The sequence below is a fragment of the Pongo abelii genome, chromosome 19, assembly GCF_028885655.2.
Source record: "Pongo abelii isolate AG06213 chromosome 19, NHGRI_mPonAbe1-v2.0_pri, whole genome shotgun sequence".
Taxonomy (NCBI): Eukaryota; Metazoa; Chordata; class Mammalia; order Primates; family Hominidae; genus Pongo; species Pongo abelii.
This window is the reverse complement of record NC_072004.2, coordinates 33,374,676-33,518,854: the sequence shown is the minus strand read 5'-3', so window position 1 is coordinate 33,518,854 and position 144,179 is coordinate 33,374,676. Positions and strand designations below refer to the sequence as shown.

Sequence of the window (144,179 nt, the reverse complement as noted above, 5' to 3'; positions counted from 1 at the left end):
AGTTGGGAAAACTACCACCACTACATCTACAAGGGCTGAAAGTATATACAAGTCAGAAGCACACAGAAATCACTGAACCACAAAGTAAATGGCCATAAGTGCTGTTATATACACAAACCATGTCCTACTTATATAGTCCTTTAAATGGATAAATAATACATTAATTCTGACTGGGAAGGGAGAAAGTTTCTAGGAATAGTTCTTTAAAAAGTTGCATCAATTTTGATTAATACATAGAAAGAGACTGTTACAGAAGAAGAGCTAGCTAACGGAAGACCTAGCATAATTTTATTCTTGCACAATATCAGGGAACCCAACAGTTTTGTCAGCAGTAGCTACTTTTAATTTCTTTGGATACTTGGGATCATCTGGGAAGATTGTGGTAAGTAAGGCTGATGATGAAGACTTTGATTGAGAAAGGATTTATCAGGAGCTGGGCACAGTCGCTCATACCTGTAATCCCAGCCATGTAGGAGGATGAGGCAGGAAGACTGCTTAAGTCCAGGAATTAGAGATTAACCTGGGCAATATAGCCAGACCACCTTCTCTACAAAAAATAAAAAACAATTAGATGGGCATTGTGGCACATGCCTGTGGCCCCAGCTACTGGGGAGACTAAGGTAAAAAGATCACTTGGGCCCAGGAGTTTGAGGCAACAGTAAGCTATGATTGTGATGGCAGTGGCTGCTGCCATCATGCCAGCTGCAGGGGAGAGGTGTGGCCAGGGTTGTATGCTCCCTGGAGTTGGCAGGATGGGGAAAAGTGGGAGCCCTGCCCCTTCCGAGTTGGAATTGGAGCTCCCTGGGTGCTGCTGCAGCTGACCAAACTGCAGCTGTAACTGTAGACCTGGACCTCTCATTCCATGGAGCAGACAGGAGTTTATCCAACTCCCCTACTCTGTCCCCACCCCAGCCCACCACCCAGCCACCCAAACCAATGCTGCAGACTCAGGCATCCCTGCACTCTTGGGGAGCCTGGGAACGCCTCCCTTGCCCCCTGCAGGCTTGGAGGCACTTCCTCCTGCTGCCTGGTCTCTCCCACCTCCTGGCTCTGTGCTCTGATCTCAGAGTGGGGATGGGACCCAGCAGGGTGCTGTCACAGCCCAGCCAGGTGTGCACACATTGGAAGCAGTGCTGACATGCCAATCCCCTGCCACCTCAGCCCCCTCTGGACTTTGGACACCGAGGAGCAGGAGCATGGGAGGGGAAGCTGAGGGGGTCTGAGGGTGGCTGTACACTGGCCTGCAAGTGCCCCTTGGTGCCAGCAGCCTGGGTGCCATGTATGGCTGTGGGAGGCAGACAGGCTCCTGGGTGGAAGGGGATGGGTCCCCACTGAAGCCCCACTTGCAGGCTAGGCTGCCAGTCCTGCAGACTGGAGGCAAAACTCATGGTGCTTTTTCCTGGGCCCTCCCATGGCTGCCCATGGACCAATGGGCATACACTTCCTCCCCTCTGACATCCATAAAAGCCCAGGACTCAGCCAGAACAGGGCAGAAGACAGAAGAGGGAAGACTAGAGGCAGGAAGGAGCTATCCTTTCTGCTGATAGCTGGAGACAATGGGAGGGCCAGCTACCTTCTCTGCTGAATGCTTCAGAGACCTGCAAAGATATCTGGGAACTACCAGCTGCAGACAGGAGCAACCTTCTCCAGGGCTTCCCTTTCTGCTGAGAGCTGAACACTTGACAGAACAACCTAGAGAGGAGCTACCCACTATGGGTCTCCTCTGAGCTGTTCTAACACTTAATAAAGCTCCTCTGCTTTAACCCTTCACTTGTCTACCTACACCATTCTTCCTGGATGCAGGACAAGAACTCGGGCAAAGATGCCACCAATCACAGTTTTCCAACCAGAAAATCGACACCCCAAAGATTCCATAACAATTACACCACTGCACTCCAGCCTAGGTGGCAAAGTGAGACCCTGACTTTTAAGAAAAGAAAAAAAAGGAATTATCCACAAGTTATTAGATAAGACTGCTAATAGCTTCTAATTGTGATACCTTCCCGTTTGAAATGGAAGGGAAGGAAGTTGACACCAGGTCAGTTTTCCCAAAGTTATAACCCTGCTTTTGGCCTCTTTCAGCTCCAGTCAGACATTAGCAATGCTCAGTTACCTTCAATATTAAGCCAGTCCTGACATGAAACTGGCAGCATTGGAGAACACTGACCCAGACTTGAAGGTAGATCTGGAATTAGGATTGCTGCTTTAAGCCCAGTATCAAGGTACACAATGAATCATGAATTTGTCATAAACCAAATTTAGTGGATTGTTTTCCTATAATTCTGATAACTTTTCCTTGATTATATATTAAAACAATTCATTTGCTGTATCTTCGTTACTGTCCCAAATGTTTTGGGTTGACATACCGATGTTAGCTAGTGGTTTTGGTCTCAACTTTCAGTAGCTGCTCCAATGTAAAATGATCACACATAAATCTTAGGTTTTTACTAATATGATACCTTGTCTGATACTATCTTCATCTATCAAATAAAGGGTTTAGTATTTTCTTAGTCAATGTGGGCTGCTATAACAGAAAATACAGATTGAGTGGCTAAAACAAGAAACATTTGTTTTTCACAGATCTGTAGGCTGTAAATCTGAAATCAGGGAGTCAGCATGGTTGGGTTCTTGGTGAAGCCTGTCTTGCTGGTTTACAGATGGCTGTCTTATTTTATCCTCACATGGAGGAGAGAAAAATTTCTCTTGTACCTCTTCTTAGAAGGGCACTACTTTCCTTTGATGAGGGTTTCATCTTCATGACCTAATTACTTCCCAAAGTTTTACCTCCTAATACCAATACATTGAGAGTAAGGATTTCAACATATGAATTTGAGGGATTTGCAGTTCATAATAACTATCAATGTCAACTCAGTTCAAGCTTGAATTTGTTTTGCTTTGGGTGACAAATCTCTAACTAATTTGAATTCATCTTTCCCCAGTCTGGTTCAATGTTGTCTTCTTTCTCCTTCACCACCAACAGTTAGCAAGATGTCAGTTTTACTTGAGGCTAAGTCTGTTTTAGTTATCGCAATAGAGAATCCTGTAAGCTATATCTTAGTTGCCCCTTTCATAATATTTTTCATTATGGAAAAAATACATTCTAAACATTGTTCCTATTCTAAGAAACTTGGCTGCATCTTTGCAACAAAAATAATGCGGACATTTGCCAAATACAGCTGTAGAGAAAGGTAAAATCATTGCTCCGAATTATTCATAAAATCACAGAAATTAGGGACAAACACTAAATAAGGATGAATTATTCAGTGACCTGAAACAGATATTTTCTTTAGTTTCTCATGTAATTTGAAATGTACTGCAATTTACATCCTCAGTGTTATAAACATATGATGTTTCTCTTCTAGTGAAAAGCACCCAACAGAACTTGTTAAACAAATGAGTTTTTTTCTCTTCCCATCTCTAAAAGCATTTTTTATAGCTACACATCTACAAATATGTTTTAATAGACCTAACCTCTCTATGATGTCATTCTCCCCTTGGGTACCAGAATATATATTTAGCCCTGTAGAATTATTTAGCTCTCAGGTGCTGAGTTACTAGTTCCCAGGAGTTGCATTGCCCAAAGTAATGTGGAACTTTTTCTATTTTAAATTTCACCTCACATGGTCCTTTGGTTTTGTTACATTTTGTACCTGTTTTGATTGTTTTTTTCCTCTCTACGGAAATTATTTGCCAAGTAAGGAGAAAAAGTGTTGATTTTTTCCTCATTCAAAAATTATGGTAGATGAAAAAAATCTGATTAAATAACTCTATTACAGTCTTTCTCAACTTTTTACTAAGATAAACATGAAGGCACTGAAAAGGTGAAATTTTCAGCTATTGAAAATTTGGAATGTAGGACATCATGCCGAGATTTGAGGAAATGTATCAATAATTTAGCAAGGGATGGTAGTAGATACACAAAAAGCAATTAGAAGCATAAAGGCCTTGGATTCTTTTCATGTTAAAGAAAATACATTCTGAAAGTAAGTACAAAGACCCTTTGTATTTCCTTTATAACCTGTTCCCTAACAGAATACCAGGGCCTATGCCAAGGGAAAAACTGTGTGGATGTGTTTTTCTCTTCTGGTGCTGATATGGTCATAGGATGGGGATGCTCTCTCTTTGCTATTTCTCTAACCAATCTTATTACTATATCAACCAGTATCAAAACATTTCAAGTCTAGTTACTGACAAGAGAGTAAACTAGAGTGGACTCCTGACTCATAACAAGGATTCAGATCTAGAGTTCTCATAGAGTGAAGAGATTATGTTTGCAACTGAGAAACGGATGTAAAAACTGTAAGGAATCCCTGGAGAGTCTGAAAGTCCCTGAGCCCTGATACAGAGAGCAAATGGCAGTTTAAGGCTGACCACCTCTCATTCCCTCCACTATTCCTCACATAAGAATATTACAGTACACTCTTCACGCTCTCTCTGCTTCAAGCTTTGCCCTTCCACCTCTCTGTTCCACAGAGAAGAAGGTAGGATGCTCCTCTTAAAATACAAGGTGGATTATTTTACTCATCTGCTTAGAAACTTTTCAATGGCTTCTCATCCCATTCTGAATAAAATTCAAAGTGCTTTCCAGACTTACAAGTCCCTGTAGGATCCTGAGCCTTGACAGTATCTCTGACAAAATCTCCAGCCTCCCATTGGTCACTCCTGCTCTGTCACACTAGTGTCCTCGCTGTTGTTTTGAAATATAGCAAGCATGATTTTTCTTCAGTGTCTTTATCCTTGTTATTTTTTCTGCCTGCCTTGTTCTGTGTCTTGGGCATTCCATATGACTCATCTCCTCATTCCCCTTAGTCCTTTTTCCATGTGGCATTTGAATACAGAAATCTTCACTATCTAAAATTATACTCCGATATCCATAACTTCTTTTATTGCTGTAGATATCCTTACAGCATTTATCATTGCCATTTATTAGCTTATTTGTCTTTCCTTACTAAAATGTAAACTAAATACAGACAGAAATTTTTGTAATTAAAAAACACATAACAAAAAAAATCTACCATCTTAACAAAATTTTAAGTTTGCAGAACATTTTGTTAATGATATACACATTGTTGTACAGCAGAAATCTAGAATGCTTTTATCTTGCTTGACTGAAACTCCACACCTGGGGAACAGCAACTCCAGATTTCCTGTTTCCTCCAGGCCCTGACAACTACCATTTTATCTTCTGCTTCCACGTGTTTGGCTACTTTCAATACCTCATATAGATGGAATCACGATATATTTGTCTTTGTGTCTGGCTTATTTCACTTAGCACAATATCCTTAAGATTGATACATGTTGAAATATGACAGAATTTTCCTTTTGAAGGCTGAATAATATTCCATTGTGTGTGTATATATATATATACACATATATATACCATATATATACACCATACGTATATATACCATACTATATATACCATACATATATATACCATATATATATATACCATATATATACCATATATATATACCATATATATATACCATATATATACCATATATATATATACACCATATATATATATATATATATATATATACACACCATATTTTCTTTATCTGTTCATTTGATGATGGAGTTTTAGATTGTTTCTACTTTTTGGTTATGGTGAATAATTCTGTAATGAATATAGGGATGCAAATATCACTGCAAGATCTTGCTTTCAATTATTTTGGAATTATTCAATTATTTTGGAAAAATGCCCACAAGTGGGATTGCTGCATCATATGGGTAGGTCTATTTTTTAATGTTTTGAGGACCCTCTATACTGTTTGCCATAGTGGCTCTACCATTTTACATTCCTACTGACAGTACATAGGGTTCTAATTCAATTTCTCCACATCTTCATCAACACTTGCTATTTTCTTTTTTTAAAAATGGTCATAGAGTTATGAGGTGATAAATCCTGTTGTGATTTTAATTAGCATTTCCCTGATGATTAATGATATTGAGTATCTTTTTATATCCCTGTTGGTCATTTGCATGTCTTCCTGAAAAATATCTATTTAAGAATTTGGACATTTTTAAATCGGGTTATGTGTTTATTTGCTTTTGAGTTATAGGTGTTTCTTATATATTTTGGATATTAAGCCCTTAGCACATATATGGTTTTCAAATATTTTTTTCCAATTCTGTAGGCTCCCTGTTCACTCTGTTGTTTCCTTTTTTGCAAAGAAGCATTTTATCTTGATGTAATCATCCTAACCTATTTTTGCTTTGGTTGCCTGTGCTTTTGGTGTCAAATCCAAGGAATTATTGCCACGACCAATGTGATAAAGGCTTTCTTTATGTTTTCTTGTAGGAGTTTTACAGCTTTAGTTCTTACATTTAAGTTTTCAATCCATTTAGAGTTAACATTTGTGAACAGTGTAAGATAAGGGTTCACTTTCATTCTTTTGCATATGGATATCCAGTTTTCCCAACAATATTTGTTGAAGAAATTATCCTTTCTCCATTGTATAGTTTTGGCACCCTCATCAAAGATCATTTGACTATATGCATGTGGGTTTATTTCTGGGCTTGCTTTATGTATGTATGTATGTATGTATGTATGTATGTATGTATGTATGTATTTATTTATTTATTTGAGATGGAGTCTTGCTCTGTAACCCAGGCGGGAGTGCAGTGGTGTGATCTTGGCTCACTGCAACCTCTTCCTCCTGGGTTCAAGCGATTCTTCTACCTCAGCCTCCCGAGTAGCTGGAATTACAGGTGCCCACAACCATGCCCAGCTAATTTTTGTATTTTTTCATAGAGATGGGATTTCACCATGTTAGCCAGGCTGGTCTCAAACTCCCGACCTTAGGTGATCTGCCCGCCTTGGCCTCCCAATGGGCTTTCTATTCTGTTCCACTAATCCATTCTGTTCCATTCATCTATATGATTAGTTTTATGTTAATATCACACTATTGGGATTGCTGTAGCTTTGTAGTATATTTCAAAGTCAGAAAATGTGAGGCCTCTAACTTGTTTTTCTTTCTTAGGATCGTTTTGGATATTCAGGGTCCGTTGTGGTTCCATATGGATTTTAGAATTGTCCTTTCTATTTCTCTAAAATTATCATTGGAATTTTTATAGAGATTACATTAAATCTGTAAATTGCTTTGGCTAGTATTAGAATTTAAAAATATTCTTTCAATTCATGAAAATCAGATGGCTTTCCATTTACTTGTGTCTTCCTTAACTTCTTTCAGCAATATTTTGCAGTATTCAGTGTACAAGTCTTTCCCCCACCGTCTAAGTTTATTTCTAAGTATTTTATTCATTTTGATGCCATTGCAAATGGATTGTTTTCTTAATTTCCTTTTCAGAATGTTTGCTGTTTGTGTTTTTTTGAATCTTTACTTTGAATCCTGCAACTTTGTTGAATTCAGTTTATTAGTTCTAAGAGCTGTTTGTTGAATCTTTAGGGTTTTTTAAATATATAAGATGATGTTTTCGGTGAATAGAGAAAATTTTACTTCTTCCTTTCCAATTTGGATGGCTTTTATATCTTTTTCTTGCTTAATTATTTTAGCTAGGACTTTATGTACTTCATAAAGGCGTCCTTGCCTTGTTCCGGATCCTGATCTTAGAAGAAGAGATTTCAGTTTTTCTTCATTAATATGATGTGAGCTGTGGGTTTTTACATATGGCCTTTATTCTGTTGGAATAATTTCCTTATATTCCTATTTTTTCAAGTGTTTTTCTAATGAGAGAATGTTGAATTTCATCAAATGCTCTTTCTCCATCTATGAAGATGAACATGTTATTTTAATTGTTTTCTTAATGTGGCATATTATATTGATTCTCACATGTTGAACACTTCTTGCATTTCAGGAACAAATCCATCATAATTATGGTGGATGATAATTTATAGTGCTGTTGAATTCAATTTGCTGGTATTTATTGAGGATTTTGCATCTACATTCATTAGGAATCTTTAATTCTTTTTTTTTTTTTTTTTTACTAAATAAACAGTTTATTCTTGAGAATCTCATATATAGGTAATTGATTAAGCACCACTTACAGACATTGTAAAGCTAGAATCACTATTACTAGAATAATTATTTCCTACATGAAAAGTCTGAGGTGACACAAAACAGTTCAAACGGCATTTCCTGAGGTTAAAGTCACTTGGATAATCTAACAATAAAGATTTAAGACCTGCAGCATGACCATTCACATTTATGTTGTTCAAAGCAGCTTACATTCAAGTTACAAGACAGATCACAAGCATCTCTCTCTACTGCTATGCTCTTCATGCCAAATGGCTGACTTGATTTCAAAAAAGAAAAAGACTAGGGGGAAAGAATTCTGATTTTTAATTACCTCCAGCTTCTTTGAAGAAAGTAGGGCCATTGTCTGGCTTTGATATTAGTGTTGTGATAGCTTCACAAAAAGAGTTTAGAATTTTTCTTTCTTCTTTAATTTTTTAGGAATGTTTGAGAAATATTGGCATTAATTCTTCCTTAAATATTGGCAGAATTCTCTACTAAAGTCACCTGTGCCTGAGATTTTCTTTGCTGGAAGATTTTTGATTACTAATTTAAATACCTTACTAGCTATAGATTTGTTCATATTTTGTATTTCTTCTTGATTCAGTGTTATAAGTTGTATATTTCCAGTAATTTGATTTTGTTCTAGGTTATCCAATTACTACCATAATCATTCACAGCAGTCTCTTATCATCTTTTTTTATTCCTGTGGCATCAATTGCAATGTCTACTTTTTCATTTTTAATTTTATTTGGTTGAGTCTTTTCTCTTTTTAATTGCCATATTCCATTGTATAGTATTACCACAGTTTTTTTTAATCTATTCACTTGAATTGGTTCTACTTTCTGGTTATAATGAAAATATGCGTATGAAAATATCCTTTATCTGCATTAATCTTTATTATTTCCTTCCTTTTGCTGGGTTTGGGCTTAGTTCTTTTTTAGTTCCTTGAGTTGTAAAGTTAGGTTGTGTATTTGAGATCTTTCTTCTTTTTTAAGGTAGGCATTTATTGCTATAAATTTCCCTCTTTAGTACGGCCTTTGCTGCATTTCTAAATTTTGCTATGTTGTGTTTTTTAATTTTTTTTGTCAGCTTGTTTTCTAATATTCTTTTTGATTTCTTCTTTGACTCATTGGCTGTTCAATAGTATGTTGTTTAATTTCCATATATTTGTAAATGTTTCAGTTTTCCTTCTACTATTGAATTTTTGCTTCATCCTACTTTTGGTCAAAACAGGTTCTTGATTTCCTTTGTCTTAAATTTGTTAAGACTTGTTTTGTGACATAACTTGTGATCTATCCTGGAGAATGTGTCAGGATATGTCACTTTGCCAGATAATTTATATACCTCTATTTTTGAAGGGTTGATATTTGGAAACTTATTTTGTTCCTTTTATTGGGCCATGCTTCCCTGTTTCCTTGTGTGCCTTTTAATTTTGTGTTGCGATTCTAGGATTTGAAAAAAATAACCACTTCTCCCTGTCTTTACAGACTGGTTTTGCACTGGGAAATCCTTTCACCAGTCAGCCCAGTTAGAGATTCTGAAGTGTGTCAAATCTTTCTGTGAATGTATTGTCTCTGGAATTGTGTGTAAATTCTTAGAAAAATTTGCAAGTCTTTCTTCAGGAGCATGTAATCTCTTGCTCTCTTTGTTATCTATCTGTAGTACTGTAGGTTATCTGGAGTTGCTATAACCCCCTAGCTCTCTTTTGTTCTCAGAAGTCCTCAGACATCAAGTGTATCTGGTCAGACAGAAAACAGTCCATCAGGCTGACTGGGAAAAGTTGGAATTCTGGATGCACACTCCAGCTTTTTCCTTCTCCAAGGGGAAGCCAGGAGTTGAGGGTTTTCTCCTACTCATTGCATATTGATCCAGGGAAGGATAGTATGATAAGTGAATGTATGCTAACCCAAACTGCCTCAACTCATTTGTTCTTAATATCCCCAACCTGGAAAGCTTTCCTGTTAGCACTTAAATTCAGGCAAGACAGAAAACAATCACTTGGCAACTCCCCTGAAGTCTGAACACTGAATGTGTGTTTCAGTATTCTCTTTCACTTCTGTGTGGGAATCAGGAACTGTAGAGTATTCTCCCAATCTTGTTATACTGTGTCACAGGAGGAATGATGGTGATTGAGTGACAGTCCAAACTGTGGCTTTATCAGCAGGCATGCAATCTGGCATCCTTTCCTGTTAGCACTTAGATTCAGGGTAGACAGGTGCCCTCCCAAAAAGTCAAAATGTTGAACATATGGTCTAGACTTTTCTTTCTCTCCCTAGGGATGAGCTGGGAGTTTGGAGCTTTCTCTCCATTGCGTTGTACTGCTGAGGGAGGATGAATGAGTGCAACAAATTTACCTGCTGGTTTAGATGTGCCTGGCTTGAAGCCTACCAGGGAATCCAGCGTCTTTAAATTGGCCTCTGTACTTTTCACAAAGGAGATTTATTTGTGTATTATTGTCGAGATGGTGTCTCCTTGGAGAGGAGGGTGGAGGGGCTTTGAGGCTTTCTATTTCATCATCTTGCTGGTGTCCTGACAGAAATTTTATACTGGGCTCCTTTCCCCACATTGTTGGAGAATGGATCCTGGCTGATTATACGTACTCATGAAATACTGGATAAATTATTATTTATCATTTACTTACAAATATTTAAAATTTTTATTATGGGAAATAAGTTTTTAGTCACTATGAAAGTTTGTTGAAGCACTAATTCATTACTGTGAAAAGTGGGGAGGGGAATAAAAATCAAGCATTTGTCTACTTATCTTGGTTTTCCTGTCAAAACTGTGTTTTGGTGTAATCAATACATATTTGGGAGGAAATGTTCTTTTAGAAATTATTCCAGCTAATAAATGAAGAAAAAATGAAAGAATGTAGTACCCTGTTATAACACCTAGTAAAATAATGGTTGAAACAAGTTTTATGATGAATGCTAAAACTATGAGTTGAAAAGTTGATGCAAACCTTTACTGTGGAGGAATGTAGCTGACATTAATTTCTTATCTGAATTACATTTTTGAAACTTTATGACTGTTTGAATTTAAAATGGATTTTGGTGTCTTTATTTTTTCTTTTATACTCTCTTTTTTCACATAAAAATCAACTATTAACTGATTGGTTTTATGGTCTTTTGGAAAGAGACTATATAAATTCTGCATTTTGTATGAAGATCTCTTTTACACTGTCAGAGGAAATTTTATCTCCGGTAAGCTCTGATTTCATCTTTCAATTTTATTTTGAATTTCTTTGTCTTTTGTTTTATCAGCACCTTGTTTAATTTAAAATAGATTCAATGTCAACAGTCAAGGAGTTAACTCAGGAAACTAATTTATCCAGAAATACAAATATTTTTGCATATATTTTATCCTTTGTTTTAGATCTTTAATATGTAGTTTCTAAAAATGAAATATGGACAGTTTGCTTGATTTCTGAGCATAGTCAATGAATAATTTTACCAAAATAAGCAAACATTTTTCGAGCTTTTTTTTTTCCTTGAGATTGAGTCTTGCTCTATCACCCAGGCTGGAGTGGGGTGGTGTGATCTTGGCACACTGTAGCCTCTGCCTTCCAAGTTCAAGCAATTCTCCTGCCTCAGCCTCCTGATTAGCTGAGATTACAATTGCCCACCACCACACCCAGGTAATTTTTTGTTTTTTTTTATTAGAGATGGTGTTTCACCATGTTGGCCAGGCTGGTCTCCAACTCCTGAACTCAACTGATTCGCCCACCTCGACCTCCCAAAGTGCTGGGATTACAGGCGTAAGCCACCACGCCCAGCCTGGAGCATTTTGATATAATGAATTACTGGGGAAATCTTTTAATATAATGTTAGCCCATTTAAAAAGAATCCAGTATAATTATTATATTCTTTATATGACTACATTTGACAGTGAAGTAACTTAGCACTCTGTGTTTATAATGCTTTGAAAATACATATTTGTTGCTGATTTTATATTCCAAACAGAAATTATAGGACACCATATTATATAAACACAAGAATTCAATATTAATTTTCACACTTTAAAACAATAATCTTGGCCTTGTGCAGTGGCTCGCGCCTGTATTCCCAGCACTTTGGGAGGTCGAGGCAGGCGGATCACGAGGTCAGAAGATTGAGACCATCCTGAATAACACGATGAAACCCCGTCTCTAATAAAAATACAAAAAAAAAATTAGCCGGGCATGGTGGCAGGTGCCTGTAGTCCTGCTACTCGAGAGGCTGAGGCAAGAGAATGGCATGAACCCGGGAGGCTGAGCTCACAGTGAGCCGAGATGGCGCCACTGCACTCCAGCCTGGATGACACAGAAAGACTCCGTCTCAAAAAAAAAAAAAAAACTTTTCAATTTTTAAAATTTTTCTCAAACTACCCATCAGAGAAGTTTAACATCTCCATTTACATTTCTATGATGTAATACAGAAATATTTTATTTCTTTCCCCAGAATAATATAGGCAAAATCTCTCCCTCTGACTATACACACCTGGTATTGTTATTTTAATTGTTTAAGGGTTTCTATCTCTTCCTATTCTGAATGATTATTCTCTTTTTGAGCTTTCTTGCAGTAACCGTTTTAAATAGTCTCTAGACAACTTTCTAGATTCTAGTATCCACATTAATCTTCCTGCCGTTGCAGTTTCTGTCTTCTCCAAGAGTCTAGCTTTTATGAGAACAAAATACTCATATCTTCTTTAAAGAAGAGTTTCCAGTGTAAGGACTAAAAGTTTAAGTTAATTGTAAATGAAAGACTCCAGTTAGAGGAGAAAATATTTCATTTTAAGATGAATGTTTCAGAATACAATTACTATATTGAAGATGAATCTCACTATGGCCACATTAATTACATCTATTTCAATTTAAGGGGACACAGTAACAAATCTTACCTCTCCAAAAAGAAATCAATTCTGAAACATGGTGGAGAAGTATGAGCCCTGACCAAGAGATTTTCTTGGAAGACATAGATTGACTTATAGCAAATGTTATCTGAAGTAGTAAAATTTTACACTTTATTTTTATAGAGAACAGACAATAAAAATCTTTCTAAATTAATGCATATGTACTTTTGTAAAAATAACATAAAAATATCTGATTAACTTAGATACATCAGTTCTTTAAGTTCCAAAATAAAGAATGAGAGAAGTTTATAGTTTGTCTGACTTTTATTCTTTTCAATCCATAATTAATTCCATAGATAGAATAATTTATAATGTAACTTTAATCATTACATCCTTTGATCAAAAATATACAGATATTCTTAATTTTTCTTCTCATATATACTTACATTATTTTTCATCTTTTTAATATTTCTTTATTCACTGGTCCCACAATAGTTCACTAAGTTTGGTATTTCTTGGCTTTGTAATTTCCCAGTTCAGCTCCTGAGTACAATGAGTACTCTTCTCTCCTCTTCCTTTGTATTCTTTTTAGGTCCAACCCCATGGCTTTCCTTTTGTACTCTCTAGGCCAAGAATGTTCTTTCTTCTTCCTACCATTTAAACATTATTCATTTTTCATGGCTGCATTAGTCCGTTTTCACACTGTCATAAAAGACTTTCCTGAGACTGGGTAATTGATAAAGGAAAAAAGTTTTAATTGACTCACAGTTCTGCATGCTGGAGAGGCCTCAGGAATCTTACCATGATGGTGGGAGGAGAAGCTGACATGTCTTCTATGGTGGCAGGCAAGGGAGAAAGTAAGCATGTGAAGGAGGAACCGTCAAACACTTATGAACCCATCAGATCTCTTGAGAACTTAACTCATTATCATGAGAACAGCATAGGGGAAGCTGCTCCCATGATCCAATCACCTCCCACCAGGTTCCTTCCTTTACATGTGGGGATTACAATTCCAGATGAGATTTGGGTGGGGACACAGAGCCAAACCATATCAATGGCCAAAATAATGTATATTTTTCTTTTCTCATCTATTCCTGACTATGTCCTTTCTGAATTTCTTCCATACTTTCAACCTGTCACACAAAAGGCAGAGCTTACTCATATTTCTTATCCTGTTATTTAAAAATTAATTTTGCTTGAGTTTGAGAATAATAGTCAATAAGCAGGGGATGAGCAGGCCATCAACAGCATCCTTTATTTTGGCAGAAATTATTCTGAATCAAACTTACCTTGTCATGGGTATAATTACGTGATCTCAAAAAGAATTAAAAATCTCTATCACTTGAACCACAGTTTCCCTTAGCATATTTAATATACTTCATTTTTGTCAGCTAACACATGTTAGCTAATATTTTTACCATCAAGAAGAATATCCTTTGGCAAAAGTATCTCTGTTTCATTAGTACATATTGAGAGAGTTGGACCCTATGGCTTCCCAACTTGCTCAGGAATGGGGAAGCTAGGGTACCCAGATAGGTAATCTTCTGTTTTGATACTTATATCCTGACTGTACATAGTGTCAAATCTGGGTCTTGACCTAGCAGGCACACATTAACACAACATGAATTAAGGAAAAAGTCATTTATGAAACTACAATTGCTGCAGTAGTTATTTGGTAGTCCTCTTTTTAAAAATTTCCTTTTAATTGAAATGAAAGTTTATAAGTGATCATACTGTAAATGATATAACATTTTATAATGTTTTATTACAAAAACTCAAACACTCCAGGAGTGAATTAAATGTAAATTGAAATCTCCCTCTCTCTACAATCCCACTTGCCTCATCATTTCCTCAATTCTTTAGAAATCCACCAAAAACAATTTAATTAGAACTCAAATACTCTCACTCATAAAACGCATATGTGTACTTTTTAAAAAATGGGATTATGCTAATTATGATTTGTAGTGACCTGATATTTCATTCGAAAATACACTGGATATCTTGCCATCATTTAAAATGACTGTAAAATGTTAATTTTACCAGTATTTTTATAAAACATATCTTTTGAAAATTTAAGTCATTACCATCTTTGCATTTTTTTATAAACTTGTATAATGAACAGCTTTGCAAATATTAGTTAGCACATTTGTTCAATTATTTAATAGAGATCTAATCCGAGGAGTTGAGAATTTTCAACTCTTTCTCAGGGCCATTCCTTTGGAGTGATTTTGGAAATGTAGGTTATTTTTGGTTGTATCAATGATGGAGACATGACAAGCACTTACAAATAGAGAGTACAGATCACATGCAGCATGCATTGGGCCAAACAGTGCATTGAGACAAACAGTCCTATATAAGGAAGAATTGCTTTGTATGAAGGCCCAATAGTACCTCTTGGAGAAACATGGCATCATGAAGTATTTCACTGTCTACTTTAAGAAATGTTGCACTATTTGTGCATTTTACAATAAATATCTATTGATCTTATAATCTACAATGCAATATACTATTATTTAAAGTTCTGTTTTGTTTTGTTTTGTTTTTGTTTGTTTGTTTGTTTGTTTGTTTTTTTGAGACAGAGTCTTGCTCTGTCACCCAGGCTGGAGTGCAGTGGCAGAATCTTGGCTCAATCCAACCTCCACCTCCTGGGTTTGAGTGATTTCTTGTGCCTCAGTTTCACAAGTAGCTGAGACTACAGGCACGTGCCACCATTCCCGCCTAATTTTTGTATTTTTGTGTTTTTAGTAGAGAAGGGGTTTCAACATATCAGCCAGGCTGGCCTTGAACCACTGTCCTCAAGTGATCCACCCACCTTGGCCTCCCAAAGTGCAGGGATTACAGATGTGAGCCACCATGCCTGGCCTATTATTTTAAGGATTTAATCTTCTCCCATCCCAACAGCAATGGAATTTTTCAATAAATCCAAAAAATTGTTTCTTTGAAAAGACAAATAAATTAGATGACAAAAAAGAGAGAGCCTGTTAAAATATAAGAAGAAAAATGGAAAACTGGATAATTGAAAATTTCAAAAGAATGCAATATGTATCTTTTGGTCATGTATTTGAAAATATATGTGAAGAGGTTAATTTTTTAGGGAAAATTTAACTATAAAAATAAATCTAGATAAATGAGAACATTTGAAGATACCAACAATAGAAAAAAATGAAACTGGCATAAAGTTATAGCACCTTTAAAAGCTCAAGGCCCAGCTGTGTCTCAAGCAGGTCCTCTTCAACTTAATGGAAATGTTAATTCCTGTGTTGTTCAAACTATTCTTTTGGTTAATGGGAGCAAAGGAAGCATATCTCTCCCTCCATTTATTTCTTAAAACAACTGAAAACCAAAAGAAAAATCAATGTGCAAAGAAAAAAACTCCACTAATTTTGTTAAAAACAACACCATTAAGAATTATAAGCCAAACTTTGAAGACTAGTTGTTAGTGCCATAACAATTTAACCTTTCTTCAAAACATGGTGAGAGTAGATGCAGACAACTGAGCAAATATGGCATATTATACACATAGAGAGACTTATTTTCCCACCTGAAACTATAACCTGATGGCAAATGGCTTATTCAAGTGATAGAAAAAGAAAACAGCATTTTTGAAAATAGGAATTCTGTAAATGGCTGGTAACTGACCTAGCTTACCAAAAAGTGCAAAATTGTAAGCAGCGGGGAAATCTGATTCTACAAAATGTTCATAAATTGGTTGCACGGGATACCTCTGAAAGTAGAAGTAAAGGTAGGACTAAAACCCAGGAAGATTGGTTGAAAGACTGTTTCCAACGCCCACTTCATCAATCTTCGTGAATGCCTCTAGGTTCTGCTGGTGGAAAAGTAGACATCTGCTGTCTAGAGAGGTAACAGGGAATCTTAGTACTGGCAATATCATCTTCATTGGTCATACATAAATTAGGGGGGCAAAATGAACAGTAACTACTGAAAGCTAGATCTCCCCAATTTTCACCTCTATCTAGATTCAAAAAATAACAGTCTACTAGTCTTATATCCTCAGAGAAGACTGGAAGACTCTAGTTGGAAGATCATGATCAGCCCAAAGGAATAGACAGTGGATATGTCATGAGGTGCTTTTCTGGGAAAACTTCTCAACCTGATGGCCCTGTCTGGAAGCCACAGTTGAAAATTATTTCCTAAGAACCTGAAGCTTACCATAAACATTTATTGTATTGCTCTTGAACACAAACAGATAACCAACAATCACGAGATTCTAGGTACAGCCAATAACAAACACAGAAACAAAAAATAAACAAAACAACTGAAAGTAAACAGAGTCTATACAGTGTGGGAAAAAGGTAATTATTAATTTCCTCAGAGAGGGAAGATAAGATAATACAACAAGAACAAGGTGTGATATAAAATGGATATTCAAAAAAATAGAATTCTTAAAATTTAAGAAATTTATTGCAGAAATATATAACTTAATGGGATATTTGGAAGTTAAAGCTGACTGCAACTCCAGAAAAGTTAGTGTAAACAGAGTTGGGAATGAGAAAGGGAAAGTTTAATGAATTAAATAATTGGTCCTATAGGGCCAAACAAAATACAGGCATTTGGGAAAAGAAAAAAATACAATGAAGTATGATATATATAAATTTTTTTTGAAATGGGTAAGAGTTAAAGTGTATGAATTTCAGATTGAATGTGTCCACCAGAATTCAAGCCAGTGGTGAAAATAGACCTAGATCAACACACACACACACACACATACACACACACACACACACACACACACACACATACACACACACACACACACACACACACACACACAAATCAGCACACTCCGGAAAAAAAAAAAAAGAAGAAGACACTTCAAATTTCCAGAGAAGAGAAATAAAAATGGTCACTGGAAGACAAGCAAAGCCTTATAAATTGCAAAACAAATTATTTCTAATGCAGAATAGTATCTCCAACCAAACTGTAAATCAGATAGGAGGAAACAATAATAAGCATTTACAGCATGGCAAGATTCTAAAACTCTACATCCAATACATCCTATCTCAGGAATTTACTGGAGAAGAATTTCACTAAAATGAGGAAGTAAACTAAGAAAGAGTAGGGTATAAAATACAGGGAATCTCCTGGTTGTTAGATGTACAGTATGTGTACACAGCAACCTGTGTAAATTAGAGCTATCTAGAAAAAAAATTCTAAAAGATAAATCTGATAAAATGTCTAATGCATCTGAACGCAATATGAGACTCATTAGAAAACTGGGGTAGAGTTTGGAGTTGGTACTTTGATACATGCATAGAAAAATGAACAAAACAAAAATTTTTAAAAAACTGTCAGTTTAAGAGAAAAATGTTGTGTAGAAATGAAATTCAATCATTTATGCTCCATGTTTCAGGTGTGAGTAACATTTACCTAATTATAACAGTACTAGTGTTACTGGAAAAAGGGGTCCCAATCCACACTTCAAGAGAGAGTTCTTGGGCCTCACACAGGAAAGAATTCAAGGTGAGTCACAGATTACAATGAGAAGAAGACATAGTTTATTGAAAGCTACTGCCTTTTAGAGTAGGGCGTCCTCAGAAAGCAAGCGAAGGAATGCACCATCTATGTTTTCAGTTTTTCTGTTATAGGGGTTTTGTCTATGTAAAGACTAAATTGAATTGTCTATGTAAAGACTAAATTGGAAACCAAATAACAAGAAGAAGGAATTTATGCATAATCTTCAAATCATGAGGAGTAAAATTCATACAGGACCTATCGCTTAAAGAGTTTCATAGTGGTTACCAGTGGGCATTTTGTGATGTTTATCAATGTGATTCTTGAATGTAAAAAGGACTACTTATAAGATTTCATATTCTGAATTAATGTGCAGCATATTATGTTAAATTGTTAACCAATTTAAAAATTTTTTGAGTTTAAATTAGAAATCTTATTGTTCTATTTATAAATCTAGTACATTAAAAATTATTTTTAAGGAGACTTTGATTAATGTTTGGTCCATTTACAACTTAGTTAATTAAACTCCCTTAAAGATTTCAAACTACATTTATAAATATGTTCAATGATCTTTGTGAACATTTTCATTATCAGACTAACAATTAAAGCCTTCGGAGTACTTAAACAACCCTTATAGAGCTAATAAATTAAACTCACAAAATCATGAATCTTAAATTATCTTCAATGTTAAACCACTATTGGCAACTCGGTAAAACTGCTTATAATTTCAACTAAAAAAAAATCCAATATCTAAAATATTCTGTTACACATTTAAAATTGGAATGTAAAATGCTAATCTATATTTAAATACTAATACAATTATAAATAAATATCACATCTCTAAAGTATAAATATTATAGCTTTTATATACTTCATCATCTCTAAACTTTTTTTCAATGTTTTCCTGGGATTAAAAAAATCATAAAAACAATTACATCCTCTTAAGCAAATGGGGTTATCACCTCAGTGAGTTGTGGCTACTTTTTCAGGTTGTTTAGCTGTCAGAGATTTTGATTGGAAAATGAGATCTGGAGCTTCAGATACTCAGGGTAATTGTTGGTTTTTCCCTCATTAATATGGGAACAAATTCTAACGTTGTAAAAGTTATGTTAATAGAGATTCCAAGCCCATGAACTCTAAGTGAAATGGCAATGCAATCCATGTTTTCTAGATCCATGTTGCCTATATCTTTAGCCTGATTTTAATATCTAACCTCCCTACTCTGATTGTTTAGGTAATAGATTAAATTCAAAAATCTATTTACTCTATGATTCTTGATAGAGTTCTTTTTATATTCTTCATATCTGGTAAAGTCATAACTTTTCTAGATATTTAAATGACATACACATTTATTATTTGATCTCATGTGTATATCTGATTCTGTGGTCACATTTCCCAAGGCCAGATAAATGACTGTAGCCAGCCAGATGTAAGGCTAGGTGTAAAAAGAGATATTCCCACAGATTATATACTTGCTGTGTAGAGAAAACTCTCTCTGTTTTTCCTCTAGTCTCACACCACAAAGATCAATCAGCAACACAGAAGACTTCTGTGACCAAATGTGTGGGTTTCTTCCTCCATATATACACCAAGGAGCAGACACCAGCTGAGTGTCCACTAATTCAGTTCTGACACTACCCTGTCTACCTGGAGATAGTGTCAGATCTTACAGGTCAGTCCCCAAGACTGCCCACCCTCAACCTACCAGCCACAAGTCCAGGCCTCTGAACTTCTGACATACTGGCTTCAAGTTGGGTTCTCATGACCCCCTCTTTGGGTTTGATTAATTTGTTGGAGTGGCTCACAGAACTCAGGGAAACACTTACATTTCCTGGTGTATTATAAAGGATATTGCAAAGGATATAGATGAAGAGACACTTAGAGCAATGCATGGGGAAAGGGAGCAGAGCTTCCATGCCATCCCTGGGTGGGCCACCCTCCAGGAACATCCATGTGTTCAACTACCCAGAAGCTCACTGAACCCTGTCCTCCTAGATTTTCATGGAAGTTTCATGATATCAGCATTCCTCCCTCCAGGGTATAGAGTGGGACTCTCTCCTGAGATGGTCTTAAGATCCACAACCAGAAAGGCAGGAACATAAAAATGAAAACAGGCCATGAGAAGGTGAGAGGCCTGCTCCTGAGGCCTAACACACCCAATATTATAACAAAAGACTGTAACAAGTGCTAGAGGAGTTATAAGCCAGGAACTGTGGATGAAAACCAATATATATCATAACACTACAGTTGCTGAGAAAATATTCATGGAAAATAGACCTAAATTGATACTGCCTATTGACATAATTTACTTTACTGATCTTTTCCTTCACCATTTTAATAAATAGCTCAGACAAAAATGAGTCCCATTCAAAGATAATAATAGACAAGATAGCAGCACTGTGCCTGTATAACATATATTTCATGTTAGAGAAAAGCAACAAAGACAATATAATATTAAAAGACAGAAAAAAATTACATGCCACATTGACTATCATTGAATCACAAATTGAATACAAATTTTTAATGCATTGTTTCATTAAATCAAACTCCCATTCCTGCACCAATACAACTCCTCTGATGTAAGTGACCTAAAAAGACATAAATAGCTTTTAAAGCAGATATAAGATAAATGCAATATATGTAGTGTGAGCTTAGAAAGATAAAAGGGAAAATATCTTTTATCTGAGAAATATATACCACACTAGAAACAGCAAAAATGAAGACTAGATAGTTTCAAAACTTACTCAAATAAATGGTGTGTAAGAAAAAAATTAAGAAAACAAAATGGAAAAGAATAAATAACAAGGGTAGAACAGTATTTATAGTTGTTTGAAGACAGACAAAGCTGACCTAACATGTTACCATGCATATTTTATCCAGTTTTCCAATTTTGTTTTTATTGCTGGAAGGTTAGTTTGGTCAGAGTTATTTCACCATATCAGCAAGTATAATTTTCCAAACTCACACCCCTTACTTTTTGTATCTTATTTTTTATCCTATTATTACATATTTTATAATATTATATATTCCATACTGAATTATACAATAAATAAAAAATAAAATATGAACACAACAATTTTATAGAAATGGTGAGGTTTTTTTTTAATTGAAGCAGAAGTTCATGACGCGAAAATAGAATGATGCAGTAAAGATATAAACTCAAGAACTCATTTTATGGAAAAAGTGAAAACAATTTGCAACATTAAAATAATTAATCAGAACCTCAATCCAGATTAAGAAGAAATAGAGAACAAATATTAAAACTGGAAGGCAATGAAAATATAATCACAGATATTTATCAAGTAATTAGATAAGATCATTTTCTTAATTTTACACAAATATATTGGAAACCCTGGATTATATGATTTTTTCCATATGAAAATATAAGTGACCCAAATGACAAGAGTTATAAAATCTTAGTATCTTAATAATGCAGAAAAAGATGTTGAAGATATAAAATTCTGAACATTCTCCTCTCAACAGACAAATCAGCAGGCATGAACATTTTCAAGAAGAAATGTATCAAGACATGAAAGTACTGATAACTCAAAGCTATTTCAAGTTTTCCTCTTCTAATTCTAGCTATGAGGAGTTAATTTGTATCAGGCCATCCCACCTGGCAAGAACAATTATGAAAGCTGGATAAAATTAATTAAAAATAAGTAGCTATTTAAGGGCTTCTGAGAGCAATCAAAGCATCCAGAACTTGAGTGTGTAAGCTCCCAGAAAGAAGAGAAACACATTGAAGTGATTTCAACATTCTCCACAACCTTTCATTTGGATACATTTGCTGAGCAGATAGCTAAGAGGAAAATGGTAGCTCAGAGATTTTGGAAATCTGATAGGCCTGCATAGACAAAAATTGGAATTCAGGACTATCATGGTGGCCAGGGCTTGATAAAGGGCCAGTAGAAACAAAACAATTTCGTTTTGTTTTTCCTTCACAGCATTTTCTGATTCTTTAGTTGCAGAAAGTGAGCAACTAAGAAGCTTAGCATAAAATGGAGCTACCCGACTAAAAGGAAGTTAAGCAGACCTCTCAGCAAAAGGATAGACAAAATTGGAATTCAACAAGGAACAGAGGACCTAGAAATCTCCCTAGGCATTGAGACCCCTAAAAAGCTAATCCGTAGCTGAAAACACAAACTAGAAATGCACCAGCTGCCACAAAAACTGAAATCTAGCCTCAAGGCATTTCAGTCTGATTGGACCAAGAGGATCTACCTCTAAGCCAGAAGAAAACTACAATTTCTTTGGAGGGAGATCCCATCTAAAGACTTTTTCTCTTAGGTCAACGTCTGGCTTTTGATCATAAATAACCAGGCATATCAGTCAGCGGGGCTAAATGAGGCATGCACACACATGTGCGTGCACACACAAACAAAGTGAGAGTGACAATGAGAGGGAGAGGAGAAATCTATAGCTTTAAATGTTTCCATGTACAGAAAATAAAAATACTTCCAAATATACTTATGAATAAATATTGTATTTATACTAAACTGGACCAAAGCTGAACATGTGTTCTCTTCCCATCCCTTTCCCTTTGTCTCTCTCGTATACACTACACACAATAAAATACAGGCCTATTCCACTAATAAATATTACTGCAAATATTCTAAAGCTGTACTTTACAATTAAAAGTTGTAATCCCATTAAAATCATACTTCATAATCAAGGGGTGTTCATGTTAGTAAGCAAGAATGGATGACTATTAGGAAATAGTTTACTATAATTTATCATGTTAATAGAAAAACAATAATCTCCAGAAACTTCACAATATATTACCAATTAAATATATTAATAGAAGAGTATTATAATGAGATAGATGTAATTTAACCCAAAATTCAGAATTTATGTGATGGTGTTTGGGTACAGGGCCTTTGGGAAGTAACAAGGTTTAGATGATGTCATCAGGGCAGGGTTCTCATGATGGAATTAGTTCCCTTGTAACATAGACACCAGAGAGCTTGCTCTCTTTCCCTGCAATGTGAGGACAGAGTGAGAGAACTTGACTGTCTGCAAGAGAACACTCACCAGATAGCAAACATTCACAGATCCTGATCTTGGACTTTCCAGCCTCCAGATGTGTAAGAAAATACATTTCTGTTTAAACCACTCAGTCTGTGGTATTTTGTGATGGCAGTTCAATCAGACTAGGACAAATAATGACACCATTCATGATTGTTCCCATCTACCAGTCACCAAAACAAGTTCTAAAAAGATTAAAGAATAAATTCCCCCAAGAGATAAACTTAAAGCCTAAAAATTAGAATAAATTGTAAATAAAGATTAAAAATATAACTGGAGGCAATCAAAAAAATATATATCCTAAGGAGATTGTTAAAGCTATATGAAAAATGTATGCTAAAAATCTCATTGGAGCACTATTCATAAATCTAAACAATTGTAAATAATAACTGGGCTATGGTTATGTTGATTATGGTAAATCCATATATGTTAACATAACGTGGTAATTTGTAAATGTTTATAAAGCATTCTTGTATATTAGCAAAACAATTTGAAGTGTCAAATTAAAAATCCTGAATACAAAATTACATGTAAGTTATAATTCCAAGTATGTTTGAAAAATTACATATTAAAATAATGGAAGTAAATGCAACAAACTATTTATAGTAGAATTTTATTTTACAGCAACTCAAAATAATGAAACAAATCCTCTGGCTTACAACTTTCAACTAGGTATTGTGATTTTCTTACTATTCCATTCAGTAAGATATAGGTAGCATGGTTGTACTCTCAGTTTGTCAGTGTTCTCCTGGCATCATTATTCATAGTGTCCCTATCACTTTCACAAGTTTCCTAGTTTGCAGAATAAATTATATGGTTATCTGAGATATGGGAAACCTAATTTTCTTCCTTCTTCCCCAGTGATAATCTATATAATTCTGGACAACTCACCTATCCATAAAACAATTTGATCTCTACCTTAAAATAGATATATCTCTGCTAGTTAACTTCATAGAAATATTGTAAGGATTAATGAGGAGATGCTTGGAAAATACTTTGAGCTCATCAGAGAAAAGTGCTATGATATTGCCACTAATACATTTATTTACTAGCTTGCTGAGTAGAAAGTCAAGGGAAATCAAGATTTTGTGGGTATCAGCTACAAAACTAAATCAATCACACATGTTCTGGCAGCCCATTTAGATAAGTTCCCCAGAGTACAGTAGCTAGTGAACATAGAACTTCTCCAAAAAAAAAATATATATATATATATATATGAACATAGAACTTCTCCACATATATATATATATAATCTATATCTATATATATGTACATAAAATTACAAAAATTAGAGACACATAGGCTAAATTTTGACTCTGTATAGGCTATTCAGTTAGCAGTTATGAGTAGATGTATTGAACTTCTCTTTCTTGGTGAAAATATTGTGTTCCATCAAGTACTAACCATATGGAATGTTTGGAAGTTGAACAAAGGCTGTTCATTAAGCTTGAAAGGGACAGATGTGAGTCAGCAAACACTTTGTAACCTGGCAGTCAGGCCTCAAAATCAAGCCTATTGTTTTAGTAGACCAATTAAGTTTTTTAGAAACTCAGTGGACAGGTGCCATCTTCACACATTTTCAGCACCTTATAAATTAGGTGCTTTTGCCTGGCACTAAAATATCCTTCTTGAACTTAAAAATCAAAATCAATAAGTCAATCTACTTCTTAGGCAACAAAGAAGCAGAAGAAAGGCAACAACGGGGCAGATTAAACTTCTAGCAATGAGTCCCAAATATACAGGAGCCTTAGTTTGATTAAGATGACAAAAAAACACCTGGAGGAAGGGCACTCAAGTCTGGTTCATGGTCTCTTTGTTCTTCCTAAAATCTACATCCCTTGCATCAACCACAGTACTGTAGTCGATGATTTGAAGTTGAAGCATAATATCTTATTTTTTCTGACATTGCAAGTATATAACAGTTCACAAAGTTTTTCCTTTTCTTTTTTTTTTTTTTTTTTTTGAGACAGAGTCTCGCTCTGTCACCCAGGCTGGAGTGCAGTGGCACGATCGTCACTGCAAGCTCTGCCTCCCGGCTTCACACCATTCTCCTGCCTCAGCCTCCCGAGTAGCTGGGACTACAGGCGCCCGCCACCACGCCCGGTTAATTTTTTCTATTTCTCAGTAGAGACGGGGTTTCACCACGTTAGCCAGGATGGTCGCGATCTCCTGACCTCGATCACAAAGTTGATTATCTTTTCACTTGTCAAGTTTTTACACTGTCTATCTAAAATTCATATCTTGACCTTTCATGTCTGTCTTCAAGAATAAGTCATCTCTCTTCCCACTCTCTGTCAATTTGATCTCTTTCTCTTTGCTTTGTTCTGGAGGAGAGAAAGGTGTATGTGTATCATTTTCTTCTTTGTCCGAATTAAATAGCTGTTCTTGGAGAGTGGTGAGCAGTTCTTTATGCAAAGGAGAACTAGTTACTTAGTTTTGTACCATTTACAAAAAAAGTAAGAAAATGCTGAAAACCAGTATCTTAAAATATTCATTTTATTCAATTTTATTTTAATTGGGTCACAGATATGAGGGAATATTTTTAGTTGAATAAGGAATAAAAATATTTGGTTATAAATCCTCAAGAATATTTATATCTTAAAACTGTTTTTATATTTCTGTTTCTATGACATTCAAATGGGCAAAATTTTTTCTAGAATTTAGACAGATTTACCAATAATTGCATAAATATGTCTAGAAATTGAAAAATTAAAAGAAAAATACAACAATGAGAAAGTGAATTGAACTTGAAAAATACCATAATTGTGAAAACCAAACTTTCATAATATTATTTTAATGTTTTCTGATTTGCATTTTGGGAATTCTTGCCTTCACTGTGTTTTTTTCCTTAGACTTTCTCTACATACTGTTCACAAAATTCAGTTAAAAACTATTTTAGAGATTGTCTAGGGAAAGGGCTTCATGCTCAGTCATTGACTGTTACTTACATTGGTACAATTAGGGGTATTAAATTTGAGTTCATTGGATTTATGCTTCTCCCCACACAGGCTGACTATTGGTAGCTGTTGCTGCTTGGAATACATATTGGCTTAATTAATCAGTACTATTTGGAATTCTGTGAAAATGCAAACTAATTATGAACTTTCCCTGATAAGAGACAATTTTGACTCCTGATTATTTGCTTTTCCCTACATTTTTATATAACAGCAATCCCATGAAATTGAGCATTAGACCAGTATGTTATTGATTTGCACATTAGGCAATTTGCACCTCTGAATTGCTTTCCTTTCTGATATCCTCAGATGAAAGATCTTGAAAAAGAGTATGCAGTCAGACCTTTATTTGATTGTTTGATTATTGTTTTTCCTCTCTGTTTCCATTAGCGTTATTTGTGGAAGACCACAGCAGTGGGAGTTCTTGTCACAGAAATCTTGTGACCTCTGTGTTTGGTAGCTATAGACTGCAATGAGTTTATCTCTTCATAGGGGAAATTGAGAACAGATTACTGCTACCCACTACCCAAGCTCTGGTTTTCTTTACAAAGCTTCTGCATAAATCACAACTACATAGCTTCAATGACGGATGTAACTCTTGCTTGTAAGTGTGGCAGCAGAGTTGATGGTCATGGATTTAAGCTACAGTCTCATCACTAGTTTATTTATAGTAAACACTCTGGGGGTGACTTATAGTGCTAGATTCTGTGCTAGACTCTGGTGTTGAAATATGTGTCAGCTATGGCCTCAGCTCTCAAGGCATTAGTTGTGTTTGTGTGTATTGTGTGTTTTGAGGGAGGTGTTAGGTGTTGGTTGAAAGACTGAGGAAGGGGAGCAAGATTTGAGGAGAAAACAAACATGCACACGTACATGGTTTCCTTGACTAATCTGCACTTCTGAATTCTCAATACATCCATCTGATTCAGTCATAATTGAATTAGAAACATCCTGAGCGGCGGTGGAAAACATTGAATTTTTTTTTTGCACTGAAGCTAGAACTCTTGGGTACCATAACCTAGCAATATTGTTTGCTGGCTGTCACTTAAACTCACAAAACACCTCTGTTTTATCATCTATAATAAATACAGATACAATATTCTGTTTTATATATATGTATATATCTTGCAAAATTATTGTGATGATGAAAAACGTAATGTAATAGACACTGAATAATGCATAGTAGATGGTAAGCACTAAATAAATGGCTATGTAAGCAGTGATTCCTCTCTTTGTTATCTTCATTATTACAATTTCTACATAGGTTTTATTTCAGTGATTTTTATAGTAATGACTTTGCTTATTTTATAAAAATACTTCATGCCAAAGAGTACAAAGAAAACAAAATAAATCACCCCAAATTTTCAGAAACAACCAATGTTAACAGTTGGTGGAATTCATTTGGGTGATTTTTTTGTTTGTTTCTTCTTTGCACTTTTTGGTGTTATTCAAATTTAAAGGGAATAAGCACATACAATTATTATAATAGCTGTAAAATAGTTATATGTGTTTCAAATTTCATACTCCAAAAAGTTTGGATATAGATGGAAGATACATAACTATATGTATAGTGAGAGAGAGACAGCTAGTAGAATAGATAAAAAATAATTTTATAATAAGAATACTATGTCTGCTTTTTTAATTGGAAGTATTAAATTTATCTATGTGACTGCATTATTTCCTAAAAGGTCACATTTTTAAAAAAATTTAAAAAACATTAGAAGATTGAGTCATTATAATTTATTTCTTAAATTTTAATTATATGTATTTCTATGAATAATTTATGCATAAACATATATATGTAATGTCAAATCCTAAGAAAATGTATACACCTTAAGGAATTATCACAAAACAAATACCTCCACAACTACCACTCAGAATAACATTTTTTTTTTGCAAAACAGATTACTACTCCTTAATTTGTCTTCAAAGATACCCACTATTTGGAGTTTACTTTTCTTAATGTTTTGATATTTATATACCCACTCTGTGGTAGGCCAATAATGCCTCTGAAAGGCATGTCCGTGTCTTCATCCATGGAGCCTAACCTTATTTGAAGTAGGGCATTTGCAGATGTATTTAAGACATTTGAGGCCAGGCACAGTGGCTCATGTCTGTAATCTCAGCACTTTGAAAGGCCGAGGCAGGTGGATTCACCTGAGGTCAGGATTTCAAGACCAGCCTGGCCAACATGGCAAAAAGCCCGTATCTACCAAAGATACAAAAATTAGCTGGGTGTGGTGGTGGCAGCACCTGTAATCCCAGCTACTCGAGAGCCTGAGGCAGGGAGGATCACTTGAACACAGGAGGCGGAGGTTGCAGTAAGCCAAGATCGCGCCATTGCACTCCAGTCTGGGTGGCAGAGCAAGACTCTGTCTCAAGAAAAAAAAAAAAAAGAAATTTGAGAGGAGATCATCCTGGGTTATCTGAGTGAGCCCTAAATGCCATCACAAGTGTCCTTATAAAAAGGAGACAGAGGGAGCAGAAGGCAATGGGACAATAGAAATGGAGAAGCTTGAAGATGCTGTGATGCTGGCTTTGGAAATAGAGGAAGGCCCACAGGATGGAAGAGGCCATGAATGGATTATCTTTTGGAGTCTCCATTGAGAATATAGCCCTTCTGCCATCTTGACTTTAGGTCAGTGAAACGAATGTTGTACTTCTGGTCTCTCTAACTGAGAGAGAATAAATTTATCTTGTTTAAAATCACTAACTTTGTGATAAGTTGTTACAACAGCCCCAGGAAACAAATACACACTCATTTATTTTCTTTTATTGCTTAACATTATGCATTGTAAGATTGACCTATGTTGTTACATGTAGTTCTAATTTGTTCATTTTCATCACTGAATAATATTCAATATGCAATTTTAAAAATTCATCTTTTTTTAAACAAATAATGCTGCTATGAACATCCTTGCTTGTATCTTGTAGTATAAATATGTAAGTGGGTAGCTGCATCCATTTACTTTTTCTCCAACAGTCTATGAGAATTTCCTTTGTTCTGTATCTTCATTTGTAATCATTATTGTTAGTCTTTTAATGTTAGACAAACTAGTATGTGTAGAATTGTATGTCATTACAGTTTTAATTTAAATTTCTCTAACAAATAATGAGCCATTTTCATCAGGACTGAGCCTAGGGTGAAGCAAGACAGGCATCAAGGGTACACAATTTAAGGATGTATTTATTCCCTTTCCTTTCTGTCCTTGTTTGTGATGAATTATTTCTACTTTATCAAATAAAAAGTGTAATAGGTATACAATTGATTTTTGCTTTTTGTGCATTTGTTATAAATCCAGTCACCTTACCAAACTGGCATTTATTTCTAATTGTTTGTAGATAATTTTTGACATTGGTACATAGCCATGCCATCTCCAAAATAGCATTTACCTTTCCTTTTCAATATTTACAAATTTAACTTCTTTTAATTACCTTATCACACTAGCTGGGGACACTATAAATCTTTTATACTTGATTTGATGTCTATAGAAACTGTAGTGATGTCCTCTCTTTTATTAATTTCTCACACTGGTAATTTCTGGTCTCTCTTTCTGTCTCACTGTTTATCTTTCTGTCACTCTCTTCCCCTCTTTCTCCGTGTGTGTGTGTGTGTGTGTGTGTGTGTGTGTGTGTGTGTGTCTGTATAAAAGAATTTAAATATACAGATAGTCCTTGACTTAATGATGGTTTCACTTACAATTTTTCGACTTTACAACACTGCAAAACAATCACAATTCCAACATAATGTACCATATTCAATACATTGCATGAGAGATTCAACACTTTCTGATAAAGCAGGCTTTCTGTTAGATAATTTTGACCAACTTTAGGCTAATGTTAGTGCACTGAGCTTGTTTAAGGTAGGCTAGGCTAAGCGATGATGTTTGGCAGGTTGGGTATATTAAATGCATTTTCTACTTATGATATTTTCAATTATATTGGGCTTATCAGGATGTAACCCTATCATAAGTTGAGGAACATCTGTACTATAATTATGCAATTATAAAGAGATTCATTATTTTTTTCCAGGCAAAAGTTTTTTTATTATTGATTTTTCTCTTATACATCTGATGTATTAGTTTTCAAATTGCTATAAAGATACTACCTGAGACTGGGTAATTTATAAATAAAAATGATTTACTTGATTCACAGTTCTGCATGGCTGGGGAGGCCTCAGGAAACATACAATCATGACAGAAGGTAAAGGAGAAGCAAGGCACATCTTACATGGTAGCAGGAGAGAGAGCAAGAAAAACTGCCACTTTTTTTTTTTTTTTGAGGCAGAGTCTTGCTGTGTAGCCCAGACTGGAGTGCAGTGGTGTGATCTTGGCTCACTGCAACCTTCGTCTCCCAGGTTCAAGTGATTCCTCTGTCTCAGTCTCCTGAATAGCTGAGATTACAGGCATGTGCCACTATACCCAGCTAATTTTTTTGTATTTTTAGTAGAGATGGGGTTTTGCCATGTTAACCAGCTGGTTTTGAACTCCTGATCTGAAGTGATCCACCCACCTTAGCCTCCCTAAGTGCTGGGATTACAGGTGTGAGCCACTGCACTGGACAAAACTGTCACATTTAAAACCATCAGATCTCATGACAACTCCCTCATTATCATGGGAATAGCATGGAGGAAACCACTCCCATGATCCAATTACCTCCCACCAAGTCCCTCCTTCAACACGTGGAGATTACAATTAGAGATGAGATTTGGGCAGGGACACAGTGCCAAACCATATCATCCTCATTTTTTTTTCAATAATTTCTTCATCATATCTCATCATGTATTTATTTACATGTATTTTAAATTGAGTACTAGGCATTATATATGAAAAACTGAAAGTAATTTGAGGCCCTGGAAATGTTAACATTCTCTAGAAAGGAATTACATTTGGTCTTTGCAGTAAGCTAAGGACACTAGCAGGTTACTTTAACGCTTCCATAAGTGTACACACAATCAGACACTAGTTTTATGTCCCTGAGCGGGCTGGTCTTTATCGAGTGTACTCCTTGCCCCCAACTGAAAGCCTGGAGGGTACTGTGCTCCAATTCTCCCCACCACATTCCCTTGCACACTCACACAGTTACATGCATTTGGCTGCCGAAAGTATTCCTTAGTTTTGCAATCTATTTTTTAACTTCCTAGAATCAGTAAAAATCTTGAGCTGAAAAGTGATGCTCAATGCCAAGCTCATCTCTTGGATCTGGGCTTTGCAATTTTCCATTGCTTTGTTAACACTTAGTGTCTTGAAGAAATTTTGTTGCTGTGTTCCATGGGAGAGTTGATATCAATTACAAATCTGCAGTTACTGGTAGAAGTTCGTGTGGTTTCTATTTTATCTTCAGATTTTACTTTTAGACTGCTCCAGTCTACATCTTTTTATGAGATCATGTGAGTACAGTTATTTTTAATTCTCTTCTGAAACCTCTGGAGTTTTGTAACTTGCATTATTCTTGTTTTACCAAAATTTATGCCTTTTATTCTATAGTCTGCAAGAAGTTTTCTTTAGTTGCTTAATCTATGTGCTGTATTTATAGGACTTATTGTTCATCTGTCATTTCATAAAATGTCTCTTTTTACCTTCTCCTTATTTTGGCTCATTCTTTGTCTAGATTTTTGGGGTGATGTTATCTGAGATCTTTTATGTCTATTTGTCGCTTGAATGACCCTTTGGGTTTTATATAATTTTTTCAGCTATCCTTTTATTTTCTTAAGAATGTCCTGGTAACATGTTTCCCCTATAAATCTACATCCAAATCCTTCCTTAATTTAAGGAATCACTACATGATAATGAACATTTAATTCTCTTTTATTCCAATTTGAGTTATCAATGTCAGTGCCAATTATTCTTATTCAAGATATCATTGCCTGCGCTTTTCACATATTATCTTGTTTATAATGACTTGAATCATTTTTGTTTATTAACATACATAGCTACACTCCCCCCAGAGGAATAGGGAACTCACATTTGCAAAAGAAAACCCATGGGAACACCCACAACACAATTTATCCATCATCCAGAATTACTGAGTAAAGGCTCTTGGAATAAGAATTTTCAACACAAATAGAAAATGAAAAACTATAATATGCATACAAAATGTGAGAGGACTTGGACATTTAAAAAAGGACTTCTAGTTGAAAACTTATGTGTAGACTAACTAGCAGAAAAGATATAGGTGGAATTGATGAGTGTAAAATTATTAAATAAAAACAAAAAATAGGAGTACATGATAAATATTTTCAAAATATGATATCTGAAAAGGCTAATATAATACACTTTTGACAATTTCCAAGAAAAGTAGAAAGAAGGAAGAAAATTTTTAAAATAGATAAAGATACTACACCTACAGATATGAAGAAATTTTAAAACCTCAAGCTGTAGTCATTAAATATGATTATTATCTGAATTTTAAATGCATGCACTCTTTGACTCAATCTTTGACTCTTTTGTTATCATCTCTAGCAGATGCTCAGTGGTCTGATAGGATCAGTAACAACACAGCACCATTGCCAAGCCACATGGAAGCATGAAGCAAAAGAAAACCTCAGTAATATTGATTTTGTCTTTATTTAAAATGTTAATATGTTGTTCATCATAGATTTCCTGCATTAATTTTGATTTAATAAAATATTACATTATCAGTTACCTTGATTACTGAGTTTATTTGACATCCATTTAGGTTCCTCACCTGAGGCAGCAAGGGCTTCATGTTCTTCACTCTGAATCTGGACCCGCACAAGACCTAAAAATTTTACATTTATGTCCACTTAGGCAGTTGAGGTCTTGCCTTCTTAGTTTCTCTATAGCTCACTACAAATAAATGGTGTTGATGTAGGGAGAGGGCTACACTGTCTTAGTGGTAGTTCCAGGAAGATGCCTATGTGCCCCTGATAGCACTACAGAGTTTAGCAATTTCTGCCTTCACTGCTTATTTTACTTTTTCTCTTCCTCAGTTTGTTTCCCTTCCAGAGAGCCAGGTCATGGGCACTGGAACTAGATGAATAAGGATTGAAAACCTACTTATATAACCTTGAATGAGTTATTTTACTTGTCTGAGTCTCAATTTTCTTATATATTAAGTGAGGATAATTTTTAATTTATAAGATTCTTGTATAAATAAATATGTACAGAAAGTCCAGCATACACCTAGTCCACTGCATGGACTTAATAAATGTCATTTATCTTTTCTACTCTATTTCTGCTTCCCATTCTTCAACTTACTACTACAAAGCTAATCCTTTAGCTAGAATATAGTAGAACCTGAAAAAAATTGAAATGCATTTCTTTCATTGCTATAATCACAAATATGTTACATAGACCTACCTTAATGCTAGGGTTCATCCACTGAGTTGGTTCAGTTATGTTTAATATTAGTTTAATATTTCAAACATAGAAAAATAGTTTATTAGTTACTTATAATAGGTGGAGGAAAGTAATCAATAGTCTTCTTAGAAATACTCTGATTCCTGATCTAAACCCCATTCTTCAGTGAAATTGTTTTGATAATGTATACAATTTCAGAAATTTATATTTTTGCTTCTAAAATCATTTATTATTTATTAGAAATAAATCTAAAATCATTTATTATTTAAGAGAAATAAAAATAACTTTAACTGACTTTATAATATATAAAGTTTATTTTAAACCTTTGCCTTTAAATGAAAAAAATGTTATTAGAGGTTTTATAGTTTTCTGTATATAACATCAGGCTAATTTTCACTAGACTGTAAATTTTCTTATATGGACAGGCAAATCAGTACTGAATATACAATAGATTTTCTTTTCTATGGATGGTGCCTAAATTACATCAGTTTAGAATAAACACACTTAATTAAAGCCAATAAATTCAGGTGTTCTACGATTGTTATACTTTTTGTTTTCAATGAAAAATAGCCAGACCTATTCACTGGGGCTTGTTGTAATTATGGATTTTAATGTGAATAAGTTATCATTTGATGTTCCACCAAGAAAATGTTTTTACTTTTTAAAGAGCTTTAAGATTTGTTATTTGGGTTAGTGTCCTTTGAATAATGGCTGAGAGAACAGTTTTTTTTTTCAATTACACATGTATTTCTTCATTTATTTAGAGGCTCTGGGGTCAGACTAGATTCAAAATGCACACACGCATTTGTCTCAAGTAATGGTGGAAAGTTACCTCCTTGGTGACTGCACTATGCAAGATTGTGTGTGGTTTGGTTTCTAATCTTTCATTTCTTTCCAACATGAAAAAATAACCTTCCTCCTGCAAGAAAAAGACATTGTATTTGGGGAGCTGCTTTTGATCAAAGAAAGGGGCAATAGTTCTTTCCTGAAAATGGTGACAAGAATGAAAAATGGAAAGAAAGATTTATTTAACTAGAAGTAATGATTTTGGGGGAGGAATAGGGAGAGTATATGTGAGGAAACAAGGAAGGAAACTGAGAGTAACAGTCACTGATGCCAGTTTGTGAAAGGGATGAGGCTGACCAACATGCCTTGAGGCCATATTAGAAGATTTTAGTTTTCATATAAAATATTTATATTTCCATCTTTTTTTTCTATATTACAAGGGCAATCAAAAGAAGAATTTTGGCTTTGTACAGAATTTTCCTATGTGTTGATGAAGTAAAAATGCCAAGTACATTCACATTTTCAAGGTTTTACTGAGAATAAAGTTTATACCTAGAAATAGTTTTAATACAAGCAATGGGCTGTTATTCTAGGAAAACAAAACTGAGAGAGATGGTCTAACAGGAATGATGTAGCAGAATTAACATAAATGCTGCTATGCTTTGGTTCTGTGTCCCCACCCATTCCCACGTGTCGAGGGAGGGAAGTGATAGGATCATGGGAGGGGGTGGTTTCTCCCATGCTGTTGTCGTGATAGCGAGTCTCACAAAATCTTTTGGTTTTAAAAGAGGCAGTTTTTTCCTGTGCTCCTACATCTCTCTCTTCTGCCACCTTGTGAAGAAGGTGCCTGCTTCCCCTTCACCTTCCGCCATGATTGTCAGCTTCCTGAGGCCTCCCCAGCCATGCAGAACTGTGAGTCAATTAAACCTCTTTCCGTTATAAACTACCCAGTCTCAGGCAGTTCTTGACAGCGGTGCAAAAATGGACTAATGCAAATAGAAAAGATATTATCAATTTCATCCTCCCCAGAACTTACATGTTTTCACTAGATGTATGAGATATATTTTTCAATCTCCTTGAAAATCAACACAAGCCCTTCGTTATCCAGTCTCATTCTAAAATAAAGTTATTTTTTTAATATTGGCACCAGGACAATTTCAACTAAATTAACGGCTTCAGCAACATAAATTAGTATCTCACACTTCTGTAGGTCTGAAGTCTGAGTGGGCTCAACCAGCTCCCCTGTTCAACAACCGGCAAGGTCCAAACGAAGTTAACAATCAACAGGGATCTTATTGGGAAGTTCTGGTAAGAGTACATTTCCAGGTTTATTAAGGTTGTTGGCAGAATTTAGTCGTCTGCAGTTGTATCACCATTCCCAGTATCTTGTACAGTTGTACGTCATTGTTTTCTTGCCAGTGTCAACTGGTGGACACAGCTGGTGTCAGCTCCTAGTAACCTGTCTCCAGACTTCCTATGTGTGCCTCTACATCGCAAAACCAGCAATGACGCCTCCGAACCTTCTCAGGCAGAATCTTTCTAATTTCTCCCTCTGCCAAGCCTCTCTTTCTCCAGCTAAAGAACGTTCTCTGCTTTTAAAAGTTCATATGATTAGATTGGGTTCACCTGGATACTTAAAACTGCTTGCCCTATCTTAAGGTTTGTAACCTTAGTTACAGCTACAAAGTCCATTTTGCCATATTCACAGATTCCAGGAATGAGGATGTGGACATCTTTGGGAGGCAACTGTGCATACCACAAATACTAATCTCACAATAATCTGTTTATGGCTTATTTTTTGGCCATTACTTCACTGAAATTCATAGTCTGCATTTTGTTAAGTATTCACTCTCTGAGCTGAAGCATAGTAATACAGAAAAACCTAGATGATTCAAAATGAAAAACATTGACAGAGTAAACAGAATATCAGAAATCATTGTTTTTTGAGACTAATGCGCGAAAAAGTTTATTTTCCATATTTTTTGATAGTATTTTTCCTTGTTTTTAATTGTGGTATACTTTAGATAAGATGAAATGCACAATTTTTATGTCATTATTCAATGACTTTTGATAAAAATATATGATTGAGCCACGCACAGCCCATAAAACATTGACATTACCCCAGAAATTTCTCATGCCACTTAACAATCAATTCCCATCACCCTCCAGCTATTATTCTTGTTTCTATCACTACAGATTGATCTTGCCCATTCTGAAATTTTATATGGATGTGATCATACAATACATACTTTTGGTGTCCTTTTTTGTAGTACTTTTGAGTAGTTTTCAATTATTTGACTATATCACAGCTTTTACAATCTATTCTCCAGTTTTAGAGGCCTTTGAGTTCTCTTCAGTTTCGGGTTATCAAGAATAATTATACTGTTATCTTTATTTCTATTAGGCCTGACAATATTTCATAATCACGTATTCTTAGAATAATGTGCAATTTATTTATTTAAGCAGTCATATTGATTTTTAGGTAAATATATTTTTTTATTTAAATTTTAGGGTAAATGTGCACAACGTGCAGGGTTGTTACATATGTATGCATGTGCCACGTTGGTGTGCTGCACCCATTAACTCGTCATTTGCATTAGGTATATCTCCTAATGCTATCCCTCCCCCCTGCCCCCTACCCCACGACAAGCCCCGGTGTGTGATGTTCCCGTTCCTGTGTCCAAGTGTTCTCATTGTTCAAATCCCACCTATGAGTGAGAACATATGGTGTTTGGTATTTTGTCCTTGTGATAGTTTACTGAGAATGATGGTTTCCAGCTTCATCCATGTCCCTACAAAGTACATAAACTTATCATTTTTTATGGCTGCATAGTATTCCATGGTGTATATGTGCCACATTTTCTTAATCCAGTCTATCATTGTTGGACATTTGGCTTGGTTTCAAGTCTTTGCTATTGTGAATAGTGCTGCAATAAACATATGTGTGCATGTGTCTTCATAGCAGCATGATTTATAATCCTTTGGGTATATACCTAGTAATGGGATGGCTGGGTCAAAAGTTATTTCTAGTTCTAGATCCCTGAGGAATCGCCACACTGTCTTCCACAATGGTTGAACTAGTTTACAGTCCCATGAACAGTGTAAAAGTGTTCCTATTTCTCCATATCCTCTCCAGCACCTGTTGTTGCATGACTTTTTAATGATCACCATTCTAACTGGTGTGAGATGGTATCTCACTGTAGTTTTGATTTGCATTTCTCTGATGGCCAGTGATGATGAGCATTTTTTCATGTTTCTTTTGGCTGCATAAATGTCTTCTTTTGAGAAGTGTCTGTTCATGTCCTTTGCTCACTTTTTGATGGGGTTGTTAGTTTTTTTTCTTGTAAATTTGTTTGAGTTCTTTGTAGATTCTTGATATTAGCCCTTTGTCAGATGAGTAGATTACAAATTTTTTTTCCCATTCTGTAGGTTGCCTGTTAACTCTGATGGTAGTTTCTTTTGCTGTGCAGAAGCTCTTTTGTTCAATTAGATCCCATTTGTCAATTTTGGCTTTTGTTGCCATTGCTTTTGGTGTTTTAGACATGAAGTCCTTGCCCATGCCTATGTCCTGAATGGTATTGCCTAGGTTTTCTTCTAGGGTTTTTATGGTTTTAGGTCTAACATTTAAGTCTTTAATCCATCTTGAATTAACTTTTGTGTAAGGTGTAAAGAAGGGACCCAGTTTCAGCTTTCTACATATGGCTAACCAGTTTTCCCAGCACCATTTATTAAATAGGGAATCCTTTCCCCATTTCTGGTTTTTGTCAGATTTGTCAAAGATCAGATAGTTGTAGATGTGTGGTATTATTTCCGAGGGCTCTGTTCTGTTCCATTGGTCTATATCTCTGTTTTGGTACCAGTACCATGCTGTTTTGGTTACTGTAGCCTTGTAGTACAGTTTGAAGTCAGGTAGCGTGATGCCTCCAGCTTTATTCTTTTGGCTTAGGATTGACTTGGCAATGCAGGCTCTTTTTTGGTTCCCTATGAATTTTAAAGTAGTTTTTTCCAATTCTGTAAAGAAAGACATTGGTAGCTTCATGGGGATGGCATTGAATCTACGAATTACCTTGGGCAGTATGGCCATTTTCACGATATTGATTATTCCTACACATGAGCATGGAATGTTCTTCCATTTGTTTGTATCCTCTTTTGTTTCATTGAGCAGTGGTTTATAATTCTCCTTGAAGGGTCGTTCATGTCCCTTGTAAGTTGGATTCCTAGGTATTTTATTTTCTTTGAAGCAATTGTGAATGGGAGTTCACTCACAATTTGGCTCTCTGTTTGTCTGTTATTGGTGTATAAGAATGCTTGTGATTTTTGCACACTGATTTTGTATCCTGAGACTTTGCTGAAGTTGCTTATCAGCTTAAGGAGATTTTGGGCTGAGATGATGGGGTTTTCTAGATATACAATCATGTCATCTGCAAACAGGGACAATTTGACTTCCTCTTTTCCTAATTGAATACCCTTTATTTCCTTCTCCTGCTTGATTGCCCTGGCCAGAACTTCCACCACTATGTTGAAAAGGAGTGGTGAGAGAGGGCATCCCTGTCTTGTGCCAGTTTTCAAAGGGAATGCTTCCGGTTTTTGCCCATTCAGTATGATATTGGCTGTGGGTTTGTCATAAATAGCTCTTATTATTTTGAGATATGTCCCATTAATACCTAATTTATTGAGAGTTTTTAGCATGAAGGGCTGTTGATTTTTAGGTAAATATTTTTTAAGATTACCTGCCCACAAACCTAAACTACCTATTGAGCCCTGCTTGTACTTTGATGGGCATATGCACATATACACTCAGAGTTGAATGTGGCTACTTTAAATGACTTCTGCCATTCTCATAAAATAATTAGCAGATTATCCAGTTTATAAACTTGGTGACATTGCTATATAAGATACTGGAAAACAAATTCCATTATATAATATTTGCAGAGAGAAGTTTTTGCAATTGATAAGCCACTTTTCCAGGATTTTTTATGCTAAATACAGTTGTTTGGATAAGGACATTCTTACAGATAACTGGCTTCATAACTAATACAAGCAATGTATCATAACATACCCATAGTTAATTGTTTTCTTCACTTTTGCCCTACAATAGGTGCTCTTAAATTCCTTTGTAATATCTTTAAAGGCACAGAAGTAAGAAATGGAGAGAAAAATAAGCCTGAGACGTCTTTGGGCTCCAAAAATCTTTTCTCTTGGTAACCATAGCAGCTCGTGACTCAATAAAATGATAAAAAGACTTCGTATTTTGGGGTTAAAAAAACTTGAATATGTTAGTTTTTCTGACAAAGATAATCAAATACGACAATTGCTAAATCAGGATATTAAAACTATCATCTCAGGATAATAACAATTACGTATTTTCCTGTTGAAACTTTAGATTCTTTGTTGTTGTCATTGTCCCTTAAGGAAAACCTATCTGTCCTTGTGCCCCAGTGGCACTCCACATCTTTAGTAGATGTGAGTTTACATTTTTTATCACTACTCTTGTGCTTGAGAGCATGCTTTAACATTTCTTGTAGTGCTTTTCTGGTGGTAATAAATTCTTTCACCTATTATTTTAACCTTATTAAAGTTTTAATTTTGCCTTTTGAAGATTATTTTCACTGGATATATAATTCTGAAATGACTTATTATTTCTCCTCTATAGTTTAAATAATTTTTAGATTTTCATTTAGCTTACATTTGTTCTGATGACAAGTCAGAAGTATTTTTTATCATTATTCCCTTTTCTATTACACGTCTTTTCTCCTGCCTACAATTACAAATTTTGAATTGTATTACTGTGTTGATATTGTACATCTCTCCACTGTCTTCCTTCTTTTCCTCTAAATCCTTGGACATATTTTAATACCAGCTTAATAATGCTTGTTTTTATTCTGAACAACATCAAGGTCTGTTTCTATTGCTTATTTTTCTCCTAATTTTCTCATAGGTTTCTGCTATTTTTGCACATTTAATAATCGTTTTTATTTTATATTTGACATTTTTCATACTATATTATTTAGATTCTAGACTTCCATATTTGGTGGAAGTGTGTTGAATTTTATTTTGTGCAGACAGTTAATTTACTGGCACATTATTTTGATCCAGTTGGTGCTTGTTTTTAAGTTTTTAAGGCTGATTTAAGAGTGTTTCTTCTGATAGGAGTAGATGAGCCCTACTTTGGAAGCTGACTTTCCTGAGTTCTTATTTAAATACTGGGAGATGCTCAGTGAGTCTTTTCACTTTGGCTAGTTGAAACTCTAATGGCTTTCAACATTGTTGAACCAGTGAAATCCTCATTCCGCTCATTGCCCCTTAGAAACTGTTCTCCGCGTGGCCTTGTGAAATCTTACTCTGTACATGTATAATACGTTGTTCACTCAAAAAATTCAAGAAGACTCATTTGTAGATTTTTAGATCTCTTTCTCAGTTCGATGTTTTCTTCTCTGGAATGTTATTCATAAATTCCAGCCACCTCAGCTGCATCCTACAATCAGTTTCTCCATTCAGAAAAATTGCATCTATGTGGGCTCCTCTTTCCTTTTCTGCAGTTTTGGAAGTATCCCTATACAAAAGGCCAGCTTTAAATGTGGAGTTCACTTCAAGGATCACGACTCTATGCTGTGTGTTGTACAATGCTTTAAAATGGGCACATGGTACATTTTGTCTAGTTTTATAGTTGTTTACAGCAGAAGATTCAGTCTGAAATCCATTATTTTTTTACAGCCAGAACCAGATTTTGAGCACTCTGTTTTTTAAAAAAGCACATATTTTGTACCTACTATCTTCCATGTACCATACCAGGTGTGTTCAAACAAGTCAGCTTTTACTATTTGTTGTTCCCCATGAAGGGCTTACATTTTATTTTTTTTTCAGAGAGAGGGCTTAGGCAGATTTTTATTCAATATCTATGCATTTGCTCATGCTGAATATTTCTGGTATATTTTTACATACTTCCTAAATACCGTTTGTCTTGCAAGATTTATGGCACTTCTTTTTTGCATGCTTTTCTAATTCATCTCCAAAATCAACCTTTCCCAACTTCATTTGTTCATAAGATACTTGTAAATTCACCTCTGTTATAGCATTTACCCTGTTGAATTATAGCTATCTCTGTATGAGTCATAAAAACCTAGCAAAATTTTAGGCTGCAACTGCCACTTTTCTCTCTTTGTGACTTAGCTTGTCACAGTTACAAGTGCACATATTAGGCCATTTCTAAGGGTTCATTGTACTGAATACATGCTACCTAATTTAACTCACATAATAATCTTGTGAGGTATATAGTATAATTATCATTATGTTTAATAAATGAATTGAGTCTTATATAAGTTAATTATTTATTCTAGTTTACTGTCAGTGATAGAACTGAATTCTGAATTCAAGCTCCGTGTTTGGAACTCCAAATCCACTAATCATCACTATACCACATTTATCATGCATTGCCTTCACTCTTGTTAGCCTGACAAATAGGAAAATAATACAATAATCCTTAAATATCAGTACTATCTCATACAATTTCATATAACTCATACAATTTTAATCACAATTGAAAAGGTCTATACAGCTTAATTAGTCTAACTCCCCATTCAATGGCCGTATTTTCTCTACAGTATTCCTAACCATAAGACTTTGTTTTGACCCTACTGTTTGTGTCCCCCATCCCTTAAAGCAATCCATGTATGATAGTAATTATTAATTCCTTAGAGTTGTTTACATACACCATCCTAAAACTTGTATCCACCATTTCTTTCTCCACCCTTAAAGGCTTTATAAAATTTCTCCCCTTGGTCATTCATTGGCAAGCCCTCAAATATTTGAAAACAACTAATGTTGCCTTAAGTCCTCTTTCTTTCAAGGTAAGCATCTTTAGTTGCTTTTCTTTGCTCTTCTTCTTAGATTGGTTTCTACTCTTTACATCAAATATTTTCTGTTTGTGGACAAGATTTTAAGAAATCTAAAACTATGAAACATACTGTCCTGTATGATCATAGTAATCTGTGAGGCTACTATTATCTTAGGTGTTATTACAAAGCTCTTACTTTCCCTTTCCAAGATGAACAACATAACAACATGAATAAAGAAAATTTTCCCTCTAGTAACTAGATGTGTTAGAGTAACTATGATTTACAGATGAAAACCTAGGGCCAGAGTCTTCCTGTAGGATATTAGACTTCCTTTTCAAGAGGTGGCCCCCTATATAATATTTTTAAATTATCTGCCCTCTTCCTTCAATTCTGTCACTCTGTTATACCCTTTGAAAAGAGACAGTGAAGGAGTTATATTTGGAAATATGCCCCATATTTTTTCTGATCACTGGAATGCCGAGATGAATATGAATTTTATGAGTCTGTAGAGTTAGGGAGTACATATTTTCAGCAATTAATTCTACAATCTTAAAATAGCTCTCACCATAAATCAACAGCTGAATGGTGGGAGTTGGACATAATGGAGAAAATATGGACTAAAGAGATTATGAATAGGTATTGTAGATAATCCATATTTTAATTGGGTGAATTAAGTAAACTCTTGGATGGATTAAAAGGTTAGGTTCTGGTTGGATGTGGTTTTCCCTTATGTTCCAGAAATATGTCAGCTTCCGATTTACAACAAAGGCCCAAATTCACAAAAAGAGAAAGACACCTCCTTCCCTACCTAGTAGAAGAAACTAATATTGTCATCAGACCATCCATATGCCATTATTTTTTTATATTACTCAGACTATAATAGGCAGTGAACTTTCAATAATATATCACCTGATCTTTTGGTGTTTATATGAGAAACCTGTAATCTTTCTCTGATAAAGAGAATAAGCCCATGAGCCAATATACCTGACAAATGTGTAAAGGCAGGGGCAGCACCCAGGTGTCCCTGAGAAATCTATCTCTGTCACTGCTTTCTCAGGGCCGCGGAGGATACATATCTCATGCAAGCACACACTTGCACTCACGTGTGTGCATGTTTACCCTCTGGATTAGCCCAATTCTCCATTCACCTTTAGTTTTGCCTCGTATTTTGGGAGTTCAGATTAGAAAACTGATCTAATCCATCCACATTTCTGGCATCTCTAAGCTTATATGGTATCAATGACCTCATGATCCTTTAGATTTATTTTTAATTTCTGAGTATTTACTTTCAAGGGCTATTTAACCTTGGTGAAATCTTAAAATCTTCAGCTAAAGATATACTACATGACAGGCATACAATTTTGGAACTGCTTTGTTATGAACCTATACAAGGTAAATTGGCAGTGGTCACATATTAAAGTGGCTGCTTGAACAAACCTTAATGGCACAGCTTTCATCTCAGGACTTATTAAGATCCAGTGGTTGCTTAAAGAGAAATTAGTTTGTTTGCTATAATTTGTTGAGGAAATCACCATACAATATGCCATTAGAGTGCACATATTTCTTATAAGATACCTGTGGTAAAGCTCTTCCTGTCATCCTAAACTGGAGAATGTACTGAAATTAGCTTGCATCATGAAAGTTTAGATGCAGCTGAAAATTCAGACAATTGTTTTATCTTAAAAGCTATTTTCACTTTTTCATTGCCACATTTAAAAGTTAAGGTTTAAAGAGAAATATTCTCAAGTGATTATGGAACAAGTGCAGGAAAATAGAAGAATAAAAATATGTATTTCAAGGCATCAATTCTAATTCTGTTTCTAAAAATAGTCAGTGTGCAAAGCTGCAGTTGCTGGGGCATTGCTTCAATGAAGCTGCATCATCACCATCAACTACATTTTCAGGATCCACAATCTTCATATATATACTTTACTTTTTAACATTATAGAGGAAGAAAGTGTAATAATTTGGTGGGAACTTCCTCCTATGTATGATATAGGAAGGTAGACAAATTAGCATCTGCCCATGCTATGATGATCACAGGAACAATCTTGCAGCTGACAATGCCAAGAAATTACTGTCCTTGAATAACGTCAAGCTTTAAATTTTTGATTACTGAAATTTCAGTAACAAATATTGCAATCAAAATTGAATTTCATAAAACTTTGGATTCATTCTACGATAGTAATATTCAGCTTCAGGTGAATAATGACGTGATACTCGGCCTTTCGGTGTTCGGCCAAATATTTATTTGGTGCATCTCTCTATATATTTGCAGATTTTAAAATATTTTTTTCTGCTGCATATCATCATAACTGATACACATACACAAACATACACACAAAATCTTATGGAAGGCAAATGCAAACAAATACACAAAGAACATATTATAGGAAAATGTGAAAAAAGAAAACATTCAAAGCAGAGATCATTACATAAGATGACAAAACTGAAACTAAACATATCTTCACTGTTATATGTAATGAAATAAAATTAAGAATTAAAGCAAAAGACTTATATTGGACAAGAAAAAATGTGTTGATAATTCTGTTAGCTCCACCTAAATCCTTTATCTGACTTTCAGTACTCTGTTCTGTGCTCCAGGAGGTGAACTCCTAAGACTTTATCATTCAGATTCCTCTGCCAGCTAGCTCCTAGTTGAATTGGATTAATGTAAGGCACTGGCAGTGGGTCAGATGGCAGAAGGAGAGAGAGAGAAATCCTGATACCTATTCCCTGCTTTCTTCCTAATTCTGCATGAGTGTAGTTTCTACCAGATACCTCTTCTCCACAGCACCAGCTCTTTCTAGGCTTCAATAATGCAAATTATACACCTTGTCCCTTCAGGTCTAGGGATGGTAACAGTGTTTCACTATTCCTGGCATCTGAGTATTACAGCAACCTTTGCTGGGGTTTTAAATCCTGCTCTAACTGAGGTAAGTAGTCCTTTCACCAAAGTCTCTATTGTGGACCATTGAAGCAGATTTCTTTTTCTTTTCTTTCTTTCTTTTTTAATAATAGTGATGGGGTCTCCCTATGTTGCCCAGGATGGTCTCGAACTCCTAGGCTCAAGTGATCTCCCGCCTTGGCCTCCCAAAATGCTGGGATTACAGGTGTGAGCCACCATACCAAGCCTGAAGCAGATTTCTGTTTTATACAAGGGTCCTAATTAATGTAGAAGCTATTACAAAATGGGGTATGTAAGAATATCTCTTTCTTAGGGAATAACAGGTAGCTATACCTTGTACCGCCTACCACACAGAAAGAGCAGAGTGACTGAGAGGCTTCTCTGGATTTTGGAAGTAACATGACTACAGTTGTGTGTATTCAAACCTATTACAGGCTAACTCACAAGTCTACCCATTTAGAACAAAGAGCTCTTTGCAGCAGGTTCAGTCTGTGCTGTAGGCTCCTCTGCTGCGTGGGTATTTTGACTCAGTAGATCTAAGTATCTAGCTTAGAGTAATGCTGTTTGAAGCTTCTAAGTAACCCCAAGAAGACAATCACAGTTCACCTAACTAATGATTTTGGAACAAACCTATGTCCCCTTCTGCCAAATATTTTTATCTGTTTAAGAAGTCTGGCTTGTCATCATGTAACTATGTGATTTGAAGTGTTCACCATCAAGTGGGTGCTATCCAAGTTATCAAATCTTAAAATTGTGCTTGAGAATTAGCAGGTTATTATAAAATGGAATTGATATGGGTGACATTAAGGCTGAACAGGAAGGGGAGTCACAAGTATATTGAATGAGCAGGTGGTTCAGACCTTTATTAGCTATTCCTGCTTAGTTATCAAATTTTCCTCAACTCTCATTCATATTCAACAGGGGAATCCCTTAAAGAGAAGGTGCTCAACAATCAGGTAGATTAGGTGTCTGATCTTTCCTGTGGATGTCTATCAAGCTTTCTCCCAGTGATACCGGTGCTTACTTAGTGGAAACATGCAAAAAGTAATCATAGTTGCATGGATGGTAAATATGCATGAACTCAACACAATGGACTACCCTTTAGCAACCCTGATCTGTCTGCTATCACTGAGTGTCCAATTTGTCAATACCAAGGGCCAATGTGTTCCTGATATGGCACCGTTTCATAGGGACGCCGACCAGGCACCTGGTGCCAGGGTGATTACATTGAATCCTTTATATTGTGGAGTAAGCAATCATTTGTCCACATAAAACCAAATACACATTCTAGAAATGGGTTTCTCTTCTCTGCCCTCAGTGCTTCTACCAGTGTCACCATATGTCACCTTATAGAATGCCTTGTTCATTGCCATAACATCCTATACTACATTGCCTTTGACAAGGAAACTCGTTTTATAGCAAAACAATTGTTACAAAAGATCCATGCCCGTTAAATTTGTGTTTCCCCACATGTCCCATCGCCAGTAAGCAGCTGGCCTGATAGAATGATGGAATGGCTTCCTAAAGGCTCAGTTTCGATGCCAGATGTGACACAGTATTGTTTGAAATTGTGGTGCTGGCCTAACAGATTAAACTATTAGCCAATACATAAGCCATATTTCCAAAAGCCAGAATATGTAGGATCAGGAACTAAGAAGTAGAATTATTTTACCTAACATTCTATTTACAGAATTTTATTTGCCTTCCTGGAAACTTGTATTTAGTAGCTTTGGAGGTTCTCTTTTCCAAGGAAGGAACATTTCTTTCAAGAAATATAGCTATGTTTCCATTAAATTTGGACCTGAAATTGCACCCTTGCTATTTTTAGCTCCTAATGCCATTGACCTAACTGGCAATAAAGAGTTTAACTATACTGAATGGATTGATTAATTCTGATTAACAAAGGAAAATTAGGCAAGTAGGCCTAGTTGGAATCCAGGAGATCTGCTGTGGAGCCTTTCAGCACTTATATGTCCCATAAAGAGCCACCAAATGAAGACAGTATCACTAGGGACTTTGATCCTATGAAATGAAGATTTGGGTCATCCCATGAGACAATAATTCCTGTACTCTGGAAGTAGTAAAGTTTGCTTGAAAATGGAATGGATAATAGAAAAAGGAAATTATGATGATAAAATTTAGCCTCATGACCAAAAATCAAAACAGTAGTAGCTAATTTACATATTTATGTTAACTGAATATTTCTTTCCCCTCACTCTCCTTGCTATCTCATATAAAGAGTACTGATAGTGGGTGACATTAACATTTATAATCCAGTTGGGAATAAGACAGAATTGCTGACACCCTGCCACAATTTAAATTATGCTAGGACTGTGGTCTCCCTGTACTGAGATCCAATTTTCTTAATCTAAGCAAGAGGCAAGAATGAGTGAGAAGTCAGAGTAATGTTCTGGTAAGTTTCTATTGACTTCATGGATTTATTTTCTTCCCTTGTCTAACTTTCTCTGTGCTCATGGATGCAGAGCCATGCAGTCAACATCATCCAGATTCCTCTGTGGCCTGAATTTCAGCAGAAGGCACTCAGTGGGAGGCTCCTGTAGGGTTCAAGTTAGATGGAGAGGAGAATGGGTTATTTCTTCCCTGATTCCCTCTGCTTTGGTTCTGTGCTTCTGCTAGGGGCTGAATCTCTCCATAACTAGGACTCCTGCTATGTGACCTTTCCTTGCAGCTCCAGAACTCACTTCGCTCTGGTAATGCTATCTTTTCTCTTGTCCCTTTATGGCTTCCTGTGATTGGTGTCTTTGTTCCTCTGCATCTCTCTTACTCTCTTATTTTTTTAACCCTAGCTACATCTCCGTAAATGGACTCTTTAAGTTCTTGACAGTGGAAACTCTGAGAGGAATCATGATTCCTTCCCAGATTACTTTCAGTAACAAAGCCAATGATTTATTGCATATAAGCAGCAACTCTGATAATAATTAACTCAGAAGCTTGAAAGTGAAGCTTTGGCCAAAAGAATTACAGGCAAATGGAAATTTAAAAAAAAGCAAAGATCACAATATTTAGAACAAATAGGTTTTATTCATGGTTGGTAAAAAATATGAAGTAGGACAAAGGCACTTTGTATCAATAAAACGGTCACTATAAATAAGTAACTGTCATAAATATTTATTAAATATTTATGTAAAGTTCAGAAAGCAAAAACTTCAGAAGTATTTTTGAAAATACAATTTATGATACTATTTATTCAGCTGATGGAGGATCAAGTGAGAAAACATAAGTGAGATTTAAGAGGACATAAGCAATTAATGGAGGATAACTAATATGAGCATATGTATTCAAATACTCATGGAATAATAGTCAAAGTGGACAGAGTGTTGGGCCTCAATGAAAACCTTAGCGTATTCCAAAAAGTAAAAATAGGGTATAATTTAGTCCATGATGACAATGTAATAAAACTTGAAATTATGTCTGGGAAGTGATATTGCCTGCAATTGTTAATTTCTACATTTTTAAAAATAATTATTCTATTATTTTGTTCAGTAAACATTGTACTTTTTTATAGGTAAAATATCAAAATACTCAAATATATACAAAAACTTCGTAATATATAATTTTAAAAATACCATAAAAATATCAAACTTAGAAGAAGCATGAACAATTGTAGCTGTGCTAATAGCCCTCAATGAGTTCAGAATTTTATAATTAGATATTAAAAGGAGGGTAAGAAGTACATGTGTGGTAACTGGACAGTGCACAGCCACAAGTTGGGTATAGCCCTATAAATTGTCTATTTTAAAGTATATATATATAGTATTTTGCTATTCAGAAATGTTGAATCATTTAAACGTAATATTATTATTACAGAAACAGTATATGTGCATCAGAGAAAAGTTTTTAAATGCGGAGGAGCAAAATGTGTCAAAATATTCCTATAAACAAGAAACCACCATTGTCAGTGCCATTTCCTCTAGCCTTACATCTTATTTTTCATCAAATATACACTTTGTAACTTCTTTTTCAGTCAATAATTTTCACATTGTTATTTTCATGCATTTTCATTATGTATAATATCCATGCTGTATTTGGATGTCTTTTATTAATTAAACATTTTTCTTTAGGGCTGATTTCTTTAAACCAGTCTCAGTGCAGTCCTGCACATTATATCTAATTGTCCGCCCCTTAATTTTTTTTTTAAATCTAGAATTACCCTCCTTTTTAAATGGTACTGACTTGTTGAAGGAATGAGGCCAATTGACCTACAAAATGGCATACCTTAGGGCTTTGCTTGATTGCTTTCTGTCTCTAAATTTACACCTAATGCCTTAATGGCTGCCAGTTAAACACGCTTGACTAGACTAAATCACAGGTGAAATTTTGTACCTCATGTTGTACTACATCAGAAAATTTTTAATGTCAGGTTGACCCACAGTTGAGACAGTAAGAGTGACCATTGGTTTGTGTGATATCTGATATCCGATACTGATATCATCCTTCAGTTAGATTGCCCCTTTTGCAAGTATGGGATGCTATGAAGGTCTACTTCCCCATAAGCCTTCACTTAATGAATTTTAGCAGCAATGTTTCTCTTTCATAAGCTTCCACTGAAATATAATATAATTGAATTGTGCAAACCATAATTGTATAGCTCAAGGAATTAGTTCAGAGTGAACACACCCATGAAACTACCAACCTGGGTCAAGAAACATTCAAAGGACACATAGGAGGCTCCTCATGCCCCAACCACATTATTTCCCTCTCCCTTCTCCCAAAATTTAGCCACTGTCCTGATGTCAAATGGCAAAGAAAAATTTACCCCCTATAAATAGACTAATACAGAATGTGTTTGTATTTGTTCCTCTTGTTCAAAATTATGATCAAGATTCACAGATGTTATTGTGTGTATCTTTATCACATTCATTTTGATTGATGTAAAGTAGTACAATCTATTCATACACCACTATTTATTCTTTCCTGTCTGGCTAGACATTGCTTTCCTTCTGTGGCTAAATAATCCATTTGTGAACTTTGTTATAAGTTTCTATTACTGCATTTGTGCATACAATTCTGTTGAATGCATACCCAGAAATGAAATTCTTGGATCTTACAGGACACATGTGTTCAAATGTTGTAGATAATATGATACCTGTTTCCAAAGTGGTTGTTCGAAATTCATCCTGATAGCATAACAGATTTCCAGTTGCTTCAAAACCACATCAACACTTTAAATTATTTTCTATCTTTTAACTTTTCTGGTGAATGTATAGTATTTCTCCCAAAGGACTTAATTATTATTTAAGGACAAGTGAGGTTGGAGGTCTTTTAAAACGTTTATTAGATATTTGTATAATCTCTTTTGTAAACTGCTTTTTCAAAATATCGCCCATTTTCCTATTGGGTGTCCTCTCTTCTTATTGTTCAAATTTTTATGTATTCTGCATATAAGCCATTTGTCAATTATATAAACCACAAATAATCTAGTTTCACTTGCTTTTGCTCTCTTATTGGTGCCTTTTTAGAGAAGAAAACACTTTTTAATTTTAATAAAGTTCAAATCATTAATGTTTTTCATATCTTGCTTAAGAAATCTTCGCCTTCCCAGGCCCTGAAGATATTCTTTATTATCTTATAAAATTATTGCTTTTCCATTCCCGTTTAGATCTACATGAATGAAATGGTTTTGTGAATGAAGTGAGGTAAAAATCTAGATTTCTTTTTCCTTACTGATACAGAATTCTATACTGTTATATTGGTCTATCTATGCTTGTGATATTTACCTTTCTTCATTACTATGGTTTATATTACAGCCTTGATATCTGGGACTGTAAGTACTTTGTTCTTTTTTGAGATGTTAGCTCTTCTTAGCTTTTGCATTGTCATCTAAATTCTAGAATCCGCATGTCAATTTTTGAAGATAAAGAAGCCTCTTGGAACTATGATTGATATTGTAATCAGCAGATGAATTTAGGAAAATGGACATCTTTATAAATTTAAGTTTTCAATTTATGAACACATTCTATCTCTTGATTCATTTAGATTTCATTCAATATTACCCAATAAAGTTATATAGTTCTGTAGAGATTTTGCATATATTTGACTAAATTTATCTCAAGTATTCGATGTCTTGATGCTGTTCAAAGGGGTATCTTTTTTATATTTTAATCTTCTATTTATTGTATAAAGAAATACACTTTTAAAAATATTGATCTTATATCAGAAACCACACAAAACTGTGATATTAATTCTAATAATTAAGTAGAAAATTATCTTGGACATTTCATAAACACAAATGTACAGTGTGAAAATGGGAGTGGCATTTTACCTTTCTGGTCTTTAGTCTTACTCCTTGACATCTTGCACTGGCTATGAATGGATTAGAATAAAGTGGGATGGAGTAATGAGAATAAGTAATCTAGCCTCATATTTTATCTTGCAGACAAAATGTTTAACATTTCACATTATGAAGGATTTTGCTGCAGATGTTTTTTTCTTTTTTTGAAGATTATGTTTATCAATTAAAATGCTACAGTTTGCTGAGTTTTTCAGTTCTAAAAAATACTATTATCAGAGATTGTAGACAATCATCTGATTTTTCTTTTTATTCAGTAGTACATTGCACTAATAGACTTTTAAATATTTTTGGCAAATTTGAGCTGAAAGAGGATAACCTTTCAAACACAAAAGTTGCAAGAAAAGTATAAGAAACCACAAAATATTTTACTGAGATTTTCAGATTCACCAGTTGTTTATGTTTTGCTCCATTTATTTATGATTTTTCCTCCTCTCTCATTCTTCTGTTTTTTTAATTATTTAAGACTAATATGTCAAATTTGCCCTTCTACCCTGTTAGGGTTTGGCTGTGTCCCCACCCAGATCTCCTCTTGAATTCCCACATGTGTGGGAGGGACCCAGTAGGAGGTAATTGAATCATGGGGGCACATCTTTCCCATGCTGTTCTCATGATAGCAAAGAAGTCTCGAAAGATCTGATGATTTTATACAGGGGGATTTCCCTGCACAAGCTCTCTTCTCTTGTGTGCCACCATGCGAGACATGGCTTTCACCTTCTGCCGTGATTGTGAAGCTTCCCTAGCCACATGGAACTGTGAGTCTATTAAACCTCTTTTCTTTTGTAAATTGCACAGTCTCGGGTTTATCTTTATCAGCCTCATGAAAATGGACTAATACATACCCCCAAATGAATCAATTTGACTTTCTGAAAAAAGACATCTCCCTATAACCAAAGTATAATTATCAAAATCAAAAAAGTTTACTCATTGATTTTTTAATGTTAAAACATCCTTACATTTCTGGAATTAAAGGAAGTTTGTTAGTCTACATTAAACTTTTGAAATATGCTACTGAATTTGTTTAAACAATATTTGCATAAGATTTTTACTTCAATTTGTATATGAAGCCTGGATTGTGTTTTTCTTTCATGTACTGCCCTATAAGATTTCTTATCAAGATAATGTGGCCATCATAAAATGTGTTGGAAAGGGTTTCTGCAATTACAGAAACTAAGTGTTATAGAACTCTAAGTGTTATAAAAGAATTACTATTCCATTATTAAATCTTTAGAAGAATTTGCAGGCAAATCCTGGCATGGACTATTCCAAAATTGAGTATGTTAAATATTTAATTTCATTAATGTAAATCAGATTACTCATATTTTGTTTTTTTTCCAGTGTCTGCTTTAGTAAGTAGTATTTTTCTTAGAATTTGTCCATTTTTTTCTAAATTTTCAAATTGTTGCCAAAATTTGTTCATAATATCCTTAAATAAGTTTTTAAAAATCACATGTATTGATGTATAATTTACATTCATCAGAATTTACTCTTCTTAGACATCCAGTTTGATGATCATGATAAATTACATTCACTAGAATTTACCCTTCTTAGATATACAGTTTGATGATTATTGATTAATGTATATAATCATATAACTACCACTGCAATCAATATACAGAATACTCCCATCATCCCCATAAATTCCCTCAATTTCCTTTGTATTAAGTCTCCAACCTCTACTTATACCCTGGCAACCACTGATCTGATTTGTCTCTATACTTTTGCTTTTACCAGAATATCATATGAATGGAATGAAACAGTGTATTGCCTTTCATGTCTTTTGCAAAATTATGTTCTTTCATGGATTTTAAGTTTCTTCTTTTTAAATTGCTAATATTAACTTACTATCTCTATATAGAAAACTTTGTTTATCACTAGCTGATTGATGTACATTTGAGTTGTTTCTAGGTTTATGGTACTGTGAATAATTTGCATATAGGGATTTACATGAACTTCCCTTGCTCCCTTTTTTGGGGGTAAATTCTTAAGAGAAGACTTTCTGGGTTGTATGTAAGAGAATATTTGAAATGATAAGAAACTGCCAAACTGTTTTCCAAAGTTGCTGTATCATTTTGCATCCCCGCTAGCAAACTGAGAGTTTTATGGTCCACATCCTCACTATCACTTAATACATTCAGTTGTCTATAATTTTTAAATTTTACCCAATTTAGTTATATGTGTAGGGGCATCTCACTGTGGATTTAATTTACATTTTTCTAGTGAAAAGTAATGTTGATCATTTCATATGCTTACTGGCCATTTGCATATTTTCTTTGGTGAAGTGTTTGCTCAAATGGTTCCCTACTTTAAAATTTTAAAAATTTAAAATTATTTTATATTCTGCTAATATTTTACAACTGAAGTTCACAAAACACTGAAAGGGCTAATTCAGACACACTGGCAGAAACTGCAGTCTCTGATAATCTATATATATTACTTACCTATAATTGGTACAGAGTTGTGATTATTGATTAAGAAGCCTGAGAAAGAACTAGGACAAAGCACTTCTGAGCCTTTAGATAACTCATTTTCTTGGACTGGATTTTCCAAAACAAAATTGATCTTTGGCTATATGTTTTTGGTCGTATTTCAAAGAATAATATCTTTAGGAGATAATTCCAAATATCCAGAAAAATGCTTATCTCAAAGTCCACTTCTGAACCTTTAAACTTGACCCAACCTCCCACATATCTTTTCCAGGCAATTACTTTGGCTTTCTCTAATTCATTCTCTAGTCTCATCGCGTCACTGCACTCCAATCTGGGTGACAGACAGAGGAAGACTCCATCTCAAAAAAAAAGTATAATAGTCTCTTCTTCCCCTATAAAAACAATATTGGAACAGTTGGCAAAATCCGAAGAAGATGTGAAGGTCTGAGAATTGTATTTTGTCAATGAAGGTTTCCTGTTTTTGATCACTGTACTGTGATAATGTAAGAGTTGCCCTTGGTTTCAGAAACACATGCTTAATAGTTATAGGTAAAGGAGCATCATGTCTGCAACTGACTCTCACAGGGTCTAGGAAAATAGCTATAATATTCTACATCTGCACCAAGAGAAGAGCATTTAGCAAATGTAATTGAATGTTAATATGAGAGGAATCTGAAGGAAACACAAATGGATTTTTTTGCACTACTATTGCAACTCTTTTTTTTAATTTTTATTATTATTATACTTTAAGTTTTAGGATACATGTGCACAATGTGCAGGTTTGTTACATATGTATACATGTGCCATGTTTGTGTGCTGCACCCATTAACTCGTCATTTAGCATTAGGTATATCTCCTAATGCTATCCCTCCCATCTCCTCCAACCCGACAACAGTCCCCAGAGTGTGATGTTCCAATTCCTGTGTCCATGTGTTCTCATTGTTCAATTCCCATCTATGAGTGAGAACATGCGGTGTTTGGTTTTTTGTCCTTGCAATAGTTTGCTGAGAATTATGGTTTCCAGTTTCATCCATGTCCCTACAAAGGACATGAACTCTTCATTTTTTATTCTCTGTCACCCAGGCTGGAATGCAGTGGTGTGATCTCAGCTCACTGCAACCTGCATCTCCTGAGTTCAAGCAATTCTCCTACCTCAGCCTCCTGAGTAGCTGGGATTATAGGCGCCCCCCACCATGCCTAGCTAAGTTTTGCATTTTTAGTAGAGGCGGGGTTTCACCACGTTGGCCAGGCTGATCTCAAACTACTGATCTCAGGCAATCCACCTGCCTCGGCCTCCCTAAGTGCTGGGATTACAGGCCTGAGCCACCACACCAGGCCGCAAATTTTAAAATGTCTAAAATTACATCAAAATAAAAGATAGGAAAAATGAGAGAAATAAATGTAGGCAAAGCAGATATCTCAACATCTACACAACCATGGAAAGATTTATTTATTTATTTTGAGGCAGAGTTTCACTCTGTCACTCAGGCTGGAGTGCAGTGGCGTGATCTCAGCTTACTGCAACCGCCACCTCCTGGGTTCAAGGGATCCTCCCATCTCGGCCTCCCGAGTAGCTGGGACTACAGACATGCACCACCACACCCGGCTAATTTTTGTAATTTTGGAGAGACAGGGCTTTGCCATGTTGCCCAGGCTGGTCTCAAACTCCTGAGCTCAAGCTATCCACCCACCACTTTGGCCTCCAAAAGTGCTGGGATTTCAGGTATGAGTCACTGCACCGAGCCAGGTTTCTTTAATATACTGAGGAAATATAGCTGTCAACCAATATTTATCTGCTTACATGGTGATCACTCAAGATTATTAATTGAATCAAAACCTTTTCAGGCAAAAAAAGACTTAAGAGTTCATGGCTAAAAGAAATTGCATTGAGCTAAGTAGTAAGGATGTAGTTGAAGGAAACCAAAATATTTCACCCTACAATATACCTGGACATATTGTGAGATGGCTGTTTAGAGGGGCCCGCAAACAGAGGCAGCCCTGCAAAGCTGTCTTTTGAGGGGAACGTTTGCATCTGTAGGGGATCCACACCGACACAGGCAAGTTTCCTCTGAAGCCTTCCCTTGTCTGGATCTAGGAAGGAGTCCCTCAGAGTCTGACATGTTTAGCCATCAGAAAGAAACGTTTACCATCTATTCTCTCTGAGGACTGCTGTCTGTGTGGTTCTGTCTGCATTCTGAGACCACCTTTGCTAGCCAGGCCTCCTCCTCCCTCTCCCCTAACCTGTCTTGCCATCATCCCAGCCCCTGTTCCTTCTGTAATCTCAAGGCAGTAAATAAGCTTCTGCACACCACTGCGGGGTTGGGATCATCGCTCTGGTCCTTCTCCATGTGCACATTAATAAATGTGCATGCCATTTCTCTAATTAATCTGAGTTGATTAATCTGAGTTGTGAGTTGATTTTTCAGTGAAACTTTCAAGGGCAAAGGGGAGGTTTTCCCTTCGCCCCTACAGTTTTGGTGTCCTGAACAGAATACCAAAGCTGCTTTGCTCTTCTGGAAGTTTCAGTCAGGGGACCCAGGACCTGAGAAGCTGGCAGAAGGGTAAGAAATTCTTACCAGCCAGGCTCCTGACCAGTCTCTCTGTGGAATCCGGGTGAGCAGATGGTAAAAATCAGTCATTTTTCCTCCGCAAGATGTTGATTAGTGTGAGAAAGGATCTGTGTGAACAGTGTTGGGTACAGCGACTCTGGTGTACTTTTTGGTGTGAATACTCATATTGTTTAGGGCCCTTCCTTCCGGGAGGATTCTTCTCTTCTGTCTTGGTCTTCCTGTGTTGTTCTGTCCTGAAAAGGGGCCTTGTAGGGTAGAATGGGGGCTGAAGATCCTGCCAGCCCATTGTTCAGGCCGGACCTGAAAAGCAGCCAGTCTGCGGCTGTGATCAGATGGGCATGCAAACTTTGCTGTGGGTCCTCAAAATAGAAGCCAAGCCAGGTGCAGTGGCTCTCAGTCCTTTGGGAGGCTGAGGTGGGCAGGTCACTTGAGGTCAAGGATTCAAGACCAGCCTGGCTGACATGGTGAAACCCCCTCTCTACTAAAAATACAAAAATTAGCCAGGTATGGTAGTGAGCACCTGTAATCCCTGCTACTCAGGAGGCTGAGGCAGGAGAACCACCTGAACCCAGGAGGCATAGGTTGCAGTGAGCCAAGATGACACCACTGCACTCCAGCGTGGGTGACAGAGTGAGAGACTAAGTCTCAAAACAACAACAAAAACAAAATAGAAGCCAGATGAGGACCCCTCTTGTCTTGTTTTATGCCCTGGAGAGTTTGACTTGTGACAAGTGGGAGCACTATCTCTTGTTTCCGCAATCTAGGGTGTGATTTTTGGGTCACATCAGGTGTTTAGTCTGAAGATGCCTGGGAACCTGAGATACAAGGATTTAGGCAGCAAACATTTTGTTCTGAATGTGTTCAGCTGTTGGGAATGTTTGTCTTAATAAGAAGTCCCATCCATAAGGAATTTTTGTGGTCTAGCCCTTGTTGCCTGGTTAGTCCTGGGAAAGTCCCATCCTAGGAGAGCTGTCCAGTGTCGTGAATTAAGGGGTCTGTGATGGGTGTCCCCAGAAATGTGTGGGTCACCAGAGGCACTGTGCACACAAACACCATCCTAACCATGTGCGGCAACAAGAGTCTGTTGCTTTGCAGGGATGTGGATGGAGCTGGAAGCCATTATCCTCAGCAAACTAACACAGGAACAGAAAACAAAACACCACGTGTTCTCATTTATAAGTGATAGCTGAACAACGAGAGCACATGGACACAGGAAGGGGAACAACACACACTGGGGCCTGTCTGTGGTGGGGAGGGAGAGTATCAGGATAAATAGCTAATGCATGCGGGGCTTGATACCTAGGTGATGGGTTGATAGGTGCAGCAAACCGCCATGGCACATGTTCACCTATGTAACAAACCTGCATGTCCTGCACATGTATCCTGGAACTTACAACTAAATTAAATTAAATCAAATTTTAAAAAGAAAGAAAAACAATAGACAAGAAATAGGAAATAAGGCGCTAATTTTTATTTTATTACTTCAACCAATAAAAACTGTGAGTTAAAATAAAAAAAAGTCTCTTGCTATCTGAGCCTGTTTCTAGGAGTGAATTTTACTGGAGGAATCTTTGGAACTGCTTACTCTATGCCCTCTTCAGGAAACAAGTCTTTCTTAAATGGTAATAACCTACTCTAAGCCTGGAAAACCACATCCGGGGCTTTCCATGAAGAGGCTGTGGGATGGAATTGCTGTTAGAATAAGAACATCATTGGAAATTCTAGTTATTAGCAGCCAAAAGATGGATTCTTTAAGTCGAAAAGACCTCTAAATTACAAAAAATAGTTCAGAGATTTCTTATTCTAAACAGCTGCTTTATTTATATTCATTGGAAGATTAAATTAAAAGACACATCATAGTGTCATGGCTTGCCTTAGAAATCCTCTTCATGAGATTAAAGAGCAAAAGACTGACCTGAAACAAAGCTAAAATCCTTCATACGCTCCAAATGCCTGTCCTGGGTCCCTTGTGGAATCTGCAGTGCCAGCCACTCCACCTTGCAGTCTATTTTTTTTTTTTTTTTTTTTTTGAGACAAAGTTTCGCTCTTGTCACCCAGGCTGGAGTGCAATGGCACAATCTCGGCTCACTGCACCTCCAACTCCCAAGTTCAAATTATTCTCCTGCCTCTGCCTCCAGAGTAGCTGAGATTACAGGCATGTGCCACCACGCCCAGCTAATTTTTGTATTTTTAGTAGAGACGGGGTTTCACCATATTGGCCAGGATGGTCTCAATCACTTGACCTCATGATCTGCCTTCCTCGGCCTTCCAAACTGCTGTGATTACAGATGTGAGCCACCGCACCTGGCCCCACCTTGCAGTCTTGTTGTTAAAATTCCACACATTCACTGCCATGGCCTGGGTGCAGGTCCCGGTCAGAAAGCCAGTCGCTTTTGGTTTGATATTTGTGTAACTTTTGACTTTGTGGCTTACCCACTTGTCATTGATCCTTTCCTCTTCCATAGATGGCTTTTAGTTTTCTGTCATCTCCAGTTTGAGGGATTACATGGGGCTCTTAGGTTTTTGTGTGTAAATGGTCAGCTGAAAGGCTGAGACCCTGGAAGATATGGCTGGCAGATGTGAGTCATACCCCATTTGTGGCTAGCAAAACTTTCCCTCCTTTGAGCTGTCATTGAGGTGGTTCTGGATCTGGTGAGGAATGCTGTGCACCTCTCTGGAGATGCCTCATGTGTCCTTGGTTAAGTCATAATCTTGATTAAGCCTTATTGGTTTTGGTGAGCCACTTGAGGGGGTACCTCTGTTTAAAAAAAAAAAAAAGATCCAATGGTACAATCTCCTGTAATCCCAGCACTTTGGGTGGCTGAGGCAGGAAGATCACTTGAGCCCAGGAGTTCGAGACCAGCCCTGGGAAACAAAGTGAGATCCTTTCTCTACAAAACTACAAAAATTAGCCAGGTGTTGTGGCATGGGCTTGTAGTCCCAGCCACTCAGGAGGCTGAGCTGGGAGGATTTCTTGAGCCTGGGTAGTCAAGGCTGCAGTGAGCTGTGATCGTGCCACTGCACTCCAGCCTGGGTGACAGAGTGAGATTCTGTCTCCAAAAAAAAAAAAAAAAAGTTTCTCTTCTTTTTATCTTTTTTGAGACTGTCTCACTCTGTCACCTATGCTGGAATGCAGTGGTACAATCTCAGCTCACTGCAATCTTCACCTTTGAGGATCAAGCAATTCTCATACCTCATCCTCCCAAGTAAATGGAATTACAGGTTTGTGCCACCACTCCTGGCATTTCATTTTATTTTATTTTAGTTTTAGTAGATGCAGAGTTTCTCCGTGTTGGCCAGGCTGGTCTTGAACTCTGGCCTCAAGTGATCCACCTGCCTCAGCCTCCCAAAGTGCTGAGATTAAAGGCATGCGCCACATGCCGAGCCATAAAGATTGTTTTTCAGTTATTGCTACAGTAAAATAGAAGGGTCAGACATGGTGGTTTACATCTGTAATCCCAGCACTTTAGGTGGTTGAGGCAGGAGGATCACATGAGGCCAGGAGTTTGAGACCAGCCTGGGCAACATAGCAAGACCCCAATCTCTACAAAGAAAAATTTAAAAAGTTAGCTCGTTGCAGGCCTGGCATGGTGGCTCATGTCTGTAATCCCAGCACTTTGGGAGGCCGAGGTGGGCAGATCACCTGAGGTCAGGAGTTCGAGACCAGCCTGACCAACATGGAGAAACCCCGTCTCTACTAAAAATACAAAATTAGCCGGGCATGGTGGCACATGCCTGTAATCCCAGCTACTAGGGAGGCTGAGGCAGGAGAATCACTGGAACCTGGGAGGCGGAGGTTGCGGTGAGCTGAGATCACGCCATTGCACTCCAGCCTGGGTGACAGAGTGAAACTCCAGCTCAAAAAAAAAAAAAAAAATTAACTGTTTGTGGTGGTGCACGCCTGTCATCTCAGCTACAACCCAGGAGTTGGAGGCTGCAGCGAGCTATGATTGCACCACTGTACTCAAGCCTGGGTAACAAAACAAGACCCTGCCTCTAAAAATAAATAAATGAATAAATAAAAAGAAAATTAAATAAAACAGAAACATCTTCAGAATTTAATTTAGACATTTTTGCCTGGGTCTAATTAGGCAGGTTTTTACTGTCTCTGTTAGGTGTTTTACAGTCATAAAACTGAATGGATAGCTGGGGAAGAAAAGAAAATAGAAAAAATGCAAGAAGTTATAAAAGGTTTATGAAAATTGTATTTTATGTGATCAAAACTGAGATTGAAGGGATCTGTTTATTAGATTTTATTAAAATTAGCTTTAGCAATAATACACTGTTGCAAAGGTAGAATTTGGTTTTCTCTTTTAAACATGATTTTCATGTAGTATTAATAAGAGATAGTAAATGATTTTTGTCTTCCTTGTAAGTAAACTGCACAAAAAAGAGGGGAGAGATGCATTTTGTTTGCTTCATGCTGTCTTCATTAGGTCTTTTGATTATTTGGGAAACAGAGTCTCCTTTCTATCAAAGAGTAAAAGTTTTTGGTTTTTAAAATCTTTACATTATCACTTGGGGTAATCATCACTAATGAATGACTATTACTTTATAGTTGCTTGTGATTCATCCTGTTTTTTTATCAAGTGTTTTAAACTGTTGATATTTGGAAAACTTCCCAAAATCTAATTTCAAATTATAAAAGTAGGTATTTTCATGAATAACTCCTGGAAGTCCAAGAGGGACATATTAGTCTTATTTGGTATGCAAAAATCATATGGAAAGACTGGCCACATAAGAAATTGTATTTAAATGTCTTTGAGTTGTAGTTATAAAAATGTGTTATTAATATGTGTTCCTAAATGGTATGGGGTTACTAAAATTCTGATATGTCTTCATATGTGTTATCAGTAATAATTATTATTATTATATTAGATTGCTGAATGTCACAGAGGTGACCAAATTTCCTTGTCAATTGTGTCTCTAACCCTGGTTATTTTAAGTCTTTTGTCATCCACAGATAATTTTTATTTTACTTTGACTGTTCTCAGAAAGCAGTTTATGATTTACTATAGTCAAAAGCTTCCTTCTTCTTCAAGGAAATTTATCAAAAAGTCCTTGACGAGTACTCTTGGATACAGATTTATGGTAAGTTTGGATATCATACCGTTGGAATAGGCAAAAACTTCCAGAACTCTGATAAGAAAACGTGATGGGTTCCTGAAGATTGCTAACCCAATATCAAGAAGAACAAGAGTTAATTACATGGGACTGAACTGATAGAGGACTGAAAATTTTTTTTTTGACTCTTTGGTTTGAAACTTTGTGGATTCTTTCTATGCTTTGCTTTCTAGAATCAAGAAAACTTTTTTCTCTTAAGCCATCTATAGCATTTAACAATTGAACAAAATTGAAACATTTATCTCTCTCTCTATCAGATTTCTCTAGAATTTGGAAATTATTTGTATTTTTAATTTATGTCAATATAGTTCTTTGCATAAGCTCAGTAAGAATTGGGTTTTTTTTAAAAAACAGGACATAATTGGAGACCCTGGTTATTTTACCAAGGTTTTGACAAGAATGGCATATTTTCAGATATGATGAGCCTCTTTAGCAGAACTAAAGTTGATTTTATAGATCTAATAAAAATCCTTGTGGAAAGACTGGCCAGGTACCTCGTCTACACAGTTCCCTTACAAGGTTCTGGACCTTGCAGTAAGTATAGAACGTCACTTTCTGAAGGGCCCAAGAACCTCAAGATATATTGGGGCCTCAAGAAGAGAGGAATTCACCGAATTTGTACAGGCATTACATTCACAGTCTGATGGCAAACCCTTGGGTTGGTTTCCTAGCTTTTAGAGGATTTTAAAAGTCTAATATGAAATTCCTTATAAAAAATTTCCATCAAGGCCAACTTAAAAGAATGGCCAATCACCATTTTTTCTGTGCTTTATTCAAACAATCAGACCAATTATAACAAAATGCAAACTTATTTTGTGAATAAATTGGTCCTATTGTGATTTGTCTTTGTTAGAAATGGGGAACTGGGGAGAGAAAAATTATGTTTCAGAAGAAAACTATAGTATACCCACTATTCTGTTCTAGCCCTGTCCATTGTTTTTCAGTTTTTATTATTTGTCTACAACTGGGACTGAATTCTGAATTCTTTTCTGGCTACACGTCTCCAAGCTAATGTTTTCACATTTTCTCACATTTTTCTGACTTGGAATCACCAGAAATTTAAAAAAAACTGGGCTTTTCTTAAAGCCCTGCAAATTGATGCTAGAAAACTTGATATAAACTTTAGGAGAAATCACTATAGCAACTTTACATGTAAACAGCCTTTGTACCTGTTGATGTACAGACTACTCAGAAAGTTTGCTGGAACACTTGATTCCAACTAATACCCAGAAAAATCTGTCAGATTACCACCACAATTTGAAGATGCTTCAGTGACTCTAGAAAAACTAGTCTATACACTATTCCAGACATTAACCTTTGTTTTTCTTCTGTTTCCATAGAAGTGTCTCAAGAAGATCTGAGACAAAATATTTAAATTTTTTCTTTTCTGCTCATTCAAATTTGACATTTCTCTTCTTTGCCTGTCTATTATTTAACAAACTCTAACCTAAATCTTTCCAAAGGGATTAACTTGCCTTTTTATATGTGAAACATTTGAAGTTTCAAAGTGGGGAATGGAGAAAACCAAAGATATTTTATCTCAAAATATACTTTGGTGCATTGGAAAAAAGGACTCTGGAAAAAAAGTAAAAGGATACTTTGGCATATTTTGTGGTGGCTTTTCAGAGGGCATGCAAACAGAAGTGGGCCTGCAAAGTTGTCTTTTGTTGGAGAGATTAAAAAGACAAAAGCACCCCACAAATGCAATTTATTTATAAAACATTATGTGTTGTCTTAGTCCATTTTGTATTACTACATTAGAGTACCACACAGATGGGGTAATTTATAAAGAAATTTATGTCTCACAGTTCTTGAGACCTATAGGTCCAGTATTGAGAGGCTGACATCTGGTAAAGGAAGGCTTTCTTGTTGCATCATCCTGTAGTGGAAGGTCAAAGAGACGGGGAGGGAGAGAAGAGAGAGAGAGAGAGCGAGCGAGAGGGAGAGAGATACCCACTACTATGATAACTAACCCACTCCCGAGATAAGGGAATCAATCCATTCACGAGGGTACAGCTTTCATGGCCTAATCATGTCTTCTTAAAGATTCCACCTACTTCAGCTGTTCCTCATGGATCCTTTTTATTTTAAAAAATAAAAGGTCCCACCTCTTAATGCTGTTGCACTGGGGACCAAGTTTCTAACACATGCTTTTGGGGGCCACACTCAGACCACAGCAGGTGTCTAGCCCCACTGTGTCTTGCAGTCAAGCAAACAAAGCCAGGACAGAGTCGGGAGTCCTGAGCCACGTGGCCTGTCAAGGAATCACATGGAAGTTACGTCTGTTTCTCATTGCTGCTATGGCTGAATACCACAAACTGACTTAAAATCACACACATTTGTGCTACATTTCTGGAGGCGAAAAATCACAAATGGGTCTATCTGGCTAAAGTCACATTGTCTGCAGGGCTGCACTCCTTTCTGGGGGCTCCTGGGGAGACTGTTCCTCACCATCTCAGCTTCTAGAAGCTGCCCACATTCTCTAGCTCACAGCCACATCACTCCAACCTCTGCTTCCACACCCACCTCTCTTTCTATGACTTGGCCCTCCGGCCTCCCTCTTTAGGAACCTTGCGATAATCTTGGGCCCACCTGTGAAATCCAGGACATCTCCAGAGCCACACCTCAATGCAGGGGCACATCCTCATTGCCATATATGTAACATGGTCACTGGTTTCATGGCCTGGGATGGGAATAGCTTTTGGGGGCATTGCTCTGTGTACCACAGTAACAAAGAGCTTGGGACAGCTGCACTTGTTAACATGTTGGTCCACGAGAACTAAGGCCCGCTCCCTTCTCCTGACTCCAGGTAGGGTGTGTCCGTTGTCAACTCTAATTGGACCAGTAAGGGAACAGAAGCCTTGAGAAAGTACCTCAACAGTCTCGAAGTCCTCAGCCAGCCAGTGTCTGTGACCATGCTGCCATTCGGATTTCTGCCACTTGTTTTCCAGGCTGCAGATTCTTCAACACATGAAACCAATCACGTGATGGGACACTCAGTGGTGCTGCTTGCCCTGCTTAGTTTGGCCTGGGATTCCTTGCTGCAAGGCAAGCTCCACCTGCAACTCTGATACCGCCCTTCTCTCCAGGCTCACTGATCTCCCAGGTGGACAATCTGGAAGGTGTCTCACTGGAGTTGCGATGCAGGCAGAGGCCAGAACCAACAGCCACGCCTGGTTAGAGAATGCAGAATCCTAAGCAGAGGCAAGGAGGAATCTGGCTGTCCTCCAAGTCTCAGCCTCTTCAGCCGGCACCACAGGCTTCCGTGCCCATGCACCTGCACCTGCAGCTGCCTGAGGTCCGTATCTATTATGTATATCAGCTAGGCCAGGACCATGTCCCACTTCTCCTGGCTGAGTCAGTGTCTGAAAAGCAGACCTGATATTAATCCTTATGTCTAACAGGGTCCTTGATATCAACACATGAAAAGGAGGAAAAACTCATCAAACTGGAGTTTATCCTCAATTTTTTATTGGGGTATGTCTTCACTTGTCACAATATGATGACAATAAAATAAAAGTTTTATAAGATCTCTCAAACCCAAGTGTTCGGAAACAAATTAAGCCTCAAATGAGGGGTTATATGTGCCAGACAAATTATAGGCCTGGAATTTGGAGGGCCAGCCCCACCTGGAGCTACCACTTGGCAGCTGCTTCACTCCCATAGCAACCAGCACAAACTAAGCCGAGGTGGGCACCTGCCAGGGCTGTGTTCCTCCCAAAGCCCACCCCACCCCAGGGGTGACACCCTGAGGGTCCAGTGCTCAGTCCAGTCCTGCAGTTAGCCCAGCCCATACCCAACATCCTGATTTGCCTTCCAAAAGCCTTTGGCTGGTGAAATCTCACCCCAGATTCCCAGCTGGAAAGCTACTCTGGAACCAACAAACTCAGATTCCAAGGAGAAGAGAGAAACTCACAGGAATTGCAGTGTGGAGAGGGTAAGCTCACTCCATATCTTGATACATAGACCAGTAAGATCCAAACTGGTCTGCAGCCTGCAGAGGCATGTGGCACACACCACAGCTTCCTATCAGAGTTCTTACACCTTTGGGCATCTCATCTGAGATGTCCCTGTCTCTGCCATGGTGACCTTCCCCTCCACCCGTGCCCTCCATCCTTCCTCCCTGCAGTGCGCTCAGCCTTGATCCATCAATTACCTCTTCCTCTCCTTTACATAAAACTCAGTTCTTCATCATCCACTTCCTGTCAGCCTTTGCAAAAGGTGAACTCTCACACGAGAAATAACCGAAGATCTTCTATGCACAGCTGACGTGAGTGTAGCGGCTGGAATGTGAAATGAGAGCTGCAAAGGCAGGTGGACCAGTGCATATCTCCGGTGGGTGATGGTACATGCATGTGCATTTCATTATAATTTTTAGAGTATAAATCTAGACTCTATATCCCCTACTGAGTATAAGATGTCTTTTCACAGTAATGAGAAGTAAAGAAAAGCAACCCCTCTCCCACATAACCAGTGTACATTTGGGCTCTTATTTAAGTCAGCTTGGGTTTGAATTCTAGCCAACTGGTAAGAAGCAGCATGATTTTGGCCAATCACTTAACTTCACTAAGCCTGTTTTCTACCTAAAGGATCAAGCACTTCCTCCAAACAAACAAACAAAATATCAGAAGGCAGAGCTGTGATCCAAGCCCTCTTTTTAATGTTCAGAGCATACATTCTCCACCTTCATCCTACAATGATATCCCAATTAATGGAAATAATTATTTCTATTTTTGATTGCTCATGACCTTTATAGCAGCCATGCATGAGGACACCCTCCACCCCTACCCTTGTTACTAACACATACAATTGAAATAAAAAATATCAAGACATAATACTGAACAAACAGCCCGGTCCCTGTTTCTCATGTTAGTTAAAGGCACACCAACGGGTAACTGGGAGATTCATAATGTGTAAGTAGCAAATATTCCAGGCCAAATATTCCTTGTGAGAGGGGCAGTGATGGTCTCTGCTGCTCTCCATGCAGTGGGAGGTCTCCCTTGGACTGGTCATTAGTGAACCTGCTTCACATCATCCGCAGCTCTTCCTTTAGTCTTCTAAGGCTCCCAGACTTTCCTCATCCCCTCTCACAGGAGTGTCTGTCTGCCTGTTGATGCTGAAGGTGCAGGTGGGAGCTTCTCGGGCCATCTGCTGGGGTCTCTGTCTCCTTGGATCTGCTGCAGGAGAGCATCTTCTTGTAACCTCATTCTGTGTGTCTGCCCATTGGCTCTGCCAACTCACGGGGTGGCTGATGTGCTCTGGACAAGACACCCACCAGCACAAGTTTGTGTCTTCTTCATCACGGCAGTCAGGCTTTGTTCTAATTGTGTCACAGGAGCATTGAGGAGGACAGAAGCAGCAACTGTGACCTCCTCCTTGGCCATCAGAGGCCCAGATCTGCCCTGCTGCAGGCCACCTGTGGGCAGACCATGGCTCTCTGACACTCTGCATTTGAAAGCAAGTCTACAGTTGTCTTCCAAAATGCTGACTCTTTTGAAACATCATCAAAAAGAAAAAAGAGGAGAGATTGGAAGAAAAGCTGTGAGATGATGGAGGCCTGAGAGGGAGAACTGAAGAAGGGTGGAGGACCTCAGGCCAGGGCCGAGAGGGGGTGTTGCCATCACCAGCACTAAAGCCAAGGGTGGGCTTGAGCAGGGGCTTGTGGATGTCCCAACTCAGACAGTGCTGCCCTCTTGCACCTTCCCTCAACATACAGGTGGGGAGTGTGACTGCCTGTGCCAAGGTGGGCAGGAAGGGGAACTGCCTCTTATCAAGGTGTGGGAATTTCCTCCTGTGTAGAAAAGTGGAAAACCTATTATTTTTGCTACAACAATGTTCCTTCTCATCTTGTCTCCCTCAAATAGATGCTGGGATCCTGGCCAGGAGGTGCTGTCTTCCGGTTTTCTGTCTGTCCCTGGGCTGGAGTCTTGAGTGACAGGACAGGATACCTGGCAGACTCCTGAAAAACCCTGGCATGCCTTGAGTGTGCCCTGAAATGGACGCTGCCTTCCCCCAACGGGAACACATGTTCCTCTCTCTAGAATTACAGTGTCTTCAGGCTTTTCATCTTCATGGCGGTCAGTTTTTACCTTTAAATTATTAATTTTCTTACAACATTTAGCATCTTGGCAGCAGGCTGTGATGCTTGAGTGGTGCTCACACACTGAGTTCTTAGACCTGATAATGCTTATTTTCAAGTTGCAAGTTCTACTAAATTGACCCGAGGAATAAAAATTAAATCATAAGTTCCCCCAGTTGACTGATAGAACCCTCTCTTGGCCAAAGGGACCCCAGAGAAACCTTAAAAACTGAGCTCCTGGCCAGGACGGTATGGGAGGTCAGACAGACTTCAGCATGTCCCTTCCATATTAACCTTTAGCCAGAACTCTTTCCTAAGGAGTAAGCAGAAACCAGCTCTGGCAGACAAGAAACACAGGACTCATTCCTTTATCACCTTTAGCCAATCATCAATCATCTGAGGCCGTGGCTGGACTCATCCTACCTCTTTGCAGTTTTGGAGTGACAGTCACCAGCTTCACAGTGCATCCTTCCTAAAACGGACCACCGCCTCTGCTCCAGTTCTGGCTGGCTCACAGAGGATGCACAGTGAGTGGTTTGTGGCCCCTGCTTCACCTTTTGATGTCAGAGGCTACAAACTACACCCTCGGATAATGCTAATGCATGAACACATGACCCATGAAGAGGCATGAAACTCAATGGCACATTCACGTTTCTCCTTTCATAAATATTCATTGCTCCTCCTATAGCTTATTGAATACGTATGTTCTGCCACCCCATTCAGCATAAATTCCACACAGAATACAGTCACTCCTTCATATCCACGTGTTCTGCATCCATGGATTCAGCCAACCTCGATTCAAAAACATTTGAAAAAAAAGAATGATTGTGTCTGTACTAAACATACAGAATTTTTCTTGCCATTATTCTCTAAACAATACAATATAACAACTATTTACACAGTATTTACATTGTATTAGATATAAGTAATCTAGAGGTGATTTAAAGCAACCTTGTCCAACCTGTGGTGGACCCTCCAACACAAATTTGTAAACTTTCTTAAAACATATGATTTTTTTTTGTTTGCGATTTTTTAAAGCTCATCAGCTATCGTTAGTGTTAGTGTATTTTATGTATGGCTCAAGACTATTCTTCTTCCAGTGTGGCCCAGGAAAACCAAAAGATTGGACACATCTGATTTAAAGCATGTGGGGGATGTGTGTAGGTTATATGCAAATACTATACTTTCATATATAAGGGACTTGAGCAGCCAGTAATTTTGGTGTCCAAATCACCAAAACCCTTCCAGAGGAGGAGTTTTGGGACCAATCCCTTTGAAGATACCAAAGGATAATTGTATTTCTCTGATCACTGGTCACTAAAATGTGTAGAGATTTCTCCACACCAACCATTCCTTCAGCAGATAACAGCTGAGTGTCTCCTAATTCAATTCCATTCTGAAACTCTCTACTCGGACAGTGTCAGACCTCACAGGTTAAGGGCTCAGTCCCACCAGACTGTCCCCACTTCAGATGCCAGTCACAAGTAGTAGGTTGTGACCTGTTCTTCTGCCCAACTGGCTGCAAATCAGGATTCCCAGTATTCCCTCCTCAGGTTTGATTAATTTGCTACAGTGGCTCACAGAGCTCAGGGAAACACTTTACTTACACTTATTTATTTATTACAAGGGATATTTCAAAGGATGAAAATGAAGAGGCAGATGGAAGAGGTGCACAGAGTGAGGCATCTGGGAAGGGGCTTAGCGCTCCCACACCTGCTCCAGACACACCGCCCTCCAGGCTCCATGTATTCAGCTATCTGGGAATTCTCCAAACCCTGTCCTTGCGGGTTTTCACTGAGGTGGCATTAGAGAGGCATGATTGATCGACCATATCATTGGCAACTGGTGATCAGCTCAACCTTCAGTCTCTCTCCTCTCCCCAGAGGTTGGCAAGTGGGGTGAAAGTCCCAACCCCCTAATCCCACCTCTGTCTTTCTGGTGGCCAGCCCCCATCCTGAAGCTCTCTAGGGTCCCCAGCCACCAGTCATTTCATTAGCACACAAATGACACTCTTAGTACTCTGGAGATTCCAAGGGTTTTAGGAGCTTTTTGCTCCTAAATGGGGATGGGGATGAAGACCAAATATCTATTTCAAAATAACACAGGAGTCTAAATTCATAACAGGCTTTCTAACACGCAATTTGTTAAGTCATTGCAGGACTTAAAAATAAGCTATTCAAAAGCTTTAGAAAGCTATTTGGAGAGAAAAGTTGGTGGGTGTTCATGAAAATATGTGGATGAGGCTGTTCATTTCAGCCTTATTTATTTGTTTATTTATTATTTTTTGAGACACAGTCTCACTCTGTTGCCGAGGCTGGAGTGCAGTGGCACGATGGCTCACTGCAGCCTTGAAATCCTTGGCTCCAGTGATTCTTCTGCCTCAGCCTTCTGAGCAGCTGAGACCAAATGAGTGGGCTCCTATGCCTAGCTAATTTTTATTTATTTTTATTTTTTGTAGCGACGAGGTCCCCCTATATTGCCCAGGCTGGTCTTGAATTCCTGGGCTCACACGATCCTCCCACCTCGACCCTCAAAGTGTTGAGATTACAGGCATGAGCCACAATGCTTGGCCTCAGCCTTATTTGTAATGACAAAAGAAAAACAATCTGATCCATCCTATAAACTAAAAATAAAATCCTAAGCCTCCCCTATTGACTGAACAGACTCCCTCTTGACCAAGGGGATCCCAAGCCTTGTTACACCCCCTCCCTTTTGGAGTTTAGCTGCAACTCTCCAACATTAACATTAGAGGTCCTAAGACTGACAAGGCAGATTCTGTGTCAATAAAGACCAAATTATAAACAAGACCTAAGGCCATGCCAGGCGAGGGTTTAGTCAGGCCTGCAGGCCATCAACCTTGCTACATAGCATCCTGAGCTTAAAACATGCCTTTCTCCTGACATCAAATTTCAGACAGAGCTTGCTCCTTTAACCAACTGCAAATCAGAGAATCTCTGAATCCATCTATGACCTGTAAACCTCTGCTTCAAGATGTCCCACCTATTCGGGTCACACCAATGTATACTTTCCATGTGTTGACTTATGTCTTTGCCTAGAACTCTTTCCTCCTTAAAATGTACACAGTCAAACTGTAACCTGACCACTTCGGGAACGCTTCCTCAGGCCCTCTGAGACTGTTTCCTTAGGCCACGGTCACTCATTCACTCACAGTAAACCTCTTTCAAATATTTTACAGAGTTTGGCTTTTCCATCAATAATCCATGTCTAAGAATTCTCAAATAAGCATTCCTCAATTTAGATTATGTATTTGCTCCTGTCACTGTTTTTGACACACCCTGATATAACCTATGCTTTTACCTAATTCTTCTTGCATGTTCTGTCAGTGTCACCTCCCAGGTGTATCGTGCATCCGTCCACTTGCCACCATCTCTCTGCTACCCCCTTACTGGGAGTCCTGTCCCTCTTACTTGATGGTAAGTGCTTTGTGCTTCTTGCTTCTTGACAGTAAGTTCTTGTGAATGGTGCTTCTTCCAGCCAATTCTCTTATGCAGCAGCCAAAATCCCGTTATGGAAAAACCAAGCTTGTTTCCTGACTCACAACTTTTTTACTAGCTGCAAATTTAGGACAGCCAGCGTCTCATTAATTACTCAGGTCACAATTCCTATTTTTACATCAGAGGACCCTTCAATGGCTGATGTCTGGTGCAGTTCTGGCACCTCCACACACAGCCCCTCCCCTGACATGTCGCCCTCATAATCCTGATAGCCATCTGCCATCAACTCATTTATTTCTTAATAAGAGCTTTAGTGAGATGTCATTTGCATTTCAAACAATTCACCGCTGAAGTGTACAATTCAGTGGTTGTTAGTATATTCACAGAGCCGTGAAGCCATTATCCAGTCAATTGCAGAACATTTTCAGCCTCCCGAAAGGACTTCCCATGCATCTCAGAGGTCATCCCACTATGCTCCTCATCCCTTCCAGACCTAAGCAACCACTCATCTACTTTCTATTTCTATGAATTTGCCTATTCTGGACATTTCCATGAATGGAGTCATTTATGATGGGGCTTCTTTCACTGAATGTGCTATTCCTGGTGTTCACCACGGTGCGGCATTCCTCACGTGTGAATGTCGCGTTGTGTGGATGGAGCACGTTTTGTTTATTCATCAGTCGGTGAACATTTGGGTTGTTTCCTCTTCTTGGCTATAATGAATGATGCTGCTAAGAACGTTTGTGTGCACGTTTCTGTGGGAACATGTTTTCAAGAGTTGTGCTCTTAATACATTTGAGGAAGTTTTGGTGGAAGAGACCACAAAAAATGGTATATACATCTCAGCCTTCCATTTATATAGAAAATATTTCTTGAAGGATACGTTAAAAATTCTAGCAGCTTGAGTGTCTCTGGATAGTGGGCCTTGGGCTAGGTATTATTTAAGGATTTATTTATTCTTTGCATTAAAGAGAAAATATTACCATTCTAATTAAAAATCTTATAAGGAAATAACATGCCACACTTTGCCTAGCTTGGTTTGCTGGTTCCACGAAGTCACTGGCCTGGCATGCTGGGCCCTGACCCCTCCTGCCTCACTCTTGGATTTGCCATAGAAGTGCCTGTCATTTGCGCTCCTGCATATGGAAGCTGTTTGCTCCAGCTTCAAGCCTTGTGCATTTGTCTTCTGCCTGGACGACACTTCCATCCATGCCTCTAAGAGACCGAACACTGCTCACATTTCCCGCTCACCTGGGGAGCCTTCCGTTAATCCTTGAGACTAGATTCTCTCAGACACCGCAGCCATCACTCTCCTCATTCTTACCCTCATGTTGACTCTGTGTGTGTGTGTGTGTGTGTGTGTGTGTGTGTGTGTGTGTTAGAGCTGTGTGGTGCTCCTCTTGGAAACACTTTCTGAACCCATCTTCAGGCTGGCTGCAGGAGCTTCAGAAGGCAGATAGGGAGAGGGATGCTGGAGTGAAGAAGGTCTCTTTATTGGATGTTTTCTTTCTAATTTCAGGTGTTGACTTTATGCTTCGTGGATCTGAAGCAACATCCTCAAGCACAAAATCGTTTTTATGATGTAAAGATCCATCTGGGGGAGCACTTAGCACCTGTCAAACACCACTCAGCTCCACCTAGAACCTGGTTGTGTTTGACCCTGCTCTCTCCTCAGACTGTGCTCCACGTGGACACCTGTGGCTAGCTGGGTGAGGAGGAAGACTGCAGGATAAAGAGAGAAGGAGGAGGCAGGAGAAATGCACCTGGGCATACTGCCACCCCAGGCACCCACGTGAAATCTTCATGGATGGGCAGGAAATGCCCATCCATAATAGCATGGGAAGCAGCATGGAGATAAGCAAAGACCACTCAAATGAGAGACACAGAGGCCCCAGCAAGGGAGTCAGCCATCACCAGTTGCATTTTGGTAGAAATTTCCAAGTAGGCAGAGGATGGGAAAGGTTCACAGTGGAAAAAGGGGAGGCTCCAGGTGCACTCCAAGTGGAGGCTGTTTGCTTGGGGAAACTGGGGTGGCCGACCAGAAATGGGGCCTCCTGTGTGGTCGGTTAGGGCAGCAGATTTCACTTTTTCTGGTTGGTTCTAAGTTGGAAGCCGGGACAAAAATTAGGGAAGCTGTTATTAGTCAAGTTCTGGCTGTTTGGGGCTGATTGTTACAGGGCGGTGTTAAGCTCCCTGGATTGACTGGAGATAGCAGGCTGGCTTCCTGCACATCTGACTTCAAGTGGGCTGGATTCCTGGGCTGTTGCTGCAGATCTCGGGCTGGCTTTGGGGCTGGCTGCTGCAGATTATGGCTCAGAGTTTGATTTCTTATGGCCACTGTCATTGTATAATCAGTCTCTCACAGGTCAGATTATCAGCACCTGCTGGGCCACTCCAGGGCTTGCTACTTCAACCAAGGGATAGGTCTTGCAGATCTACCTTGCTAGCCCCCATTTCAGATGTGACACTTGAGTCCTAACAAATGAAGGGCACATGTGTGGAGGCAGCTAACAGCACAGAGCCAACTTCTAGGAGAGTAGAACGAGGGAACATAAAGATGTATTGAAAACCGTAACTCTTGAAAACCATAAAATCTCAATCCTCAGGCAGTGTCTGAAGTAATTACAACAAAAAATTCTTTAGAAGTAGAGAAAACCCAAAAGGAAATAATCTGTAAAGAGGCAAAACCAGCAAAATCAAGGGAGAGACTCAGAAATTTGAGCCACAGCAATGGGACCCCATGTGATCCTAGGATTGAGACCTTAAAGGGACCCTCGATGACCTATGTCTAACCACCTGCCTCCAGGCTGAACCTTTCTCACTGCCTTGGGGCCCTGACTGCACTGGGAACCGTGCATGGCTTAGCCCCTGCAGGAAGCCCAGGGCATCCTGCTGGCCTCCAGTGCAGAGTCCTTGGATGGAGCAGTGGCTGTGGCTGACTGCAGACGGCGTGGCCTCATGCACTTTCTGTGTTAAATGCATAGATGGTGGAGTGGAGAAGAAAGTGACAGGCAGAGAATGACAGATGCCCCTTCCCTGGTCTGCTGCTTCTCAGGGGAAGGTCTGCTGGGGTGACTAGGGGAGGAGGAGGCATGGCTCTGAGGCCTCCCTGCTGGCCACTCCAAACCCTCCCGGCCCCCTGGCCTCTGGGCCCCACAGGTCCCTGAGCACCTTGCCGGGAGATCCCTGTGTCCTGGCAGCAGTGACAAAGCTCCTAAAGCCTACCTGTCAAAACTCCCGGCTCTGTGATCAAGTTTGTTTTTCAAAAAACATTGGAATGAAACTGGTAGGGTTTGCACGATCCTCGCAGTGGAGAAAAATGTTAATGACATTGCTGGTTGGAGCCTGTGAGTGCAGCACCCCCTGCTCAGGACACACAGGCGTTGGTGCTGCTGTTGTCAGTCCTGTCCCAGCCTAGCTATCTTAGAGAGGTGCCGGAGGCTTAACCTCTGCAAAACTGCAGTTTGCCACTGGTGGGTGGTTCAGGATTCAAGGCTAGCCACCAGCCCCAGTCCTACAAACCTTCCCCGCAGACTTGGCCTGACTACACCCGTCACACCCCCACACGCTGGGAGCACTGAGGCCCAGTCCTGGCTGACACACTCACTGTCTCCTTGCTCCCCCTAGCCAGAGGGAGGCCCAGCACCTCATGGCCGCTTTGCGTGTTGGGGGCCCCATGTGCCTGGGGGACATGTGTTCAAGCAGAAATGGTGCACCCGAGGCCCCAGCCGGCCAGTCCCAGCAGCGCCCCCATTTCTCACGAAGGCTGGCAGCTACAATTCAGGTGAAGTCAGCCGGCTCATCTGCACCTGAGCAGTGATATTGGCCCAACAGTCTCCAAATGCCTGGGTTTGCAGTGCTAAACCTGACGGCCTTCCCTGCAGATGCAGAGGCTGCCGCGCTGGATCACAGCGGGCAGAACTCCAGGCTACTCTAACAAGTCCGCGCTCTTCCTTGACACCACACCAGAAGGGGCTGCTGACCACCTGGGTTTCTGCTGTGCCACACTGAAGACCATTTCTCCAGGGGACACAAACGCTTAGCATTCTCTACTGAGGTTTTCTCTTTTACGTTTAACATTGAGGTGTGCAATTCATCCAGAGTGCATATTTCTGTACACCATGAGCTGGTGCCCACAGTTTGCTGGCCGGGGGCCGGGTAGGCAGGCATGGACAAGGAGTCCAGCACTTGTGGAGGAAGCTTTGGCAGCTCACTGACCAGGCAGCAGGTGCCCGACCAGGGTCCCTCTCCCTGTGCACCCCTCCCCCGTTTCTCCTCCCAGGGTCCTCACTGGTCTTCCACACCCTCTTAGGGCAAATTTCCTTTCCTCCTGCTGCTTGCCCCTTGCCTTCACAGAGCATGTTGCATGGCAAACCTGGGGCTCTGACTCCAGCCCACCCTGGGACCCAGCAGGAGTAGGTGGTCATTCTCCAGGAGCATATGCAGAGGTCTCTACCCTACCCTTTCACCCCCCAAGGTTAATAATAATAATAGTTATTGTTGCTGTTGTTCATCATTATTGTAATGATTACCATTATTATTTGTTATTGTTATAAAAACACTGAATGAGATTTTTCCATCCACAAAGGGTGTCTGGTTGACTGAAGTTGAGGAAAGAGGAGTTTCAGGCTCGGAAATATTCTAATTCCTGCTGTAGCCCAGGGTCAGAGGTCAGGGGGAGTCCTCGGCCCCAGAGGTGCTGAATCAACCCTTCATGCACAGCAAGTTCCTGTGTCTCTGGGGTGAATGCCCAGGGGTTTGGTTGCTGGGTTACATGGTCCTTATGCAGGGACAGCAAAACTTTACCTCCACTGTTAGTGTCTCTGGCTGGGCCTAAGAGGTAAGTGGACATAAAACACATTAACAGGAGAAAAGCACACAGATTTGCACATGTAAATGGAGCCCTGTAGGAAAAAGAGATCCGAAGAAGCAGTTAGGCCTGAACGCATATATACTAGGTTGGACAAAGAGTAAGTTGTGAAAACGTGCAAGACAATGGGTTCTGGGATAGGGCAGTTCATCGTGGAGAAGTGACGAGGCAGATGAGGGTTAGTTTAACGAGATTTGTTCATACAGATTCCCCTCAGCCCCAACTCCCTGCCTCTGGTGCTAAGAATGGCTTCCTTCCTCCTGGTACAGGGAGGGCGCCTTTCCCATGGGAGATTCACCTCCTACTTTCAGGAAGAAAAAGGGGAGGTCAGGACATCTTCCTTGTGCCTGCTGTTTTTCAAGTGCCTTTAGCTCAAAATAACCCTTATGCTAAAGTGTCGTATTTTGGGATGGCATATTCTGCCACACTTCACCTGCACGTTTTTGTTGTTGCTGTTTTCTTTTTTGAAACTGCCACACTGTTTTCCAGAGTGGCAGTACAATATTACCTTACCACCAGCAATGTGTGAGAAAGCCCGTTCTGCCACAGCCTCACCTGCATTTGATGCTGTTCCTATATTTTGTTGAAGACATTTGATGGATGTGTCATGACGTCTCACCCTGATTTTAATTTACACTCCCACAAAAGGCTAACATCTTCTCATGTGCCGACCTGCCATCTGTACATCCTGCTCAGTGAAATGCTAGTTTATGTCTGTGAACTAAGTTTTCTGAAAAGGAATGTGGAAAGTGACTTTATTTCAGTGAACAGTTTGTAAATGGGGAAGTTGCAGCCTTCAGTGCAAAAGGAAAGTAAGTTCTAGAAAACTAAGAAAGGGTTTGGGTTCTATGGTGAAAGTTTCTGTCCAGATTTCCAACTACTTTCATTTATGTAAATGAAGGACTGAAACTCATGCTGTCCTGATCAGTGGATGTAGCTGAATCCTGATTAGCCGATACAGGTGAACCCTGATTGATTGATTGATGCAGTTGAGTCCTGATTAGTCGGGGCAGGGGAGTTCTGACTTGTTCTTTAAGCCTTAAGCAGAAGACTGTCAGAAATTTCTTATAAATGGCTGTCAGGGGTCCAGGGGAGCGGTGCTCAGGCTACAGTTATCTTGACACTGACAAAAGGAACTGGTTTGGTTTGGTTGTGGAAGGGAGGTCTTGTGATACTTTTATAACACCTTTCCAAGAACACAGAGTACATGAAGTCTCTGTCACCCAGCTACGGCTGCCTGGTTCCATTTTAACTTTGAGCAATTCAGTTAGTCTCCTGGGAGTCATTTTGTCTTTCTGCAGGGGGCATACTTTAACATGTCTTTCATCAATTTTGTAATTGGATTTTGAAGAAAAATACCGTTGCATTTTGAGTTTTTTTTTTACACATTCCTGTAGAATATATGGTTTGTAAATATATTCTTCTGATCTATACCTTGTTTTCCTCCTCTTAAAAGGACATTTCAGCTGGGTGTGGTGGCTCACGCCTGTAATCCCAGCACTTTGGGAGGCCAAGGCAGGCAGAACATGAGGTCTGGAGTTCAAGACCAGCCTGACCAATATGGTGAAACCCCATCTATATGAAAAATACAAAAATTAGCTGGAAGTGTTGACACACGCCTGTAGTCCCAGCTACTTGGGAGGCTGAGGCAGGAAAATTGCTTGAACCTGGGAGGAGGAGGTTGCACTGAGCTGAGATTGCACCACTGCACTCCAGCCTGGGTGACAGAGCCAGACTCCTTCTTAAAAAAAAAAAAAAAAAAAAAAAAGGACCTTTCACAGAGCCTGGGATTTTAACTTTGATGACTTCCAATTTATCCATCTGTATTTATGAATCATGCTTTTGATGTCAAGTATAAAATCTCATTTTTTAGCCTAGATCCCAATTTTCTCTAAGAATTTTTTTCCTAAAATTTTATAGTTTTACATTTTACATTGAAATGTGTGATCCATTTGGAGTTAATATTTGCATGAGGTGTGAGAGTAAAACCCCCACAATTTATCCATTTAGAAACGTGAGGAGACTTTATTTCTCATAAAGATTACAGCCTTCAAGGTGGCCATCTCAGCCAAGGGACCAGAAACAGGCACTTTGAAGGAGGAAGGGTTAGGGTAGGAGCTTTATGCTGGGCAGGTTGGCTAAACATACATATTCAACAAGTTATAGGAGGATCCATGAATATTCATGAAGGTGGTCCTAACACATGCATATTGAACAGACATGCATGTAGCATATGACCCATGTTGACTTTGGGGTGGAGACTTAACATTTAAATGTATTACAGTTAGGTCCTTTATGTCAATAGGTCTTTTCAGGGCGTGAAGGCACACAAGCATGCAGCCTCTGTAAACCAGCCAGAGACAATCCACGGTTGGTGGTCTTATCAGGAAGTTATGGCTGGTAGAGCTGGGGTTCAGTAAGTCAGTGGGTAGTGGAGCTGAAAATGGTTTTAATCTTGTCTATCTTGAGGCCAGTGGTTGTTTAGCTGCTAGAGAAAAAGAAAAGCCTTGTGGTCCTTAGAACACAATTTATTTTTTAGGCATAGGGTTAGTGACTTAACCCTTGCCTGGCATGGCCTTGGGTCCTGTTTATAACTTGGTATTTTATTGACACAGAGTCTGTTCTGTCAGTCTTCTGATCTCTATGTTAACTTTAATGCTGGTCTAAACCCCAAAAGGCAGGGGGTATAATGAGGCGTGTTTGACCTCCCACCCCATCATGACCAGAACTAAACTTTTAAGATTTTCCTGAGGTCCCCTTGGCCAAGAGGGGGTCCATTCATTTGGTGGGGGCTTGGGATTCTAAAGTTGACAGTGTCTAGGTCAAGGGTTTTGGTTTGCCTGCTTGTTTGCTGTGCCTGTGATGTGCAATTGCCCTACTCCCATTTGATGGAAAGGCTACCTTTCCTCCCATGACGTGCTTTTGCATGCTTGTCAAAAACCAGCTGGGTGCATTTGTTTTGGTCTCTTGTCAGTTCTGTAGATCATCTCTCTCTGTCCACACCACACAGTCTTTACTAGCTATTTAATGTGTTGAAATAGAGGTAACTTAATTCTTGTTTTAAATTATTCATTTAACATTTCATCATCAACATTTATCTCATCTAAAACAAACAAAACAAATTCACACAGCGTACGGTGTGGATGCACTGGAGTTTATTTAACCTGACCCCTCTTAATCAATGGCTATTATCCCCCACTCCGGTTTTTTTGTTATTATAGTAAATAATGCTGAAATCGTTTTAAAAACATTTTTTAAAGTTTATTTTTAATTGACAAATCATAATTGTATATATTTATGGGCTACAATGTGATGTTTTGATATATGTATACATCGGTGGAACAATTACTTTAAGCTAATTAAGATATCCATCACCAACACATTTATTTTTTATGGTGAGATTATTTAAAATTTACTATTTTGGGGATTTTGACATATAAAATGCATTAACTACAGTCACCGTGTCATGTGGATCACTAAAACATAATCCTCTTGTCTAACTGAATCCTTGTACCCTTTGACCAACATCTCCCCCCTCCTGCCTTTCCCCTGGCCTCAGGTAGCCACCGTTCTACTCTCCGTTTCTATGAGTTCAACTATTTTCAGATTCCACACACAGGAGAGACCAAGTGGTATTTGTTTCTGTGCCTGGCTTACTTTGCTTAGTACAATGGCCTCCACGTTCATCCATGTTGTCGCCAATAGCAGGATTTCCTTTTATTCAAAGGCGGGATAGTACCCCGTGGTGTACATACACCACATTTTCTTTATCCCTTCACCCACTGGTAGACGCTTAGGTTGCTTCCGTATCTTGGCTACTGTGAATGAAGTCAATATTCTTATCTTATGCATAAGTGATCCCCACAATCATTTGTTATCTTTTGACGTTGCTTGTGAAACTTCATGTTGTCAAGCTGATCAATCATTTCCTTGATGGCTTCTGGGTTTATTTTATGCTTTAGAAAGGCTTCCCCCCTCCGAAAAGACAGAATAAAAGCGATTCACCCACGTTCTGCCTTTCACGGTTTCAACTTCACGGTCTCTCCCGCCGCCGGCGCCCCGCAAAACTTCCGAATCCTCGGGGAACCCGGGACCCCGCTGCACTGTGAAGCCGAGGCAGGGCGCCGGCCTGCCGGGGTCTCCGGAAACGTTCCCAGTTCCCGCGGAAGATCGCCAGGCCCTGAGCCGCGTGGGAGGTCCGTCCTAGCAGGTAGCAGTCCCTCGGAGTGGAACGGTTGTTAGGAAAAATTTTCAAGTCCCCTTCGGCTGCGGGGTCGCTTCATTCCAGGCCATGCCAACTGGGAGCTCCTCCACCCGCCCCAGGCCAAGAAACGCGATCCCAGGTGGTCTGGGACTAGGAGAGGCCTCGCCCGCTGGCGATGCCCATTCTATCCGCGGCTGCTTGCGCCGGCTGTCGGGCGCCACCTGGCTGCACTTCGAAGGTTTTCTCTCTGGCGCTCTGGCGAAGCAGGCAAGAAAGGGGATTTGGCCACAGGGCGCCATGCAGAGTTCAAGGGGACTGGCGGCACTGGCAGCACTGGCAGGATGAGCCTCGCTTTGCCGGGTGTACTCTTCGTCCTTTCGTCGGAGATTAAACCTGCGGGTCAGCGTTGGAGGCGCACTCTTGAGCTCGGAGTGCTGTGGCCTGAGCGGGTCGACTAGTACACGCAGGAATCGATGGGCCTTCTGAGAGTGTGAACTGGGGATGGGGTACTCTGCCGGACGCCCACTGGCGTGGGGCCAGGTCCTCAGGCCTTCCATTACACCCATTATCTCCAAGCCCCTCCCCGGAGGTGAGGACCGGCCCGGCTGTTCCAGGAGGACTGCGAAGAGTAACATGGGCCCGTCCGTGGCCATCCGTGGGTCGTGGTCATCCGACTTGAGCTTCACACCTTTTTCCGAGTCTTGTCTTGGAGGTGGAGTCTGGCTTGGGCAGTTCGAGAAAAAACGGGGAAGGCACAGTGGATTTAGCCACGGCCTGCAAAATGGGATCTTGTGGTTGGACTTTGGGGCCCCACCCTCCCAACTGGGGAAGAGCCTACAGCCTCTGGCTCCGAGATAGAGGGGCGACCAGATGTCCGATGGATGATCTTTGTTAGAGTTGCTGGGTCGATCAGCCTCATTTCTGCAGTTTTGATGTGACCTCAGAAAGTTGATCAGATCGACCAGCAGCCCAACCCAGCAGATGGGCAACTAGAATTTGGGAGAGGAGAAGGGGGCAAGGCGAGGGGAGAAGGGCGTGGGGGGAGGCCTGCGGCGAGGTGCGAAGGGGAGGGTAGGGGCAGGGGGATGGTGGAACCTGAGGTTTATATAGCAATAGTAATTCTTTTAAGCAAGTATTATAAACAAATAATAATTTATTTACATTTACAAACTATATGAATATAAATAATATAAATTTGTAGAATTATAAGTATAAATTATACTTTATAAATAATAAATCTGCATAAATAGTGATTAGATATAAACAATTATAGTTCTGAAGAGGACGCAGGAGGGGCTTTCGGTCCGCAGAAATTTCTAAATGCCCCTGGGGAGGCTGAGGCAGGCCGACCCCAGTGAATTTTGAAGTCCCCTCTGGGTGGGGCGCTGTCCCGGGAGGCGCTGCGGAGCCTGTCCCCTGCCCGGCAGCTGTCCCTGGCCCAGGGCGCTCCCCCCCAAATTTTCCAAGGCTTCTTTTGGCTTCCAGGGATCTCACGGTTCCACTCATGCGTGCCAGGGAGCCCCGAGGTGGGAATGCGACGCGAGGTGGACACGGACGAGGCCTGGCGTCCTACCTGCCCACTCGCCATCCGGATCCGCTCGGCAGGCTTTTTAGCTAGTTGTCTGGCGACACCTGGCGGCCGCCTTTATATATAGCAAGCTCGACCAGCGGGGCAACGTGGGATTGGGTGGCTGAATGGTAAAAGGGGGATATTCTGTAATGGTGGGGGGCAGGGGGAGTCCTGAGGCTTATAGTAGTAGTAGTAATAATATTCTTTTTGTATTATGTAATTTATAAATATAAATTGTCATAAATACACTAATAATATACAATTATGTAGATACTATAAATGTCATGGTATAAATATATGTAATATATAGATTATATATTTTAATATTTATGTATAAATATTAAATCAGTAATTATAATTATTTGGTCCTTGCTGGGATTCATCATTACTGTAATTATTACCATTATTATAAATAGTAATTGTAGTAGTAGTAGTAATAGTAGCAGCTTTTTTTTTTTAATAACAACACTGAATAAACTGTCTATCAGAGAAAGATGTTCAAGTGACTAGAGATAATAAAGAAGGGTTTCAGTCCGTGGGATTTAAAAAATCCACCCAAGAGCCTGGTGACGCTCTGACCCACAGTCAGTGAAGCAACCAGCTGGGAACTGCATACAGCAACCCTAATGGTCAGGACTGCACTGACGGCTTCCCTCCTTTTTGCCCTTGCTTCGAACTTAGGACCAACAGGGAGAACAAAATAGGCACCCTCTTACCAGTCAGGTAGGATCCCCTCTTCCAGTGATACAGGAGATGGAAATAAATTATTTAGGCAGATAGGACAAACGAGTCCTTGGCAGAACTTCTAACAAAAAACAGCCCAAGAAATCATTTCTTTCTAACAAAGAGCAGCCTGAAAAATGGAGCTGCAAGCATAGATAAGGAAGCTGGAAGCCCGCCTGGGAGGAGGCCTGCAGCCGCACTGATAAAAGGGACTACCTGGGGCCAGGCATGTCCACCATGGGGGGTTCACCTTCCCTAATTTTTTGTTGTTGTTGTTAACACATGCACAGTAAGAAAGAAATAAGCAACATGGAGTAGCTACTCACCTGCATAATAAATAGAAGATTGGTGTGGGGGCATCCAGAGATTCATGCCCTATGCAGATGGCACACCTGGTCCTGTTTTTTTGCACCCGATGTAGATCAGACACTGCTCCCCACTAGCTCATCTATAAAAATCTGCATTTCACTGTGCATCAGCAACCTATTTTTCCGGGACCCCTCTCTGTAGCAGAGAGCTATTCTCTTTCTTTCACCTATTAAATTTCCACTCTTAACCTCACCCTTTGTGTGTCCATGCCCTTGATCTCTGTGGCTGTGAGACAATGAACCTTGGGTGTCACCCCAGACAATGAAGCCACTTCACTAGCAGCTGCCTCTGGCGGCTGGCAGTCCCATCAGGACTCCTCTTCCTCTTTTCCACCACACAGATTTCCCATTCCTCTCCCTGCCTTTGAGTTTCTGCCAAACACTATTGAGCTGCATGAAAGAACCTTCAATGCATATTACAACTGAAAGAAACTGATCTGAAAAGGCTGCATACTGTAAGATTCCAACTCTGTCACATTCTGGAAAAGGCACAACCATGGAGACAGTAAAAAGAGCAGTGGTTGGCAGGGGTTGGGGGAGAGAGGGATGAACAGGCAGAGCACAGGGGATCTGCAGGACTGTGAAACTACTCTGTATGATATGACAGTGGTGGATATGGCATTAGACATCTGTTCAAACCCACAGAATGTACTGAGGACTAAACTGACATTTTTTCTCTCTTGCCCAGATTCCTATCTAAGGGGCCTGGGGAGTCATACCCTAAAAACTAAAATCTCAACAGATGGGCTTTATTTAACCTTATATATAACACAGCTTACTTTCCCACTGGACTCTCGTATAACATCATATGACAGATAAAGAAGGAAATAAAAATATTTTAGCCCAAAATAGGATTTATTTGCATATTTTGAAATGGCCCTGCAAAGCTGTCTCTTGTGGGGAAAATTTGCATCTGTAAAGAATCTCTATTACCATAACTAGCTCTTTTCCCTTCCAGGCCCTCCCAGGCCCTCCCAATCCTCTAGAGATTAGCTGAAAGTCTAGCACCTTTTAAAAGTCTGAATAGGAAACATTGGCCATCTATTGTCTCTAAGGGCGGCCCCCATGAGACTTCATCTACATGGTAAGAACCTTGGTCTCCACAACCCCTTATCTTGACCCAGATACTCCTTTCTATTGATTGCAGGTTTTTAGATAATAACTGTTTCAATCAATTGCCAATCAGAAAATCTTTGAATCCACCTATGACCTGGACGCCTTCCTCCCACTGACCCCCTTCTAGCTGTCCCACCTTTCTGGACTGAATCAATGTGCATCTCACATGTACTGATTAATGTCTCATGTCTCCTTAAAATGTATAAAACCAAACTGTAAAACAACCGCTTTGGGCACATGTTCTCAGGGCCTCTTGAGACTATACCTTGGGTCACTCATATTTGGCTCAGAATAAATCTCTTCAATATATTTTACAGTGTTTGGCTCTTTTCACTGACAATACAACACCAAGAACGACCCTAATGTGAACCACAGACTTTGGGTGAAAATGATGTGTTGGTGTGAGTTTAGCAGTAGTAAGAAATGTGCCCCACTGATGTGGGACATGGACAGTAGGGTAGGCTGTGTGTGTGTGTGTGTGTGTGTGTGCGCGTGGGCTGGTGAGGGGTGCATATGAGAGCTCTCTGCACGCTCAGCTCAATTTTGCTGTATAGGTGTAGAAAAAATCTTACCTCCACCCATCTTAGGTTTATTGCCTTGGCCCCACAAATTTAGACCAATGAAAGCCAGGTTAACAAGAGAAAACAACACATTTATTAATTCATGTGTTGCAAATACACATGGGAGAGCTCAGTGATAATAACTCAAAAAGGCAGTTAGAACTTGGGCTTATTAGCACCCTAATGAGAGAGCAATATATTTGTAGAGAAGTGGAAAGACAAAGGAAGGGGACCTTGAGCTTCTTTGGATAACAAGTTGTGGGAAGGTAGATATATGGGGGAAGCTGACAGATAAGGTTGATTTGGCGTGCTTGTGATGTTGATTTTTCTGGTGCCACCTCTGGGCTGGTAAGAGACATCCTGCCCTTCTGGTAGATGGGGGCAGGGCAGAGAGTTTGTCCTGTGTCTACTTGAACTCAGTTGTCTTCAGCTCAAAATAATCTTTATGTCAGAGTGGCATATTTTGGGATGGCATACTCTAAGCCCCTTCAGCTGTGAATTCAAAACAACTCTGAAAAAGTCAATTAAAAATTATATTCCTATAACATGGCCCTTGCTGCTGGGGCTCAGGACACACCACCCCAAAATATGACAATACAAAACCAGATATGTGAACACAAAATATACTTCTTAGGCAAATTTCGATCTGTTATTCTAAGAAATTGCAGACACAGGAGTAGCTCTGAAAAGCTGCCCTTTTGTGAAAGAAATTTATAACTATAAAATACATCTACATTAGTGAATTATCTGTATCAGGAAGAGGGCTGGTTCCAGACAATTCTATCACCCCAGAGAGTTTTCTCTGCAGCACAAGACACCTTTTATTCACCAGACATTGCCTCCCCTCACCCTCCCAGAACTTGTGCCCATCCCCGGCAAGCCCCAAGCCCCTGTTCCTTTCTGTAACTCAGGACACTATTTAAGCTTCATTCATCTGGCCCTTCTCCTGGTCCATATTTTGTGGGACTCCTGTGCATATAGACGTAATTAAAGTGTTTTCTTCTCCTATTAGCCTGTCTTATGTCAATTTAATTCCTAGCCCAGCCAAAGAACCTAGAAGGGGAAGCCATTTTTCCCTCCACTACCTGCTTTTCAAGATCCCAGTTTGTTGGAACCACTTCAGAGTTAACCCTCTGTAAATACTTGTCAGTCCTCATCTTTTCAACGTTTTCACCTGACATTCACTCTTTATTTCACTCTTATGTCTCCCAGCAGGTTGCTCAAGAAACTCTCCCTTGCTGTGGACACTGCTGACTTCTGTAAAATATATTTACAGGAGGCCATTGGTTTGGACTGAACTTCTGCACTAGGCCCAACAGACTGAGATGGAGCATGGACCCCTATTAGAGGCCTGCTAGGCCTCCTCCAAGCATGGAAACAAAGGAAAATCTTGATTTCTTTCAAGGGAAATTCCAGGTACCTAGCTGGCATTGAGAAGTAAATGAGCCACCTGATAAGCAAGAAGGGAATAACAGCTGCAAGTAATAGCCACTCGAGTAAGTCAGAGCGACAAGGTGTTTTGTCCCCTGTTGAAACTAAAGATTTCATCTTAGCATATGTCCATGAGTGGTTTTTCAGAAACCCGGACCCACCTCAGATGGAAAATACTGACCATCATCACAGAGACCTCAGATGTCAGGGAGATGAGGGCTGCACTCTGACAGCTGCTCTTTGTTGTAAATTTCTTTCTCAGCGGCCTGGAGAGAGTCATGCCCACAGGCCAGAACTTAACATTCCTTTCTGCTGATCCCAAGTTTTAGACAAAGCCTGGCTTCCTTAACCAACTGCAATCAAAGAATCCTGAAGCCGCCTATGACCTGTAAGCCCCTTGTTCAAGAGCTTCCACCTTTTTAGGCCAAACCAGTGTATACCCTCTGTATTGATTTATGGTTTCCCTGTAACTTCTGCATTCCTGAATTATTCCCCTGCCTTTAAAATCCCTTGCTTGTAAGCCATCCAAGAGATTGGGTCTGAAGCATAAGCTGTCCCATTCTCCTTGCTTGGTGTCCTGCAAGTTAACACCCTCCTTTCTCCTGCTGCAAACCTCGGTGTGGGTGTTTGGTTTTACCACACGGGGCAAGCAGACCCAGGTTCATTTCAGTAACAAAACCAGACTGGATTGGAGTTTCTTGCGCTAAAGTTCCACTTTTCCAAACCAAAACTGAGTTGTTGATCTGACCTTCTGAGAAGTCAGGACGCAGAGAGATAAAAGGCAAATCCCCAGCAGGCCAGGTTTAGCCAGCATGATAGGCAGTCCCTCCCCTCTGCTTTAATGTTTACAAGGAAAGTAACTTTGCAACCAATCTGTGTTTTGTTCTCTGTTTCTGCTTCAGCCTTTTCTATCCATAAAGCCCATCTCCCCGACTCTGCTCGGAGGAATGCTCAGTCTGTTTTATGGAATGAAGTGTTGCCTGATTCTAGAATAGCAAATAAAGCCAATTAGGATCTTTAAACTAAATCTGTTGTACTTTTGTCTTTTGACAGTTCCATGATGGAATATCTAATGGCCACTTTCCATTTACCATGTTAAAGGAACAGTCCAGGTAAGTGGCTCCTTTTTGTTTCTGGGGTCCATCTTGCTCCTGGCTCCTGACGCCAATGCTTCTCCTTCTCATCCTGCCTTTCTGGATGCTCCTACCCAAGGTTTGCCAGCGTGCTCACAACCCCTGCTTGGGATTTAAAATCTGAAGTGCATCATAACTCACTCCTGGACTCTGCTATTCTTTTATTGGTATGCCAGAAAAAAAGAACCCCAAGCCCTCTGGGGGACCAAACTGATTTTTAAGGCACTAATTATTAACTCTATTCTTACAACCTCCAGATTTTATCTCCACTCAGAATTATATGTACAGCTACCTAGCTGATTTCCAGACCGAAATGCCTCTTTGACATTACAGATTAAAACTGATCCCACTCTATAGTCTAGGTCATCTTCCTGGACTTGGCTGTGACCTAGACTTACTGTCTAAATAAATGGTGTGACGGCTCACCTAGGGACTCCATTCCAGACTCTAGAAAGAGTTTCTTCAGCCTGTATCTCCCCACATCATAAACAATCCATTACTGAGTCCTGTTCATTCTTCCAATACACCAAAGGCTTCCCTTCACTTCCACAATGACCCCAACTGTTTTGCCACTCGCTCCTGGAAGAACATCTGGATTTGTTTCTGGCTTTTGGCTATGAGGAATAAGCCTGCTGAGAACATTCAGCTCCAGGATTTTGTGTGAATGTAAGTGCTTTAGTGGTAGGGCGGGAACCTGAAGGCCATCCCTGGGTTGGGTGATTCTCTAGAGGGACCCAGAGAACTCCACCAAGCTGACCTAAGCCCTTGAAAGTCAAACAGATTACTGCATGTCCCAATGCCTGCACTATAGCTCACTTGTTGGAATAAACTGCCCAAGAAAAATGGGGGTACGTGGTTACATTATCAGAGGCATCCCAGGTGGATCCTGGAGACATGGACAGTACCCATAGTCACGAAGCTGACAGCTGGAAGAAGCCTGTCTGGTTCAACCCCTGTCTGGCATATTCCTTCCTTCTCCATCCTCACTTTCTACCCCTCACAGGGACAGAATTTACAGCTTACCAAGCCAGGCCATTGCACTTTTGGACAATTCTACTAAATGGATTTTCCTCATGCCATCGCATAACTGCTACCTGCCACCAGAACCTTAGAAATACATGGTTTTCCATCAAGCACTCATGGAACATGTCACTGTGGGCACTTCTAGGGGGGATTCATGATGGATCCTTCATGATCAACTAAATGTAAAACAAACTCCCAGGTAACAGAACCATTTCAGCTATTAAATAAAATCATCTGTATTAACCTAGTTTAATTATGAGGGACATCTCTCCCAACATTATATATATATATATATATTTTTTTTTTCTTTTTCTGAGACAGGGTCTCACTCTGTCACCCAGGCTGGAATGCAGTGGTGCCATCACAGCTCACTGCAGCCTCAACCTTCCAGGGCTCAAGCAATCTTCCCACCGCAGCTTCCTGACTAGCTGGGACTATAGATGAATGCAACTATGCCCGGCTAATTTTTTAAAAACTTTTTGCAGGAGCAGGGTTTTGCCATGTTGCCCAGGCTGGTCTCCAACTCCAGTGCTCAAGCAATTTGCCTGCCTTGGCCTTCCAAAGTATTGAAATTACAGAATAAGCCACTGTGCCTCCAACATAATCATATTTTTTTTTAAAGAATAGTTGGTATTTGGGGGCCGGGTATGGTGGCTTACACCTGTAATCCCAGAACTTTGGGAGGCAGAGGCAGGTGGATCACTTCAGGTCAGCAGTTCGAGACCAGCCTGGCCAACATGGTGAAACCCATCTCTACTAAAAGTACAAAAATTAGCCAGGTGTGGCGCACACCTGTAGTCCCAGCTACTCGGGAGGCTGAGGCAAGTGGATTGCTTGAACCCGGGAGTCAGAAGTTGCAGTGAGTGGAGATTGTGCCACTGCATTCCAGCCTGGGTGACAGAGCAAGACTCCATAAAAGAAAAATAGTTGGTATTTACACCTTTCTTTCTGAAAATCATTGATAGTGGCCACATTCATCTGTTGAGGTTTTATATGAAAACAAAACCTTATACCATTGTGTGGGGAGAGGTGCTAACTGTCCTCTTTGTGGTGGGGTGAATATAGCTTCAGCACACACAGCAGCTGTTTTGGGTTCTCAAGAAGGGAGGCCCAAAGTAGTTCAATCGTAACCTATTACGATTTCTCTCAGAAACGCAGCCCAGCTGCTCCCTTCCCTCAGGGGAGTTTGTGACCTTGCTACTCACAGCGTGGTCCATGAACCAGCAGCACTGGGGTCACCTGAAGCTTGTGTGAAATGTGGCATCCCAGGCCTGCTGCACCACGTGCATCAAAAGCACACATATTCTTCCTTTTGCTGAGAGGGAGGAGGGACGGCAGCACAGGAGCAAAGCCATCACTGTGACTGCCGTTAGGGACAGTGCCAGAGCACCCAGCCCCAAGCCCCACCACCACCACCCCATTTGCTTAATTACAGAATTTATTGGAAATTAAAAATCCCTGCTCCCTAAATACCCACCCTCTCCTCTGGCTTTCTTTTTAGCTGAGGTGGCTGTTCTGGCCTCTTCTTTCACTCATTCCTGGCAGCACAGCAATCCCTGCAAGTTACTCAGACCCTCAGGACTCCTCATTCAAGTGTAGTGGAGGACGATGCAGATGGCAGGGAAAACCAAAGAAAGCTCAGGTGGCCCATCATGGCTGCCATCAGTGGAAGAATGTCTGTATTTAACACTGAACCTTAGTAATGACATGCTCTCTCCTTGTCCCGGACCTTCATTTTAAAATAGAGCATTCAGGTGGGAGCGGAACCACAGGGGCACTTCGATCCTGAACCTGCTCTGGGCGGGCGGTGGCTCTAGCCTTTGGGATTTTGTCTTCATTTACTTTTTTTTGAGATGGAATCTTGCTCTGTCACCCAGGCTGGAGTGCAGTGGCATAATCTCGGCTCACTGCAACCTCCATCTCCTGGGTTCAAGCAATTCTCCTGCCTCAGCCTCCTGAGTAGCTGGGATTACAGGTGCACGCCACCATGTCCAGCCTTTTGTATTTTTTACATACAAATCTCCTGAAGTGTTGGGATTACAGGCATGAGCCACCATGCCTGGCCTGTCCTCATTTATTTAAAGAGCAGTTACTCATCCCCAGTTCCCCATAGATAGTGGCCAACTTCTTTGAAATCCAGAGACATTTTATAATGCTCAACTCTTTTTTCACCAATTCTGTTTCTAAAATAAGTGTCACTCAGGATGGATGTGCTTTTAGAGAAACACTGTGACAAAGACCGTTTGCTCCAGAGGAAGGACCAGCAGTGGCCCCAGGCTGTGGCTCCAGCATCACTTAAGACAGTGTGAACATTTGGACACAATTAAAAAGAGGACACTTAATCAAAGAGCACATTTACCAAGTCAAGGGGCAGGAAAGCAGGGAGGCGGGAGGTGCGGGACCCCACGTGGGACAGGCAGCTGTGTGTTGTTGATACCGCCTTCCTGCCATGGCTTTCCTACACCAGCAGAGAGAAAGCCCATTTCTGCTCTCTGCTGCAAGGCTCTCTGGATGGAAGGTCTAGTTCCACAGGAAAGTGATCCTGGTGGCTGAGGCGTGGCTGTGCACAGCCTGGATGGCTCAGCCTGTGGCCGGCAGGCACCCAGGGCCCCTGGTGGAGGTCTCACCTGCTTGGGATGGACTCAGCTCCCAGGCTGCAGCCGCCACTGCCATTTCAAAGGTGAGAAGGAACTGTCTGTGTGGACCTCTCATCCTGCACAGTGAGGGAGGCGGGAGCTGGGTGGTGCAGGGAATTAGGAAAGGCAAACCTGGGACCTGCTATGCCCTGCAGTGCCGTTTCCAGAGGAGAGCAGCCCGGGGTGGCAGACGTTTGCATTTGGATGTTAGAAATGCTCTTCCCGGCCGGGCATGGTGGCTCACAGCTGTAACCCCAGCACTTTGGGAGGCCGTGGCGGACAGATCACGAGGTCAGGAGATGGAGACCATCCTGGCTAACACGGTGAAACCCCGTCTCTACTAAAAATACAAAAAATTAGCCAGGCGTGGTGGCGGGTGCTGTAGTGCCAGCTACTCTGGAGGCTGAGGTAGGAGAATGGCGAGAACCTGGGAGGCGGAGCTTGCAGTGAGCCGAGATCGTGCCACTGCACTCCAGCCTGGGTGACAGAGCAAGACTCTGTTTCAAAAAAAAAAAAAAAGGAAATGCTCTTCCTGACTTTTCACAGCTGACTGAAGCACCCGGTTCTTGGCCTGTGTCTTTTCCTCACCTGTATATATTCAACTATATTCAATCAACAAGCTTAACATTGAGAATCAAGAGAAGCCCAGGACCTGGGGAGCCCGGGACCCCCTTCAGCATCCACTGTGCTTGGGATGGGGCTCCCAACCCCGCCTCAAGTCACCTGTTGTTCTCCTGCCCCAAAGGATCTGGCACACCAAGCGATGCTTCCATTTGGCCACTGCCTTTATGGGAAGGGACAGTGGTCTCTCCTTGGTGCCAGTGTTAGAAGGAAGAATTGGTGCTCACTCGGCCCTGCTGTGTGTGGGAGTCTCCTCTGCACCCCGCCCTATCTTGTCACTCAGCACCACTGGGTTGAGCAATACCAGACTTTGTTTCCAGGCTTTGTTTCTTGGCCCTTGACAATAAACAGAACAGTCTCCCTCAGCCTTTCACACCACATAGACCCCTCAGGATGAATTGCTCGAGCAGCTCCTGCTGATGCTGGGCCTTGGGAAGAGAGGGCCAGTGGGGAGGGCCTGCCCCTGAGCTGAGAGGTCCCTTTATAAAGGCAAGTCCGAGCCCCAGAGATTTGGGGGTCAGCAGGGGAGACAGCAGGGCTGAAGGCGTAGAGGGGGCACCCTGCACTTTATATCTGGGGCAATTCAACAACAAAGGTGCCAGGTATGTGGACACACACCTAGAGGAAGAGTGCTGTGCACCCTCAAAGCCTGGTCTGAGGCTCAGCAAACCAGCCCTTCTGGGAAGCTTGTTAGAAAGTCCAACTCTCAAGTCCCTCCCCACCCCTGGTGCCCCAGAACCTTCAGTCTGACCTAGCCCTGGGTGACTCCCCTGCTCCTGAGGTCTGGGACGAGCTGCCTGCAGCACTGGCTCTCAATCTGCCTGATTGTCAGCACCACCTGGAGAGCCAGAGAAGTTCTGAAAAGACAGATCTCTGGGTGCTTCCATCCCTGGGATTGTGACTCAGTAAGTAAGGGGTGAAGCACAATAATTCATATCTATGTTTTTAAAGCTCCCCCAGAGTTCTGGATGCTTAGCCAGCCTGGGGACCCTCTCTCGGCTCTTCGGGTATCTTACAGGTAAAAAAGATGTCATTGTAAGCTTTTATCCTTGGAAACATATTCATTCCAAACATATCAAAAGAACTTACTAGGCCGTGTGCAGTGGCTTATGACTGTAATCCCAGAGCTTTGGGAGACCCAGGTGGGCGGATCACTTGAGCCCAGGAGTTTGAGAACAGCCTTGACCTCCTTGACTTCTAGGGAGTTTATGAGGGACCTGGAGGCTGTCAGAGTGGTTTTTTGTTCCCCTTTGTGTACAGTTTTGAGTTCATTGTGTATGTATTATGATTTGGAATAGGATCATATAAATATTTCAGGTCCTAAAATAGCTGTGACAGTGTCACTAACCTGCCCCTGAGCTGAACATCCACACCCCCACTGCCATTTATTCTTCCAGTCATGTGAGGGAGGATGGGAGTCTGTGTGAATGTCTTTCTCACTCGCGTTCAAAGATCATATCTACCTGTCTCATCTGTCAAGAGTGTAGAGTTTGTTGTGATGGTGTATTCAAAATAGACGAAACGTGTGGTCATTGTACTTGGCAAACAGCTTTTCACATCAGGATGCTTCTGCCCCCGGCTCAGGGCTGGTCCAACTTTGTGAGGAATGCGGCTGCGTGCAGGTGTCCAGTCTGCCACCCTCAGCCCCGCACCTGCAGTGTTAGAAAAGCCATGCTGTGGGCACCCAGCGCCGGTGACATGGGGAATGTGGAATAATGAATACTTAATTCACATGTGCTTATAGAAAAAATTTTATACAATAAAAATAACCAATTGTGAGATTTACATCTTTTTCTGTCACTATATATAAAAGGAATCAAGAATTTTCATGCAGCTTCCAGGTATTCTTGAGACTGGTATATCGTTTCTTTTTGAAAAGTGCATTATTGCATAAAAACACCTAGATAAACATATTTTTGTGTATTTATAAGCATATTTTAGCTCAAAAATATCAATAGTATACACAATTTCAGCACAGTTTGGGAAATGCTGATGTATATGATAATAATGTGTTGTGTGGGATGATTTAAAATTATATCAGGCTATTAGGAGCCCAATATAGTGATCCAAATTGAGATCATCTTGTCTAGTATTCTTTAAAATGGCAAAACATCAAATCTAGAAAATAGATAAGAAATGAATTTTAAGATAAAAGTACAACTGATTTTCTATTTTTACAAAAATCATTATTGATTTTCAAAAATATATTTTAGAATTCAAGCTGTTAATTTAAAAAGTGCTTATTTAATAATATAGTGAACAAAACTGGCTATAAGAAAAAATGCCTCGTCTTGCTGTCCCCAAATCTTGCAGCTTTTCAAAGTTTCAGAATTTTGTAAAATATTTTGAATAGCCCAGACTTTCTGAAAATGGGTGTAGCCTTTCAAAGTATTAGAATTGAGAAGCTTTTAAATGCCAATCTTATTTTATAAAGTGTTGACTTTTCACTGTAGACTAATAGTGAACAGTTTGTAAAGAAATGTAAATAAAAAATGTAAATAAATAAAATAGGCTTATTAGTTTTCAAAAAATTTATTTAAAAGGACGGGGCAATGTTGATTGGAGTAAGGAAATATTTGAAAATGTGTTTTGTGAAAGAAATCAACACACACCAACACACACGCGTGCCTCAAAAGCGAAACTCCAACAATGCAGCTGTTGTTCCTTTGCAGCAATATTTATCTCACCTTGAGTGAGTGAGGGCCATGCTGCTTGAAAGTGTAATAACTTAAACACCTTGCCTATGTCTGTGATTAAAAACTAAGCTCTACTCAGCTCATGTAATGCCCCTGACCTCCACCAGAGAGATTCTTGGTTATTCCTTGGGGGCAAATATGTCCATGGATCAGTGGATCAGGGACTGTTGAATCAGATATGTGTCCCTCTCTACATGTCATGGTTTGTAGAGATCAAAAATTTCCCTGAAAACACCCAGGTTTATGAAGCCAGGTGATCAGCCAGCTCTGAGGCCTAACTAGGGAGGCCAGAATCCTGCTCCCAGGACAGGGCTGGGATGGGGACATCTGTGGTGATGTCATCTCCAGCTGTGAGCTCCAGAGCAATGCTGTCTGGGATGAGGGTCTGGGGCATCCTGAGCTCCTGGAGAAAACTGGGTGCAGTTAAGAGCTCTATGAAGATTGTATGTGGTGGCAACGCTGCTGGGATAACCCATGGGTAGCCTAGAGAAGAAGTACTGTTTCCCACTGCAGGTGAACGTGAATTAAGGAAGAGAGGCTATTGAAATAGGCACTGAACAGAACATTATAGCCGAATCTATAACAGCAAAATATTTACCAGTTGTTGATTGGATGGGGTCAGTAAGTTCCATAATACTGGGTGTTGGGTATGGGGTCTTAATGAAAGGATTACAATGTTAAGGTTGTAGTAATCCACCGTGAAGCACCATTTATTTTTTTCCAGGCTTAAGCACAGGCAAGACTGAGCTGTCAAATGGAGAAGCAGTAGAGAGAATCACCCTTTTATTAATTAGGTTTTATATATTAAGTTTTAAACTTGAAGGTCCTGTACATCTGAATTGTGTCTCTCCCAAAATTACATACTGAAACCCTTACCCCAGTACCTCAGAATGTGTCTGAATTTACAGATACAGCCTTTAAAGGGTGTGGTTAAGTTCAAGTGAGACCATTAAGGTGGGCCCTAATCCAACATGACAGGTGTCGCTATAAAAGAAGAAATTTGGAGACATAAAGAGACCTCAGTGCTGGGTGTGCTCATAGGAAAGGTCATTTCAGGTCGGGAGAGAGGCCTCAGAGAAACCAAATACCCCATACCTTGATCTTGGAATTCCAGCCTCCAGAACAGTGAGAAAATAAATTTCTAATGTTAAAGTCACCCAGTGTCTGGTAGCCCTAGCAGACTAACACTTCTTGCTATAACTTACGTAGAGTCATATTAACTATTTTAACTGGGGACATGCAAGGTCCAACTTGTCTCATAGTTATAGCAATATTAACTATTTTTATTGGGGACCCCCAAGGTCCAAGCCAATTTGTAAGTGCCAAAGACTTAATTGAATCATATCTATTATTCATTGTGTTAGAGCATGTTTTAGGGCAATGAGTATTATGCCTATGCAAAATTTAGGCAAAGCTACAGTTAAAATAAAGCATGGCTATTTTTCCCCTATAGTTATTTTGCCAGGATTACAGGCATTGCAGTGTTTACATTTACTGAGATTCGCAGGTACAACTGTAACTTGAGTCCCAGCATTGACTAAGTTCATGAAGCTTTGTCAATTGGTGCATTTTAACATTTGTTAATCTGAAGCCCATGCTGCACAGGCACAAAAGCCAATCACGGCCCCTTTTATCTCTTTGTCATATAAATCCTTATAGTAAATTTTGTGTTTCCAATTGGGTCAAGTTATGGACCTTTGTTTTATTACATATTTATGGTACTGGGAAGGGGCACTGTTCCAGGCCCCAACAGAGAATTCTTGGATCTCGTGCAAGAAAGAATTCGAGACAAATCCATAAAGTGAAAGCAAGTTTATTAGAGAAAGTAAAGGAATAAGACAATGGCCACTCCAGTGGCCAAGCACGGAGGCTCATGCCTGTAATCCCAGCACTTTGGGAGGCCGAGGAGGTGGACGGATCACCTGAGGTCGGGAGTTTGAGATCAGCCTGATCAACATAGAGAAACCCTGTCTCTACCAAAAATATTAAAATTAGCTGGGTGTGGTGGCGGGCACCTGTATTCCCAGCTACTCAGGAGTCTGAGGCAGGAGAATCACTTGAACCCAGGAGATGGAGGTTGCAGTGAGCTGAGATCGCATCATTGCACTCCAGCCTGGGCAACAAGAGTGAAACTCTGTCATCATCATCATCATCATCATCATCATCATCATCATCATAATAAAAGAATGGCCACTCCATAGGCAGAGCAGTGGAATGGGGTGCTCAACTGCTTGCACTTATTGTTACTTTTTGATTATATACTAAACAAGCAGTGGATTATCCATGAGTTTTCCAGGAAAGGTGTGGGCAATTCCTGGAATTGAGGGTTCCTCCCCCTTTTAGACCGTATAGGATAACTTCCTGACGTTGCCATGGCATTCATAAACTCTCATGGTGCTGGTGAGAGTGTCTTTTAGCATGCTAATGCATCATAATTAGCGTGTAATGAGCAATGAGGACAACCAGATGCCACTTTCATCACCATCTTGGTTGTGGCTGGCTTCTTTACCGCAACCTGTTTTATCAGCAAGGTCTTTGTGACCCGTATCTTGAGCTGACCTACTATCTCATCCTGTGACTTAGAACGCCTACTTTCCTGGGAATGCAGCCCAGTAGGTCTCAGCCTTATTCAAGATTCTCCAGGCTTGAGGATGGAGCCTTATTTACCCAGCCCCTATTCAAGATGGAGTTACTCTGGTTCAAAAACCTCTGGCATTTGTATTAAAATATATGGAATATATGAAACATTACATTTAGGTAATTTTCAATATTCATTTTATTTTCATCCCTGGTGTCTAGGCCTGCCCTCTCCCCCATTTCTGGGCTTCTGGCTGCCCAAAGCCAAGGTTTTGAGTTACCATCTCTGGCTGACAACTCAAAGTGTGGACCTTCTAGGGGGCTTGTAGGAAGCAGGGTGTGGGGTGGGGATCACAGGCAGCCCAGCCTCTTTCCCAGGCTCTCCAATCCCCTCTAAGTGGGTGGGATTTACCCTTGGAACCTAGACACTCCCTTTCCGGTTGCACACACCCCCGCCTGCTGTTTCCTCTAGAAATGCAAAACTCCATCACTGCACACTCCTAGATCCCTGCCGCAGAAGAAATCTTTGAAAAATGAAGTGGCTTCCTTTCAGGACAATATCACCATTTATAGTTTCCTGCTATTTACATCATATACAATTTTATCTGAGTTGGGCAGAGTGCAAATGACACTAAAAACCAATGCAAAAGAGAAGCAATCACAAGATTTTTATCACAGTATCAACCAAAATGCTCAATCTTACATGAAAGAGATATTTTCCCACTTTGTTCTTTCATAATTGTGATTTCTTTCCCTCTGGGTGTATATGTCACACATTTGTATGCATTTTCAAATGGGCTACAATTTGTAATTCCAACTTGGCTTGAAAATGCAATTCCATATCTAGACATGTAGTTAGGTAATATTTTTCAGGAAATAGAATATATTTACTATCTGTATCCAGTGATTTCACCCATGTTCATTCATGGGCACTCCTGCTACCTTGTGGGGGAAACCAAAAGGGATCAGGGCAAGTGGTGCCCTCAAAGGAGAGACAAGCTCCAATTATTAAAATATTTCAAATCCTCAGGTCTTTGCATACAAAATAATTTAGGACATAATTACTTTTTAGTTTAAATAGCCAAACTTTTTACTTGTGTTATTTTTTAAAACTAAATTTTATTGAGGTATTGATATGAAAAAGAGACAGGGAAATACTGCATAGAAGAGGGTGGCTCCCCAGCAAAAGCCCCACCCTCAAGCCTGGAGACCCATGGCCCTAACTGGGAAGAGGCATTTCTATTTTCGTACCCAAAAAGTTGCCCTTTGGCCCACCACACCCCCATATCCTGTACCCATATAAACCCCAAACCCCAGGCTCCAGGAGCAGATGAAGAGATGAAGAGATGAAGAGAAAAGCAGACAAACAGCAGAATGGTGCGGCAGAGAAAGCAGGAAGATGAGGAACACCTGAATGCTGAGAGGAGTTTAGCTGGGGGTGGTCAGAGAGGATTTTGGCTGCTGGATGGCCAAACTCCAGGGGAAGATCATCTTCCCACTCCATCCCCCTTTCCAGCTCCCCATCCATCCCTACAAAGAGCCACTTCTACCCCTCAAAGAAACCCCTGCATTTATCCTTCATGTCTGTGTGTGATCTGATTCTTCCAGGATGCTGGACAAGAGCTTGGGATACAGAAAGCTGCCACAATGACCCTCTGCTTTTGCAGAAAGGCTGAGGGTCCACTGAGCTGGTTAACACTCAAGCCATCCACAGATGCCAAGGCTAAAAGAGCACACTGTAGCACACACCCACTTGGGCTCCTGCACCTGTCCCTGTGCGTGATCCCCCTCCCGTAAGGGGTTTGAATAGGCAGAGAGCCACACTACCTTGTCACACGTCCTGTGAGGGGGGCCAGAAAACTCTCCTGTCTCAGTGTAATTTGTGTTTACTAAAATTAAAATGCAGTTTGATGAGTTATGAGTTGTTTTAACCTTATTTTTATAGCAAAATTTATTAAATATACAATAAAAATATGTTTAAGAGGCACAGTTTGACTATAAGCATCTTAGTACATGGAATGGTTAACAGTTGTTAAAATCTCAGTATCATCAAATTGGGAAAATATCCAGTGTGACTGAATAGGAGCAATACCAAATTCTAGAATATTTGTTAAATATTTTATTACTCATTAGAAATCGAGGTATCCCAATGTGAAATCAGTGTGACCTAAAGCAAGCAACTCACGTCACCTTGGAATCATGATTTCTTCTTCAGGAGAGATAAGGGGATTAGACTAAAAGATGTCTTAGGTCCCTACAGTTCAAAAGTGCTACGACTACCAGTCCATGCCCGCAGAACACCAACTCCTGCCCCTCCCTCTTGGAAACCCTCCTCCTGCACCTCCCACACCCTCCTGCTTTTCCTCCTGCTCTTCCACACCCTCCTGCTTTTCCTGCTGCTCTTTCCTGATCTCCAGCGGCCTCTTCCTAAATGCTGGCGTTCCCCAGGCTTTACCCTTGGGCCTCTGATCCTGCACTGCCTGCTCTTCACAGCTGCAGCAGCTGCCTGCCTGCTCATAACTTCCAGGTCTGTATGTTGCGGCCCCACGTCCTGGCCCCAGCATCCCGGAAGCACATCAGACGGCTGCTGGACATTTGTCCATGGATGTCCACAGGCACATCCAACTCCCCATGCCCAGATTCCCCTCCCTCACACCTCAAATGCTGCTTCTTTTCCCATTTTCTTTATTTCAATAAAAAGCACCCGCACTCATTTTAACCTCAAAATCACTGAGTGATTTAATATTCCTATGGCATAGTAATCTATGTATTGGACATGAGAAAATGGACGCTTAGGAAAGTGAAGGAACATGTCTAAGGCTACACAGCCAGTCAGTGGTGGAGTCTGGATTTGAACTCAGGTGTGTCTGACTTGAAGGTTAGGGCCCCGAACCCTGTCATCCACCCTCATGTGCCTCAGGCGGGAACGTGGGTGCTGTCCTGGATGCTTCCTCCCTGTCACCATGCACGGCCACTCTGCCAGGACTCACAGTCACACAGGGCTCTCGGATCAGCCCCTCGGACCTCTGGCCCAGCTTGGTCAATCCACCCTCATCCTTGCTTCACCCCTAACACAGCCATCTTCCAGCCAGTCTTCCATCTTCCTCTCTTCAAGCCATACTTCACATTGAGAAGAGGTGCTTTTGCTACGGTACAGGTGACACCACTCCCTGGCTTACAAGGTGCTGGTGGCAACCAGAAGCTCCCGGGATAGGAGCAAACATCGCACTCACAACAGCCTCTGTCTGCAGCTCCAGCATGGGGGTGGTCCTCACTAGCCACTATTTCATATTTGTGAACTTGTCTGCTTGTTAAAATGTACTTTTAACCCCCAAATCAATACTCGTGTGGCTTTCACAGTCACAGGAAAACATGTGCAGAGCAGGGCAACAATTTGAGCCATCGGCCTCCCAGCGGAGGCCATGCAGGGCCCCATGCTGCCTTCCTGTTCCTACTCTCAACCTGCAAACCAGTCTTCTCATGGTCTATATAGTACCACTTTTTTTGCAGTTTTGAGCTTGTTGTTGGAGATTTCACTGTTTGAAACGGCCTCTAAGCATAATGCTGAAGCGCTGTCTAGTGTCCTTATGAGCAAGAAGGCTGTGATGTGCCTTACAGAGAAAACGCTTGTTAGCCAAGCTTGGTTCAGGTGTGGGTTCTAGTGCTGCAAATTGTGAGTTCAACGCTAATGACAAGCACTACAGTGCATCCAGAAAGAGGAAGGGGAGCTTCACCAACCTGTACACGAGGCTGCTCTGGAAAGTGCAAAACTGACACCACTGGTGTGTGGCAAAACCATGGAAAAGCAGCTACATTTGTGACTTCATGAGATGATGACCAATGAAAGCACAGCGGGCAGCACTGTTGTGAGGAGAGCCAAAAAGCGGCCTTAGCTAATGCTGCCTGGCTGGCACCTTTCAAAAGGCAGCATGGCATGGAAAGTGTTAGCTTTTCAGGAGCGGCAGCTCTGTATGTCAGGAAGTACTCTATGGGAAAAGGGTATGTGGAGAGCAGTTTTCAACACTGATGGGACTGGCTTGTTTTACAGGGATGTTGGAAAATGAAGCCACGGAACATGAACGGTGCCTTGGCAGTTGAAAATATTGCAACCAGAGGCTTGTAGGAACCTTACCCTGTGTTTCCCAGAAGCAATACTTCAGGACCCGGAGGCAAGTTTGCAGAACATCACCACAGCAGATCACCAGATAGGCCGCGCTCCTCACTCTCCTGCCGCGACGGCTGCAGCTCACTGAACCACAATTGCCTGAAGATGCCTTTCCTAGGTGCCCTCTCCCATCCGTCTCATCACCGACGCTCATCCCTTAAACCTCAGCCCCAGTCATCCACAGGATATGTCTCTGGACCCTGCCTCCAGGGCACTGAGAGGTTTCTTATATAGCACTTTTATTTTATTTTTAAATTTGATATACAGTACCCACACCATATTTGATTGACACTATGTTTCTATGTTATGGTATCTAGCACAGTGCCTGACTCATAGAGAGGAGCAGAAAATATTTGTTGAAAGAAGCATAAAGTTTAACAGTATTCATTCAATTTATTCAATCTTCCTAAATGAAGTTTCTTGGGCCTTACATTTTTAATTGATAAAATAGTCTTAAATTAACATACAAATAATAGCTGTTCCCTGAAATAATCTAGAGAAGCCCTGTTCCCTCTCTTTTTGAGCTACCTATAATAACATTCTGCTGAGCCAACATGGAGCAGTTCTCCCGGCACATTCTGCTTGGGGAAACCATGGCAGTGACTGTCATTAATGGGAGTCACAGAGCCCCTCCAGCCTCTAGACTATGCTGCCAAGTCTGTATGGTGAAGGCCCTGAGTCACCACAACACTGAAATTGTTTGAGGTGCTCTGGACACAGGAAACACTGCCTGGCCATGGAGAACTCTAGCGGAGGAGAGGTGAGGATTACCCCTGGCCATGGAGCACCCTAGTGGAGGAGAGGTGAGGATTACCCCTGGCCATGGAGCACTCTAGTGGAGGAGAGGTGAGGATTACCCCTGGCCATGGAGCACTCTAGCAGAGGAGAGGTGAGGATTACTCCTGGCCATGGAGCACTCTAGCAGAGGAGAAGTGAGGATTACCCCTGGCCATGGAGCACTCTAGCGGAGGAGAGGTGAGGATTACCCCTGGCCATGGAGCACTCTAGCAGAGGAGAGGTAAGGATTATTCCTGGCCATGGAGCACTCTAGCAGAGAAGTGAGGATTACCCCGGCCATGGAGCTCTCTAGTGGAGGGGAGGTAACGGATTACCTCCTGGATCACGGCCATATGAAACAGAAAGGTGTGGGGCTCTAGTAAACCACCAAGTTAACTGAAACTGGGAAAGAGCCAGGTTGGCAGAACATGGACCTAACCCAGTCTGCAACCCTTTTGTGTGAAAAACCACAGCCGTTATCTTGCAACTTCAGAAATGAAAAGGCGTGTGGGTTACAAGACAGCTAAAAGCAGCAGGGCGTTTCCCTCAGGCACCAGAAGAGGAAAGCCCTGGCAGTTAAAATTATTCCAACATATTCTTAGCATATAGCACAAGCTCACCGGCACATAGCCCTGTCCAGCACAACCTTAGAAAACTTCCCTCCAGCCCTTTATCTTTGCAGACAGCCCCTTCTCTGCTGTGCTGCATGTTGCATTCTTGCAATGTATTTTCATAGTTTCTGTAATAAATTTGCCTTTCTTTACTCACAGTTGTCTTGGTAAATACCTTTACTACCCACGACAACCCTGGCCCCAGCAGTCGCACCCACGACAAAAGGGGCCCATGAGGAACTCTGCCGGGTGATGTCTGCAATACAGAGCCCAGGCTCTAACCGGAGGCAGCCAAGCTCCAGCCATTCCATCTTGAACTTCTACCATAAGAGGAGCAACCCAGGACATCAGTAGCCTGGGAAGGAGAGAACGGCATTGTCCACAGGGACCTAAAGCCAGAACACCTGTTTCTGGCTGCTTGACCTGAACATCAAGGTTGCAGACTCTGGCTTCAGTAACTGTTGGCAACAAGCTGAACACCCTCTGGGGCAGCCCCCTTGTGCTATCTGGGAATTCTCCTAAGGCCATAGGCACATTGGTCCACAGTGGTGCTGTGGAACCTGAAGTCACCCTCTGTAGCCTGGACACTGGGTCCCTGCCTTTTAACGGACACAACTTCAGGAAGCTGCAGCAATGGATACTGACAGGAATGAAACACAACATCTCTTACATATGTGTGGAGGGTGAAAACCCACTGAAAACATTTCTCATCCTCGACTCCAGCAAGAGGGGCACCTCAGAAAAACCCACAAGGGCCCCATGGAGGAACACCAGCAGAATTTTAGCATGAGAAGGAACCAGAGCCACCCGGACGCTGAGCTCTCCCTAACTCCAAGAGTCCTGGCAAATTGAGCTCATGTTGTCCATGACTTGCGAGTGAGACTGAATCCAGGATTCGCTGATGGGCCACCGAATTGAACCTGGGCTGTATGCAAACATCCCAGCGTGGATGGCTCCAGCATCACAGTGAATCCCCTGCCTTCAGCTGATGCCACCACCATCTGCAATCCTTTCCCTTTCTGCATGACACAGCTTAGGGTCTCTGCAAATCCAAAGCTGAGGTTTCAGCCATTCCCACCTTCAATTCCTCCTGGAAGAGCAGCAGCCCGGAAAATCGGTAGCCTGGGGAGGACCAGGGTCAGGGCAGAAGCCACAAGGACAGCCAAGGTGCCTGCCAGTCCCTACCTAACCTGGAAATGAAAACCACCACTTCCAGAACAGCCCCCAGTGTGGCTCTGTGGCGCCCCCATGGCAGCAGCAGCAGTGCAAGCACCATAAGAAGCCAGTGGCTGCCAGGGCGCGTCCTCCAAGGAAACATCCTCCCCAGGCAGCTCCATCTGGTGCCACACTAGCAGAATTTGCCTGCAGGCATGACCTCAGCCACTCCCTCCTACCAACACCCATGCTTCAGGCAAGTCCAAAAGACCCGGCATGAGCTCAAAGGAGAGTGGGGGTGAAGAAGCCTCACAGGGTGGACAGATGAGGGCCAGGAATAAAATGAAGGATGTGTGTGTGGGTGTGGGGGGTCAAGTGCATCCTGGTGCTTTCCACGGAGCATGCAGACCTGAGTTCCACAGAGCACGCAGGCCCTGAGTACCACAGAGCACAAGGACTCTGAGTTCCATGAATCACACACACCCCAAGTTCGATGGAGCACAAAGGCCCTGAGTTCCATGGAGCCAGGAGACTCCAAGTTCCACAGAGCAAGAAGACTTTGAGTTCCATGGAAAATGAAGACCCTGAGTTCCATGCAAAACGAAGACCCTGAGTTCCACAGAGCATGCAGACTGCGGAGTTCAATGAAGCTCAATGAGATGATGCAGGAGATCGGCAAGGAGTGGGACACAAAGAGCTGCTCTGTGTGCACAGCATGTTTGGTCTTGGGGGCCTTTGGCTGTGGAGGTTGAAGGTGCATAAAATGCAGAGGCATTTGCTCAACAGGTTTTCAAAGAAGAGGGCATGCAGCACTTCTGCACACTCAAAAGCATGCTGGACGGAAGGTTAAATGACAGCCTGTAGCTGGCTGGGCAACCAGAGGAGAGGCTGGTTGGCCTGTGCCTACCTGGGCAAACTTCAGAGACGATGATTTTTTCTGGAGCACTTCTCCCCTTCTCTTCTGGGGTGCTTCTCTTGTCTTTTCTTTCATGTTTATGGGGCAGGGGTGATGATTCTGTAGAAATAAAGATAAGAAAACTTAATGGCCAGGCATTTAACATCTTATTTTCTGAGCTTCTGCTAATGATGGGTTGTGATTACTCACTTGAGTGGTTCTCATCAGGTTCATCTTAGAGAACACAGGATCATCATTTCCTAGAGCAGGTTGCATAACAATGATATTAACACCAACAGGCACCACCACACGTGGTTCACTTTTAAATTTATTTTGTAGAGATGAGGTCTCATTATATTGCCCAGGCTGGTCATGAACTCCTGGGCTCAAGCAATCCTTTCACCTCAGCCTCCCAAAGTGCTGGGATTACAGGCATGAGTCACTGTGCCTGGCCTGGCAGTTCCTTATAAAGTGAAGTATACACTTATCATATGTAAGCTGACAACTTATATCCACACAAAAACTTCCATGTAAATGTTTATGATAGCTTTATTCATAACTGCTAAAACTTGGAGGCAATCAAGATGCCTTTCAATAGGTGAATGGATAAACTGTTGTGGATTCAAACAATGAACTATTATTCCTTGATTTAAAACTGAGCTAACAAGCCATGAAAAGACACACAGGAAACTTAGATGCATATTGGTAAGTAAAAGGAGCCCACTTGAATGCTATGTACCATAGAATTCCAACCACATGATATTCTGTAAAAGGCAAAACTATGGAAACAGTAAAGAGAGCAGTAGTTGCCAGGGTTGTGGGAGGGGGAGGGTGAAAAAAAGGAACAACTAGCTGAGGCACAAGGGATATTTTAAGACAGTGAAACTATTCTGCATGCTGCATTAATGATGGATACATGTCATGTCATTACACATTTCTCAAAATTATAGAAGGTAAAACACAAAGAGTGACTTCTAGTGAATTTTAGTTAATAATAATGTTTCTACATTGTTCATCATCTGTAACAAATGTACCACAAGGCAAGACTGTAAGGGTAACAACAGGGCATGTGGGCAGGAAACTGGATATATGAGAACTCCCTGTACTTTCCATTCATTTTTCATGTAAATCTAAAACAGCTCTAAAAAAAAGTCCAATAATTAAAAAAAATCCAAAGGACCATCAAGGGCAGAATGGATAAATAAATTACAGTATGTTTATAGAATTGAATAAAATGAATAAACTTGCAAGTTAAATGTAATCTCATGGTGGTACACAAACACACACACACACACAATAGAACATATACAAAAGGAAATGAGGAAATTAAAACATTTCATTACCAAAAATCAATTAAATACAAAAGAATACAGTATGCAGGAAATGAAGAACAAAAAAGCTATAAGGCATATAAACAACCAACAGTATATGACAGAAATAAATCCCTCCTTATCAGTAAATAAACAAAATCAAAAGTTGGTTTTTGAAAAGGTGAACAAAACTGACAAACTTTAGCTAGATTGCCTAAGAAAAAGAGACTCAAAGCCAAAAATAACTGTGGGGCATTATTACAAATTCTACGGAAATAAAGAATTATAAGAGGTGTATTATAAACAACTGTTTGCCAAGAAATAGGACAGTCTAGATGAAATAGACAAGTTCTTAGGTATACAAAACCTACTAGGACTGAATCATGAAAAAACAGAAAATTAGAATAGACCCCATAACTACTAAGAAGACTGAATCAGTCATCAAAAACTTTCTGACAAAGAAAGGCCCTGAATCAGATGGCTTCACTGGTGAATCTTATCAAACGTTTAAATAACACTAATCCATCTCTTCTAAAAAACTGAAAATCAGAGAACATTTCTTAACTCATTCTATGAGGTCAGCATTACCCTGATACCAAAGTCAGAAAAAAAGTAGACAAGAAAACTAGAGACACGTATCACTTCCCTGATGCATATCAATGCAGAAATCCTCAACAAAATACCAACAAACTAAATTCAGCAGCATATTAAAATAATTATACACTATGACCAAGTATAATTTATTCCTGGAATGCAAGGATGGTTGAACATTCAAACATCACTGCATTAGGAGAATGGAGTGGTAAATCACGTGATTATCTCAACAGATGTAGAAAAAGCATCTGACAAAATTTAAATACCCTTCCATGAAAAAACACTCAGCAAATGCAGAGGAGATGGAAGCTACCTCAATATAATAAAGACCATATATGAAAAACACACACTAACATCATACTTAATGGTGAAAGACTGACAGGTTTTCTACTAAGATAGGAACAGAGCAAGGAGACCTGCTTTCACCACTTCTATTCAAAATGGCTTGGAAGTACTAGCCAGAACAATTAGGCAAGAAGAAGAAACAAATGGCATCCAAACTGAAAAGAAAGAGGTAAAATTATATTTGTTTGCAGATGCTATGATCTTAGATGTAGAAAACCCTAAAGATTACACACACACACACACACACACACACACACACACTCCTGTTAGAATAAACAAATTCAGTTGAATGGTAGGATACAAAATCGGTGCACAAAAATCAGCTGTGTTTCTAAATACTAATAATGAATAATCTGAAAAGGAAATTAAGAAAATTCTATTTACAATAGCATCAAAAAGAATAAAATACTTAGGAATTAACTAAACCAAGAATGTAAAAATCCCAATGATGTCCTGTGCAAAACAGAAAAATTCATCCTAAAATTCATATAAAATTTCAGGATCCAGAATAGTCCAAACAATCCTGAAAAAGAACAATGTTGGAGGACTCATACTTCCTGATTTCAAAACTTAGTACAAAGCTACAGAAATCAAAACAATGTGGTGCTGGCATAAAGACAGACATATAGACCAACAGAATAGACTAGAGAGCCCCAAAATAAACTCTCACATATATTGCCAAGCGATTCTTGACAACTCAACAACAACAAACAACCCAATTGATTCATCTGTGTTGTATATGTTCTACAATTCTGTTTATATGATATTTTAGAAAAGGTAGTATTATAGGGATAGAAAATGACTAGTGGTTGCCAAATAATGCGGTTGGGGAAGGGGTTAACTACAAAGAGGCGTCAAGAATAGAGAATCTTAGAGGTGATGAGACAGTTCTGTTACTGTGAACGTGAATGTATAACTCTATATAGTTGTCAAAACTCATGAAACTGTATGTTACAAAGAATGAGTTTTATTCTATATAAATTTAAAAATCAACAAAGATGGTGGGTGGGTCAGATGGAATGCAGTTGGTGACAAATGAATTTTACTGAATTAAAAGTATTGACTAACCCATATTGAAGAATGTGGGGGAAAAAAGTCTTCACCTAAGTAACCTTGGAAAATACTGTTTTGACTGCGTACTGTAAGACTCAAGAACTGCACACAAACATACTGTATTCTGGTTGGCAAATTTGTTTCAGGATATGGGTCAGCAATTCTGAAATGATTTTCCATGTTAGCAAATATATTTTAGAAAATTAGAGCCCAGTTTCTCTCTGTAGGTGAAAGAGTTATAAATAAACAAAGGGAGAATGCTAGCATAAACCCTAAGGTGCTGGACTGGACTTAGGAATGTCAGTATGAACCCATGTCTATTTTAATGTATCTGTTTAGATGGACAGATGTAGATAGGTAGATGCTGAGTTTGTATTCATGCATACATGTTTAGAAACATTCACGTGTTTCCAAACTATGCTGAGAGGGCCTCGAAGCAGTGATATCCCAGTATTAATGAGCACACCCAGTACCCAGATCCTGGTTTCTAAATGCCATTCTCCTATAAAAGAAACCAAGGCTTCTTGGAGAAATGACTAATTCTAGCCCTGCCATGAAAAACACGAGATGAGACTAGAGCAACTTGCAGTGCCAGAAAATAAGAAAGTGCTTTTAAAAAACATAAAACAGTGGGGACATGTCAAAAGAAGCCAACCTGGAAGAGCTATGACTCAAGGTGGAACAATGTGAGTGGCAAACAACTATGACAGCACTAAACTGTAACCAAGAACATAAAATAATATCCACAAGTCCATACTGATATAGAAAAGATTAAATAAATCAGGAAGGAAAGACAAATCTTCCTTGCAGAAGAATTCCAAGTAATAAATGTTGAAGGAGCACAAATAGAAAACTACCACTAGAACACCACAGTAATCATTACTGCAGGAAAGAGTCATCAACGAATGCAAAAATTTTGGATGAAGAAACAGTATGTTTCTGTGGCCTCAAAACATCTCCCTCCAAATATTTATTATATATTTTTCTTGTTTTTCCTCTTAATTTCATCTAAAGATCTATGACTAAAGCAAATATAACACTGTGTAGTGGGGTTTATGCCATGCAGATGTAAAATTTATGGCAACAACAGCACAAAGGATAGGAGATAAATGGCACTATTCTGTAGCAAGTTTTTCTATTTTACATTCACTGTAATAGTACAATATTAATTCTAGACTGTGAGAATGTTAATGATGCACATTGTAATCCTTGGAGCAACTGCCAAAAAATGAAAAAATGTGTCACTTCAATGCTAATAAAGGAATAAAACAATACAAAAAAGTACTTGTATAAGAATGTTCACAGATCTTTACTATTATGATAGCCCAAAACAGGAAATAACCCAATATTCATCAACAGAGAAACGTATGAACAAACCATGGTGCATTCATACAACAGAATACTATTCAGCAATACAAAGGAACAAACTACTAAAACACACACTATGGAGGTGTTTCACAAATATTATGCTGAGACTGCTGGACATAAAAATGTATATTGTATGATTTCAAGTAAAATGAACTTACGGTTAAAAAACCCCCACAACAGTACTTTCCTCTGGGGAAGTTAAAAATTGCCTAGGAATGAGCATGAGGGTGTTTTCTGGGATGATTGAAATATTCCATTCTGAAAAGAGGTGAAGGTTATATGGGTGTATTTATTTTTCAAAGCTGTACAATTAAGATTTGTGCCTTTCAATGCATGTGTATCTTACCTCACCAAAAAAGAACTAAAAAAATAAAAATAAAATGAAGGGTGGTAGGGAAAGGGCTGTGGTACAGAAGAAACAAAAATGGCACATGATTATTAGCTGTTGAAGCTGGATCATGGCTCTATTGTACAATTTTGTTCAATTTTTATATATTTAAATTTTTCTGTAACGAAAAGACTTGCACAGAAAGACAAAACTGATCTGTAATGTCAGCTGTTAAGACACTGGTACATTTGAAGAGGAGGGAGGGAGAAAGCGCTTGTGGGCCACATGAGTGAGGCTGCTTCTATTTCTTGGTTACCCACGTGTATTAATTTTGTCATAATATACATTGAGCTTAAGGGAATGCTTTATGCACGTATTTCTACATTCATGTTATATATCAACAAAATATTTAAATACCACATATTTGCACACATAACTTAGTATCTCAGAGTAACAGCAGCGTTTTTTTTTTCAAAGTGGGACACTTCCACTCACAGCATCATCAGATGAACTGTAATATTCTGATGTATCTATTAGTGTCCTAATCCTTGGGTGAGACCCCCTAGGTCTTCCCATTTTTGCCTCAATTTGGTAAGTAGTAAGACTCTTATTTCTGATGATGTGATTTTATTTCCCAGCAAAGTCCTCCCCAAATCAAGGCCACAATAACTAGCACGGTGTTCTGCACATCGTATGCACTCAGTACTTGTGAAATTGAGCTGAATCAGAAACAAAACGAGGAGCAGAGGTCAAGTCCTGCAAAAGATAGCATGTAAATAATGCAAGTAAGACTGAAAGGCTACAGCTCGGCAGCAAAGACTTCACATTCGTTTGAGAAACCATTTGCTACTAGTTCATCAAAAGACGTTGATTTCACGCTGTGGTTCTCTATTCTGGCCACACATTGTAACCAGTTGGAGAGCTTTAAACAGCAAGGATGTCTGGATCCTACCCCAGGGATTCTGATTTCACTGGTCTGTTGCAATTTGGGTTTTGGGAATTTTAAAAGCCCCCTGCCACCCAGGTGATTATAAGGTGCATCAGGGGTGAGAACCTTAGCTGTGCCTGATTTCCTCGTGTGCTGCTGGGATTTGCCTCATTGCAGCATCTCAGCTTTGTGGGGAGGGGTGGTGGGCAGTCTTAGAAAACAGCTCTGCCCTGTTAAAATCAAAGGATGGCTTCAAGACGTGCTCAGCTGCTTGACTAAATTGCAGCAGGAGGAAATGTCTTTTCAGCAGATCTATATTTACATCACTTGCTTTCAGAGTAAGAGGTTGTTTTGGGCACAGCATTTTGATTTAGTCTGTGTTGAAGACCAGTAATAGCCTACAAATACCAAAATGGGATGAAAAGAATTTCCAAACATGTGGAGTGCTTTATACATGTTTCTTCATCCTTCCCTGTGTCTATGCCCTTTGCAATGCGCTTTTACAGCTGCTCCCATCCAGAGTTAGAATCTGTTTCCCAAGACTTGGATCCAGCTGGCAGTTTTGGGCCCAGTCTCAAAAGGTCTTGAATGCTTCTTCCATTTCTTTCAGAACCCTGCCATCTCCATGACAACAAGCCCAGGTTAGCCTGCTAGAGGATGAAACACTATGGGGAAGAGAACCAAAGTTGCCCAGTCCACAGTCAACTCACTCTCAACAGCAGAGCTGCCTGGTCACCAGCAGCTGACCCCCTTCTCCCATACACACACATGAAGATTGCTATACCTTATAAAGGTACGGCAGGTTTTATAGGTATAGCAATTAATTTATGGCAGGAGCCTGCCATAAATTGCTGACTTGCTCAGTCATGAGCTAAATAAGTTTTGGGATGGCTCATTACACAGTAACAGCTAACCAACACACCCAGAGCTGACAGGATGCCAGGATTAACAACATGCTGACTACAAGTTAGCTGGCACACTATAGGGACTGTCTAGGTACTGAATTCCTTTTCCCCTTATTAGAAGTTGGGTCCCTTGAATTATAAAGAAATGCATGTAGACGTGTATGTGCTTAAAAGTCACACAGTATCGCACAACACAGGAGGAAATAGATGACAGCCTGACCACTAGGGCAAAGGCCAAATAGCAAGGTAAGGCGTTTGTCTGGAATCTATTCCCTCCAAATCTAAATTCTGGAGGTCAAGGCTGTGGACAGGTCCCACCTCCTGGGACCCCACTGTCCTCTGATCTCTGGAGGGGAGAATGGTCCCATCAAGCAGCAGATGGGCAGCAGTGGCCTACCTGTGGCCACCTCCTGCTGGCAGCCCCTGCTGTCTCAGGGCACTCTCTCTTCCTTTGGGACTGAGAAGAGATGTGGGTAGGGAGGGGGAGCTCCCTCGCTCCTGGCAGAGAAGTGCGGTTCAGGCCCTTCACCTTCCTGAGTTCAGGGAGTCAGAGCCTTCAGAACATCTGGAATCTGGCTGCTTTGAACTGAGATATGCTAGAAGTGTAAAATATGGAGTGAGTTTTAAAGATTTAGGACAAAGAAATGTAAAATGTTTCATTAATAATTTTATACTCATCACACATTAAAATGATATTTTGGATACATTGGGTCAAATAAATTATATTATTACAAATCAATTCTACTTGTTTCTCTTTAGTTTCCTTAACCTGGCTAGAAGAAAATTTAAAACTACAGGCAGGCATAGCTCATATTGTTTATATTGGACACGGCTGTCTTAAAGGACTGCCTGCCTTCCGAAGCTCAGGCTGCCTCCAGTCATGGTGGAAGGGGAAGTGGAGCAAGGAAGAAAGGAGATGGGGTGCCACGTGCTTTCACAACAACCAGCTCTCATGTTCCATAGAGCAAGAACTCACTCACTACCACCGGGACAGCACCAAGCCATTCCTGAAGGATCTGTCTCCAGGACCCAAACACCTCTCACTAGGCCCCACTTTCAACTTTGGGAATCAAATTTATTTATTTCTTTTTTTTTTTTTTTTTGCTAGAGGACAGGAAGGTTATACAATCTGAAAATTTTAAATAATTTGTCATTTTGTTGTTTCCATTTGTGAACAAAGGACTTAATAAAAAATTTAAGATTTAACATTACAATAAAATACATTCATTTCAATATCACGCTGGAATTCAACATTGTTTTGCACGGGGGCTGCAGAAACAATGCAGAGCTTCTTCCTCCTCCAGACCCTCACAGCTCAGCAAGCCTGTCAAGGGCTGGTTGCTGGCCACTGCGTTTCCAGTTTTTGTAGGTTCTCTTCCTCCCAGGTGATTAAGGAACAAGGCCAAAGGTGTTTGAAGCTTTCAGAAAACACAGGATTTTTCTTTCTGTGGCTCACCAGCATTTTCATTTCTGTATCAGCAACACCATATGCAGGCCACAGCTGAGCCAAAACACACGATGAATTGAGTCTGAAATCAAATTGTACCTAATATTTACAGCCATGTGCATTACTAAAAAGGGACATATCTTCCAACAATTCCAGTAAGTTCCCAAGACTTAGTTCACACTAGGTACTACCCTGTGATGGTGTCCCGTGCTTGTTACTGGGGGCAAAATGGGACAGTGTTTGCTGAGTTCATGGCTGAGGGGCTGTGGTGCCATGCAGGGAGCAAAACTTCCCACTGAATAACACTCCTCTGTGAGAGCGGCATGGCGGCCAAGGTCAGCTGGCTCAAGGCAACTGCCTCCTTTTTTCCTAACAAGCAACATTTTCAGGGAAAAACCCCAGCTTCAATGTAGGAAGGTTTTGATGGTGGCTCAGGCCTGGGACTGAATTAAAAAGGAATAAGGAGATAAAATCCACATTTTAATTATAAACAAATGTCTCACTGAAAAAATTCCAGACCCATAAATCCATCTATGTATTAGTTATTGGAGTAATTTAAAATGTGAGGAAATTATAAAGTGTGTGTCCCTTATTATATATTTCTTCCCCCCCACCACTTTTTAAACATCTAAAGTTCCTAACACATAGATACTCTTTATGAGGAAAAAAAAACCTGTTGACATTGATACAGTTTGAATATTTGTCCCCTCCAAATCTCATGTTGAAATTTGACATCCTAGTGAGACCCTGTCTCTACAAAAAATTAAAAACTTAGTTGGGCATGGTGGATTGAGCCTGTTATCCCAGCTACTCAGGAGGCTGAGGTGGGAGGACCTCTGGAGCTCCAGGAGTTGGATGCCACAGTAAGCTACGGCTCAGCTCAGCCATGGCTTCTATAGTGAGCTATAACTGCGCTACTTCACTCCACCCTGGGTGACAGAGTGAGATTATCTCTTTAACAAAACAAAACAAAACAGAAGAAAGAAATTTGATTCCCAATGTTGAAAGTGGGGCCTAGGATGGGTGCAGTGGTGCAAGCCTGTAATCCCAGCACTTTGGGAGGCCAGGGCAGGCGGATCACAAGGTCAGGAGATCGAGACCATCCTGGTTAACATGGTGAAACCCCGTCTCTAATAAAAACACAAAAAAATTAGCCGGGCATGGTGGTGAGCACCTGTAGTTCCAGCTACCTGGGAGGCTGAGGCAGAAGAATGGCATGAACCCGGGAGGCAGAGCTTGCAGTGAGCTGAGATCATGCCACTGCACTCCAGCCTGGGAGACAGAGCGAAACACCATCTCAAAAAAAAAAAAAAGAAAGAAAGAAAGAAAGAAGAAAGAAATTTGATTCCCAATGTTGAAAGTGGGGCCTAGTGAGAGGTGTTTGGTCTTTGAGGGCAGATCCTTCAGGAAGGGCTTGGTGCTGTCCCAGTGGTAGTGAGTTCTCGCTCTATGAAACATGAGAGCTGGTTGTTGGAAAGCTTGTGGCACCCCACCTCCTTTCTTCCTTGCTCCACTTCCCTTTCCATCATGATTGGAGGCTTCCTAGGGTCCTCACCAGAAACAGATGGTGGTGCCAGGCTGGTACAGCCTGCAGAATCATAAGCCAAATAAATCTCTTTTCTTCATAAATTACCCAGCCTCAGGTGTTCTTTTATAGCAACACAAAATAGACTAATACAGACATCAATGTGAATATTTAATATTGGAAAGTTTTTTCATTTTCTATTTTGTCTGTATAGCTAACATTAAAGAAGCCAAAGATATAGAATGCTACATCTCAGATATTGCATTTTGTAAAAAACATGAAGGTGAAATCTTTGTTTCTTCAATTACTAATCAATGATAGTTGCACTTTGCCCATTCTATGCAGAATACAGTTCCATGAACCATGGGGAGATGGAAAATAACCATGTCCCAGCCTTCCAGGCAAGTCCCTGGAAGGAATGGCTTGGTGCTGTCCCAGTGGTAGTGAGTGAGTTCTTGCTCTATGAAATATGAGAGCTGGTTGTTTGAAAGCGTGTGGCACCCCTGGTGCCTGGAAGGCTGGGACAGGTAAGATTGCATCTCTGTGCTCTGCAGTGTCTGTCACACAGCAGGCACTTAATGAGAAGGCTGCTGAATGAAAGAATACTTCCAACCAGCCTGGAGCCCAAATGCAGGTTCTCCCTGAAGTTCTGACCTCACGTTGTGGGCATTGTGGGCTTCCATGCACATGTCCACACCACCCGTGCACCCACTTCCTTCCTGGACCTGAGCAGAGCCCCACTTTCCAGCTCCTGCCTGTGAGGGGATAACCAGGCCCCTGGGACCCACAGCTCCAGCAGCTGGAATTCAGAGTTTATGACCTGCTGTTTTCCACATTCCCCCTCTCACCCCCTCAGGACCTGCACCCCGCTGCACTGCACCTTCTATTCTGCTGTCATGGCCCAGAGCTCTGTTCATCTGCTTCAAGCAGCTCTCCACCCTGCTTCCTCCCTCCCCTCCTGCTGGATCTCTTTCTTTCATTGGTTCTTGTCCCGTTCCCTCAGTAAAAGAACTCTCCTTCCACTCTGCCTCATTCACATTCACTTGGGAACCAAAAATTCACCCCACAGCTTAGCATTCCCAGTTGTGGAAAAATTCAGGCACCTTCTGGAATGAGACAAATGTGAAGAAGCCAGACATGAAAAAACACTTATATGGATCGACTTATATGAAATGCCCAGAGAAGACAAATCTATTGAGATGGAAACTGGATTTGTGGTTGCTTACAGCTGGGGTAGGTGGTGGGGGGAACAGGGTGATAGCTAAAAGGTACAGGACTAATAAAAATGTTGTAAACTTAACCATGGTTTTGGTTGCACATATCTGTGATTATACTAAACCCTAGCAGATCATAAGGTATGTGAATATTTCCTCAATAAAGCTGTTTAAAAATAAAAAAAAATTAGGCTGGGCACAGCAACTTACCCTGTAATCCCAGCACTTGGGGAGGCTGAGGCAAGAGGATTGTTTGAGGCCAGGAGTTCAAGACCAGCCTGGACAATAGAGTGAGACCCGATCTCTACAAAAGATTTAAAAAATTTAGCCAAGCATGGTGGTGTGCACTTGTAGTCCTAGGTACTCAGGAGGCTGACATGGGAGGGTCACTTGAGCCTGAGAGGTGAAGACTGCAGTGAGCCGTGATGATGCTACTGCAATCCAGCCTGGGAGACAGAGAAACATCCCAACTCAAAAAAAAAAATTATTATGAACTATTTTACACATACAAAATTACACACACACACACACATACACAGACTCACATAAAAGTAAAATAAATAATTGTACCCATCACCTACACCACTACATTTGAAGCCGTCTGCATGGTTGGCCCTTCTGAAATGTAACCCCATCTGGGACAATCATTCATCTGAAGCTTTACAAAAAGTATTATTTACCTGACTTTCATTATACTTTTATTACATAATAATATCTCTAAATAATATATTGTTTCCCTAAATAATATACTGTTTAACTTGGTAAGTTTTTACACTTTCTATAAATGTGCTGTGTATCTCTGTAACTTGCGTTACTCATTCCACATTGTATTTTCGAGAGCCTTCTATGTTTTAAGTAGTTTCTCATTCAATTCTATATATTGCTTACTAATTAGCCCTTAAATTGAATATACTAAGACCTGCTGGAGAGAGAATTCTTGTGGGATAATGAGTATAAAGTGCTTAAAGCAGTGCCCCATTCATTATAGGTATTCAATATATGTAATACTATACATAATATTTTAATACTGAGTAATTATATACATATTATGATTGCCCCTTTCTTTGTGGATGCATATTATTTCATCAGCTGCACTATGAACTAATAGTTTTCTTTCTTTTAGGGGAGGTGGCAGGGTCTGGCAGTATTGCCCAGGCTAAAGTACACTGGTGCAATCACAGCTCACTGCAGCCTAGACCTCCCAGGTTCAAGGATCCTCCCACCTCAGCCTCCTGAGTAGCTGTATCTATCGGCAGTGCCACCACTCCCAGCTAATTTTTTAATTTTTTGTAGAGATGGGGTTTCACCATGTTGCCCAGGCTGGTCTCTAACTCCTAGCTCAAGTGATCTGCCCACCTTAACCTCCCAAAGTGCTGTGATTACTGGTGTTAGCCATTATGCTGGGCAAGAGTTTTCAAACTACGGTGAAATTCAAGTTACAGAGACCTTTGGGAAATGCCTCATTCTAGGTATTTGAAGCTTCCAGATAGCTAAGATTCAAAATGTTTACATACTAACTTGTTTCTAAGTGTATGCTTTTACATTTAAACAAACTAAAAACATGAGCTTTATAAAAAAATTTCAGCCATTTCCAAATTCTCTTCCAAACTTGTTTAGGAACATACATGACAGAGCTTTGGTCGGATTGTGCAAACTGTTGTGAGTTCTGTTTTTAAAATATTACTTAATTTGTACACTTCCACACATTGGCATGGCACACCATTGCCATTTCCAATATGTTCCTGTGCTTCACCAATTTCCATAGCTGTCAGAGGGAGAGCAGCCCAGGTGACAGGAAATGAAGTTGTCTGGCTCCAAGTCCTTACCAGGAGGACTTCTGGGATCCAGAGTCTTTGCATGGGGCAGATGACATATTCTTAGAGGATGTTCATTTTTTCCACTGTAGCTGCTAGTGCCAGTTTCCACTCCACTGCCTGAGGGTAGGTTGATCTTGAAAGCCCTCACCGATGGATTTGTGGTCACACCTGGAACCCTGTGCCAAAGAGGACTGGGAGGTCCCGTTCAGGAGGGAATCCTCTGACTTATTACTGGCATCTGAGCATCTCCCAGCATGGCTGTTCCTACTTGTAATAAGGTGATGTCAAATGACTTCAGGGCAGTGCTCCAGTTCCCATGAGCACATCTGGTCACTCTGGGAGCTTCTGAGTCAGTGAACTCTCTCCTTACATCCCGATACACTGTTGTTTGCAAAAATATATTTTTATAGGCAAGGTCTTTGTGTTTTGGATTTGCACCCTGATGTAGGCATTAATTTGTTTAAAAGGATAATTTAATATTTTCAGGAAGCTGAACATCTTTAAATTCTCTTTTGATTATTTCTAGTTTTATTGCATTATGACCCAGAAATGTGTATAATTTTTGTTCTTGTATACTCACTAAGGATTCTTTTTGTTTTCAGAGTAGGACCAAAGGTATTTCTACTTGTTTGCAAGTCTGTTGGCTCAGTTTCTAAAGAGTTCATTTTGTTACCATGTTCTTTTAAGTATATACATACAGGTTAGTTATGTTTCCAGTTTCCTGTGCTTTTTATTTTTTTTTTTAAACAAACTTTTCTGGCCCTTCATTCTCTCGGACTTTTCCTTCCATGCCTTATGCTGTAGATACAGTCTATGATCTAGCGTTTGTCAGTTAAGATTGTTTTCAGCTCTGCAGACCAGAAAATCTGACCCACATAGCAAGAACAAGCAAGGGTGGGAGATGAGGTTGAAGAGGCATGTACCAGGTTGTCTGAGCTTTTATTCACTGCAATGAGTAGACAGTGGCAGGGTTTACACCGGGGTGGGGGTATGCTTATATCATGTTTTAACATTTTCAAGAGATCACTCTGGATGCTTGAGTGGAGGCTGGACTGTAGCAGGGCAAGACAGGATGCAGGGAGGTTGGACGATCTTTGGCAGTAGACCAGTAGGAGAGGAAGGTGACTGAAACTGGTTGTGGAAATGGAGATGGTGAATCAGGATGCTGGTTGCACTCAAGAGCCACAGGACTTGCCGTGTGGTTGCATGGGGGTTGGGGGAGAAGGGAAAAGAGTCAGGGATGACTCTTGGTGCTCTCCTCAGGGAAGAGGCCCCAAGCCTAGTGGTTATCAACAGATGGATGGTATTTAAAGCTATGAGACTGTGTGGGATCATTCTGAGAGGATCACTAGAGATCTGGTGGAGAAGGAGCAGGAGGATGAAGATAAAGGTGAGAGGGAATCCAGGAGAGAAGGTCCCTAAAATCCAGAAGAAAGGGTGGAAATCCTCAATTGTATCATCTGTGTCAAATGCAGCTAAATGACTGAGATAAAAGTCATTTCAGCAAAGTACCCTGGAGGAAAGCTCGAAAGGAGTGGGTGCAAGAGAGGATATGAGGTGAGGTAGTTGCATGGAGCAGAGAAACAGAATGGTAAATGGAGAGAAATCTGGGGTTAAAGAAGGTCTATTTGTTTAATGCACAGCATTAAGGAATGCTTGTGTGTGGAAACTAGCAAAAAATCGGTACAGAGAACCCCAGAATTCTGGGGTCATAGCCCGAAAGGACTCCTCAGCTCCAAATTTACTTGAAGTTACAGCTTCCATCTTTAAATTAAATGGGATTTTTTTTTTTGGCCATCTATTTCATAACACAGGATGTGACACAGAATATATCCGAAATTATTACTTTCCTGGAAGAACACATCTTAGTTTTTAATATCGAAACTGTATAGCAGCTATTTATCTCACAAATCTTTTTTCAGGCTGGGTGCAGTTGGTGACTCATGCCTGTAATTCCAGCACTTTGGGAGGCCAAGGCAGGAAAACTGCTTGAGTCTAGAAGTTCGAGACCAGCCTGGGCAATGTGGGGAGATGTAGTTTCTACAAAAAATTTAGAAATTAACAGACATGGTGGCGCACACCTGTGGTCTCAGCTACTGGGGAGGCTGAAGCAGGTGGATCGCTGGAGCCCCTATCATGGTGCAGTTCCAGCAAAAGAGCAAGAACCTGTCTCAAATTTTTTGGGTGATGGTTGTAGACATAATGTTTGAGCTTTCAAAAATTACAACATTTTAAACTAAATAGTTTGCTGGAAAAAGCCACATGTTGCTTCCAGAAACAACTGGTAGACCATCAGGATCATGACAGTCACTTAAAAAGCTTTGATGTGTTGACAAAGGGGAGGTTCAGGTGACAAAGGGGAGGTTCAGCAAAAGGATGTTGCTGGTCTCAAGCCACAGCTACTGCATCTAAGGCAACTGCATGTTAACAACCATATCAAATGTGGGTGACCAAGTGGCAACATTTAAGCATTTTACATCCTAACTTATGTGCAACTTAAATCTACTGCCACACTGTGAGTTAGGAAATTGGTAGGTTTTTTTCTATTGACTTGCTGTGCCCTATAATTTTTCCTATTTAAAATAATGGGAAACAAGTTTTCAGTTTTTTTCTCAGAAAAAGTCTGACATTTCAGGCACAGATATGTCTGACAGTTATTACCAGCCGAAGAGTTTCTAGCCTTTTCATCGTAAAATTTTAATTACTTACCTTGGAAATTACTTAACTTCCTTCCTTCCAAATCTGGTAGTAAAATGGGTGCTCCAGAAAGCTTTGCTCGTCTCTGCACAGACCTGGGGCTTCAGGAGCCTGCAGCCACGAAGTATAGGACGTCATCAGAATGGAACAGTGATCCAGATGGTCCCGCAGGCGCAGTGCTGGGGCGCAGAAGTGCAGCCTGTGCACGGAGGGTGGGAGGCCTGCGGGCTCGCCGGGGCTCGGGACTGTGTTCTTGCGGCCGAGAGGCCCACACAGGACAAGGAGGCCCTGACCCAGGTTGTTGGAGCCCGCGAAGAGGGAGTGAAGCCCCAAGGGGCGTAAGGGTGATCAGACGTGCGACCAAGCTTCCCGTCTGCATGGCAAGGGGCTGGGCCTTTCCATTGTGATTTTTCTCCCATTATGCCGGGCGCATAGCGGGCCCTGGGGCGGCGGGACCGGTGCGGGCGTTCTGTCAGCCCGGGGTCCTGGAGGCCGGCGGGGGGATTCGCAGCAGCCCGAGGGACGGAGGGACGGCAGAAAGGAGTCTCTACTTCCAGGTTCCCAGCGATCGCTATGTTCCTTACAAGCAGTAAACTGACGACTTCAGACACCGGCCACGGAGCTCCACACGCAGTCCTCAAACAGCCAGCCCCGCCGGCCAGGCGCACAGCGCATGTTTCGGGGGCGGGGCAGGCGAAGGGGACGGGGCGGGGCGGGTCAGAGCGGAGGAGGCGGAGCCGGGCGGGGTTGCGGAGACGGGGCAGGGGGCGGAGAGGCAGGGGGCAGGGGGCGGAGGGCAGGGGGCGGGGGGCGGAGAGGCAGGGGGCAGGGGGCGGAGGGCAGGGGGCAGGGGGCGGAGAGGCAGGGGGCAGGGGGCGGAGGGCAGGGGGCGGGGGGCGGAGTGGGCGGGGCGGAGTGGGCGGGATGAGGCGAGGCGGGGGGAGGGGACGGGGCGGGGCTTGGCGGGGGCGGACCCGCCCAGCGCTGAATCCAAATCGTATCTAAGCTATTTTCTAGCTCTGACATCCTATACATCACTGCATATGTGCATAGCATGCCAAATACTGTGTAAACCAATATTGGTTTTTTTTCTTCTCGGGAGGTACTATATAAATAAAGTATGTACATCGTATCTAATATCAGAACATTCAAATCCCATATTGAAAAGACTATAAATTGACCATAATCCTATGATTCTGTTTAGCAACAGTGCGTTCCTTCTCAGTCTTCACTTTTAAAATATCTAACAGGCTCGATGTCTTGAGGCTTTTTCTTTTTAAACCCAACATCCTTTTTCATATTTATTAGTTTAGTACTTTCGTTTTACTCAATAAAAAGGCGGGGTTAAAAAAATCTGAATTATTCTGCAATGTTTAAGGCGGGGGGACAATTCTTATACTCTGTGAGGCTTCTTGTTTAATTTTTATTAAATTTCCAGAATAATAAGCGTAGGATAGCTAACGTTTGTCTGTGCGTGGTAGATTAGTTAACCTTTACTGAATTCACAATATGGCATCAGAGATTTAATCTGTATTTCCTAATTCTTATAAATTAAAGCTGAAGTTTAAGCTTCATTTGCACGTCAGAAATACCACTTGCCATGAATAAATAATGTTTTTAGAAGTGAGCATTCCTGATCTCCCTGTTTGTTAAGAATTGTCTTCTTTTTTCAGCTGCTACTCTGCTAAGACAGAGTTAGCCCCTGAGCTATGTTATCAGTTCAAGGCTTTGCAGATAGCGCTGTATTGTGGGGGAAAAATAAACATGGTTTTCAAAAAGGAGGAGAACATTTCTATAACGCTGAGACTTTTAGTAATCAGGGCTATTGATGTCAGATGGCTGTTGGGACAAATGACATCATAAAAAATACAAAATTTAAAATTATGTTTGTTTATGTTCGTTTATTTTCAGTTTCTTAGTAGTAAAGGGGCTGTGCTTTCACTCAGGCTTATATGATGATGTCTTTTCTCAGACCAGCAGCTATCTGCTAGCATTCTGTCCTGGACTTGGGGCGTATCTGTGACAGTAGCTGGGCCTGTCATCCAGTGAATAGCTCATAGTTGACTCCCCTCCATCAGTATAAGCATGGGTGTGGGTGACTGCATGGTAGAGGGGGCCGGGGTAGCCAGGGACCAGAGGTTAGTGAACCATTGGGTAAGATGTATAACTGTTACTCAGGCTCATAATTTTTCAACTTTTTCAGATAGTAATAACAAGAAAGTCCATCCTTACCAGTGTCAGTCTCTGTTTTAAGTGTTATTCATATATTACCTCATTTAATTATCACACCAACCGTATGAGAAGCTGAGGCTCAGAATGTAAATAGGCTACTGAGGTCACATTGCTGGTGGATCTTAATCTCAGGCCAGCTTGGCTCCTAAGTGTGTGTTCTCACTCTATTGCCTCTGAAACAGGAAGGAATATATGGATACTGTAAACTGTTAAAGAACAAGTTGAAAGAATTTTATTTCCGGCAACATGGGCTGACAAGAACCAGAAAACAACAAAAACTTCTGGAATACATATCAAGAACCATTTTTAAAAACGTATCAATGAGCTGCAAAATAATTAAGAGTTTGCAAAGGCAAAAAAATTAAAATTAAAAAGTGAAAGTAGAAACCCAAAGAAGTAATTAGATGCCATTTTTCACCCTTAAGATAGTTGCCAAGTGTCATACTGAAACTCTCTTTTCATAGTCTGGGAAGAGGATGGGGCAGCAGAATAGCAGACAAAGTTTAGGTCCTGTCCAAGGTAGGAGGGTTAGGAGAAGACATCAAAAGTAGGACACCGGCCGGGCGTGGTGGCTCAAACCTGTAATTGCAGCACTTTGGGAGGCCGAGGCGGGCACATCACGAGTTCAGGAGATCGAGACCATCCTGGCTAACACGGTGAAACCCCATCTCTACTAAAAATACAAAAATTAGCCGGGCGTAGTGGCGGGCGCCTATAGTCCCAGCTACTCGGGAGGCTGAGGCAGGAGAATGGCGTGAACCCGGGAGGCGGAGCTTGCATTGAGCTGAGATTGCACCACTGCACTCCAGCCTGGGCGACAGAGCCAGACTCCATCTCAAAAAAAAAAAAAAAAAAAAAGTAGGACACCAAAAAGATAGGTTTAGTGTAGGAGGGAGCTAAGAATCAACCTGTCTGCCTCCCCTGTCTCCTGATCCCTCAATCCCTACAGCCCCTGGAGCAGCAGACAAGATTGTCCATCCTGAGGGAAATCATCTCTCCTGAGAGTGAGGATACATTAATATATAACCATGGGCAGCCCTTCCACTGGTGGCTTCACACGCAAGCTGTATAATCTAAAAAGTCTCAAGCTGCAAATTTAAAGTGACATCAGGTTTTTAATGCCTTCCAGGTGCCTCGCAAAAGCAAAATGGAAGACAGCTTCAAGGAATGTAAGTTTTTAATCAAAAATCACAAACATGTATAATGGGCAAGAGCCAGCAGAAACAATGTACAGAGGAAACAACCTACAGAGACTTAAGATATTAAAGTCACCAAACATCACATGAAGTGTGTCTTACACGTAAAGAAACCACGGGATTAAAGAGCATGAGTATGAAAATAATCAAGTATATTGGGAAGAATTACCAAATGGAAATCTAGATTTGAAAAATACCATAATTGAAATGGAAAGTTTAATGGATTAGTGTCACAGCCAACTAGATACTACCAAAAAGAGAATAATGGATATGAAGAAATAAATACATATTCAGACTTGTAAAGACTTAAGACTTTCTTACCTGGAGACCTGCACTATAAGAAAAATTAAAGGATGTCTTTTAGGCAGTAAGAAGGATACCATATTGAAATCTAGATCTGCACAAAGGAATGAAGAGCACTGGAAATAGTAACAAAATGGACAAATATATGATTTGTTATTATTACTTAAGCCTCTTTAAAATATAATTGTTTAAACAAAAATAATAAAGTACTATGGAATTTACAACATGTAAAATAAAATGGATGACAGTCATAGCTTAAAGACTAGGAGGGAAGAAGTATACTGATGTAAGTTTCTTATACTAAAATGACATATTATCATTTGAAGGTAGACTGTGATCAGTTGAAGACATGCTCTATAAACACTAAAGCAACCACTAAAATAACTAGCCAAAGAATTGTAGCTGTTCAGGAAAAAACAATCTCATCAAAAAGTGGGCTAAGGACATGAATAGACAATTCTCAAAAGAAGATATACCAATGGCCAACAAATATATGAAAAAATACTCAACCTCACTAATTATCAGGGAAATGCAAATCAAAACCACAACACGATACCATGTTAATCCTGCAAGAATGACCATAATAAAAAAATCAAAAAATTAAAATAGGTGTTGGTGTGGATGTGGTGAAAAGGGAACACTTTTACACTGTTAGATGGGAATGTAAACTAATACAACCACTATGGAAAACAGTGTGGAGATTCCTTAAAGAACTAAAAGTAGATCTACCATTTGATCCATCAATCCCACTTCTGGCTATCTACCCAGAGGAGAAGAAATCATTACATGAAAAAGATGCTTTCACATGCATGTTTATAGCAGCACCATTCACAATTGCAAAAATAAGGAACCAGCCCAAATGCTCATCGATCAACGAGTGAATAAAGAATATACACACACACATACATACCATGGAATACTACTTAGCCATAAAAAGGAATGAAATAATGGCATTTGCAGCAATCTGGTTGGAACTGGAGACCATTATTCCAAGTGAAGTAACTCGGAAATGGAAAACCAAACATTGTATGTCGTTACTCATAAGCGGGAGCTAAGCCATGAGGATGCAAAGGCATAAGAATGATACAATGGACTTTGGGGCTTGGGGGAAAGGGAGAGAGGGGGTCGAGGGATAAAAGACTACACATTGGGTACAGTGTACACTGCTCTGGTGATGGATGCACAAAAATCTCAGATATTGCCACTAAAAAACTTATTCATGTACAAAACACCACCTGTTCCCCGCAAAAACCTATTGAAATAAAAATAAAGAAGGATAAAGAGGAACCACAAAAAGAAATTGAAAAGCAACCAGTAAAGGAGAGTATGATGTTCACAAAGCCAAAGGAAAACATTATTTCAAGAAAATGGTGGCCAACTTTATCAAATGCTGCTGAAAGTTGACATAAAATGAGACCTGATAATCAGCCATTGGATTTAATAAAGTGGCTAGCCCTGATGACCTCACAAGAGTCCTTTGGGTGAAGTGATAAGGAGAAAGCTTGACTGAAAGGGATTTCTGAGAGAACAAAGTAGAGGGGTTGAATGCGGTAAGCACAGGCAACAATTTCAAGAAGGTTCACTCAAAAAAGGAATGGAGAAAAGGTAAGTAGTTATAGAGGAAGTAGAGTCAAGATCACTGTGTTTAATGTTCTATGAGATGAGAAAAAATAATATCATGTTTGCATGCCAATGGAAATCATCCACAGAGAGGGCAAAATTGATAATGTAGGAAATACAAGGAAGTATTTCTGGAATAATGTCCTTGGATTGGAAGTTAGGAAAAAGAAATATTGACTTTAGATGATAGATCATTCCATTCATCCATAGTAAGTGGGATATGAGTATATGAGCACAAATACAAGTGGATGGATAGATGTATTCCTGCGAATTCTTAAGGTTGCTTTCATGAAATAAAGGCAACATGGTACTTTTTCTCCACTTAAAAATTTACAATAGTTAATAATGTCATATAGAATTCTGTGAAATTCTTGAAATATTCAGTGATTAAAAGATTATTTACTGAAGCATGCATTCTGCCACATATTTTTCTAGGCATTGGAGTTAAACCAGAGACAAGGTTCATATTTTTGTAAAGTGGGGACAGATATATATCACAGGGCACATAGCAAAGCCAGCTTTCATAGAGAAGTGAGGAGTTAAGCTCAGAGAAAGCAGGCCCTGGGTCCACCATTCTTTCAATATCTACAGAACTGGGGTTGTAGGGGGGATGGTTTGAGGTCTTCTAGTGACTAATTTGAACTTGCCATTCCAGATTCATCTCTCATTCAGTCTTTGCCTACATACTTAGCTTCAGCGACTGCAAATCTAACCACCCCAGTACAAAACTACACCAACATTCCCATGTGTACTGGTCTGTTTTTTTTTTTCATACTAACTCCTTAGCCTCAATGCCCTTTTCCCCTTCTCATAGCTTACCATTATTTTAACACCCTACACAAATAACACCTCTTCAGCACCTTTCTTCAAATAAAATGTATTATCTTAAGGTTTACAATTAAAAAAAAAAGAATTGTAGGTTGGGCTCAGTGGCTCACGCCTGTAATCCCAGCAGTTTGGGAGGCTGAGGCAGGTGGATCATGAGGTCAGGAGATCAAGACCATCCTGGCTAATACCGTGAAATCCTGTCTCTATTAAAAATACAAAAAATTAGCCAGGTGTGGTGGTGGGCACCTGTAGTCTCAGCTACTCGGGAGGCTGAGGAGGAGAATGGCATGAACCCAGGAAGTGGAGCTTTCAGTGAGCCGAGATCCCGCCACTGCACTCTGGCCTGGGTGACAGAGCAAGACTCTGTCTCAAAAAAAAAAAAAAAAAAAAAAAAAAAATTGTGGCCGTTTAAGAAGAGAGATAAAATGAGATAAAATGGTATGATAAAAATACTTGATTAATTCAAAGGAAAATGGAAAAAGGAATTAAAAAACAGATGAGATGAATAGAGAACATATGCAAGGTGAGTGGCTCAACCTAAACATATCAGTAATCACATTAAATGTAAATAGTCTAAATACCCCAACTAAAAGGCAGAGAGTGTCAGATTACATTGAAAAACTAAGACCCAACTATATTCTGCCTATAAGAAAGGCACTATAAATATAAAGACACAAATAGGTTAAAAGTATAAAGATGGAAAAAGATATACCATGCTAAAACTAGTCAAAAGAAATTTAGAGTGGCTATATTAATATCAAAATAGATTTCAGAGCAAAGAATTATTTCTAGGAATTAAAGGTTATTTCATACTGACAATGTGGTCAGTGAAGAAGATATAACAATCCTAAATGTTTTTGTACCTAATAAGGCTTCAAAATGAATAAAAGATAAACTAATAAAACATCAAAGAAAAATAGAAAAATGCATAACTATGAGATATTTTAATAGCCTTCTCTCAATAATTAATACAACAAGTGGGCAGAAAATCAGTAAGAATGCAGTAGATTTGGCCGGGTGCAGTGGCTCATGCCTGTAATCCCAGCACTTTGGGAGGCTGAGGTGGGCAGATTACCTGAGGTCAGGAGTTCAAGAGCAGCCTGGCCAACATGGCAAAACCCTGTCTCTACTAAAAATACAAAAATTAGCTGGGCATGTGGCAAGCGCTTGTAATCCCAGCTACTTGGGAGGCTGAGGCAGGGAGAATTACTTGAACCCAGCAGGCAGAGGTTGCAGAGAGCCGAGATTGTGCCACTGCACTCTAAACTGGGCTACAGAATGAGACTCCATCTCAAAAACAAACAAACCAACAAAAAAGAATATAGTAGATTTGAACAACACTATCAGCTAACTTGACTTGATTGATATTTGCAGAACACTTTGCTCTACAATAGCAGAATACAGATTTTTCCCAAGTGCACATGGAATATTTATGAATCTATACCACACCGTGGCCCATTTTTTAAAGTCTCAATAAATTCAAAAGTATTCATCATACACAGTGTGTTCTCTGTGAAACATACTGCATATGATGAATTAGAATTAAATTAGAAATCAGTGACAGAAAGATTCTTGAAAATCCCCAAATATCTGACATCTAATACACTTCTAAAGAAATCATAGGTCAAAGGAGAAATCTAAAGGGAAATTAAAAAGCAATTCAAAGTGAATGAAAATAGAAAACAACATAGAATATATGCGCTGTCACTAAAAGAGTACTTACAGGAAAATTTATGTCATTAAATATTATATTAGAAAAGAAGAGAGGTCTCAAATCAGTGACTTCAGTTTTCACTTAAAGATGGAAAAAAAAGCAAATTAAATCCAAAGTAAGCAGAAAAAAGGAATAATAAAGATCAAAGTGAGAATCAGTGAAAGAAAATAGGTTAGAGGAAAATCAGTGAATCCCAAAGCTTGTTCTTTGGGAAAATCAATAACATTGATACATTTTCAGCCAGATTGATCAGGGAAAAAAGAGAGAATTACCAGTAGAAGGTATGAGACAGGTGACATCACTAAAGATTCTACAGATATAAAGGGATAGTAAAATAATATTAGGAATACTTTTATCTCAATTAAATTCAATGCCATGGATAAAATTGACAAATTCCTTCAAAGACAAATTTCCAAAGTTCACCCAAGAAGAAACAGATAACCTGAATAGCCCTGTATCTATTAAAGAAACTCAAATTCGTTTTTTACACTTTATCTTAGGTAAAAGGCCTAGAAATGATGAAAAATGTTGTTTTAAGACCTCCCTATAGGCTAGGCACAGTGGCTTATGCCTTTAGTCCCAGCACCAGCACCTTGGGAGGTTGATGCCGGCAGATCACCTGAGGTCAGGAGTTCGAGACCAGCTTGGCCAACATGGTGAAACCTCATCTCTACTAAAAATACAAAAATTAGCTGGGTATGGTGGCAGGCACCTGTAACCCCAGATACTTGGGAGGCTGAGGCAGGAAAATTGCTTGAACCTGGGATGGGGGGTGTTGCGGGAAGTCAGGGACCCTGAATGGAGGGACTGGCTGAAGCCATGGCAGAAGAACATAAATTGTGAAGATTTCATGGACATTTATTAGTTCCCCAAATTAATACTTTTATAATTTCTTACGTCTGTCTTTACCGCAATCTCTGAACATAAATTGTGAATATTTCATGGACATTTATCACTTCCCCAATCAATACTCTTGTGATTTCCTATGCCTGTCTTTACTTTAATCTCTTAATCCTGTCATCTTCATAAGCTGAGGATGTATGTTGCCTCAGGACCCTGTGATGATTGCATTAACTGAGCAAATTGTTTAAACAATATAAAATCTGGGCACCTTGAAAAAAGAACAGGATAACAGCGATGTTCAGGGAACAAGGGAGATATCCATTAGGTCTGGCTGCCTGAGAACCAGGTGGAACAGAGCCATATTTCTCTTCTTTCAAAAGTGAATAGGAGAAATATCACTGAATTCTTTTTCTCAGCAAGGGACAGCCCTGAGAAAGAGAATGCATTCCTAGGCGGAGGTCTCTGAAATGCCACTCTGCAAACGTCTGTCTTTTATGGTTGCAGATAAGGGATGAAATAAGCCCCGGTCTCCCGTAGCACTCCCAGGCTTATTAGGAGGATGAAATTCCGGCCTAATAAATTTTGGTCAGACCGGTTGTCTGCTCTCAAACCCTGTCTCCTGATAAGATGTTATCAATGACAATGCGTGCCCGAAACTTCATTAACAATTTTAATTTTGCCCCAGTCCTGTGATCTAACCCTGCCTCCATTTGCCTTGTGATATTTTATTACCTTGTAAAGCATGTGATCTCTGTGACCCACACCCTGTTCGTACACTCCCTCTGCTTTTGAAAATCACTAATAAAAACTTGCTGTTTTTGCGGCTTGGGGGGCATCCTGGAACCTGCCAACATGCGATGTCTCCCCTGGACACCCAGCTTTAAAATTTCTCTCTTTTGTACTCTTTCCCTTTATTTCTCAGACTGGCTGACACTTATGGAAAATAGAAAAGGACCCACACTGAATTATTGGGGGTGGGTTCCCCCGAGGTTGCAGTGAGCTGAGGTCACACCTCTGCACTCCAGCCTGGGCGACAGAGCGCGACTCTCCCTCAAAAAAAAAAAAAAAGGCCTGGCTCTGTGGCTCACCTTTGTAATCCCAGCAATTTGGGAGGCTGAGGTGGGCAGATCATGAGGTCAGGATGAGGTCAGGAGATGGAGACCATCCTGGCTAACACAGTGAAACCCCTTGTTGACCAAAAATACAAAAAATTAGCCAGGCGTGGTGGTGTGAGCCTGTAATACCAGCTACTTGGGAGGCTGAGGCAAGAGAATCACTTGAACCCAGGAGGTGGAGGCTGCAGTGAGCCGAGATTGCAAGACTGCACTCCAGCCTGGGTGACAGAGGGAGACTCTGTCTCAAAAAAAAAAAAAAAGAATAACATAAAAACCTCCCTATAAAGAAATTCAGGCCCAGATGGTGATAGTAGTGAAATTCACCAAACATTTAAGGGAGAAGTAATAACAATACTTCACAAACTCTTCCAAAAAACTGAAGAGGAAGAAATACTTCCCAACTCAATCTATGAAGTCAGCGTTACCCTGATACCAAAATTATCCTTGTACCCTGGCCAGACAAGGATATTTGAAGAAAACAAAACTACAGACAATATTCTTCATGAACATAGGGCAAGAATTCTATGCAAAAGTTTAGCAAATGAAATCCTAAATATAATAGAAAGGTAATAAATCATAATTAAGTGGTATTTATCCTAGAAATGCAAGATTGATTTAAAAATAGAAAATAAATCAATGTAATTTACCACATAAACAAACTAAAAAATTATATGATCACCGTAATCAATACAGAAAAAACATTTGGCAAAATCCAACATCCATTATTGATAAAAACTGAGGCAAATTAGGAACAGAGGGAACTTCCTCAAGCTGATAAAGGGCAATTCCAAAAGTCCTTCAGCTAGCATCACACTTGATTGTGGAAGACTGAATACTTTCCCCTTCACATCAGGAACACACTAGGGATGCCTGCCCTCACCACCTCTATCCAGCGCTGTATTGGAGACTGTGCAATCAGCCAAGAAACAGAAATAAAGGACATTCAGTTTGGAAAGAAAGACATAATGGTCGTTATTCACAGACGACATGATTGTCTGTGTAGAAAATTCAGTGGAATGTACAAGAGGTTAATAAGTGTGTTTATCAAGGTTTCAAGACAAATTACTGTACAAAAATTGTTTAATGAGAGCTTTGTAACTTAATTCAAAATAAAATGTAATGCATATATTATTGGTTGGATTAACCATCACAAAATGTACACATATTGCAAAATATCATATTGTATACTATGAATAGATAAAATTTGTATTTGTCAAGTAAAAAATAAAGAAATTAAAATAAAAAATTAACAACATTTACAATAGCATGAAAAATGTAAAGTACTTAGGAACAAATCTGACAAAAAATGTAAAAGGCCTGTACACAGAAAACTGTAAAACATTGCTATGATAAATTAAAGAAGCCATAAATAAATGGGGAGATATATGTTGTTCATGAGTGAGAAGACTCAATATTGTTAAGAGGTTATACTCTTAAAAGACAGATTCAATATAGATTGACTACAATCCCAATCAAAATCCCAGCAGGCTATTTATTAGTGTCTAGATCCATTCCATCAAAGACCTGGCACCCACAAGAATCTGCCAACCCATTTGGGAAATAAGAGTCATCCCTGGTGTGCCTGAAAAGCACCATCAGCTCCCCAGGTCGCCAGAAACAGAAGTCTTAACTGGCTCTGAGTGTTGGACATCAGATTACACTGGTTTCAGCATAACGTACACTCAAGTTCAGCTGAAACTGAAGCTGTCCACAACTGCTGCTTTATGTTGGCTTTGGGACCTGGCAACCACCATTCTACTTTCTGTCTGTATGAATTTGACTGTTCTAGGTATTCATGTAATTGCAATCTTGCAGTATTTGTCTTTTTGCGACTGGTTTATTTCACCGAAAGCAATGTCCTGAAGATTCATCCATGTTGTTGCATGTATCAAATTTCCTTCCTTTTAAAAGCTGAATAATATTTCATTGTATGGATATACCACATTTTGCTTACCCATTCATCTGTCAATGAACACTTAACATGGCTTCTGCCTTTTAGTTATTCTGAATAATACTGCTATGAACATGTCTCTTTATGTGTTTCATGCTATTGTTTTGGGTATATACCTGAAAGTGGCAATGCTGGATCATATGTTAATTCTGTGTATGGTTTTCTGAGGAGCCATCAAACTGTTTTCCACAGCAGCTGCACCATTTTACATTCCCACCAACAATGCATGGGGGTTTCAATTTCTCCACATCCTTGCCAATGCTTGTTATTTTCTGTTTGTTTTATTTTTGGATAATAGTCATTCTAACATGTGTGAAGTAGTATCCCACCATGGTTTACATTTGCATTCCCCGATGACTAATGATGTCAAGTGTCTTTCCATGTGCTTTTTGTATATCTTCTTTGGAGAAATGTCTTCTCAAGTCCTTTGCCCATATTTAAATCAAGTTTTTTAAGTTATTTTAAGGATCAAATAAAATAGTGTATTTAGTACGCTGACTGGATCATAATAAACACGCCACAAAATGTTAAAAAATTGAGTTTTTTTTGTTGTTGTCATTGAGTTGAATTTTTTTTAACTGAAGTATATCTGTACAGATAAACCACAAATCCCAAGAAAACAGATTGATGAATTATCACAAAGTGAACACATCTGGGACACCAGCCCTTAGATCAAGAAACAAAACATTACCAGAGCTCCCATGCAAACACTAAGATGATCACTATGCTGACTTATAACACTATAGGTTTGTTTTGCTTGTTTTGGAGTTTCACGGAAATGAAATAGTGTAGCACACATTCATTTGTATCAGGTTTCTTTCACTCAACATTATGTTGGTGAGATTCACCAACTGTGCATGGCAGTTATTAATCTATTTTCATTACCATAAAAATTCCATGATATAATATATATTTGTCCATTATTCCATGATTAACATTGGGCTACTATGAAGAGTGCCTCTATCAGGATGCATTTCTTTTGGGTTTTCATATTGGAGTGGGATTTCAGGATCATAGGGGTGCTCACCTTTAGCAGTATTCCCAAATAATTTTCCAAAGTAGTTGTGCTATTTCACATTTCCACCAGCTGTGTATAAATGTTTCAGTTACTTCACATTTTCACCAACACTTGGTATTAACAGTCTTCTTAATTTTAGCCATGGTGGTCGGTGCGTATTGGCTTCTCATTGTGGATCACATTTGTCTTATGGTTTATGAGGTTGGGCATTTTTATATGCTTTCTGGCCATTTGGATGCTCATTTGTCTTTCCTTACTTCCTTTTTCTTTTCTTTTTTTAAAAAATGAAGTTCCTATTCCTTTCTCTTGTTCATTTTTCCGTTGGATTCTTTATTTTATTTGTAGAAATTCTTCATGCACTCTGGACATGAGTCCTTTGCCTGTCATATTGTGACAAATATATTTCCCATTTGTGACTTATCTTTTCCCTCTCTTATTGAATTTTTTGAGAGATTCTTAATTTTACTATCATCCAATGTATTGATCTTCTCCTTTTCGGGTAGTTTTTTTTTTCTATTGAAGAAATCATTCCCTGCCTTCTGAGGAGCTTTTAAAATATACATATGCCTACTAAACCCCACTGCTTTGATACATATTTTATGCCAGAAAATGTACTAGGCACTTTCATGATGTTATTGTCTATTTTGTGGGAAAATATCATCATCATCACTTTCCCAGGCCAGGACATGATATGTGTGCAGCATAATGCCATAGCTCCCCAACATCTGGAAATCTTCCTGCATTGGGGAGGGTGGGCCTGATGCCACAATGGGGTCAGGTGGGTGCTAATTCCCAACTCCACAGGTGCAGGGCTTGGAAAACAGAGGAGAGCCAGGTCAGAGCTTGGTCCTGCAATGGACAGAAGATATAGAAGAGTCTGTTTGTATTGCCATGGGGGTCCAGGGACTGCAGGAGGTGGAGAGGAGCAATCAGAAGATAGATCCTGTGTGAGGAAGAGCAGAGCACAAGGGATGAGGCCCCAAGAAAAGGGCAAGAAGGGAGGGACCTCTTGCTTAGCAGCTCAGTATTACACGCATCTAGAGGTGAGGGCACAGCCACTGGCTCCAAATGTACTATCTCTGACACTTGTTATTTTGGTGCAAGGACTGGGAGAAAGTTCTGCACTGTACAGATCCTGCCCAGGAATGGTAGAGGATACCACAAAGCTTGTGGGTGAGCAGTCAGGGCTCTCCTGTGGGCAGAGGCTCCAGGGCATGTGAGCCACACTGGAGCTGTGGATAGCGCCAGGCCTCCCAGGAGGGGCCCACACCAGCCTTTCTCTCTTACTCTTTCTGAATCAAGAATGTTGAACACACAATGAAAAAGCCCAACTTACAAAAAGAAAGTATTTGCCTGATGAGGTTAGAACTGGTATTATAAGTAGTTTTCCGATCTATATATTGTGACAGAAAGCAGATCAGTGGTTGCTTTGGGTGGAGCATGGCAGGAGAGGCAGGAGGAAGGGATCACAAAGGAGCACAAGAAAACCTGTGGGGGATGGACATGCTCGCTGTCTTGATAATGGTGATGGTTTCATGGGTGCACAAGTCCTTCTATTATATGTCAGTCACCCCTTAGTGAGGCTGTTATGCATCCTCCTGACACATACACACACACACACACACGCGTGCGCGCGCACACAGACACACACGTAGCTGCAATGAAATGGTTTAAGATACACTTGAGTTTCAAAAGTACATGCTCTCCAAGCCTGCCCGTTTGGCTCTTCCAAGCGTCCCAGTCACGAGGGAATGAGACCAACATTTGGCCTGACTCCAGCTGCAACATGGCTGCTGACACTACTTCAGGTTCAAAGTTCTGGGACTCCATGAAGCCCCAACTTGAGGAGAGAGGCTGCCAGATGTACAGAGAAGGAAAGACTACCAACCACACATCTGTCTTGCCCCTGACTACTACACACAGGCAATCACTGGAGCTTCCGACTTGAACTTCAAAATCTGTGGGCCCAAGACAGGAGATGTCCCTCCCAACCCCTCTCCCCCCATTCATGGGAAAAGTGGCAATTGAGAGTGGAGGAGAGGATTAAAATACTAAGGGAATGAAACACATCTGAGGGTCCTCAGTTCATTGCTGAGAATGGCTGTTGGAATGATAACCACGCACCTTAGAGAACAAGAATTGTGGGTAATTTTCCTTCCTGCAAACAGTATGTTTCTTTACTAGTTTCTTACTGCAGGAGGCTTTAAAGCTCCATAGAATATCTTCAGTAATAAGGAACAAAATGAAAAATAAAAAACAATGGTAATTGTCACAGCTAACACATTGCTATTAGCAAAGATTTTCAGCAAGGTGTAAAAATCAGCAGGCTATATTTTTACCTAAATGATCCCTGCAGTCTATGAAGAGGTGCCTCAAAGGTAGCTAAGACACTGACCTGCCATCATGGGACATTCCCGCCCTGGTCCGGGAGGCCTGAGCTGACCCCGTCCACTCAGCTCCTCTGTGAGGTGATCGACTCAGGTGCTGATCACTTGTTCCCTCTGGTAATCGACAGCTGTTGCCAGGCAGCTAACCAAGGACATTGCTGAGGACCAGACAGGGGCAAACAGGCTCCCACCCTGGGACCATTAGCACAGGGCTCTCACCATCTGAGCACCAGCTCCAGAGAAAAAGGAGAAAGAGTTGGTAATGTTACCAGGAGGTGTGGGGTCTTCAGTTCTTGTCTTTTTGGAGGAAAGAATTCAGCCAAGAAGTGAGCAGTGACAGTGAAGCAGTTGCAGAGTTTATTTAAAGAGAGAGTACACTCTAAAAGCCAAGTCAGAGTGGGCTGCTTGGAAAAAGAGACAGCGTAGATCAGCACTGGGGAAGCTCCCTTATGAGGGTCTTATATGATTATTCATGAAAGGGGTTGGGAAGGGGTGTTACTAGCAAACACGTTTTGGGTGGTCTCCTGGAAGCACATGCTCTATGGTGATACATGCTAGTACATACATCACACGTCTTAGTAATGACTGAAATCTCCACCCAGGGGCTTTTTTTTTTTTTTTTTTTTACCATTATAATGAGTAAATGTTACCTTCAGAGCAAGCCAAGTTGAAGTGTGCATGCTCGCTATTAGGCAAAGTCCCTACTGAAGTTATCTTCTGTCAGGGTCAGATAAGTCCCAGTTAGGACCAGAGAAGCCAAACCTCAAGTCCAGATGTGGACTTGGGTGAATGAGGGTCTGAGGAGTGAATTGTTTGCTTCACAGTAAAATCTAAAATATTTATGCAGTATGTGAGTCGATGCATCTCCAACACAGGAGTGTCCAGCCTGGCAAACCAGGGGCCACCCTAGGGAAAGATCCAATGACATCACAATCTTTAAATAGGAGTGAGAGGAACAAGGCTGGTGGACATCTCTCTGAGGGCATTAGTTTCCAGATATTTGAGCAAGGCCTCCTTTGCAAATCTGGGTGATGGTTATCAAGATAGAGACAAGAGGTATCCAGCAACAGGTGTATTTTATAAAAATTAGTTGTGTAAACATGCTTGTAAAAATTAAAACACTACAGCAATGTATTTGAAAAGTAAACATTTCTCATTATTACACCTACTAGAGATAACTAGCGATGGCTAAACAAAAAGTTCGGTGCTTGTTCTGTGTACACTGACTGCCTGAACCTTCCAAGTCTATTTGGCTTCTGATTTGGATAGGGAGAGTCAAGCACCAAGATTGACTCAGGAGGGAGAGCACTATCCAAATGAATGTAGCTCCAGTATGAATAGCAAGAATTTATATAGAAAGGGACTCACCTAAAAAGTTATCTGATTTTATTCAATTATTGAGCTTGATAGTAAAAGGTTGGATAACAAGGGATAGCTGTAATAACACACACGATGAGAACACAAACTGCTTCTAATATTCATAAACAAGTAAGTGTCTGAGACAGGTCTCAATCAATTTAGAAGTTTATTTTGCCAAGATTAAGGACAAGTTGGAAGGAAAAAACACAGAATCATAGAAACAATCTGTGGACTGTGCCTTTCTCCAAAGATGATGCTGAGGCTTCAATGTTTAAAGAGGAAGAGTGTGCTGGAGGGGAAAGAGGAAGGGTATGGTCACATTACTGAATCCACACATTGCAAAAGAAAAGGATAAGGCAGGGGAATAGTCAATTTTGTATTCATCTTATGCTCAGTAAATCAGCACTTCACATAAGGTAAGATGAGGACAGAGCACCTACCTGTGGGGATATTTAACCTTCTATCTGGAGCTGTGTGCTTAGGAGCAAAAGGAAAGTCAGCTTCTTGCATGACTCAGCTTTCAGCTTAACTTTCTCCTTTTGGCAGAGTGAATTGGGGTCCCAAGTTTCTATTTTCCTTTCACACATTTGAAACTAGACTTGATTTTGCTTAGAAATGTGACATTTATTTATACTTCTAAACAAAATGAAGGCTAGTTATCAATTGCCCATTTTCAGAGAATGAGAAAGCCCAAGAGCTCCATGACTCCTTCCCATTTCCTTGGGTTATGGATACCAGGACCCTGGGTTCTGCAGAGCCTGGGGACAGTGGATGAGAGAATGCTGTTTCTGAGCATGAAATGGTTGCTGTCAGATCCCTGCTCCTAAACTTACTAGGGAGTGACTGGTCAACAAAAAGAGTGAAACTCTAAAATATTTGAAGAGATTTATTCTGAGCCAAATACAAGTGACCAATGGGCCATGACACAGCCCTCAGGAGACCCTGAGAACATGTGCACAAGATGGTCAGGGTCCAGCCTAGTTTTACACATTTTAGGGAGCCATGAGACATCAGTCAATACATGTAAGGTATATATTGTTTCAGTCTGGAAGGGCAGGACAACTTGAAGTGGGGACTTCCAGGTTATAGGTAGATTTTAAAATTTTCTGATTGGCAATTGGATGAAAGAGTTATTATCAGTAGAAAGGAATGTCTGGGTTAAGATAAGCGGTTGGAGAAATGTAGATATTATCAGGCAGATAAAGCCTCCAGGTAGCAGGATTCAGAGAAAGTAGATGTTAAATATTTCTGATCAGACTCTTAGGTCTGATGTTGATGTCTTAAGGTCTGTGTTGATGTTAATGCTGGAGAAATATAATGATGCATGTCCAATGCTCTCTTCCATCATGGCCTGAACAAGATTTTCAGTTTCACTCTGGAATCCCCATGGCCGAGAGGAGGGGTACATTCAGATGGCTGAAGGGCTTAGAATTTTATTTTTGGTTTACATTCTTCCCTTTACGGCCAATATTTGCCAGCGTCAGCATCAATGGCTATTAATTTTTTTCCCCCAGCACTGCTTGGGTGGCCTATCTGCCTGCCCTGTGTCCATCCTGTCCTTCAGTGAGACTCCCTATGGTGGAGGGACTTGAAGTCAAAATACTTATAGACAAGTAAGTGTTCTAGGAAAGATAGGAATGGACTCGGGCAGGCATTCATTACCCCTTAAAAGATTTATTTAAAGTAAAGAGCCAAAAACAAAAAGCCAATGGCGAGTTTACAAAACTTGACTTTTCTTTCACTTCTATGTGTTGAGCTACTATAATCTTGGTTTTAATTACAGACTTACGGTGATTAACTATACAAAACATATACATTTTTCTAAAAAATAATTGTATATATCTAAATATCTATATCTGCAAAACTTATAACTGGGAGTATTATGCCCAGGAGGCTTGGTCATGAGGTATCTTTATCCTCTTAATAATTATTTTCTTTTAATTTCAGGAAGCAGGACATTTTTCATGGTTGGGGTGGATAAAAAGGTGCCACATAATAGCTGAGAAAGCAAAGTTCTTTGTTTTACAAGCTGTTTAGGCACCTATGTACCCTCCTTGATTTGGAGTGTCTGAGCTAACTGTATCCCTCAAAACCAGCCCTTACAATCTCATGCAACCATCTCTTCTGCAACAGTCTCTGGGCCTAGAGGGAGGGTCCTTGCATAGTATTAGCAGTAGGACATTTGCAATGAAAAACAGATCGGGTCCACTGGGATGCCAAATAATGGAGATTTGCATCTCTAATCTTCAGAATGCCATGATTCTGGTTTCCTTTGAAGTGAAACAAGGAGAGATAAATAACATTAATATTTTGAGCATCAGAAGAGTACTTGTGTGTCAAAAGACAAAAAATACCCTATTTCATTAGGTCACCAACTGAAAATATGAAGAAAAATGATAATCTTGTACTCATTAGAAGATTATTATAACTATGAAAACTTTCAGGATTCTCAGGATCATCTTGGCTATACGGGGTCCTCTTTGGTTCTGTATGAAATCTAAAGTAGATTTTTCTAATTCTGTGAAGAATGTCAGTGGTAGTTTGATGGGAATGGCATTGAATCTATAAGATACTTTGGGAAATATAGCCATTTTTATAGTATTGATTTTTCCTATCCATGGGGATGGAATGTTTTTCCATTTGTTTATGTCCTCTTATTTCCTTGAGCAGTGGTTTGTAGTTCTCCTTGAAGAGGTCTTTCACATCCCTTGTCAGCTGTATTTCTAGGTATTTTATTCATTTTTTTTTAGCAATTGTGAATGGGAGTTCATTCATGATTTGTCTCTCTGCTTGTCTATTGTTGGTGTAAAGGAATGCTTGTGATTTTTGGACATTGATTTTATATCATGAGACTTTGCTGAAGTTGCTTATCAGTTTAAGGGGTTTTGGGACTGAGATTATGGAGTTTTCTAAATATAACAGCATATCATCTGCAATCAGAGGCAACTTGACTTCCTCTCTTCCTATATGAATACCCTTTATTTCTTCCTTTTGCCTGATTGCCCTTGCCAGAATTCCTATACTACGTTGAATAGAAATGGTGAGAGAGGGCTTCCTTGTCTTGTACCAGTTTTCAAAGGCAATGCTTCCAGGTTTTGCCCATTGACTGAGATATTGGCTGTAGGGTTGCCATAAATAGCTTTTATTATTTTGAGATATGTTCCATCAATACCTAGTTTATTGAGAGTTTTTAACATGAAGTGGTGTTGAATTTTATCAAAGCCTTTTTCTGCACCTATTGAGATAATCATGTGGTTTTTGTCTTTGGTTCTGTTTATGTTGATGGATTATATTTATTTATTTGTGCATGGTGAAACAGTCTTGCATCCCAGGGATGAAGCTGACTTGATTGTGGTGGATAAGTGTTTTGATGTGCTGCTGAATTTGGTTTGCTAGTATTTAATTGAGGATTTGTGCATCGATTTTCATCAGGGATATTGGCCTGAAGTGTGTGTGTGTTTGTGTGTGTGTGTGTGTCTTCCTGATTTTGGTATCAGGATGATGCTGGCTTCATAAAATGAGTTAGGGGGAAGTCACTCCTTTTCAATTGTTTGGAATAGCAAAAAGAACAAAGTTGGAGGCATCACACTACTTCAAACTATACTACAAGGCTACACTAACCAACACAGCATGGTACTGGTACCAAAACAGACATATAGACTAATTAAACAGAACAGAGACCTCAGAAATAACACCACACATCTACATCCATATGATCTTCAACAAACCTGACAAAAAGAAGCAATGAAGAAAGAATCTCCTATTCAATAAATAGAGCTGGGAAAATTCACTAGCCATATGCAGAAGATTGAAACTGGAACCCTTCCTTAAACCTTAAACTTAAGACTTTAAACCTTAAACATAAAACTTAAATGTCAAGCCCCAAACCATAAAAACCCTAGAAGAAAACCTAGGCAATACCATTCAGGACATAGGCATGAGCAAGGACTTCATGACAAAAATGCCAAAAGCAACTGCAACAGAAGCCAAGATTGACCAATGAGATCTAAGTAAACTAAAGAGCTTCTAAAAGAAACTATCATCAGAATGAACAGGCAAACAACAGAATGGGAGAAAAATTTTGCAATCTACCCATCTGACAAAGGTCTAATATCCAGAATTTACAAGGAAATTGAACAAATTCACAAGAAAAAAACAAACAACCCAATCAAAAAATGGGAAAAGAACATGAACAGACACTTCTCCAAAGAAGATATTTACATAGCCAACAAACATATAAAAAAAGCTCAACATCACTGATTATTTGAGAAATGCAAATCAAAACTACAATGAGATATCATCTCACACCAGTCAGGATGGTGATTATTAAAAAATCAAGAAACAGTAGAAGCTGACCAGGCTGTGGAGAAATAGGAATGCTTTTATGCTGTTGGTGGGCATGTAAATTAGTTCAACCATTGTGGAAGACAGTATGACGATTCCTCAAGGATCTAAAACCAGAAATACCATTTGACCCAGCAATCCCATTACTGTATATATACCCAAAATAATATAAATTATTCTAGTATAAAGATAGATGTACACATATGTTTATTGCAGCACTATTTACAATAGCAAAGTCATGGAACTAGTCCAAATGCCCATCAATGATAGACTGGATAAACAAAATGTAGTACATATACATCATGGAATACTATGCAGCCATAAAAGGAATGAGATCATGCCCTTTGCAGGGACATGGATGAAGCTGAAAGCCATCATCCTTAGCAAACTAAAACAGGAACAGAAAACCAAACACCACATGTTCTCACTCATAAGTGGGAGTTGAACAATGAGAACACATGGACACAGGGAGCGGAAAAGCACACACCAGGGCCTGTTGGGGGGTGAGGGGTGAGGGAATAGAACTTAGAGGATGGGTCAATAGGTATAGCAAACCACCATGGCACGTGTATACCTACTTAACAAACCTGCACATTCTGCACATGTATCCTGGAACTTAAAGGAAAATAAAATAAAATATAAAAATTTTATGATTCAATTTGTACTCCATAAAATAAAAGCCAGAGCTGACATTTAGTAACAAGCATTACCCTTTTCCCTTGAAACAATCTCTCTGTCTCTCTCTAGCTCTCCTTTTTTATTAAAGAGAAGTCATAGTGAGAACAATTTGTGTGAAAAATAAGTTTTAGGCTTATTATGGTTGGCTTGTGATATGGCTTGACTCTGTGTCCTCACCCAAATCTCATTTCAAATTGTCATCCCTCCTGGTGGGAGGTGAATGTATCATGGGAGTTGTTTCACCCATGCTGTTTTCATGATAGTGAGTTATGAAATCTGATGATTGTATAAGTGTTTGACATTTTATCCTTTACACACACACACACAGTCTCTCCTGCCACCTTGTGAAGAAGGTGCCTACTTTCCTTTCTATCATAACTGTAAGTTTTCTGAGGCCTCCCCGGCTATGCAGAACTGTCAGTTAAACCTCTTTTGTTTATAAATTACCCAGTCTCAAGTATTATCTTTATAGCAGTGTGAGAAGGGACTAGTACAGCCTGAGTATTCACTTAAAGTGCAGAAACAATTAATTGGTCATATAGGCTTCTCTTAAGTTGGGTTTGTTGGAATTTACCTAAAATTAAGTTATTCTAGTCAAAGCCTGGGTAAAATAACCAGTGTCTCCATTTGTCTCATTTTACAATAAAAGATGTACTTAAGCAAATAACTATATTTTCACCTAATCAGAATACTCACAGCTTTCAAATTATGGATAAACTAGAGAAAAATAAATTTGCTCACAAAAACACACTTCACCCAATTTTTCTAAACTATAAATAACTCAAAATAAAAACATTTGCTTGACTCTTCTTTAATAAGAGCAGTGGCTTTCAAACATGATGTCATTTGTTAATCTTGGAACTGCTATCCACAAGCCAAACAGCTCCTGTCAGATGGGAACCGCCTATCAAGCACTGTAGAATATGTAGCAGTTCTTCACATAGTTAGAGTCAGTCCTATGGGAAAACAGAGGCTCTTTGCTGATGAGTATTATTCTCCTTGCATTCCTCAGGTAGAAAGATGCTATATCAAAAGGATTTGGGTCCCCAGCAGGGTCAAAGGACAAAGGACTCAGGGCGTTTGGTTGATCTTCACCTTATTTGTCTCAACATTGCCCCAGGTAATATTATCTTCCTCATTATAACTTTTGCCTTTTGATTAAAAAACATTTTCTATCTGGGGCAAATAATGAATAAGTATTCAAACATATCTATGATTCTTCTGGGGCAGGTCCTTGGACTTCCTTTTCCTTTCAATTTTGTTCTTATTTCCCTAATCATTTATCAAGCATCTTTAAGAGCCCTGAAGGACAGCAAATTTGATAAGGCTTCTCTACCATACGATTGTGCTGAAGCGATGTTACCCAGAGTGCCAATGAAAAAGGGGCCCTTTCAACCCCTAAATTTCTTATTGCATGAGTCCAAGCCACATTTTGAAAAGCCTGCTGGAGGAGTAAAGAGGTTTCTGCAAAGTTCAATCCACCCCCAATCCTCCAATGTCCAGGTAGTCCTGACGGAACCTCCCCTGCATCCAGCTCCAGCCCCAGCCCAGTCCCATTGGATCCCTGACATTCGTTAGAGCTGAAAGATTCAAGGAGTCAGTCCACCCATGAGCAGAGGGGAGGATGTTTCTCAAGAATGAGACAGGAAGTGCAGAGGAAATGCGACACTGTGCCTGCCCTAGAAGACAAGGCCAGTCATGGTCACCTACTGCCCATTCTAGGCAATCCACTCAGCTATGAGGTGAAACACGGAGACCAAGATAGCTTCCCTGTCTGAGACACGTACGGAAGCCAAGAGCCCCAGGTTCATCAACCCTGGCTAATCAAGCAGAAACAGGTTTGGAGGGAGAAACAATCATGACACGGATCTCCAGGAAGTGTCCCCTGGCAGACTGGGAAGTGATCTTTGTTGAAGACATTCAGACAGACCAAGAAACATCAAGGTCCCTCAGAAACAGGAGAGACAGAGCAAGAGGGAGGACAGAGCACAGGCCAGAGCCCAGGCAGGATATAGCACCATGCCATCGGTACAGGCATAAGGGGAGGGGTGCCAAACTGGTGACTTGTCCAGAGAGGCCAGTGTTCCAGTGACAGGGATTGTTGCCAACTCCCATTCCTAGCTTCTTCTTCAAGATTGTATCGTTGTGTGGCTTCGTTCTCAGAGAAGAGCTGTGAAAAGATACAAGAATCTTCTTTGACTTTGGTTGGCTCCACCCCTGCAGAAAAATGACCTCCTGTGAGGATTTTGTTCTTGGCTGGAGTGTGATCATGTTGATCCTAGAAAAGAGGCCGCTCAAATTGGGGATGAGATTTCAATTGCCCCGGGACTGACGCATCTCGTCACGTGGTCGAGGCCTTCACGAACCCAAAGTGGAACCGCCTTGGAAACGATAGACAACCGGCCACATGACCCAGGCAGAGACCCAGAAACAGGCTCAACAAAGACCAGACGACATGCAAAAATAGCTTTTTTGGCGCACAAGGAACATTCGTCCAAACAAACACACGCACAAGGACACAAACAAACCGACAGAGAGAGGGAAAAAGTAAGAGACAGAGAGAGAGGAGAGAATAGGAGACACACACACACACACACACAAACACACAGTCATACAGCAGTGGCACAGAAACACTCCACACCCCAAGGCAACCTCTGAGGCAGCGGGGTTCTGCTCTACACGAGAACGACCCTCAGGTGAGAGAGCAGCCCATAGGCACACAGGCAGACCTGTCCTTGAGATCACAGGGGTACGATTTCTGGGGAGACTCACCCGAACACCGTCCGGGCAGGTCTGAGGCTGGCATGCCATGCCACTTCCCCCGGACTTCGCCTGTGGTTTCGTC

At 40.2% G+C, this 144,179-nt stretch overlaps 1 pseudogene; it reads right to left on the bottom strand.

The window, feature by feature from the left end:
- Positions 1–82,814: 82,814 nt before the first annotated feature.
- Positions 82,815–120,403, bottom strand: LOC129051263 (putative uncharacterized protein LINC02693; annotated as a pseudogene).
- Between the last annotated feature and the right edge of the window lie 23,776 nt (positions 120,404–144,179).